The following is a 107,342-nucleotide window of genomic DNA, read 5'->3' on the forward strand; positions in this document are numbered from 1 at the left end:
CTATATGAATTGCAAACAGGAAAGAACTGAGGGGACAACCCTGCCTGTTCCCTCTTTTCAACTGGAATTCTTCAGATACAGTGACGAAAAGAAGTATTTGAACACCCTGCTATATTGCAAGTTATTTCACAAAGGAGGGGGGGGTTACCTTTTCACAAGTGTGTCTGGAAGGTTTTTTTTTTTTGTTGTGCCTTAATGAATTGAATTATTTGAAAACTGCATCTTGTATTCGCATGGGTTGTCGCTGAGTGACATTAACATTAATTTGTTGATTTGAAACCTGTGTGAGAGATGTGCAAAAGAACAGAAATCAGAAGGTCAAATACTTTTTCAGGGCACTGTACACTGTAATTGTAGATCCACTTTCACCTCCATGATGCATGTGTAAATAAAAATAAAACAGTTGAAACTGCACTCATTTTAATTTACAGATTTCACATTGCTCATATGATTTGCAACAAAATTTGGAATAAGATAATGTGAATATTTTCTAATTGTACTTGTAATTATTTGCACAAAAACAATGGAAAAAAAATTGGAATAGTTATTTGCAGCTTATTAGGCCTCAAATATACAGGTCAAACCAACTTGAGTTAAAAATAGGGTGGATGTGCCCCCGGAACTAAAATGAGTTGGACAACCCTGCAGTAGGCCTCCATACGGTGTGTGGACGCAGATGCAATTAGAGCAAAATGCATTTTTTAAATTTTTCACGAAAATAAACCAGACAAAACAGAATATACTTTTAAATTACACAAGCTCTTATAAAACAAAATAAAGTATCTTTCTATATTTACATCAGTAGGAGTAAAGACCAGTGCAATAGCAGGATGTTGCCATTAAAACAGAATAGTGAATTTTCCTCTGATGATTCCTTTGATTTTCATCGTCGCATCCTCAGATCTGAGATTGACCCTTTTTGACTGGTTAATCTGAGAATTATCCAAAGAGGAATTAAACCCAGTGTTTTGATGTTAGGTCAGTATTTAGAGTGACTGGAATACCTTGATTTGCACTGCATTTCAAATGAAGCAGCCACTTTTGTTTTCTATATGTTTTCCATCACATTCACCTAAACGTCTTACAGACAACTACAAATGTACTTTTTTTTTCCAGTTGAAAAACTCTTACAGCAAATAATACAGTACAGGATACATATAAGTGAATGAATATACAAAATTCAGATTTGGTTTCAAGCATAAATCAGTGACAGCATAACCCCTTATTTCACTCTGGAAGGTGAGGACTGAGTATGGCATGAATGATCCCCACACATTGACTACACACTGATTCAGACATTGACATTCATTCAGACACATAACCCAAAAACATTCCATAACCATCCATCCACTTTCTATACAGATTGTACTCATTTGGGTTACCAGTGAGCTGGAGCCGATCCCAGTTGGCTTTGGGGCAGGAGGCTGGCTACACCTTAGATGTTGCCAGTTGATGGCAGAGGGTCAGACATGCCAACCAATGGCTCATTTCATAACCATCACTATGTTTTGATTGATATCTATGGAAGAATGCAATAAAAGGTGTTAAAAAAGGCCAATATGTAATTTTATCAAAAAGGAACTACACACAAGTAAGACTATTTCTGACTGAGTTATTGTATCAATCACTGAACATAAATTCCAATTGTAAACTCTTTCCAGCACAACTTCAAAAATTGCAGAACGTGGCACTAGAATACTATGAGTGCCATGTAGGAGGTAATACACACACACACACACACACATATATATATATATATATATATATATATATCTTTTGTATATACATACAGTGAAGAAAATAAGTATTTGAACACCCTGCTATATTGCAAGTTCTCCCACTCAGAAATCATGTAGGTGTCTGAAATTTTCATCGTAGGTGCATGTTCACTGTGGGAGAGGTAATCTAAAAAGAAAAAATCTCAATGTATGATTTTTTTAATGATTTATTTGTGGAATACAGCTGCAAATAAGTATTTGAACACCTGTCTATCAGCTAGAATTATGACCCTCAAAGACCTGTTAGTAGTTTCTTTCAGCTTGTCCCTTTCAGGGTCGCCACAGTGTCATCTCAGATGAACGCACATATATGTTTGGCACAATTTTTTACGCCGGATGCCCTTCCTGATGCAACCCTTCTCAGGGAGTGGAGGCCCCCGTGGGATACGAGCCAACAACCCCTGGTTTACCAAACCAGTGCTCTAACCACTGAGCAACCGGGGCCTCAAACACCTGTTAGTCCGCCTTTAAAAGCCCACCTCCACTCCATGTTTTATCCTGAGCCACATGCACCTGTGTGAGGTCGTTAGCTGGATAAAGACACTTGTCCACCCCATGCAATCAGTAAGACTCAAACTTGTAACATGGCCAAGACCAAAGAGCTGTCCAAAGACACTAGAGACAAAATTGCACAACTCCACACGGCTGGAAAGGGCTATAGAGAAATATCCAAGGAGCTTGGTGAAAAAAGGTCCACTGTTGGAGCAATCCTAAGAAAATGGAAGAAGCTCAACATGACGGTCGATCTCAATCGGAGTGGAGCCCCATGCAAGATATCACCTTGTGGGGTCTCAATGATCCTTAGAAAGGTGAGGAATCAGCCCAAGATGACACGAAAGGACTTGGTCGATGACATGAAAAGAGCTGGGACCACAGTTTCCAAGGTGACTGTTGGTAATACACTAAGACGTCATGGTTTGAAATCATACATGCCATGGAAGGTTCCCCTGCACGTCTTAAGTTTGGCAATGACCATTTGGATGATACAGAGGAGTCATGGGAGAAGGTTTTGTGGTCAGATGAGACCAAAATGGAACTTTTTGCTCATAATTCCACTAACCGTGTTTGGAGGAAGACGAATGATAAGTTCCATCTCAAGAACACCATCCTTACTGTGAAGCATGGGGGTGGTAGGATCATGCTTTGGGGGTGTTTTTCTTCACATGGGACAGGACGATTGCACTGTATTAAGGACAGGATGACCGCCGCCATGTATTGTGAGATTTTGGGGAACAACCTCTTCACTCAGTCAGAGCATTGAAGATGGGTCGTAGCTGTGTCTTTCAACTTGACAATGGCCCGAAACACCCAGCCAGGAAAACCAAGGAGTGGCTCCGTAAGAAGCATATCAAGGTTTTGGCGTGGCTTACCCAGTCTCCAGACCTAAACCCAATAAAAAATCTTGGGAGGGAGCTGAAACTCCATGTTTCTCAGCGATAGCCCAGAAACCTGTCCGATCTAGAGAGGATCTGTGTGGAGGACTTGGCCAAAATCCCTCCTGCAGTGTGTGCAAACCTGGTGAACAACTACAGGAAACGTTTGATCTCTGTAATTGCAAACAAACGCTACTGTACCAAATATTAAGATTGGTTTTCTTAGGTTTGAAATACTTATTTTCAGCTATATCACACAAATAAATCATTAAGAAAATTAAATATTGTGATTTCTGGATTTTTCATTTTAGATTATCTCTCTCACAGTAGACATGCACCTACGATGAAAATTTCAGACCCCTCCATGATTTCTAAGTGGGAGAACTTGCAATAAAACAGGGTGTTCAAATACTTATTTTTTTTCTTTCTATATATATATACTGTATGTGTGTATATAAATATATATGCAGATTTTGTGCAGTAAAGCTGTATCTGAACAAAGAAAACAGGGACCTGGATACACAGCAAAGGTGCAAACAATATATAAGCCAGACGTTTGGCCCACCATGCATTCAACATTCTCAATAAGGTCATTTTAAAGGCTCATAAGCAAAAATAAAAATTTGCCTACATTGTGACAGTCTGACTTTATCAGCAGGAGGCAATGCAGGCGTACAAATAAGTCAACCATGACCCAAATCGAAGAGAAATTGGTCATCTCTTCCATGTCGAATCCATCGCCTTCTTGACCACCAACATTGGGGCAAGAAAAAAATGTAACCTGATAACCTGTATGGTAACTTGACATTGGCTGCCTCTTAATGGACGTCCTTATTGTGACATGAAATGAGTGAGATAAGAGCTTGCATTTATTTGCATTGGGGGTGAGTGGGGATCATTTACAAGCAAATGGGGCTTCCTCAAATTCAGTGATAACCGAATCCCTTCTTTTATGCCCAGCTCATTCTGAATTATAACAATCATAATAATTCTGAATTCTTTTCAATCTGTGAGGAGCACAAGTTCCCCCTCACTTCTCTCCCCTCTGTCACTTTCCTCTCCTTCGCTGTACGGTGCCTGCTCCAGCTCTTGGTCCGTCTGCCTCAAACGGGGCAGAGGGGCAACCGTGGCTGGGGTCTCGACTCGGTGTGACGTCTGCTGTGGCTGCGGCAGGTAGTGCTCCAGGAGAGAGGAGTGAAAGGACATGGACGGCATGGAGGCGGAGCTGCCGCCCCCGCCACCGGCCAGGTACAAGGCGTCGTTGGGAGAGTAGTGGATAGACTGTGGTTCTGTTGGACTAAATAGACGTGAAAAAGCAACAACAACTGTCAAGAGACTGTTGAGGATAAATCAATACAATTTCAAGGAAGAAATATTGGAATGTAAGTTTGTAAATGTTGCTTCTGATCGTGTTTGGGCCAGAAAAGAATTGATCAGTTGTGGCCCTGGGCATTCAACATGGGGTGGGAGTTAGGTTATCCAAACAGATTTTGGTGGACATTTAACTTGTTGTTCATCTGTGCATGTTGGAAAAAATGTATTCAAAACAGGAATAATTTTGGTCTGCAAACAAAAAAGTGGGGGCACGGTGGTTCAGCTGGAAAGCGTTGGGCTTACAGTTCTGACACCCCAGGTTCAATTCTGGCCCCGCCTGTGTGGAGTTTGCATGTTCTCCCTGTGCCTGCGTGGGTTTCCTCCGGGCACTCCGGTTTCCTCCCACATCCCAAAAACATGCAACATTAATTGGACACTAAATTGCCCCTAGGTGTGATTGTGAGTGCGGCTGTTTGTCTCTATGTGCCCTGAAATTGGCTGGCAACCAGTTCAGGGTGTACCACGCCTCCTGCCCATTGACAGCTGGGATAGGCTCCAGCACTCCCCACGACCCTTGTGAGGATAGGTGGCTAAAAAAATGGATGGAAACAAAAAAAAGTTACATTGAAAAGAAAGTATGCATTCTTACGTGGTCCAATGTTCGTTTTAGGGAGGACATTTTATTCTTGACAAAGCAAACAAACTTTGGGATTGTGCCAAGAATTTCTCTTGTAGCGTGACAAATTGCAGATTGAGAAACTGCACTGTAACTAATTCACTAATTGATGAGAGGCAGTGATTGTTTCTCTTAAGGTCATTGTAAATTTATTTCCTACTTGCCATCATGTACACACACCCAAATCCACACCAACATATTACAGTCCAACTGCCAAAGTCAAATGCTTGTGGGAGGAGGCTTGTAATTGTTGGTGGAGATATTATGTGTGGCTTGCTGTGTTCATTTAACCAGTTTACAGCACACTATAAAAATGCAGTTAGCACCTTCAATATTTTTTTTCCATCGTGTGCAGTTCCTCACATGAGAAAAAAAAAACTGTTAAAAATCTGGGTGCATTCTGCTTGAGGATGAACTCCAATCCACAAATGTGTTCAGGTTTGCATAAAATCTCTGCAATCCTTGCACGAATTACAATGCCAATGATTCTATTTTATGATGCATCACAATGTGTTACATCAATATTATACTATCTTCCTTTTTTATATATAAAAAAACTAAAAATGGTAATGTAAAAAAAAAAAACAGTGTCACGATACAGTAAATAAAAGCTAGACAATGAAACGAATACTTGGCAATTCCTTAAAAGGCAAAGCATTTTTGTTAATTAGAAGTTAAAGAAAACAAAACAAAAAAATTAACCATACACTTTGGTTTAAGAGTTTGGATCTTTCTACAATGACATCTCTCACTGTGATATTATTACATTACTACATAAAATTATCCATTCATTTTCCGTACAGCTTCCTCACCAGGGTCATAAATATGCTGGAGCCTATCACAGCTAATTTTGCAAGAGGTGGGCTACACCATAGATGGGTCGCGAGCCAATCGTGTGGCACATAAAAACAACCATTCGCACTCATTCACACCTATGGGCAATTAAGAGTCTTCACTAAACTGACCATGCGTGATTTTGGGGATGTGGGAGAAAACCAGAGTATACGCAGAAAAGCCATGCAGGCATGGGCGAACATGCCAACTTCACCCAGGTGACGCCAGATTTGAACCCGGGTTTGCAGAACTATGAGGCAGATATGATAACCGGCAGTTCCCCATGCCACTCAAACATGAGATAATTATTATTGTTATAGTGATAAGAAAGTACGCTTCCAGTATGGAAATCTGACATTATCTACTCGGCAATATGCCTATTAAATCCTTCACTACAGAGGCTGTTTTTCTTACCTCTGTGTGAATTAAGCAGGATTGTTGACAAGCTTGTGTAATTTCTTAGTTGCGCTGGCCGCTTGTGCATTTTCCCTTGGTAGTTGTAGTTAGCAAATTGGCGTAGAAACAGCTACAGTGACTTGGTGTCCCTGACATTTTTTTTTTTTTTTCTATGACAGGCTTGAGAGCACATGTGAGTTGCTTACTGTAATTTGTGATTCCCTTGTGTTTGTAAACTCAACATGTGCCCAGATATCTGCTTTTAAAAAGTAGGGAGCCTCCTTAACGTTTAACTACAGGCCTGAAATGCGACGAACGGATGACGTCATTATCCCTATTATCTCCCGGAGCCAAAACCTCAAAGAACTGAAAATGAGTGCACTTCCACGTGACTTCAAGAACAGTGCTTAAGAGCCTACTCTGCAACTGAAACTGGACAGTATAAGGAATGGTGTGACTACAGTCATAAACACCAAACCGCCATAGTGACAAATGAATAATGCTATTTGATAATGAATACCACAACTGAATCCATTAAGCGTGTGACGTATTTATACCTCCTAGTGTAGGGTGTCCTCTGTTCCTGTCTGCGGCTCTTCATCATGGCTTTGTATTCGCCCACCCTCAGCCTCCGCCCCTCCACGATACATGTGCGTTTGGGCCGGGGTTTGTACTTGTAGTCGGGGTAGCGTTCTAGGTGCTGCCTGCTCAGTCTGGCCTGTTCTTCATAGTAAGGCTGTTTCTCCTGGTTGGACATGGACTTCCACCTGGAGCCTAAAAGCAAACATGCATCCATAATGGGAAACGAGAGTGAGTGATGGTGATGATCAGATTTAATCAACAGTTCCATCTACAATTGACACATCCAATAAAATTCCCTTTTACCAGGGTACCTCTACTTAAGAAATTAATTCGTTCTGGAAGTCGTTTCGTAACGTGAATTTCTCATAGATAGAAACACTTTTTACACGTAAATATCCTAGCCTAATCCGTTCCAAGCCCCCCACCAAAAAAAAAGAATTCAAAGTACATAATGAAGAATAATAAAAATTAGGGTCATTTATGTTTGGCGTTGATCGAGTATGTGAAGAGAAGGGTGAGTGACAAGCAAAAGTTTGGGATGGCGGAGGAGGAAAACATTTGACAGCCGAGAGAAAACGTACAAATGTACGCACACACACACCTTAATTGCCCATGGTGAAGAAAGATGAATAAAGAAAATGTACTTTACTAATATGCGCTTGCGTGTGATAGCGTGTGAAAGCGCTGGCGTGTGATTCAGTCACACTCAAGTGTCCAAGGGAAACGAAAAGCATTATGGGTAAAGATTGAATGTCTCTCCCAGCCAATGGGATGCTAGAAAGATGCTCTGTTGATAGCCAATGGGAGAGTGGCTCTATTGCGCCACTTTCAAACCAAGATACAGGATGTTTATGTTCGGTGGAATTTGGGGGCTGGAAATCAAGCGCCCATATTTTCCTTTGGTATCCTGAATTTTCCTTGGTTACTAGAGAGAATATTTTTCCGAGGAGGCGTTTCATAACCTGAATTTTTCGTGACTCGAGACTTTCGTAAGTAGAGCTACAACTGCACTTTTAAATTCTGAAAACAGCTACATGTACTTACTTTTTTGTCAATTTACACTGTCTGTGAAAATACTGTACCTACAAATCATTGTACAAAATCTATCACAAAGGACAATCTTGATTTTGTCACTGAACTCAATAGTGAAATGGAGGAAAACATTATAAATGTTCGGAAGGTGGATTTTTGTGTGATACAAGCGCATGCAATATGAACAACTATATAAATCTGTAAAAATGTTTTGACTTGGAGTACAATAGCTGGACTAGACATGAACTTTTAAAGGATGACTTTGTCAAAACAAATAGGAATGGGAGCACACATTAAAAGTTAGTAGATGAGGGTTCAGTGTTTCTTTTAATGCCAGAGTTATCCACAGATTTCACAGAGAAACATCTCTAAATTGGAAAAGTATTACCGAAATTCCTCTCTCGCTCAGACATTCCAATGAACCCGGCAGTAATACTGACAGCCAATCAGCGTTTGGCACACATGCAGTGCTTCCTGTTGTGACCCCCTATTGCTCATGGATACGTTTCAACGAACAGAGAACGTCCACTATGTGGCTGATTTTTGTGAAAAAATAATTACAAACGAAACAAAAACAGCATGACGTACAATGTTCAAGCCTGGCCACTTGAGCCAGAATACACACAGCCGCCAGTTGACTTGTTGGAGAGGCACTAACGACGAACAAACTTTCTCGCGCGGATCACTGGAAATATTAAAAGTGTGATATATACGTGTAACAGGAAGTGTTATACGTATATATCCATCCATCCATTTTCTTAGCTGCACAATGGTCAAAGGTGTGCTGGAGCCTATCCCAGCTGTCAACGGACAGTAGGCAGGTTACATACATGCAGACAAGCGGAGAACATGCAAACTCCACACATGGCAGTCAGGGATTGAACAGCTGTGCCACCCTCATAACGTATGATGCTGCTTTACCGTACTAGCATGAGAGGGTATAACTTAGCGGCTAATAACCAGTAATGATTAAATGCGTGCAAATTTCCCCGCTGATGACTGACCCTCAACTGTGAGAGCCAAAGCTTTATCCTGTCAGGGTGACCCCACGGGAGGTTAAAGAAGGACAAATTTGGGTGAGTTTTCTCAGTTTTGGTGCAGAACAGTCACCTTAGCTAGAACAAATGGTGGCTAAGCACCGGCTACGTCAGGGGCGGGGTCAAGGATGCTTCTTTCGGTTTGTCTCTGAAAGCTTGCACATATTCAGATTTTGTTTGGATTTCAAATATGTTCTTTATTTTCAACTTTTTTTTCAATTACTGAACAAAATATATAATAATAATATTATATATATATATATATATATATATATATATAAATATATATATATATATTACTTCACATTGGAAGGGTTTATTGTACATATGAATTCTGAGGAGAGTCTTCCTTTAAAGGAAACGAGACTTCAGTTTAATGTAAAATTCATGTAAAAATCATCCACTGGATTAGTATCAGTATATCAAGACACACAGAGATGTACAACTGCTTCACTTCATGCCTCCTGACGACAACTGCCAATACAGACTATACAGATTAAATACAGGGTCTTAAAATTGAGCCCTGTCGCACCCCACATGAATTCCTAATCTTTCGCATGTATCCAAACACATCAATCATGCTTTCTCCGTAAGGTAGGATTTTTTTTTTTTTTAAAAAAGGTAGCTTTTGTGACCACCTTTTGTTGATTCTGTGGTTTATAGTAAGTTAGTCCGAGTTAAATTTTTCAATCAATGTAAAGATTTGATAACATCGGGACAGAGGAAATAAATGCTATCAGTTCACATAAAAAATAAAATCCTGTGGTAAGTTTGAGTTTGGTTTTGTGTGCATGGTATTGTGTGTGTGTGCATGCATGCAGTGTAAGGAGGAGGTGGCTGTTGATGCTCACATATGTACTGTATGAGCAAGGCAGTGTCTCAGAATAGAGGCACACAGTATAACCCACTCCTTCCCACTGCTGGGCTCACCCAGGATTTTGCTGATGGAGGAGTTGTGCATATCAGGAAAGGCCTGCAGGATTCTCCTGCGTTCATCCTTGGCCCAAACCATGAAGGCATTCATGGGTCTCTTGATGTGGCCTGAAGACGGAGGTGGGCGCGGTTCAGAGTAGCTGCCTCGGACCTGCAGAGTACCTATATGGTGGAGAGAACAAGTTGGATGACAAAATACACACACGCACACACTGCCACCACAAATTTACACCCCTTCACTTTTTCCATGTTTTCATTTTCCAGACTTACTCTAAATATCTACGCTTACCGCTTATCAGAGTTCTTTCGGTCATGACCCACAGCTCATGACCAAAGGTGAGGGTGGGACTACAGATCAACCAGTAAATTGAGAGCTTCGCCTTTCGACTTAGCTCGCTCTTTACCACAACACACCAATACAAAGTTCGCATCACTGCAGATGCTGCACCAATTCACCTGTTGATCTCCCACTCAATTTTTCCCTAATTCATGAACAAGACCCAAAGATTCTTGAACTCCTCCACTTGGGACTGTCATGAGCGAGGCTTGGCCACTGCCAAGAGGGGCGTGGCATGGCCAGTGCTCTGGAGGGTGACACCTGTCACCAGTCACATTCGGACTGTAATCAGACAGGCATTTAACTGGAGTTTTCATCACTGGCATTTGCCAGTTCGTTGTCTTGCGTTAGTGAGTTGCATTCACTGCCTTTGGAGTTAGAGTAACCCTAGTCAATGTGATTCTGTGCCCTTTAGTTTGATCATGTCCTATTGAGTTTGTTAGTTTGGACCAGAGTCATTGGACCTTGCTGTGTGTCTTTTGGATCCCGCCTAGTCTAGCGTTTCTGTGCCTCTGCTTTGTCGGACTGCTACACCGTGTATGACGCAATTTACGGAATAAACAACATTGAACATTATGCCTGTGCTTCGAAGTCCTGCATTTGGGTCCGCCCCCGCATCGTTGGTTCATGACAGAGACAGGATCTCATCCCCAACTTGGAGAGGGCATGCCACCCTTTTCTGACTGAGGACCGAGGACCACGGTCTCAAATTCTCATCACAGCCGCATCATACTTTGCTGTGAACCACTCCAATGAAAGTTCGAGATCACACGTTGATGAAGTATCCATCCATTTTCTGCACCGCTGAACCTCACTTAGATTATCTTACCTTATTATCTTAGATCCTCACCTAATCATGACTAGGGTGATGGGCATGCTGGAGCCTATCGCAGGTAGCCACATCTTTGCCGTGCTATTTGGTGAATGGGTGTCTTGCGTACATATTGTTAGAGAAGTTAAATACACTATTAGCAAATGAAAATCAATCAATATGAAATCAATATGCATTTTGAAGAAGAGTGAGACAAGGGAGAAGCTGCCAAGAGGACACAATCACAAGATTAGAAATATTTCTTATCCAGGTTATTAGTACCCTATGTTGTCACCCTTCTTGTTCTTCCACACTAAAGGATGGCCTTCTACAAGCGTTTGAGTCATCCTGGTTTGGTTCCACTTACTCTCAGAGTCACTGCTGAGGTGGTCGTCAGTGGACAGCAATGTGTGCCGGTCGTCACCTTGCTCAGCGTGCACAATTCTTTCACCACAAGGAGGATATTTGCGCTCCTAAAGAAAAAAAAAAAAAAAAAAAAAAAATCAAACAAAAACAAGTCATGCGCTTTCTACTCTTAAGAAGTGGTTAGAATTTTAACTGCAAGCAATAGGTTAGATGTTCTACAAGAGTGTGCTCGAGGCATTACATGACGAGCTATTTTGGAGTACAGAATGTGCAGACGTGGCGCACGTGTGACATCAGCTGCTGTTTAAAAGTTTAAAATGAGAGCTGCAAATGTGAAGAAAGAAATTGACTTTACAAGAGAGGACAAAGAAATTGTGTTTATTGTCCGAGGGAGAGGAGGTGAAGGAGAGAAAGTAGTCAGGAATGCAATAGTCTGAATTGGAAAAGCTGCTTGTGACATGCTATCTTTCTTTGGTGAACTGTTAATATTTTATCCCGTACCAGGGGTGGAACACCACAAAGAGGAAAGTGCTTGAAACAGTACGGAGGCGCGGTTGAGCAGGATTATTTCGAGGAAGAGGGGGAGGAGACGAAAACACTACAATGTTACAGTACAAAAAGAGGTAGACAGGTGGCTACGTCAATGCCACCTCAACAGCTGTGGCTTTAGTGCCAGAGCAAGACCAATGCCACCTCAAAAAATGAATATTAAAGAATAGAATTTTACACAAAACACACGTGGCAGGTAATCATTTGGTAGATGTAAAAGGGAATGATTTGAGACTAGATGACTTTTACACAGTTTTACTGATGAGTATTTTAATTATTCGTAGCTTGTTTTTTTTTTTATCCATCAAAAGGTCAATTCTTTCTTTATGAAAAAAAAAAAAAAACGTATTCTTCAAACTTTTAATTGCAAATGTCTCTACCAATAGGTAATAGGCAACATACTCTGAAGATGCTAACTAGATTTCTGGATAGATAGCATTTTGACAGAAATTCTTTTTGCTTAAAATGCCTTTTTCAAGAAAACCAACACAAATTTGAAATAGTCTTTTGAGTGTTTCCTTTTTTTCTTCTTCTTTATAAACACTCCTTCATCACACAAGCTGTCTTTACTGTTAACCGCTGGCCACAAAATAAATGGTATTACTTTTGAGATATGGATGATTATCTATGAATGTGTGAATGTATTAAAACCTTTGCATGACTTTACAGTTATTACAATTGTATAAATAACAACACAGGATCGTTTATGCACTTGTATTCGTTTGATTTAATTTATGTGAATCAGGATTTTTCCCACCGTGTGTATTATATTTTTACCATTATGAACTTTTGTCATTATCGTTATAAAGTGTTTTTCCAATGGGCGATCACAATTTGTTCTGTTAACAAGGATTACCTTTACTATGAATAGCTACAATTTTAAATGATTCGCTTTTTAAGAATACAACTTTAAACAGCTGTTTTCGCTAAAGAGACATGTAAAACCAAAACATCAATAAAAGGTGCATTTTTTTTCTTCAAATTTTATTTTGAACAGTAATAACTACGGAAATTACTTGATTACACTGGCTCATGGTTACTAAACAATGACAACTAGAGTGCTATTTTATCTCATGCCAACATGGGAGGATAGAGGACAGAGGAGAGAGACTGCAAATAAAGAAATACGATTTAGTCAGCCTAACGTAGCTGACTTTGGGCAAGAGGCGCACCCTGGTTAGGTCGCCACTCAATCGCAGGGCACATACAGTATTGACAAACAACCATGGACACTCACATTCACGGTGATAGACAGTTTGAAGCCTAAATCGCAGAGAAAACTGGAAAAGTCCAGGAGCCGTCAAATTACATGCACACGAGAGAGCGAGAGAGAGAGAGAGAGCGAGAGAGAGAGTAAGAGAGAGAGAGAATAAGAGAGAGGGAGAAAGAGAGAATTACATTTGGAGAGTTGCTGACCAATTTTCTGCTGGTTTCTCTGTTGGTTTCTCTCTGTGTGTCTCTCTCTTGGACTCCAGCATTGTGACTCCTCAGTAGCTGCTGGGCATCATGGATGGCCTGGGTGACTACATCACTGTCTCTGAATAAAGCTTTGGCACAAAACAGAGAAAGAGAAAGGATGTTATGTTTGGAAAAAAAAAATTAAATATACTTAGCTGTTCTCATGTTTTTTTTTAATATTCTGTGAATATAAGTGACTAAAATTTAGCATTTCATTTTAACATCTTTTCTCTCATGTAATTAGTGCATGGCTAAATTATTGCCTCTTGGCATTTTTGCTTTGCCACAAATTGCCGTTAAAATATTTTGACAGTTTGAGAGAAAACCATCCGCCAATAGAGTGTTTGTCTTTGGATTCATAAGACAAAACAAGGCAAGTTGCTTTTTCCTCACCTTTTTACGATTCAACGGTTTTCAGGTCATCGTGCCTGGTAAAGGTACTAAGTAATAGGTAGTACCCTGTAAAGGAGCTGTACATATTTGGTTATGAATATTGCAGCTACAAAAATGACAGCGTTGCCATCATATTAGTAAAACCGACATGATCACTACACACATTTAATTTACTTTGTATACTAATCACTTTCACTGATGTGGCTTTGTGTCAGAGCAGAGTGCATGATGTAAGTCATAACTCACTGAGGGCAGATCGCGGTGGGCTGTCTGACCCATCCTTTGGCATATCTCTGTGTATGTAGGTGCCCTGCACCGCCAGTGATCCCACTTCCATGCATTTTGGACTATGGGCTTTCCCCAGCTCCAGTCCTTTAGGCTTGGATGTCAGATTCAAGGGCTGACCTGCTTCCTAAGGCCAGAATGAGAGCGGGCGTGTGTCAATCAGGCATGTCACAGCGTATCTGTCGCACCCTGTGTAGCATCTTTTCTTTCCCTCTTGGTTTACTTCTCTACTCTTTAGTTTAATTGCGCTTCGGTAATCGGTCTCTAGCTTGAGAAACTCCCATCCCCACACACACAAAAGACAGAAGCCTTTGAAAACAGGGTGTGTTCTGTTTGATAATTTCTTCACTTGTTGTATCCGGAATAGGAGGATCACTTAGTCTGGATGTACAGTATAATAACACTGATAATTAACTGTACACAAACACTAACATTCATTGCTCCCGCAATGATCTTTGCAGTTGGAATATTTGTTACATTCATGAATGTAAAAAGGTTAGTTTTTTTCTTTACCAAACAATATTAATGGGTGTGTTTAAATAATGACAATAATTAAAAGGAACAGAAAGGGCAGCAATTTGGAGACAATACCTGTCGGATGGAACGACCACTCCTCTTGAGGGGCGGGGACAGTAGTGGCATGGGATAATCCACAGCTGGAAAAGATGCAAGATTTTTTTTTAAACGGTGAGAGGGGACAGGGAAGGAAAAAAAAACAGACTCAAATTCAGGGAACACAATAGAACTTTTTTCCCCTCAATGCCTCCGAATCATGTAATTTAGTTAAAATATTTAACAAGTGTCTGGGAAAACTACCGACATTATTTGTCAACAGAGTGATCTTTAGACTTTGTTATCCATTCATCAATTCATTTTCTAAACCATTGATTGCCTTTGCACAGTTTTGGTTCCTGGATCTTTTTCCAATAAATGCTGACCAAGATAATTAAAGTGGAGATGTTACCTTAAGGGATGTGATGTAAATGACATCAAATGATAACTGTTTGTAGAAAAATGTATGTAAGCTTAAGTAAGTAAGTAAATCTCCTCGCCAGACGTGTTTATGTCGCTAAACCTTTTGCCACATTTAGCCAATCCTGGTCACCAGGACGCAAATAAGCTTCAATGTTGTGGGGTCCAATTAAAACAACACGTTAATCAATCATGAGTAGGGCTGCACAATTTGGGAAAACATACTTTCTTTTTTTTTCTTTTGAACAAATGTTGCAAGGAGCCTTGTTTGACCGGAAACATGGCGCTTTAAAAACGGTGACGTCACATGCACGATCTCTATACCAGGGACTGCAGCCTATGGGTCGCGAGCCTTATCTGGCTCTTTTTGTGGTTGCATATGGCTCGCAGAGCATTCATAAGGACATTCTGTACATGTTATTTCTGTCGCATAGGCAACACAAATGAGGCAGAGACAGTTTGTCCTAGTGGGGTTGCCGTGGTTTGCTGTTCAGACGGAAGTCGATCTGGGCAGGGGCAGAAGGGTCGAATGCAGATTGGGTAAAAATTTATTGTGGAAACACTTTTGACAAAGATGACTAACATAAAAAAAGAGATTAGGAGCTTTTTAAGCAACAATGGACAGAAGAATTCGCCTTTGTGGAGAAAGAAGGTTCCTTTGTGTATAATACGTAATTACAAAATTACAACGATGAAATGCTCAAATATAAAGTGACACACACTACCATACTATTTTTTGGCACCAAAATATAAATAATAAGAGCTACTGTCCAGGGACGAAGCTAATCAGTATTGACTCTGTGTTGGGACACAACAAGGTGACTGGAATTCAGATAGCTTTGCTGGTATTTTGGCAATTGTGAGAAATGGAAAGCCATTCACAGACGCAGTTTGCCAAAATGGTCATGCTTGATGTTGGCAATTAACGATTTGGCAACTTTTCACATAAAGATAAGACAATAAAATGGATAAAAGACGTGCCTCAGTCAGAAAGCATTAATCGCGAGCCACCATAAGTGGGGAGAAATTTAAAAAATTAATACTGCAGACAGCTGATTGTGAAAACTTGGAATGCACTTCCCGTCACATACCGAACACTGTGGCGTGTGAGTAGTGACAATGATTGATTCTACCTATGCATATGAGAAAGCTTTCTCACATTTCAAAACTGTTAAGACCAATCTACATTCACAAATAACAGTTGGAAGTGTCAACGACTGCATGAAGTTTAATGTAAATGACATATGAAACAGAGTGCAAAGCCGTCAGCAAAACCATGCAGCATCAGAAGTTGTATTAATGACAAGAAGTCGTTTTGTCATCATTGGTTAACAACAGCATAACATAACCCTATTTAAAAGAATTAACTAACTTATTGTACTCTTAAAGTTTTCGTCTTACATTAAATGGGCAAAGACAGTCTTACTGAATGTATGGGGTGGACAGGTGTCTTTATGCAGCAAACGACCTCACATGGGTGCATCTGATTCAGGATAATACATGGAGTGAAGGTCGACTTTTAAAGGCGGACTAACAGGTCTTTGAGGGCCCCGTAGCTCAGTGGTTAGAGCACTGGTTTGGTAAACCAGGGGTTGTGGGCTCGTATCCCACTGGGGCCTCCACTCCCTGAGAAGGGTTGTGTCAAGAAGGGCATCCGGCATAAAAATTGTGCCAAACATATATGTGTGTTCATCTGAGATGACACACTGTGGCGACCCCGAAAGAAACTACTAACAGGTCTTTGAGGGTCAGAATTCTAGCTGATAGACAGGTGTTCAAATACTTATTTGCAGCTGTATAACTCAAATCATTAAAAAAAAAAATCATACATTGTGATTTCTGGATTCTTCTTTTTAGATTATCTCTCACAGTGGGCATGCACCTACGATGAAAATTTCAGACCCCTTCATGATTTCTAAGTGGGAGAACTTGCAATATAGCAGGGTGTTCAAATACTTATTTTCTTCACTGTAGTTCAAGACATACAATCATTACTGCAGCCGCAACCATCACTGCAGTCCTCAAACAGTTGGGGCTTCATGGCAGAGTGGCCCGAAGGAATCCTCTCCTCAGTGCAAGCCTGCATGGAGTGTTTGAATGGCTCAGCAGGAGCCCTGACTCAAACCGAATTGAGCATCTCTGGAGAGACCTGAATATACCTGTCCACTGAAGTTTACCTGAATGAACTGGAGAGGATCTGCAAACAAAATTACCATAGGATCCCCAAATCCAGCTGTGAAAAACTCATGGTTGTATTAGCTCAAAAGGGTCCCTCAAGTAAATACTAAGCAATGGGTCTGAATAGTTATGGCTGTGTGATATGTCAGTTTTTCTTTTTTATTAAATCTGAAAACATTTCAACAATTCAGTTTTTTTCTGTCAATATGGGATGCTGTGTGGACATTAATGAGGGAACAAAAAAAAATACTTAATTTTAGCAAATGGCTGAATATAGTGAAACATTTAAGGGGGTCTGTATACGATGAAAAAATGCATAATTGTTGTGGGGGGTAGACTGTTCAGCAGAATATAAAACATTTTGATCAACATGACATAAGCACTTGATCAAGAAGGAAACAGCATAACATTGTCATTTACATGGATGTTATAGTGTTTAAAACTTATCAAAAAATATATTTTTATGACTTTGACAAATGACACCACATTGATGTGAGGGTTGAACATTTAGTTTTGAGAATTTCAGTCTGATCTCAGAAATGTACCAAAGCGATTTAGAAAAACAGACATTTAAAAGGCTAATTCTCTGAACTCTTCAACACAAAACATGGGTACACACACTTTATAATCTTTTCAATGCGTTGTAGCCATTCACACATTTTTTAAATAAATAAAGTCAGTGCACGGCTATTCTCCAATTTGTTTTTCAGTCTGACCTTTCGTTCTTTAGGTCTGAAAAGACTGAGATGAAAAGGTCTATCTCAAGTGCAGCTAAACAAATGTTACCTCCTCCTAACTGTACAAGCTCCAATGTGAGAAAGAGACAATCAAATATATCTCTATACAGTTCAAAAGATGCCTTTGTTTTTTTTCCCCATGAAACAGACCTTGAGGTGAAGTCTGGAAATATGTCTTTCAAGCATTAAACCTTCGTTTCAATCTTATCTGCTGTGAAAATACTTGATGTTCCATGGACACTGACAATTGACAGAGCTGGACTGGCAGCAATAAGTTCAACGGGGTTTTTGACCCCATGTCACATACATTGAGAGTGGTAAGAAAAGGCTAAGAAAGAGTTGAGGTTAGAAAAAAAAAGTGTGACACAAGGAACTGTTGATGGCATTGCATTTTTTTTTACTTCCAGACTCAACCACAGTTGTGAAGTGCAATGAAAACAAATGAACCCCAGTAAAAGTACTTTTGATAAAAATAATTTTGTGAAGAGCCAATGTGACAAATGTACTTTGATTGCTAAATTTTGAACAAGAGAATATGACAGGGTTTTTTTGTTGGTTATTTTATTATATCTTGTAAAATTGAGCAAAGCTCATGTTCAACTCTGAAACGTAACACAATCGTTCATTCCAGCTCGTGATAACAAAAAAGGAGAAGTGAACAGACTACTCATTTAAACTGGGTCACTGCAGTCATCAAAGACACTAAATTCACAGAAAGCAAATGCCAGTTAATAAAATACCAAAACGTTTTAAAGCTTCTTTTAATTAACTCTGGGGTATGGTGAATAAATGGGTAGCACATCTGCCTCACAGTTCTGAGGTTGGGGGTTTGAATCTGGGCTTCGGCCTCCCCGTGTGGAGTTTGCATGTTCTTTCCATGCTTGCCTGGTTTTTTTCCAGGTACTCCAGTTTCTTCCCACTTTCCCAAAACACACATGGTAGCTTTATTGATGACTCGAAATTGTTCTTAGGCGTGAGTGAGATGGGTTCTTTGTCTATATGTGCCCTGCCATTTACTAATGACCGCTTCAGTGCCATGTCTCTCACCCAAAGTCAGCTGGGACCGGGTCCAGCAGATGCCATTTGTGAGGATAAGTGGTATAGAAGCTAGATGGATGTATGGACATTTTACCTTTTCTTTACAATAGGTCATTCATACATTTCATTCAAATCATTTCAACACCGCATATTTTCTCCAGGGACTTTTATCCAGAGTAAAACCAATGTCATTGAAGTGTTTCAGAATTTTAAAATAATTTATGTTAATTTTGATTTTCATCCACTGTAAGACTAAGTATTTTCTGAGTTGAAAGACTTTTATAAGAAAGTCTGTATTAGCAATATTGATCTTTCCTCCAAAACGTTTGCAATTTGGTCAGGTCATTGGTCATTGATTTGTAGTGAATCAAAAGTAATAAACTGCTCACTACAGCAAATTTTCTGTGACGTGTATTATCTTGATTAATTAATTGAACAATTGGATGGACAAATTAGTTCATATCATCACTTAGTCCACCATATTTCAGCATGAAAATTGTTTTGTAACATGAACACGGCATTAAAACCACACAGATTGCTGACTCACCTGGCTTGTAAGGGATTGGCTGCAATGGCAAGTTTATCTGTGGGTCAGAGGGGACTGAAAGAGACTGGGCGTTGGGGTGGAAAGCAGGGATCATCACGTAGGGCATGTTTACCTGTTGGGATGAGGTAGGACTTACATGACAGGTCTTGATTTTTTTATGAACAACTGTATTTTTGCTGACCTGAATCTGCTGCTGAAGAAGGTTGATCTTGTGCTGCTGTTGGATCAGCTGCTGTTGTTGTTTAGCAATCTTAAAACACAATACATGTGATTATTACATACACATATATTGCATTGTATGTTTCACACAGTGATAAGTGTGCACAGTGTGAGCAGGATCAGAATCTTAATCAGGTGCCCAAACTGTGGCACTTATGCTGACATCCATATATTCACATCCAAAAGTATTGGGACAACGAAGCTAAAGCAAACTTTGTTCTTTTTATTTTGGCTGAAGATGAAAAATATTTGGGTGTGACATCAAAAAATAATAAGGGATTAATTCTTAATCTTTAATTTCCAGGTATTCAAACAAGAATCTGATGCTCGATTAAAAGGTCAGATGACAAAGATGTCAGTTAAAATTCACATTTGCAATATCTTATGTTATTCATGCACGTAACTTCCAGAAAATTTTCAACGGCAGTTTACCAAAAAATTAGGTTTTTATTACTTGTATTGAGCGCTCTCTGAACATACCCTACGCTCAGGACACTGGCTGTGGTAACTCCATCCACCACAAGGCTACCAGAAGTGATGTTGCAATTGACAAACAGCACGCTACACACTACAAACAAGCAACATGTTAGAAAATGAGAATGATTTCAACGTACAGTAGCACCCAACTGAACGCGGCATCATGAAACCGTACATGTTTGAGCCAATCAGATGATCGGAACGCGACACTGACGACAACGAGCAGCCAAGTACCAGCTGTACAATAGAAAAAGTGTGGCCATTGGGCCGATGTGAAGCCATGTCAAAAGTATGTAATTTTATACAGTCATGGCTTGAAATATTGGCACCCCGATATTTTCAAGCATGACTACAGTGAAGTATTTGAACCAACTGCTATATTGCAAGTTCTCCCACTTAGAAATCACGGAGGGGTCTGTCCACCCCATACAATCAGTAAGACTTGTGACTCAAGACCAAAGAGCTGTACAAAGACCCCAGAGACAAAATTGTACAACTCCACACGGCTGGAAAAGGCTACAGAGAAATTGCCAAGCAGCTTGGTGAAAAAAGGTCCACTGTTGGAGCAATCATTAGAAAATGGAAGAAGCTAAACATCAATCAATCCGTCAATCTCAAATCGGAGTGGAGCCCCATGCAAGATATCACCTCGTGGGGTCTCAATGATCCTTAGAAAGGTGAGGAATCAGCCCAGGACTACACCATAGGACTTGGTCAAGTCCCTGAAAAGAGCTGGGACCACCGTTTCCAAGGTGACTGTTGGTAAATACACTAAGACGTCAAGGTTTGAAATCATGCATGGTACAGAAGGTTCCCCTGCTTAAACCAGCACATGTCAAGGCCCGTCTTAAGTTTGCCAATGATTATTTGGATGATACAGAGGAGTCATGGGAGAAGGTTTTGTGGTCAGATGAGACCAAAATGGAACTTTTTGGTCATAATTCCTTTAACCATGTTTGGAGGAAGATGAATGATGAGATCCATCATAAGAACACCATCCCTACTGTGAAGCATGGGGGTGGTAGCGTCATGCTTTGGGGGTGTTTTTGTGCACATGGGACAGGACGACTGCACTGTATTAAGGAGAGGATTACCGTGGCCATGTATTGTGAAATTTTGGGGAACAACCTCTTTCCCTCAGTCAGAGCATTAAAGATGGGTCGTGGCTGGGTCTTTCAACATGACAATGACCAGAAGCACCCAGCCAGGAAAACCAAGGAGTGGCTCCGTAAGAAGCATATCAAGGTTCTGGGGTGGCCTAGCCAGTCTCAAGACGTAAACCCAATAGAAAATCTTTGGAGGGAGCTGAAACTCTATGTTTCTCAGTGACAGTCCAGAAACTCATCTGATCTAGAGAAGATCTGTGTGGAGGAATGGGCCAAAATCCCTCCTGCAGTGTGTGCAAACCGTGAACAACTATAGGAAACGTTTGACCTCTGTAATTGCAAACAAAGGCTACTGTACTAAATATTAACATTGGGTTTCTCAGGTGTTCAAATACTTATTTGCAGCTGTATCACATGAATAAATCGTAAAAAAAAATGATACATTGTGATTTCTGGATTTTTGTTCTTAGATTACCTCTCTTGTAGTGGACGTGCACCTACGATGAAAATTTCAGACACCTCCATGATTTGTAGGTGGGAGAACTTGCAATATAGCAGGGTGTTCAAATACTTATTTTCTTCACTGTATATGTTTCGGTGACACGGCACAAGCTTTCCACAGTAAGCAGTGTTTCTATATACTGTATTGTGTGCCCCTTACTCGAGTAGAATTATAACATGTTGCAAAGAAAGTATTTGCCATGCTTGTCATAAGGGCAAAAGTTGCACAGATGACAGTACTGCAGGGTCTTTTATTCCTACTCCCGAGTGGATAGTAACCATAGAGTCATAGGTATATACAAGGCAAACCTCACCTCATATCTGCACTGCTTGCTGCAGCACCATTGTGACTGCAAGATTTAGTTCTCTTGCTGGTGGTTGAGGTCTCGATGGCTGGAGAAAAATAGTTGGCACCGCAGCCAGTTTCAACCTCTATCTCTGTATACATAGCTTTTAGCTAAGTCTTTTTCAAAACATACCAGTTTGAAGTTATCAGCACAGAGTTTGGAATGCTTGCTAGGCACCCATGTTTTTTCCCTTGGGGATTGACATTCCCTGTCAACTGCTCACATATTTCTTTTTCACTTGGAAAGTCAAACGCAACTCTGCCTGAACAGTCTTTAAAAAACAAACCACCACACAAACAATTGTGACATTGTTAAATTATCCAACAATAAACACAGTATACAGTACAAGGATGGGAGCAACAGCATGGAACAACAGCACACGACAAATGAACAGGCACTTTTGCTTGTGTGACATAGGAGATCGAGCTGAAGACCAGAAAGCGCATTCGCCATCATATTTCTCAATTTAACTGATGTATATCTGCTATATAATCACTTTGAAATGGCAGATGTGATTTGTAAAGGGGTTTTAGAGTTGTCAAGAACATTCTTAAGATGTTGTCCTGTGACCTTTAACATGAGCTTTTGCTTAAACCCGCCCTTTTTACATGAGAGAAAAAGTATAACGTGACTGAGAAGTGTTGTTTTCACTCTCACATCTGTGCTCAGCAAAAGAAGAGACATCAGTGAGGTACCATAGATCTGAGTGGTATGCTACCTGTTCTTGTTGCTGCCGGGCTAGCTCCATTTGCTGCTGCTGTTTTTCCAGAAGCAAGGCAGCCATGTTCCTCTGCTCAGAGTGGGCTCCCAGGAGCTGCTCCCTGAGTCCACTCAGTTGGTTGATCATCATTAACAACTGGAGCTCCTTCTCTGCTAGAGATTCTGGGTTTCCTGGTAGTTAAAGAGAAAAAATAAAATACGCTTTACACTGCGCGCAAATCCATCCACACCATATTTTCATTTTTTTTCCACTGCTTGGTTTTGTTTAGGGTTAGAGGGAAACTACTGTTGATTCCAGCTGAATCTCAGAGCTAAGGTACATCTAGAAGTAATCATGAGTCAAGCACATCAAATAGACCTTCCAATTACCCTAATATGCAGTACATATTTTGGACTGTTGGAGGAAGTAGGATAAAAGGACCCACATAAGCAGGGGGAGAACATGCCCAACCCCACAGATAAAAACCCGAGCTGAGATTCAAACTAAGCTCCAAAATGTTCTCTGTAAAATGAAGAACAGCGGTGCCCAGACTATTTTTACCCAAAGATCTACTTTTCAAGCAGAAAGCCTTTGGTGATCTAGCGAGTGGGGGTTGGGGGGGTCACACATGTATCTTCGCGTCTGCCGTGGAGAAAGCAAGAGAGAGACGGTAAAAAGCTTGTTTGAACGTACCTCTATGTGCACATGATTGACGTAATGGCCACACCTCAATCAAGCAACGAGATGGATGATAGGCTGACATCTTTTTTTTTTTTTGGCACGATGTCAAGCAATCAATCAAGCAATGAACTGCCCATTGGAAGTAAATAGAATTGTGTGTATGAAATACTCCATCTGTTCTAACTGGAGTAAAGCAGAAATATGATAAATACAACTCAGTGTGAAATAATCCGTTGAAAGATGTTAAAATTATTTGATATCCACACATACAGTACGTGTAACTTATGTTAGCATTACTGTTGTAATGTTACCATTGAGTTGTGTGCAGGCCAAAGATTTTGCCATTGACGGAGATTTGATGTTTCAAAAAAAATTTGGTATGTGTGAGTGGATTGCAGAAGTGCTGAAGAATTGCCAGTATATGGCATTAACTCATGCTAGCCAAAGACATCATTCAGAATTGAGCTATTCTAAATCAATCAATGGTGCTTTTTTCCCCCCATTTGGGGTGGGGTGGAGGAGTATCTTGTGCAGTTTGACCCTCTGGGTAACTGCAATGAGGATTGGCACCCTGCAGAGGGCAACAACAGCTTGTCATTCCCTCAGATTAAAGAAGAGGAAGAAGAACAAGGAGGAGGTGAGGAAGAGGAGAAAATGAGAATAGGCAAGCATAATGGCGGAAAAGAGAGTAGACAAAATGGGGGCGGGGGGGGGGTAGAATCTTTCAGTACATGAAATTTATTGCACCGAGGCAAGAAAAATATTCCTGTGTGTCAGGAATGATGCCTTAGATCACACAAGGGAATAAAGGATGATGCTCCAAGCCAATTGCTTTATTGTAAAGCCATTGCCCAAAATTCTGGGCCATATGGAGAGATGTTCTTTACCTCTTGCCGGCTGATCATATGTCGGCCAGGATTTGAGTAAATGGGATGTGGAATTGTGATGTGTGAACTCCCTCTGGATCGCCTGGAAGCAGCCAACCTTCATCCTGAACTTTCTCTGGATGATCATGGAGACTAAGATATTTGCAGCTGGCATTAGCTACATTTAGTGAGCAAACATTTAAAATTTAAATTTAAAATTTTAATTTCATTATAAAATGAGTCTTCGAAATTATGATAGTCTCAAAGTCATTATTCTGCTTGATCGGTCTTCAAAAAAAGGCTGTTTTCTCAGAACCTCAATTCAGAAACAGATTTGGCCTAAAGTAGCCTATATTTGACTGACTAAAGAACAGTATAAGCTACAGATAAAGTTTTGTTTGGATTTGTTTTTACTGATGAAAGGAGGAAAAAAATAAGTCTGATCTTTCTTTTAGTGGTTTAGCCCAAAAATGCCTGGCAGTCTGGGGGTTCCCGGCTCAGGAAATGGCTGGCAGTAAATTAGCTAATGTTTTTTATATATATATATATATATATATATATTATATATATATATAATATATATATATATATATATATACATACATACACACACATCTTTTTTTAGACACTTCAGTGGTTGAATGCTGAAGTTCGTGAAACAAAAAGACAATAACAAAAAAAAACTACAATCCAATTGTGTATTATATTATATGCGTTCATCTGAGATGACACGCTGTGGCGACCCCGAAAGGGACAAGCCGAAAGAAACACACAATTGTGGTACATCATAGATTATGAAATCTGAAGCAAAATTTAAATGAAAAAAAGCAACAGATATAATTGATGATTATGTCATCAGATTGTTTGGAAGAAGGAAAAAGATGATAATGACGTACAAACGTCTCACCCCTCATGGCGTTGTCAACATTTGTGTTCAACAAATATAGAACACAATGGGTTCCACTGTTTGGTATGAGGAAATGTAGCCAGTCAAGTGGAATCCATCTAACAGCAAAGTACAGTTGCAGGCCCTTGGTCTTCAAAATATAATTAAAGCGGTGAAGGAAACATGTTTCGTGTGGCAGGTCAGAGATTGTTTGTCTGTGAGAAGTAGGGATGCACCATTATTGTATTTCCGCCTGGCGAGCCTGCCGCCAAACATCAAGTTTCAAGGCCCATTGTCTGCTTCAGTCAACGCTGCTCGGCTCTGCAAGTGGGAGGGGATCAGGTCGGATCAAGTCGCGCCAATTTATAGGTCAAACTTACCATTCATGCAGCGTGTCAGCCATTCTTTACTATTTTCTTCTCAGACTTCAGTTTACATCATAATACATTTCCAGTATTAAATATGACGGACTCATCTACCGCTAATGTTAGTTCTGTAAAGAAGATATATGTGGAAGGTTACGCTAAACAGTCTTTAGTGAGAGTAAGTATAAACTTAGTTTAACGGAATCGATGCGTACGAAGAAAAGGAGCGCTTCAACAGACTATGAAATCCTGCTGAATATTACGTATCTCAATAACATGAATTATGTAGTGCAGTGATTTTCAACCTTTATAGAGCCAAGGCACATACAGAATTTTGCAATTGAAAAATCCCACCACACACCAACAAAGGTAAATGTCACCAAAAATGGATCAATTCATTACTGTATGTACTTCCTGCCATCTACTAGAAGAGGATTTTTTTTGTTCTGTCTGTCATTGTGCCTCACTGGCATAAATAGATGAATAAAGATAAATTATTTCTTGGAATAAATGTTTTTTTTAGCAATTACATAAAATCGGTTAACTTCCCACGGCACACCTGAAGAGCGCTCACGGCAGACTAATGTACCCCAGCACACTGTTTGGGAATCACTGATGTAGTGAATACTGCAAGTGCCTATACATTAAAAGACATGAAGCCTCACAAATCTTTTGAGTCCTTCAACTATTTTGTGTGGTTGGGTGAAAGATGTGCAACATCACTCTCTCAACAATCGCATTGTCATCGCTAAGGGTAGTAACTTAATTCTTTAGGCTGACAACAATATAATGATAATGTTCAAACGGTTAGATTTCGAAATCTTAATGTGAATAAATCGACTCTACTCGGCTTATATAAGGCTGGATGCAATGTGCTTTTAATTGAATGAATATATTTTACCAATCATGAAATCTCCTTTTTCAAAAATGTTTGATGGTTGATATAACCCCCCTTGACAAGTTGATAAATTTGTGAAACATGATCATGATGGTGATTGTAACACTCCCTACACATTGAATCTATGTAAATGTATTGGCTATAGTATTATGAACAGTTAAGATAAATTATTTTGTGTGGTAATTTTTTTAAATCATACAATCATAAACAATGAAGAATAACATTTTTCTACTATCACGACTATTTTCTACTGTATAGAACCCCATGATAGCCTAGCTTTATTTTGGTTGCTCACTGTGCTGTTTGTTTTCTCCACAATATGGCCGCCGTGTCGATTGGCTAAGTTCTGTGAAGTCATGTGAATAGTATGTATTGCCATTAGATTAAAAATTTCATATGCTGCGCTCTATATTTTAAAACACAAATTGCAAACTACATTAACACAGAGACAGAAGCAAAAGAAACAAAGTTGGAAGCGAGATTTCAAATTTATAGTTCACAGTGGGCTTGATTTGGGTAGCAATGTATTTTTTTTTTTACATTTTCATTGTAAATTTGCAAAAACACAAAATTTTCTCATTGGACTTACAAATCAAAGTGGACAGTAATATGTTCCAAGCATTTCATCGAGGACTGCTTTGAAACTCGGTGCAGTGTTCACTTGGCTTCGGTAGCAAGTATGTTACATGCGTGTTCAATTGTTGAGTATTGACAAGTATCTACCTCGTTTTAAATGTAAATACAATACCGATACAGATATATATATGTCAGCGAATCCGTATTCATGTTATGTTTAGGAGGTGGCGGAATTTGTACACTGTATAAAGTTAGTGTACTGTTGACGGTGAGGTCTTCCTCAAATTCGACTATGTCAGTGTGCTCTCAAATGTTTGGTACATTATTTAAAATATGGGCTAAATGCATGTAAATAACACAAAGAATGTGCTATAAACAATGGACATTACTCTGATCTGACAAAATATTCTAAATTTAAAATATGAATGAAATGTTTTTTTGTTTTCTCTTGCAGAAGGGCAAAAGTTACTACCTGGTGCCTGTTCAACTATCCACTCGTGCCTTTCACCAGACAAAGAGAATTGTAACCCCAAACGTAAAAAAAGATCTTATGAAAAATGAGAAAGATTAAGAGTAAGTTTAATAATCCATCATGTTACAGTTTTCTTGTACATGTAGTCCTCAGATCTGTGGATGGGGGGGTCTGATAAATTTTACAAATCTGAATTTGAATTAATTTCAATGTCTCATATGATTGTTGGTGTGGTATGGCTTCCAAATCCATGTTAAAAAAATACTATACCTATAGGATGAAGAAGTAAACCAGGACAGCAGCATCTGCATATGTATGAAGTCATGTCATTTCCATGTTTCAGGGTAGGTGGAACGCCTGTTAGAAGAGCTCCGGACCTTCTATGGGGATGCGGACCTAACGACTTCCTCTGCTGACGCCCAAGCACCACCACCTCTCAGCAGCCAGTACACAAAACTAAGCAAAGACTTGGCTATTCGGGATTTTTATTTATCTACATCTATTTCAAAATTTTCAAATCAAAGTTGTAGAAATGATATGTTATGCAAAAAAAATTACGAATTTGAAGAAGCCGATTTAAAAACGATGTCTGGTTTGTTAAACTAAATTCTATCCTGATGCAACTTCAGCAGCAGAAGTTTTATATTACAAACTTCTGACGTGCTGATTAACCAGTTATGTTGCAGGATGTAAAAAACTAATGCATTAGTCTGATCCGTTCAATAGTCATTTTCTCAACTTGTGCGAACCTCTGTGAATATGACCATCATGGTGAAAGCAAGGTGAGGTGGCATAATCTGGATTTGAACTCTACAGCTCCTAATGACATTTTATGGAATGAAACAATGTCATATTTAGCATGTGCGTATAAACATGTTTATTGAATGATGGTTTCCCCTTCAGTGTTTTTTTAAAAAAATAAATTGGAAACTTTTTCAGTGCTGTGATACTTACAGATGATATCACAAATTCTTCAACCATTTCACTTACTCTAATTAAAGTCAACTTGAAAGGGAAATTTTGCACCAGAACAACAAAAGATATTTTAGTTGAAACTGTCACATAATGCCAGCAATGTCCATCAATGATTAGTCAAGGATCAACACCCACACTTGCGTTTTCACGCTAAGAAAAGGGTAATGTTCATCAGCTGGGCATAAATCCTGTGAACACGGCATCATCTTCAAGTCCTGGGGGTGGAAATTCTGCTCGGATTCTCTGCACAGCACATGATGGTATAATATTGTTCTTGCCGAGAGGGCCCCAACACCACCTCACCAACTGTCTGTACGCCATGTGGCAATTTCTTTGATGTCCTTCTGTGAAGGCGTTTCTGCCATAATGGTATTGAAAGACATGCCAGGCTGTCTCCAATACAAATGTATTTAGCCTTCGTGGTTAACAATGCAAGCCAAGGCTGTTCCATCCCACTCCTGGGGGGTTTCTGTAATTTCCTTACAGCAAAGGCATTCTCTCTGGGAAGGCATTGGCTGTGAATTTCCATATTTACACCTGGATAAAAAATATAATCAGTTAAAATAATTTTATTTGGTTTGCTTTAAGCACAAAGTTGTATTTCATTACTATCTTTTGCTCGCCAAGATAAGGCTGAAATAATGCCGTTGTGACATAAAGCCCTATCATTTATTCATTCATTATCTTCTGACTGAAGATAGATAAGATAAGAATGAAAATATGACACACTTGAATGTATGCAAAGCTACCTTAACAACAAATAAGAAATAAACAATGTTAATTTTTAACTTGCCCCTTATGGCCTTTTAATACAGATACAAATGTAAATTACATATTTCCACGTATATGGCTATTAGCTACAACAACTGATCATTTAGTTTAAATAACGATAATCACTGGCTAAATGTAAGTGTATTGTACTGTCCAACTCAGAGCGAACTACAGATGTGATCTTTAAACGCAGAACGACACCGAAGGTTTTGATTTTTGTTTTACACCTACTCAGTCGCTAGTACAACAAGAATGATTCACTGTTGTGTTCAAGGAGCATCAGACTTTTAAACGCGTTTGAATGAGATGATTTTGTCAAAATGGTGTACGTAGATTTCTTGAGGCACATACCTGTCTATGTTGTGGGTGTGAAGTTCCATGTCAACTTGGTTCGGTCTTGCCGAATCCTGTACTTGTGTTGTCTCCGTCAACTCCGGTTCGAACATATGTATATGGTTGAATTACATCTGTTTTTCGAACATTGGAAGTATTGGGAAATTCCTCCTCTTAACTTCCTATCCCTTCCACAGAGCATTCCATAAAAACTTCTTCATCGCTGCTGTATATCTCCTCAAGATCCCACTCGCAGGGTGTAAGATTGTCTACTGGGGGATGTCTACATGTGATGTCACATGGAAGCAGCTTCAGCAGAGCCTCGGTTTGAAACAGACATCAAAGGTATTTGGGTTCCAAAGAAAAGGTGCACTTCAGCGCTAATTTATTTCATTTCTGTTGTGTTGAGAATTTTTAAAATATTTTTTAAATGAAATTTTAGTTACATTTGTATGATAGACAAATAAAATACATTTCCTCTGGATTAGTACTTTAAGAACTGAGCTTTATTCTTAATGACTACAGTATGTTGATATTTTATGGGGAGAGTTGGACTTGAATTTTTTTTTTTTTTTTTACATTGTTCATGCAACATTTATTAGACCTAAACCTACTCTTTAGTTGCCTGGGCTGAGTGTTTTCAAATGGGCATGGATGTGCTGGCTTAAAGTGGAGGATGTGTTTCTTGGAACCATGATGACATAGTGTGTTTCTAATGGTAACCTTTGTGACTGTGGTTCTAGTCTTTTTAGGTCATTGACCTACAGTTTTAGGCTGTTCCCTCACCATTCTCAAGATAATTGATACCCCACGAGGGAAGATTTTTCATTCAGACCCATTATCTATCAGAGTGTACAGATGTGAGTGAGAGCCCAGTTGTGCATTTTTATTCGGATGGTTCTTTCTGATATAATCGCAAAAGAGAAACTGTTAACAGTCCTACCCATGAAAGAACGCATGGGAGGAGCGGACATATTTCAGCATTTAAAAACTCATTTGATTTTTTAAGAAGATAGGCTCATTACAAGATTTTTGTAAATGTATGACTTCGAACAATTGAATTCTACTCATCTCTGCGCTTGACAAATTCTTATTTCCCCCAGCATTGAAAAATAGATCTTGGGGTAAAAAAGTTTTGCCCTGCCCTGCAAAAATGTAAATGTTAGGTAAGACAGACTGTTTGTAAGGCAATATTAAGTATGACTCTTAGTTTCATCAATACTCCCCCTCACCTAAAATATATAAAAGTTGTGCATGAAAGACACAAACCTGGAAATAAATGTGGATCTCATGTCTGTTTTCAATCTAGAACAAAAAACAGGACGTGTATTTGCAATAAACACATCAAAAATACATTTTGTAAAACATCAATTATGCCTGGATTGAAGTATTCTAGAGACTCCATGAAAAAATATGTTGCAGTCATTTGTGATCTCTACAAGCTGATTCTCATGTTGCACAGACATGCTCGATTCGTTTGGTTTATTCACAAACGGGTCACAACTCACAGTTCGTGGGTCTTTTGTCAGTGGGAAGTAGCACTCAAACTCTTAAAAGCAAAAAAAAAAAAAAAGCATAGCATAAAAAAAGCATAGATGGGTGATTGGGAACCAGCTGGGAGAATGTGTGTCCAGGTGATGTGTCTTTCAACATCCCTGCTAGTGTCTAAAATGTGTTAAATATCCCTCCTTTCATTCGCTGCTCCCATAATTTCAGTTTGGCTTTAATTGCAACTATTTTATCTGCAAATTTAAACACAGTTGTCATTTTCCCCTGAAGTGGCAAATTGAGTTCATAGAGCAGATTAAATGTGTCACACAGGTAAGCAAGTTTGATGACCCATTCCTTGTCTGTGAAATGAGTAGTGAGTTCTTTTTGGAGACACAAACACTAACGGCTAGCCAGTCAGCTCCCTCTGGACATCCATCTTACTTCTATGTGCTAAAGAAGGCCTTTGTGCCCACCATCCATCTCCTCAAAACTGCTCGGACAGATGGGAGTTGAGCACATGTGCTTTGATGAGGTTAGCAACTTTAACATCATTCAATATGTTGTGAAGTTCAGCTGACATTTTTCAACTAGCCAGCATTTCACGATGAATGACACAATGCTTTGACTCACATTCTGGTGCAACCAATGTTCCCTCTAATTTTTTTACGTGTCTGAGCAAACACATTAAGGCCGTGAGTGCTCCCTTTGACCACTGTGAGCAACATCAGACGTACGCACTGTGGTCAATCGCTGTCATCCATTTACGTTACATGGTTCATTAAAAGGTTAAGATTACATTACCATCAGAACATTTTTAAGAACAATTTTGTTTTTGCAAACTTACAATGAAAATGTCAACAAACAAAAAATACATTGCTAACCAAACCAACAAACCATGAACTATAAATTTGAAATGTTGCTTCCAACTTTGTTTCATTTGTTTTTTTTAACCCACAATTATATGCCCATCTGTTTTTCTTGGTGTAAAACTGAATTATTGCTTGCAGAATATCTTCAGTAATGCATGTTGAAAGCTGAATGATCCTCCCAAACAGTTTTAGGGTTAATGTTATATTGCCTCCTATATTTAAAATACAGAATTAGCTTTTTGGGCAGTGTATCATCTGTGATTTTATCCTCGATCAGGCTGTGCCAAGGTGGAATTTTAGTGTGTGGCCCGGTGTGGCCGGGCAGCAGACACCGATCTACACAAAAAAAAAAAAAAAAAAAAAGGCTGGATGGCTCATTGGCCACTAAAACTGAAGTCGCCATTCACCATCTTGATACTCCCAAAACAACCTTGCCGACCTGTGCAGGGACAGCGATTAACTGAGTTAATTGCCAGTTTCGTGGCTGTGAGAAAACATCCCACTTGTAAGTTAGAAAGCTTTACTTTGACACTGTTAAAGTTTGTTTTAAAGGGTTTTTTTATTTTCTTATGATCTTAATACACTTGAACAAAGTTTTGTTTACGCTTGTTGTTGTACATTGTTCACTCTCTGCTTTACCTTTATAGGCTGACTATTTTTCGTGAAAAAGCAATGTAAATATTTTCCTAAACTTCATCAGTGGATAAGTAAGAAAACACATTTTCTGTCAAATTTTTGATGAATTTCATTTCATTTCATCTGCAAATTGAATTTGATTTTCAAATGCGAGGAAACAAGTTAAAAATTTGTCTGAAATGGGACGTCGCAGAGACAACAAATGAGCAATGTGTTTACCATGTAATTTTCCATTGCGAGTCCTTATTTCTAAAACTATATCTGATTGACTTGAAATTTACTGTTTTTATGACAAAAAATGGTTAGTTTTTTGCTATGTTATGATGATAGTGCTTCACAGCGTATTTTGGGAAAAGTCAACATGTCACGGAAATCGGGCCCTAGGTAATATGCAAGGTTTCTTGGTAGTTACGGTGTTGTGTCTTTCCTTTGCACTTAGCCTTTTTTGGCTTACCAAGTGGAATTAAAAATCCTTCATGTCACCAGAACGGAAAAAAATGTCAAGCTCACAAGACTAGTTTTAATTCTACATACCAAACTTTGAGAAAACCCTCACCATAATCCAAAGTGTAAACCATGTTCTCCACACGTTTTAGGAGTACTAAGATGGCGGCCACCTGGCTTCAACCAATTGACATACTGCTTGATGTGTATGCGCTATGCAGTCTTTTTTTTTTTTTTTTTTTTTTTTTTTAAGATCAGTGGCAGCAGCAGGTTGTGAGAGGCAGTGTGCTACCGTGATTTAAAAAAAAAAAAAAGTCAGATTGGAGTTCACTGCGCTGGATCTGTTTTCATCTGCGCTGAGAGTGTGCGACAAGTGCACAAACGTGCAGTTGCGCAGCTTAGAGGGAACATTGAGTGCTACCTCCTGAATTTGAGTGTTGAAACCAGACAGCAGTCCTGTCATAGAAGCACCTCCATCCATGCACACACCGACACAAAATGAGGTTTTGTCGATATATAATCATTCAGAGACTTGAATATTTCTGCAGCTAGCTGTCGTGTTTGTTGGCAACAACAGTCCACATACCATGTCCTCATGCATGTCCTTGTGATAAATACTCATATACCGCACATGACCAAGTACTGTTGCCTTATCATCAATATCAGAACTCTCATTCACCTGAATTGCATACCATGATGACTTTTTAATTCTCTCCAGCCGTTGCTCCATGATGTCCTCCACGAAATCATCAATGGGCCTTGTGACAGTGCTCGAAGAAAAAGGCCCCTGTGCAACCTTTTTGACAGCAGCCTCTTGTAAACCTTCATGGCAAATATCCTAGGTCGCAGGCAATGTTCCCTCAAATTTTTTACGTGTCTGAGCAAACACACAAAGGCCGTGAGCACTCCTTTTGACCACTGTTAGCAACATCAGACGTATGCACTGTGGTCAGTTAGTGTCATCCATTGAAGTTACATGGCTCATTAAAAGGTTCAGATTACATTCCCATCAGAACATTTTTAAGAACTTTGTGTTTTTGCAAATTTACACTGAAAATGTCAACAAACAAAAAATAATTATCTATATATATAGAAGAGTAAGTTTATTTCAGCTTGTCCCTTTTGGGGTCGCCACAGCATGTCATCTCAGATGAACGCGCATATATGTTTGGCACAATTTTTACGCCGGATGTCCTTCCTGACGCAACCCTTCTCAGGGAGTGGAGGCCCCAGAGGGATATGAACCCACAACCCCTGGTTTACCAAACCAGTGCTCTAACCACCGAGCTAGGGGGCCTCATGTGTGTGTGTGTGTGTGTGTGTGTGTGTGTATATAATATATATATACACATACACACACACACACACACACACACACATTTTTATATTAATTACAATACAAATACATACAAAGACATCTACTATTAACTATAAATTTGAAATGTCGCGTCCAACTTTGTTTCATTTTTTTTTTTAACCCACAATGATGTCCTCGTCTGTTTTTCTTGGTGTAAAACTAGCAGAATATCTTTCGCAATGCATGTTGAAAGCTGAATGATACTCCAAAACAGTTAATGTTATGTTGCCTCCTATATTTAAAATACAGAATTAGCTTTTTGGGCAATGTATTGTCTGTACTTTCATCCTCAATCAGGCTGTGCCAAGTTGGAATTTTAACATTACACACAATCTCATCCTGCACTTTCTACTTTGGCTTCAGGCCAGACTTTTATCACTCAAAAAAAGAGAAAATCTCATCCAGTTTCACCACTTTTTCTTCTATTATTCACATATTCTGGTGTTTGTAATTATGAGTGTACCCCTTTAAAATGGAGGGGGTGGTGTCAGGTAAACAAGGAAGTAGAGTGTGTGGCCTGGCTGAGCAGCAGCTCTTTCCGAGAGGCAGTGTGCTGCCGTGTTTAAAAAAACAAAAAAAAAAAAAGGCTGTAGTTCGCTGCACTGGATCTGTTTTCCTCTGCGCTGAGAGTGTGCGACAAGTGCGCAAATGCGCAGTTGTACATCTTAGAGGGAACATTGGTCGCAGACATAATGAGTTCTTCGCCAATTGTGAAACGTTTCTTGGCTTTAGGAATGTGGTTCGTATGATACTCAGTGCATTCACATTTGTTGATGTGGTGGCCCTCAGTAATTTGTGCGCTTTTTCTTTCAAAAAATTACAAAGGTTTATCTTTTGTTCCAGGGGGCTTAGTCTCTATGTGCCAAAGCAGCTTTGAAGGCTTCGTTGCCTCGTTTACTCACTTTTGGGCACATATGCCTAGGGTACCTGACGCCTGAGAGTCACGTGTTGAAACAAACAAATTTTAGGTTAGATTTAAAAGAGGTTTTCGTTTTCTTCGAGGTTGTAGGCTCCTCTTCTGGCTCGTCAGGTGGCCTTTCACCCGTAAAAAAGCTGTCCAAAGACGTCTGCTTTTCAGTCATCTTCACTAGCATGTGATCATATTATATGTGGTAACAAATCTGATGCACCTGTTATGTGTCATTATCGAGTACAAGCGCACATAGATATTAAAAAAAAAAAAAAAAAAACAGATGTACTGCTAGCTCCAATGAATTTCCATGACGACATCATATCCGAGTTTATTATTACATCTATTGGCATATTGTTGTGTCAAGAGGCACAGGCCAAAGTTAATTCGGCCAGAATACGGTCATTAATTATGTATAATTTCTGTGTGGCCTGGTAGCAAATGTGCCACGGACTGGTATCAGGTCCCGGCTCAGTGTTTGGGGACCCCTGTACTGTAGCTCGTCCATATCATACTGTGCTCCAACACTGCCATTCATCCAAACCTGAGCCCATGTAATCAGAACAGCAGGTTGCCAAGGTGCAAACATAGGAGCAAGGAGTAAGAGTGAATGCAGCTTGCTTAAAATTATGGACACTTGAGTTGAAGTTCACTGAAAAACTAAAACTGATATAAAACTGATAATTCCACCGATTGAATGTTCAAATGCATTATGGTGTTAGTTTCTTTCTTGTTCTTTTGTTTACAAAAATCACTGGCTCAAAGCGAACACAATAAATGAAAAACACCACTGACGAGCTAATGAAAATTAGCATCAAAGTGGCGGCACATTCTCAAAATAATGAATATTCGTACACAAACTATAAACACATACAAAGAGACAATATAACAATACTCTGCCATATATTCATCAAACTGTGAAAAACGTGTACAAATATTTGATCATGACTTCTGCTTTCTTTGTTACTCCAAGTCCATCTCATTGCATGCACCATACTTCTCTTCAAACGGCAAGACTTGCAGAGCAGTTTATGGAACCCATTAAGTTAATAAATGCGTCAATTTTTCTTCATAGCAACTGTTGCTGATTATTGTTTTCTGCTTAAATAGTATCACTTGATCAACCCTTTTCTTACATTCCATACTGAAAAATAAGTACATTAAGTATAATTAATGCTAAAATCGGATCGGATGGATACCAGTATCAGCCAAAACTGAAGACTGCAAAATTAGTATTTGATAAGAAGTGAAAAAGTTAGATTGGGACATCCCTATGAAGAACTGAGAAACACTGGATCTGTTTGTATAAAGTGAATTAAAAACCCTTTGAAGAGTTCAGACCAACCTTCCTTGGACTGCCCTTTTGGTGGATCCTGGAGCTTTGTCTCCTTGAGTGTCACTTGGGTTTGTAAGTGTGGCATGTCTTTACTTGGAGAACCCTCCTGAAAAGAAATATGCACATCTTCAACAAAACATTTTTAATACACAGCCATTGCAAATTAGTTAAATACTTGTGTATAAATAAATTTCAGGTCTCCAAATCCAGATGGTGCTGTTTTTTAAATAATTTCCCTAGTGTGTTAATTCAGATTTCCTGTTCCTGATGGCGCTTTATCCAACAGTAAGGTATACTTAGCTCCAAGTTTATCATTTCAACAGGCGAGCCTTAGTGGGTGTGACTGCCGAGTACCATTTGTATGGCATGTCGTACAAATGATTGTGCACCACAAATTACAGTATGTCTAGCAACAAGTGGCTGTTTTACAGTCCATGTAATATTATTAGGTTCTAATTCTGCCCATGTGTCTAATCGACAGTGAACATTTTGTTTTAGTTGTGTTTCATGTACTATCAAATGTAAATGAATGAATGTAAATGATTAATTTGTTAAATTCAGAACACCACGATGTAACAAGACACTAGAATTAAAGAAAGGACACACACAACCCCCAAAATTAACAATTATGAAAAACACTTAATTTAACACTCTGACACACCGAGATATACCCATATGCTGTGCCAACAAATGTTGTTTATGTTTAAATATTTCACATAGAACACAAAATACAGTGCTCTGCAACACCAAATTGTCGTACTTACCAAAGGTGAACAGGAAAGTGGTGGGGTCAGTTGACGAGCCATCAGTGGCTGACTCCCAACCCAGTCACGAGAGGGGGACATCTTTAGAGTAGGTTCGGTGTTGATGAGTCCAGTTCCTCTACTGATATCGTCACGTTCTACTTTCACACCAACACATGTCAGGCTGCCTTCCATATTGGAGAGGAGGTGCATCGCTGGAGAGCTAGGCTCAACCATTCCTTTGAGACAACACATAATTATCTGTCACTGGGCGGGAACATGTTTATGATTCATTTATTATGCTTAGATGCTTGAGGTCTTCAAAGTAACTTGATAACATCATGACAAATACAGTCTACACATGGGAAGGTTTTTACTAGCTGACAGGAAAGTAATTGAGTTAATTTCTATATCAGTCTCAGACCTAATGACAAGCAAGCTTCTTGAAGCGTGCATGTGTGTGTTTGTACAGCACAATTTGACCTCACTGATAAAGTCAAGGTTGAGTGTTAACTGATGAATTTGTTACTAAAACCTGGAAGCTTATTGTTTAAATGTGGGAGTAATAACAAACAAAACTGAAAAGAGCACACCTCTGTGTGGGGGTTGCTGCCCGTGATTGAGTCAGAGAATTTGAACCACAGTCACTGAGAAAGGGTGTGCTTGTGTCTATATGTTTATATTTCCCCATTCTGCAATGAGGGGAAAGAAAAACAGACCAGACAGCAGAACAAAACAAACAGAACACACAATGTCAAAAAGTGCACATATATATAAAGAGGAAAAACAAAGCCATTGTTGAAGCTGGGGAACAAAGGAAGCAAGGACAATGGGGGAGAGACTGACAAAAGCCGCTGGCCGTAGGAAACCGGCTGGATAACAATGCCAGGGGAATGTGTCGACCAACTCGGGAACAGAGCTAAAAAAAAGAAAAAAAAGAAAGAAAAAAAACCCCATCACCATTCTGTCTAAAGTATAATGATGATTAGAGCTCCTCCTTCACTGAACCAGCACTGTGATTTTGAACAAAGCCACCTGTCTGCTACAGTACAAGGTTACACACAGTGTGTGTGTCTGGGGCTGAATGAATGTTTGTTTGTCTGTGTGTCTGTGTGTGTGTGTGTGTGTGTGTGTGTGTGTGTGTGTGTGTGTGTGTGTGTGTGTGTGTGTGTGTGTGTGTGTGTGTGTGTGTGTGTGTGTGTAGATGCTTCCATGCATGTATGGAGGTAAGCAGGTATTTCAATCTGGTATAAATATCCTTTAACTATTCCCTGCGAAACACACAATATGAACCGAACCAGGATTTATAGTATACATGCTGTAAATTACTCAGAGTTGTATCATTTGACCTTGTATTGAGTGAAACTTTAAATTATAGTTTATGTTTCTTCTTGAAAGCACAGTTGTGAAGTAATGAAGTACTTGTACGGTGGAACTTCAATATAACATACACCAATATGAGACATTGGATGTAATGGACCATCGGGACCGAACAATGTGTCCAAAAATATTTTCCAGTTGTCACATTATCATTATCACAGTGCAGTTGATAGTCTGTCAGTTCCAGAATTGGCTGCCTTGTTGTTCTTTTCTGGCCCCATGGTGGAATAGAGGCAGACAATGGGAAATACATATTTTCAGGTCAAAAATTACTATATGTCACTAGGTCCAGCCAACAGAATAGCCAGTGCCTATGTGGTGGTCATGTTGAATGGGCCGAGATTCAATAATACGTAATAATAATTAACGTGGCAGGCAGGATGGCAGCAGTAGTATAGAGCTATGAGTAGAAAGAGCATGCATGGTGGCGGTGTTTAAGTAGAATAGAACACATTTCCAAAGTCTGGAACATGATATTTTGGGTACATTAATAGTATTTTTGTCAAGCCTTATGTCTATGTCCTCTAATCTTGACCGATTTTGGAAATACTAAGCACACTTATAACTTATTTATCACAAATGAGACCAGCCTCAACTTCCCACTTAGTCACTATGACAAAAAGGACACCAGCGTGGTACATTTGAATAAATTTTTAACTTTTTAAACATTATCAGGCTTTATATTTATTTACAAAAACTTTGTAGTGTACTGGGTGTTTTAGGCCATGAAAAAGGACTAACAGAAAACTTTGTACTGTACGCTGGTATGGTTCATTGGCATTGATTGAACTGGAATCACTGCAATCATAACCCATTACTATGTTTTATTGTTTCAATTTCATTGTTCGGGATCATTAAGTCATTTTAAGCAACAGAGGAGTTCCAAATTTATCATCATATGTCAAACAACAAATCCTCAGAGCTTCTTCGACACAGCTATAAATGTGACATTTTGACCTCACCCCGGGCCTGTAACCTCTTGGCTTCAGAAGCCGAAGGCGGCTAACTAAGGTTCTCTAATGCAGTGATTCCCAACCGGTGTGTCGGGGCACAATAGTGTGCACTGAGCACTCTATAGGTGTACTGTGGGAAATTATAGAATTTTACAGAATTGCTCAAAAAAGCATTTGTTTACAATAAATAATCTACCTTTGTTCATTTATTTATGCCAGTGAGGCACAGTGACAGACAGAACAAATGATAGGTCTCTCTTAGCAGGAAGTACATAAAGTAATTAAAGTATCCACTTTTTGTGACATTTTTGTTTGTTGATGTGTTGTGAAACTTCCCATTTACAAATATGTGTGCCTGGACTCCACAAAGGTTGGAAATCACTGCTCTAATGGACCAAAATAAGATTATGTCTTCCTGCATTTGTTCAAAAAGTAGCTTCACAAAATTGTTCAAGACCTTTAAATCTTATTGTGTGTTCTGAAAGTGAACCATCACATATTTAAGCAACAAAGCTCCAGCTCCAGATTGAACAAACTACAGCCCTTTAACATAATTGATACATTTGCCTGTCCACTGTCGCTATAATCCTGACACCACACAGTAATTCAGTTCGTCTGATCATTTTTCTTCATCTCCATAAAAACAACAACAACAAAAAATCTATTGCTATTTTGCAGTCTGGTGTATTTGCTAGTTTGGATCGCTAGGATGTATTGACAATTGATAATAAAGTGGTGAGAAACAAAAAATAGTGTTCAGTCAAGACAAACACATCGGCCTTTGGCGCTTGAAGTGAGATATTTATTGTGTAACGTGTGAGGCAGTACTTGTGGTAACACACAGTGTGTTTTGTCCCATGGTGGAAGTTATTCTTGGGTCTCCCATCCAAGTTTCACAATGGCCAAATAGTACAGCGATCACACGTGGTGTTCACACGCTCCCTGAGTGTCACCCAATACAATGGTATGCAGAGAATTTCAGTGACCTACTGAGTTGCTGACAGCGAGGACTGAGTCAAGGTGAATGAGTTTTAAACAATGCCTTCAACCGTAACAATGTACCCCAAGGTTACATCCACATCGGTCACGTTTGTTTAAACACATACTGTATTTTGCCCATCTGCAGGTGACTATACCCGTGCGGAACCTGATCTTACTTAGCATGTACTTTATGTCCACAGTGTGTGTGGCACTATATGAATAGCCTTGTCATCTTATTTCTTCAAGCTGATTTGTGGACCACCTACAGTGTTTTTCAGGTGTCAGAGAGCATCACCACAGGCAGAAAGGTAAAGAAAGAGCTGTGGAGCAATCCTTTTACAATGAACTGCCTGAACAGGTTTGATTTCATTGCAGATGACAGCATGAGGAATGCCTGCCATGTTTTCATTTTTTTTGGTTTGTTTTGTGGTTTTAACCAAAGGACTGTTAGAAACTTGTAAAATTAACACTGTCATATATTTTGGTATCATGGATTTCCTACTTCCCTTTGTTCCCTTTCCTACTATGCAACCCAACCAATCCGGCACATGCGGAACGTAGTTGCACATTAAGCAAAACAAGTTGAAGCGCTTCTTCATGAATGGGGTGAATGGTGAAGGGTGCTGTGACAAAACACGTAACATAAGGACGTTGAAGGTATATAATGTCTGTTTAAAAAAGTTACCACAAAGCCACTAAAGAGGACAATATTTAGGCTTTGTTAGATTTTACATATATGACATTTCCATAAATAAATGATATACATGCATTTAACTTGTGTGTGACAACACCAGACAAAGAAAACGAAATTTCAGCTTCAAACAATCATGTAATCAAACCGTAGTCATGCTTGTTCGTATAGGATTCACAGAGAGTGATCTACAGTATTACATTTCCAGGTTTGGTCACATGATGTCCCACGTAACAGATCACAGAGGAATGTCAATATAAGGGAGCCAAGCACTGAATCGATGTTAACGCTTGTGTCTGAGGAGAACTTCTGTCTTGTCAATAAAGAGCTTATTTTGGTCATGGCAACAGTCTGAAAATACCACAGTACATGATAGAGCATATCCATATACAGGTACACCACCTTTTGCCATTGTGACTGGTTAGTTAACACTTATTTGTTTCTACATTGTTTTCATAGTATGCCCAGATTCACTGATCATAAATACATGAATGAAACAACCGGTCATTAACAGGATATTAATAAACAGCTCTCTGTGTAAACATATACAGCACTATATAGAATATTAGACATCTAACACTGACATTGAATATAGGCCTACCTGCATTGGAGAAGGTTAGAAAATCAAAGGGTAAAGAGTGATACGAAAGTATTTTACAAATGCTTATGCTAAGTTTCAAGGAGTACTTGGCGAAAATTTGATATCACAATTTTTCCCCCCTTAATGTCAATATTCGATAAACACTTGACTTACAAGAAGGTTTATTAAAGGTTAATTAAATTTGGAATTACAAACCTCACAAAGTAATAAAAAAATATCCCAATTTTTAGAGAAACTACACAGCTGCCCACCTATAGACATTCACTTCTAGAACAATTTGTCTGGATTTCCATATTTTTTTTAATTATGTCAAACATTATCGTGGGACATTTACTGCATTATATTATATGACAGGATAAAAAAATATTTTGGTGACTTTTTAACTACCTAAGACAGACTTTGGTATCGTAATTGTTAAGATATTATGGCTTCAATTTTGTATTTGGTATTTTATTGAATTTCTTTGAGTTTTGCTCTGTTGTCGGTGTTCATCACATAACCATTAAATGGCAGCAATCTATTAAACATACCCAGTCTGCCAAAAATCAAGAAGAAAACTAAGACATAAAGAAGTAATATCATGTTTTGTGGAACAAACATAGTGTGTTGATCTGTGAATAAAGTGAATAATAAAAGAAATAACATCTATCGATAATGTCATAACATCTTTTAAAAATGTTTTGCAGAATTTTCTAAATGACAGACATGCTTAGGGACTATTTATGCCTGATGAGTTGCGAGCAACTTCTCCATGTTGGTAGAAGTCGCACAGAGTAGCGAAAAGTATAGAAAGTAAAAATTATTTTTTCCATAGAGAGTATGAATAAACTCAACGGAATTGAGCTTCTCGATAGATCATCATTGTTTAATATAACAGAGAACCAGGAAATTGAATGAACATATCATTGATAGAAATTAGTCAATTTCTTTGAACATTGAAACCATCCTTTCTTGTGTTCTTCTTCTTCTTTTCCTTTCGGCTTGTCCGGTTAGGGGTCGCCAAAGCGTGTCATCTTTTGCCATTTTAGCCTATCTTCTGCATCTTCTTCTCGAACCCCAACTACCCTCATGTCTTCCCTCACCACATACATAAACCTTTTCTTTAGTCTTCCTCTCGCTCTTTTGCCTGGCAGCTCCATCCTCAGCACCCTTCCACCAATATACTCACTCTCTCGCCTCTGAACATGTCCAAACCATCATTGTCTGCTCTTTCGAACCTTGTCTCAAAAACATCCAACTTTGGCTGGCCCTCTCATGAGCTCATTTCTAATCCTATCCAACCTGCTCACTCAGAGCGAGAACCTCAACATCTTCATTTCTGCTACCTCCAGTTCTGCTTCCTGTTGTTTCTTCAGTGCCAACGTCTCTAATCCGTACATCATGGCCGGCCTCACCACTGTTTTGTAAACTTTGCCCTTCATCCTAGCAAAGACTCTTCTGTCACATAACACCAGACACCTTTCGCCAGCTGTTCCTACATGCTTGGACCAGTTTCTTCACTTCCTTACCACACTCTCCATTGCTCTGTATCGTTGACCACAAGCATCCACCCTTGCTATCTCTTCTCCCTGTAGCCTCACTCTTCCCCCACCACCTTTCTCATTCACGCACATATATTCTGTTTTATTTCAGCTAATCTTCATTCCTCTCCTTTCCAGTGCATGTCTCCATCTTTCTAATTGCTCCTCTGCATGCTCTCTGCTTTCACTGCATAACACAATATCATCTGCGAACATCATTGTCCAAGGGGATTCCAGTCTAACCTCATCTGTCAGCCTATCCATTACCACTGCAAACACGAAGGGGCTCAGAGCTGATCCCTGATGCAGTCCCACCTCCACCTTAAATTCTTCTGTCACATCTCACCATTGTTCTGCTGCCATCATACATGTCCTGTACTATTTTAACGTACTTCTCTGCCACACCAGATTTACGCATGCAGTACCACAGTTCCTCTCTTGGTACTCTGTCATAGGCTTTCTCTAGATCCACAAAGACACAATGTAGCTCCTTCTGACCTTCTCTATACTTTTCCACTAGCATCCTCAAGGCAAATAATGCATCTGTGGTACTCTTTCTAGGCATGAAACCATACTGTTGCTCGCAGATACTTACTTCTGTACTGAGTCTAGCCTCCACTACTCTTTCCCATAATTTCATTTGTGTGGCTCATCAACTTTATTCCTCTATAATTCCCACAGCTCTGAACATCCCCTTTGTTCTTAAAAATGGGAACTAGAACACTTTTCCTCCATTCTTCAGGCATCTTTTCGCCCGCTAGGATTCTGTTGAATAAATTGGCCAAAAACTCCACAGCCATCTCTCCAAATTGCTTCCATACCTCGACCGTTATGTCATCAGGACCAACTGCCTTTCCATTTTTCATAATTTGTAGTGCCTTTCTGACTTCCCCCTTACTAATCATTGCCACTTCCTGGTCCTTCACACTTGCCTCTTCAACTCTTACTTCTCTATCATTTTCTTCATTCATCAACTTCTCAAAGTATTCTTTCCATCATTTAGCACACTACAGGCAGCAGTCAACACATTTCCATCTCTATCCTTAATCACCCTTACCTGCTGCACATCCTTCCCATCTCTATCCCTCTGTCTGCCCAACCTGTAAAAATCCTTTTCTCCTTCTTTCGTGTCCAACCTGGTGTACATGTCTTCATATGCCTCTTGTTTAGCCTTTGCCACCTCTACCTTTGCCCTACGTTGCATCTCGATGTACTCCTTTCGTCTCTCCTCAGTCCCTTCTTCGCTAATCTTTCCTTGTATGACTCCCTGTATTTTGGGGTTCCACCACCAAGTCTCCTTCTCCCCTTTCCTACCAAAAGACACACCAAGTACTCTCCTGCCTGTCTCTCTGATTACCTTGGCTGTCGTAGTCCAGTCTTCTGGGAGCTTCTGCCGTCCATCGAGAGCCTGTCTCACCTCTTTCTGAAAGGCCGCACAACATTCTTCCTTTCTCAGCTTCCACCACATGGTTCTCTGCTCTACCTTTGTCTTCTTAATCTTCCTACCCACCACCAGAGTCATCCTACACACCACCATCCTATGCTGTCCAGCTACACTCTCCCCTACCACTACATTACAGTCAGTAATCTCCTTCAGATTACATCGTCTGCACAAAATATAATCCACCTGCGTGCTTCTACCTCCGCTCTTGTAGGTCACTAGATGTTCATGCCTCTTCTGGAAATAAGTGTTCACTACAGCCATCTCCATCCTTTTTGCAAAGTCTGACATCTGTCCCTCAAAGTTCCTTTCCTGGATGCCATACTTACCCATCACTTCTTCATCACCCCTGTTTCCTTTACCAATATGTCCATTACAATCTGCACCAATCACAACTCTCTCGCTGTCTGAGATGCTCAGAACTACTTCATCTAGTTCCTTCCAGAATTTCTCTTTCAACTCTAGGTCACATCCTACCTGTGGGGCATAGCCGCTAACCACATTATACATAACACCCTCAATTTCAAATTTTAGTCTCATCACTCGATCTGATACCCTGTTACAACAAACATTTACAAGTTACCAGATGTACCATGTGAAACCTAACATTTTTTCCTCTGGGAATCATGGAACGCTCTTGAGTTATCATTCTTTTGTTTAACTAACATATATATTTCAGGTTTTTTTTTTCTCTCCCCGCCAAGCAATGCAACTTGTTGAAATTATATTGTCCCCTCCGTGAGCAGTCACCTTATTGTGGTGGAGGGGTTTGTGTGTCCTGATGATCGGCGGAGTTAAGTAGGCTAAGGCTTCACGCCCCTGGTAGGGATCACCCATGGAAAACAGGTTCTAGGTGAGAGACCAGACAAAGCATGACCAAAGGATCCCCAAGATAATATACAGAAATGGAATAAGGATTCCCTTGCCCCAACGTGGCCACCCTCTGGAGCCAGGGCTGGAGGTGGATGCTTTAAGGCAAGCGCCTGGTGGCTGGGCCTGTCCCCACTGGTGAGAGGCGCCAAGCAAGTATGGGTAGACTTATTCCTGTACATTGGGGTTCACCCCGGTGGATGAGAGGGTAGCCTCCCTGTGCCTTTGACAGGTCTTGACTGTTGTTTGTGTCTATCCACCAAACAAAAGTTCAAAGTACCCACCCTTTTTGGAGTCCTGAGAGGGAGCGCTGTAGAGCGCTCCCTCGTTCTGCTGGGGGACTTCAATGCTCATGTGGGCAATGACAGTGAGACCTGGAAGGGTGTAATTGTGAAGAACTGGCCTCCCTCCCCCGGTCAGAACCCGAGTGGTGTTCTGTTACAGACTTCTTTGCTCATCACGGATTGTCCATAACGAACATCAAGTTCAGGCATAAGGGTTTCCACGTGTGCAGTTGGCACCAGGACACCCTTGGTCGCAGTTCAATGATCGACTTTGTGGTCATGCCATCAAACTTGCGTCCGCATGTTTTGGACACATGGTTAAACACGAGTTGTGGGTCATGACCCGAAGAACAAGATACAGGTGGCCGAAAGGAGTTTCTCCACAGGGTGTCCGGCCTCTCTCCCTTAGAGATAGGGTGAGAAGTTTGGTCATCCAGGAGGAGCTCAGTATCAAGCCGCTACTGCTCCTGATGGAAAGGAGTCAGATGAGGTGGCTGGGGCATCGGATTCGGATGCCTCCCTGGTAAGGTGTTCCGGAATTGTCCCACTGGAAAGAACACGCTGGAGAGACTACGTATTTTGGCTGGCCTGGGAACGCCTCAGGATCCCCACGGAAGAGCTAGATGAAGTGGCTGGGGAAAGGGAAGTCTGGGCATCCCTGCTAAATCTACCGTTCCTGCAACACGACCTGGAAAAGTAGTCGATGATGGATGGATGGAATTATATTGTCTCCTTTCAAGTTCTTGTGGAAGAAGAGCATAACGGAAAGCAAGTGTAATCAAAGTGCTTGAGTCAACGTTTGATGCTGTATTATAACTCAGCTGTTTACTTAGTAGTAAACACAAAATAGATTAAAAAAAAGATTACAGAAATGACAAAAATTACCCACAGTCACACGCAAAAATGCCATAGAATGAAGAAAGTCTTCCATAAATCTGGAAAGTATGCTAGTATATGGGCCACTGACTATAAAGTATATTTTCTTTAATTTTCGTTGGTGACATGGTGAGTTTGGATACCTTTCACACATTATTGCAACCAGGAGTTTTGTGGCAGAGACCCAGCACTGTCATGTTAGACAAATTCAAGCCCATGTCTTAACAAATGTTTGAAAAGATAAAAACAGGTTGTTGTTTTTTTACTGTCTGAGCATAACAGTCAATCTTATGCCAATTCCAGTCCAGAGCTTTAAAAAAAAAAAAAACCTTCAGTGAAAGGAACCACATATCACCTTGACATTTCTTTTCAAATTCCCTAGTGGCTAATCTTTAGTCACACATCTAATCTTTTATTGACGACTATTGAGGGATGTTTGGCTTCAGATCAGATATATTAATATAATTTATTTTAGAAAAATTATTTACTCTTATAGATAGACTTCAAACAATTTTGACGTGGTAATATGAGTGGATCAAAGGAACATCTTGTTATTTTTTGTCTTATTTTGCATTTTCAAGATAACGATGTTGCAAGGGGCCCCGTGGATCAGTGGTTAGAGCACTGGTTTGGTAAACCAGAGGTTGTGGGTTCGTATCCCACTGGGGCCTCCACTCCCTGAGAAGGGTTGCGTCAGGAAGGGCATCTGGCATAAAAATTGTGCCAAACATATATGTGCGTTCATCTGAGATGACACGCTGTGGCGACACCGAAAGGGACAAGTCGAAAGAAACTTCAGATGATGATGTTGCAGGTAGATTTAACTAAAAACACTGTTCCACTTCATTAGAGATGTTTTTTTGTCATTCATTATGACTATTTTAATTAATAAAATAAAATCGGTGTTTTAAAGTGTGGCTCTTCTGAAGAAATTGGATAATGGTCCAAAACACACAAACACATGCACGCACACCCATGCACACACGCACACGCACTTACATTTCAACAAAGTCTTCTTGCCCTTACTGCCCTGGGCTCTTTAGAGATGATCTATCCAGGCAGGAGACACAAAAGCCTCACTCTCTTCTCCCTTCCATTCCCTCACTTCCTCTGTTCTCCTAACCTTTTGATGTCAAGGGTACTGAACCAGTGTGAATACGCCAAAGAATCAAGTCATCAAGGATAGACACTCACTATCCAAATGTTCTTTCACCAATTGTGCTCGTGTGTGTGCATGGACAAAACACTAAAACTCAAGAAGATGTGTTCTCTGTTCAGTGGATCACAAACAGCAATACTAGGAACTTTCCTCATTGGGTTCAGGGCCTGCAGCCATTTGAAATAATGATCAAGGTGTGACACCGGTGTGGACCTTTTGTATCGCAAAAATATGACATTGACCATTTACTCACGGACATTTCATATACAGTACCTCCAGATTTGAAAAGTGGGAAGGACATAAACACAGGAGCATTTTAACTGCAAAATGTGTTCAAGCATTAGGGTGTCCACACATACACTTGGCACCAGGACACCCTAGGTTGCAGTTCAATGATCTAGATTGTAGTCGTGTCATCGGACGTGTGGCCGCCGCATGTCTTGGACACTCGAATGAAGAGAGGTGTGGAGCTGTCAACTGATCACCACCTTTGGTGAGCTGGCTTCGATGGCAGGGGAGATGCTGGTCCGAGGTGTCAGGCCCAAGCATATTGTGAGGGTCTGCTGGGAATGAATGGGAGAATACCCTGTCAGAAGGAGTTTCAACTCCCACCTCAAACAGAACTTTGCTCATGTTTCAGAGGGAGGCAGGGGACATGGAGTCCGAGCGGATAATGTCCTGATGCGGCGGGGAACAGTGCCTGTCCTGGCGGCCATCCCCGAACCTCTTGATCGAGTCAAACGGTGAGGGATGCAGTCAAGCTGATGGAGGAGTGCTATAGGGCCATTTTGGCCTGTGGGACACCTAAAGGATAGGAACCGGTTGGCCAAGCGGAATACAGCTTTGATGGTCATGGAAGCAAAAACTTCGGCATGGGAGGAGATTAGTGAGGCCATAGAGAAAGACTTCTGGACAGCTTTGAGGAAATTCTGGTCCACCATACGGCAAACCAGGGGTAAGCAGTGTACCATAAACGCTGTGCATAGTGAGAATAGGTGCTGCTGACCTTCACTTGGGACATTAAGAGTTGGTGGGGAGAAAACTTTAAAGAATTCTGATTGTTGTGGTAACACACCGGGTGTCAAGACGCAGCAAGCCACTGGGAGAATTGGAGTTTCCACTGTAGATGCACACAACAGAAACACTTCAGTGAAAGTTACCTGCTTTTTACACTTGCTAGCCGACAAGCTGCTGACTAAAAAGCTCACTCAACCACAGTGTCATCGTTAAAAAGTTACCGCTCGGAGTTGTGTGTGTGTGTTACGTGGGGAACAACACAGAAAAAGGAACGTTAACAGTTTATATACCATAACCACAGCAGCCCATCTTATAAATATTCAGGCAGAAGATGACTTCAGAAAACTCATTTTCAGCATCGTTGGATTGACTGGTAAAGGTTTCATGTCACAATGCAGCTACTCGGCGATGGGCTATGCTTTGCATTTTAGCATTCCTTAATTTAACCAGGTCAAAAAATGTTGAGAGCTAAAATCTCTCTTAAAAGCCAACGGTCAACAGAAATTATCCAGGCAGCAGAAATTAGACCCTGAAATGGTCACCAACCAATTGCAGAGCACAAACAGTATAATCAAATAATCATACTCACATTCACACCTACAGAGAATTTAGAATCTTCAATTAACCTAAGAAACATGTTTTTGGGATGTGGGAGGAAACCGGAAAACCTGGGGAAAAACGCACAGGGAGAACATGCAAACTCCACACAGGTAAGGTTGCACAAATAAAATCCTGCAATATGGCGGGACCGGAAAGCAACAATAGTTATATAGTGGAGAATTACCAGTATTGTATCTAAACTCCATGATGATTTGGAACTCATTATTCCAGGGCTGGGTCTGATTCCAGACATGTGCATCCTAAGACTGCCAAAGTCTCAGCTCTATGTACCTAGTATTAAAATGATCTACTAACAGTTGTATATTTGGAGGAAATAAATTAATCCATCCATCCATTTTCTTAGTCGCTTATACTCACAAAGGTCACGGTAGTGGTGGAGCCTATCCCAGCTGTCAACGGGTAGGAGGCAGGGTATACCCTTAACTGGTTGTCAGCCAATGGCAGGACACATGGAGACAGATGACAGTCACACTCACAATCACAGCTAGGGACAATTTTAAAGTGTATTAATGATGCATGTTTTGGGGATGTGGGAGGAAACTGGAGTGCCTGGAGAAAACCCATGCAGGCATGGGGAGTACAAGCAAACTCTACACAGGCGGGCTGGTATTTGAACCCTGGTCCTCAGAACTGCAAGGCAGCCTCTCTAACCATGTCACCCATTATTGACATACTTCACAAAATAAAGATGATTCTGATTGACACTTACGGTCAATTTAATTGAGGCTCGTGAACACACATGCAAATACATACACAACGATCTGGCAATAAGTGTCAAGAAAAACAAGGTTTAAATACACAACGTAATTAGAGCTCACAAGGAAGTGGCACAGGGCACGCAACCACCCGCCGCAGCTGCTGTCAAACACCAGACTTCTGTAGCAGTGCGTGGAGTGCATGTGTACCCGTGGAGAACCAGGGCGCTTTATTATGTGGTGCAAAAACGTTATGGCCGGTCAGAACTTTGAGGGTCGGCCGAGAAATTGGAACCACAAGCTTTTTTTTTTTTTTTTTTTTGGTGGCACGGTGACACAGCTGCAGAGCGTTGGCCTCACAGTTCTGAGGACTGGGGTTCAAATCCCAGCCTGCCTGTGTTGAGTTTTCATGTTCTCCCCGTGCTTGCATGGGTTTTCTCGTTTTCTCCGGGCACACCGGTTTCCTCCCACATCCCAAAAACATGCATCAATTGGACACTCTAAATTTCCCCAAGGTGTGATTGTAAGTGCGACTGTTTGTTTGTATGTGCCCTGCGATTTGCTGGCAACCAGTTCAGAATGTCTGCTGCCTCATGCCTGAAGATATCTGGGATTGGCTCCAGCACTCCCACAAACCTTAATGAGGATAAGTAGTTCAGATAATGAGTGGATTTATAGATGTCAAAAAAAACAAGAAAATTGTCTCCAGTAGTTGGAGTCGCTCTATGTTGTAACGAATACATGGCAGGAGAATGACACCCTGCACCCCAGTGAACTCCACTCACGTTCCCACAGGAAGGCAAGACTAGACTTTAGACGTTTTGCTCTAGGCCAACGCCAATTGAATCAACGTCCATAGATATTAGTTTCAGCACTCCAACTTGAAGTGGATTACTAGCCAGAATATCACAGAAAGACTAGACCGCTGATTGTGGTATGGGAACGCTAAATTAATTAGGAGCCAGTTACCTCCACAGACTCTCACCAACGAAGGTGGTTATTGCCAAGTAAGAGGAATGCCTTTTTCTCATGCAAGGCAAGACAACTGGTTGAGGGAACATTTTCAGGCAAAGAAATGCCACTACAGACACGCGTTAGTCAATATAACATCTGACAGAGTGACTGGAATATACTGTAATATTAACAACACTAAAATGAAAATCACTAGTGACTGGATTTGCTTCAAACTTGACTGTCTGATGTTGAATCTATCAACTGCACCAGCTGAAAAAAAAACAAACAACTCAACACAAATGCAAACAGTCAATTACAATACTGTGTCTTCTGGAATCATAACACAAGAAACATTCGCCACTGGAGTTGTTGGTCTCTATCTGAAATCCAAGACATAATTTATTTTTTATATATCAACCGGTTTAAACCAAAAATGAATACTCCAATGAAAAGTAACGGTGACGGAGGCAGGGCCTGGAGTAAGATTTGGTGTGACTAGGTGGTGAAAAAAGGAGTACAATAAGGGTGTTTAAAAGAAATAAATAACTTTCGTTCCTTTTTCTGCCATAAAAAGGCCGTGCTTTATCTTTTCTTTTTTTTTTTTTTTGTCTGGTCCAGTCTGGTTTGTCTTCATTCTGCTCATCCAGGTTCCATCTAGCCGCTGTCTTCTCTGGCGAAATAGTAGAGTAGAAAGGTCCCACACCACCCTGAGGTGACACGGACCTTTTGAAAAGCAACGTCGACGGCGTAGCATCCTTGCACGAGCTCAAAGCTATCCTTTGGGAGGGGTTCAAGTACCACACATGAGAACTCATATATAACCCATAAAGTGTGGCAACCTTCAGGGATTTTGAGACTTGAGAAAAATTAATAAAAAAGTTTCTTGTCAGGTTCCCTAAATGTTAAATACGAAAATTGATGTGATACCCTCTCTACATCAAAATTTTTATTTAAAACGTGCTTTCAAAATTAAGTGAAACCAGAAGTGATGCTGGAATTGCTTCCATTTTAACTTCTCATTCTAAATTAATTGCATTTTTCTTTAACCTGCAGAATTGCTCCAAGGTTTCTATGTACCCTGTGATTGGCTCTCAATCTGCTCAGGGTGTATCCCGCCTCTCCCCCCAGAGTCAGCTGTCATAAGCTGCAGCACTGCTGTGACCCTAGTGAGGATAACCAGTACAGAAAATGGATGGATGAATGGAATAGTTACACACGTTGATAACTGTATTTTAAATGATTGGAGTTTCAACATAAGAAAGCCAGATTGATGTCAATACATTTCAATAAGGTCATGTATACAGAGAAAAAAAGAGGCAAGAGCATCTGTCCTTCTAAAAATGATATCTGTATAAATAAGATGATATCTTGAGGACCCTCACCAGGAAATGGTCATGCTCCCTTAGTCTTCGTTTCAGAAGCACAGGTTAAAAATGCAGTCATCTTTCTCTCCATGCCTGCGATTAATTCCTCCGTCACTCTCCCACTCACCCTGAACATCTGAAACAGATTGTCTATTGTGGTAGCTCGCGAGAAGCTACAGTGGCATTTTTAGGAGATTGGTTGGAAGAGGAAGTGGAGAGAAGACAAAACACACCCAATAAAGAGACGGAACAAGAGAAAGGGAAGAAAGGATGCGTATGAAGGCCACTTTTTTTTTTTTAAACTTACTACACAAAGCGCTCTCACCCCCCACCATTTCCACACTCGGCTCCTTGAGGGTAGCACAGACAAAGGGAGGCTGACTCTAACAATGTGCTCCCTCCTTTAGCCCGGCACACTTTATATCCTCAGTACATTCACTGGTTCTTCTGAAGAGCACCCACGTATGCACAAAGTGTGTGTGTGCATGCACATGTGCATGCATGCATGGATGTTTGTATCCGTGTGTTTAATGGCGCTCAAAATAAGAGTAGTGGGGGTTTGTGTTTGTTGAGGGTCTTACAGGGCAAGGGGCCAGTGCTCTGAGGTGTTACTATGGAAACACCATTGAGCACAACAGATGATTCTACTGGGGGCCTGTAAATCTCCACGGTGAGGCGCTCCAGGAGGCCATTAGTCTTTGTGTCTGGGTTTATATAACTACGTATCCCACAAACAACTTTGTGCCACAGGTCTTAACAAGCTCCAATAAGACAGAGATCATGTCTGAAGTTGCTTACTGACCACCTTAATCACACACATCCTGCCCACAAACATGATAGTACTCTTACACAGTCGTGCACACGCACACACGCACACACGCACACACACACACACACACACACACCTGAAGTAAGTTTTATTAATGCATATATTATGATTAAGAAGTTGACTTTATTCGCCTGAAGGAGTGACTGTTCATGACAGTTCATTGGAAAGGTCTTTGCTTTTAGAAGGGAGAGCTTGACAAGTGCTTCAATTACCATATTTTCACAACTATAAGGCGCATGTCAAATCTTAAATTTTCTCCAAAACGGACAGGGCGCCTTATCAAAATGTGTGTAGCGATGTCCAACATCTGTAACTGACTTAGAGCATTTCCTGCTTACACGGTTATTATATAAAGGATAAGCGGACGTGTGAGAGGACAGCATGCAGACGGTACAGGGGGAATTGTGGGCGTGGGAGAGAACGCTAAAGTGACACCCCCTCCCCAGAAGATATATATTGCTGGTATCTGTTTTGTACTAAACAACATCGTTTTGGCTAAGGACTCCCAAAAATGGCATCAATGAACAGACACTCTTATGAAACAGTTTCACCTTGGAAATCACAAATGCCATGAATGCTGTTGCTCCTGTTAAAACTAAAACCATCCTGAGGTTACCTAGAACACCGTGGAGGAGCACAATGATGGTCAAGAGATCGAAATCGGAGCAACACTTTTCTGAAATCATCAGTAAGAACCTCAACAATACAAGTGCTCTATTTGCTGTGGTTGACAAGCTTACAATCCCCCCCGAATCAGATAAATCCAGAACTCGTAACACATGACAAATGCAATGAGTTTACCTGTTATTTTAGTGAAAAAATACAATCAATCAGGTCAAATGTCCAAAAAGATACAATGATCTCACGTTTGAAGCCACCCAGAGAAAACTCTATGAACATGTCAGAATTTGATACAGTTGACCAAAAAACTGTAGAGAAAAGTGTTCAGCAGTTGAAACCATCAACGAACTGTCTCAACGCAATACCATCTGACTTTTTCAAAACTATTGTGAAATCCATGGTACCTGATTTGCAGCAAATAATCAATTGCTCACTTCAGTCTGGTGAGTTTCCCAAAGCTCTCAAAGTAGCTGCTGTTAAGCCTCTAATAAAAATCAGACCACTGGATGATTCCATGTTAGCAAGCGATAGACTCATCTTATATCTCCCGTTTATAGCGAACATTCTTGAGAAAGTTGTTTTTAATCAAATCAGCAATTTCTTTAATTTAAATGGACTTCTTGAAAATTTCAATCAGGCTTCCGAACTCATCATGGTGTGGTGGTCTACATAATTCACCCACGGGACCTGGAGTTAGGTTACGAGGTTCCGCACGGACTTTCTTGTTCTTTACACTTCCAGTGTTAGTGTGTTAGAGAGTTTCCGCTGTAATGGGTTAACTCTGTTGATGTCTACAATAAAACGAGGTTTGCCCCTGTGTTCAACACTCCGCCTCTGACTCCGTTTCTTTGGCACTACAACAGTACAGAATCTGCTCTTATCAAAGTGCTAAATGATATAAGGTTGAATATTGACTCAGAAAGGTGTCAATTTTGGTCTTGTTGGACCTCAGTGAGGCTTTTGATACGGTAGATCGCAATATACGGCGAAACAGGTTGGAGACATGGGTAGGACTAAATGGAACGGTCCTTAAATGGTTTAGTTGGAATGGAGCTACTTTGTGACCATTGGAGGTGCTCAGTGTCAGCAAATGGCAAAGACCTATGGGGTCCCTTAAGGGTGAGTTCTTGGACCTCTCCTGTTTAGCCTGTATATGCTACCCTTGGATCAAATTCTTGAAACCTTTAATTTTGACTGCCATAGGTATACAGATGACACACAGTTATATTTTGCAGCGTCTCCAGATGACTACAGTTCACTTGAGGTATTGTGCCACTGCCTAAATCAGATAAATAACTGGATGAGCCAAAATTTTCTTCACCTACATCACAACAAAAGAGAGAAATGTTTTTGGCAACAAAGAAAAGAGAATTGCTGTTAGTAAACACCTGGACTCTGTATCTTAAAAACTAAAGACCAAGTCTGAAACCTTGGTGTTCTGTTTGATTCCGGCCTGACTTTCAACAATCATATCAAATCAATCACAAAAGCTGCCTTCTATCATCTGAAGAACATATCTAGAGTGAAGTCTTGTATGTGTCAAGTATACCAGGAAAACCTAATCCATGCTTTTATCTCAAGTAAAGTTGACTACTGGAATGGTCTTCTGACTGGACTCCCAAAAAATGAGTATTAAACAGCTGCAGCTCATTCAGAATGCTGCAGCTTGCATTCTGACCAAAATAAAGCAGTCAGAGCATATAACACCAATCCTAAAGTCCTTGCACTGGCTTCCAGTCAGTTTTAGAATAGATTTTAAAGTTCTGCTACTGGTCTATAAATCATGAAATGATTTAGGTCCTGAATACATGAAAGAAATGCTTACGGAATACAAACCCAGTACAGTTCTGAGATCGACTGACTCAGTTCAAATAGTGGAGTGCAGAGTCCAAAACAAACATGGTGAAGCAGCAAGAAGCCATTATGCTGCACACAAATGGAATAAATTGCCAACAGAGGTGAGGTCAGCCCCAAGTGTGAATTTTTTTTTTTTTTAAATCCAGGTTGAAAACTCCTCTTTTTTTCTCAAGCCTTTTAGAATATATCCACTGTTTAATCATATCACTTGCACTGAATGTGGTTTTAATTGTTTTTTTTTAAATATTTTGTTGGTTATTTTTATTGTTTTATTCTGTTTTAAATGTTTTATCTCTTTGTTTTCAAATGCCTTTAATCATGTAAAGCACATTGAGTTACCTTGTGTATAAAATACGCTATACAAATAAATTTGCTTTGCTTTGTTTTAACTATAAGCCATCAGTTACGCGGAGAAACATGGGAATCAAGCAGCCGTGAGAGGATTCAAGATCAATGAATCCATGGTGCTAAAGTTGAGGATGCAGGAAAACGAGCTTGGCCAAATCAAGAAGACGAAGCTGATTTTCCTGGGAAACTGTTGTTCGAATAGCCATCATCATATCTGAGGAGCTTCACGGCAACAAGACTGACAATGACAATGAGAGGGAACCTGACGTGTTTGATAGAGAACTTGCCCAGCTGTTCATTTCGGATACAGAAGATTAGGACTTTGATGCATTTGTGGACGAGGATTAATCAAAAAATAATGTGAGTCCGTACATTGTTAAATACTTCAATAAAGTAAAACCAAACTTACTGTTTACATGAACAACCCAACTCAGTTTTGCTCTCAGTGCCTTTTTAAATAGCATGAATGCATGCTACTGTATGTTTTAAAGTAGTGTCACTACTATCAAGCTATATGCTTTGTGACGCGAAACATGTATGTAAATAGTGTTTGAAATGCATCCATGTTTTGTGTCAATTAATTTTTCGTTCATCGTTTTGGTTATTTTGTTTGCTGGTTGTGCTGTTCTGTTTTGATTTTAGTTTGGTGTGACACCGTGGGTGAGGATGGCGTGTTGACGGGTGACTTGCTTGCACTGGTCATAGTGGGTTTAAAAAAAAAAAAAAAAGTATAAGCTTGCTCTTCTACTTAATAAAATAAAAGGCACAATTGTGCCTCACTTTCTCGTGAGCGCAACCATGCCTCTGCCCAATAATACCATGGGCTTTATATATGTATTAAATATTGATATTGCACCCACAACTGAGACTGTGCCTTTTAATACGATGCAACTTGTCACGAAAAAAACGGTAAATTAGATTGACAATGAAAATACATACTTGACAGATGTGGAGAGAAATCCATATCAGCTTCAAGAGGAATGACTGTGAGCTGTAGAATGGGCAGAACAGAGCAACAACAAGAGGGAACAATCTTCAGCGTCATAGACCATTGGGCAATACCACAAATTAGATCACTTACCAAACCCACATTCTCTGCAGTTATTTTAAAATACTTCAAGCATGGGATTATCATTTAATTGAGTGGAATTTAAATGAATATAATTAACAGTTAATGAGATACACAATATGAAAAACTACAAATAAAGTTTTTCTGAACAATAATGCTCCATACAAGATGCATCAAAACTAAGTAGTTATCTTGTAAATGCTGCAAGTGTACCTAATGCAGTGGTGACTGTCTAAAAAAACATGCTGTACATCTGCACAAACATGCCTACGAAATAAATGAACGTGATGAGCATTATGGGAACAGTGTAAAAAGAGAAAGCAGTTAAGCTTCATGCACAAAAAAAAGCAACCACCAAATACTTCCCAACAAAGGTTTTCTTTTCAACTCAGTTTAATGAAACACACCTTAGTCCTGTGGAAGCTTGTATTTTGAGGATGAACATCGTCACACTCACATGAACATTCAATCCAATCAAACAAAGACCAACATTAGTTGTTGCTTTTACAATGGAATAAACACACATTCAAAGTTGATATGAGAAGAGCACAGCTCTTTATTCTGTGAAACAGCTTGACAGATTTTAATAAATAGTGTTTTTTGCTGAATTTTGAGCTTGATTGAACCAATGATCTGTCTCGGATTATTATTATCTAGGACCATATGTAAATGATTCTGTATTGATGAGTACAATTTAATAGTTGAATATTTAAGAGTTGAAAATTAAACAATGGTGGCAGTGTAGTAAAAATTAAATAAATAAATAAATAAATAAATAAACAAATAATAATAATAATAATAATAATGGCCCGGCATGGTAGATTAGCTCATAAAGCGTTGGCCTCACGGTTCTGGGTTCAATCCTGGACACGCCTGTGTGGAGTTTGCATGTTCTCTCCGGGCCTGCGTGGATTTTCTCCGGGCACACCGGATTCCTCCCAAAAACATGCAACATTAATTGGATGGTCTAAATTGCCCCAAGGTGTGATTGTGAGTGTGGCTGTGTGTCTCGATGTGTCCTGCGATTGGCTGGCAACCAGCTCAGGGTGTACCCCACCTCCTGCCCATTGACAGCTGGGATAAACTCCAACACTCCCCGCGACCCTTGTGTGGATAAGCGGCTAGGAAAATGGATGGATGGATAATCATTTTCTTCTTTTCCTTTTGGCTTGTACTGTTACGGGTCGCCACAGCGCGTCATCTTTTTTCATGAAAGCCTCACAACATCCATCAACCTTCTCTTTGGTCCTTACTCTCGCTCTTTTGCCTGGCTCCTCCATCCTCAGCACTCTTCTAACAGGATACAGACTCTCTCGCAAGACATGTCCAAACCATCATTGTCTACTCTTTCGAACCTCGTCTCCAAAACATCTAACTTTGGCTGCCACTTTAATGAGCTAATTTCTAATTCTATCCAACCTGCTCACTCTGAGAGAGAACATCAACATCTTCATTTCTGCCACCTGCTGCTCAGTTTCCTAGAGTCTCTTCAGTGCCACGGTCTCTAATCCGTAGCTCATGGCTAGCCTCACCAGTTTTATAAACTTTGCCCTTCATCCAAGCAGAGACTCTTCTATCACATAACGCACCAGACACCTTCTACCAGCTGTTCCAACCTGCTTTGACCAGTTTCTTCACTTCCTTACCACACTCACCACTGCTCTGAATTGTTCATCCCAAGTATTTGAAGTCGTCCACCCTCGCTAACTCTTCTCCCTGGAGCCTCACTCTTCCCCGGCCACCCCTCTCATTCACACACATATATTCTGTTTTACTTTGGCTAATCCTCATTCCTCTCTTTTCTGGTGCATGCCTCCATCTTTCTAATTGTTCCTCCACCTGCTCCCTGTTTTCACTGCAGTTCACAATACATTTGCAAACATCATGGTCCAAGGGGAATCCAGTCCAACCTCATTCTCATCCTCATCCCAGCCTATCCATTACCACAGCACACAGGAAGGGACTCCGAGCTGATCCCTGATGCGGTCCAACCGCCACCTTTTCTTTTGTCACACCTACGGCCAACCTCACCACTGTTCTGCTGCCCTCATACATGTCCTGTACTATTTGAACACATTTCTCCACCACACTAGACTTACGCATGCAGTACCACAGTTCCTCCCTTGGTACTCTATCATAGGATTTCTCTAGATCCATAAAGACACAATGTATCTCCTTCTGACCTTCTTTGTGCTTTTCCACTAGTATCCTCAAGGCAAATAATGTACCTGTGGTACTCTTTCTAGGCATGAAACCATACTGTTGCTCGCAGATACATAATTATGTCCTTAGTCTAGCCTCGTCTACTCTTTCCCATAACTTCAGTGTGTGGCTCATCAACTTTATTCTTCTATACTTCCCACAGCTCTGCAAATTGCCTTTGTTCTTAAAAAATGGGAACTACCACACTTTTCCTTCATTCTTCAGGCATCTTCTCACCCACTAGTACTCTGTTGAATAATTTGGTCAAAAACTCCACAGCCACCTTTCCAAATTGCTTCCATACCTCCACAGGTATGTCATCAGGACCAATTGGGAACAGTTTAAAGTGATGAATCGTGCGATAGTCTACAAAATATATTACTAATACCTATTGGACCAGCAGGATGTGAGTGAGTGTTCTAACGATGGCACAAAGCAGAAAAATAGGTTCACTGATCAAGAATTTAATGACTTAATTGCCAGAGGGAAAAACTGTTCGAATACCTGCTTGGCTTAACTTTCATTGATCTGTTGCGCTTTCCTGATAGAAAGAGCTGGAAGAGCTGGTGGCCAGGATGTGGAGGATGCGAAAGGATTCTGCCTGCTCTGGACCTAGTTCGCGTTGCGTACAAGTCCTCAATAGTGGGTAGAGAGGCGCCGCCAATCCGTTAGCAGATTTGATTGTCCGTTGCAGTCAGGGTTTGTCCTTTTTTGTGGCGGCCCCAAACCAGACTGTGATGGAGGTACACGGTACTGATTGGTTGATCGCTGCGTCGAATTATCCCAGCAGCTCTTGTGACAGCCCATGCTTCCTCAGAAGCCGCAAGAAGTACATCCTTTACTGGGCTTTTTTGAGGATGGAGTTGATGTCCGTCTCCCACTTCAGGCCCTCTGAGACTGTAATTCCCAAGAACTTGAAGGTCTCGACGGTTGACACATGACAGTTGGACAGCATCAGGGGCAACTTTGGTGAAGGAAGCCTCCTGAAGTCCACAATCATCGCTACAGTCTTTACGTGTTCAACGCCTGGTTGTGTTGACCACACCAGAGCTTCAGTCTTACCACTTCCTGTCGATACGCAGACTTGTCGCCGTCTTTCATGAGGCCGATGACCGCAGTGTCAGGAGTTTGAAAGTCGGATGCCACGAGGTGCAGTTGTTCGTTTAGAGCGAGAAGAGCAGAGGGGAGAGGACACAACCTTGGGGTCCCCCAGTGCTGATACTGCGCATGGATGAGGTGGTGTCCCCCAGCCTCACCTGCTGTGTCCTGCCCGTCAGGAAGTTGTAGATCCACCGGGAGATGGCAGCCGATACGCTGAGCGGGAGAAGTTTGGAGGAGAGGAGTTCAAGGATGATGGTGTTAAACACAGAGCTGAAATCCACGAACAGGAACCTCGCATCGGTACCCTCGCTGTCAAGATGTTCAAAGATGAAGGGCAGACCCATGTTGACATCATCCGCAAACCTGTTAGCTCAATAGGCAAACACACGCTATGTGACACTATGTCCCTGCCTCTTCTGGGAGGGAAAAAAAAAAAAAAAAAAAAGTGTTCACATTTCCATCCTTTTTGAAAAGTCCACCACCATCTCTCCCTCAAAGTTTCCTGGATGCCGGACTTACCCATCTTCTTCATCGCACCTGGTTCCTACACCAACATGTCTATTACAATCTGCACCAATCACAACATTCTCTTTGTCTGGGATGCTTAGCACTACTTCATCTAGTTCCTTTCAGAATTTCTTTTTCAACTCTAGGTCACATCCTACCGGTGGGGCATAGCGACGAACCACATTATACGTAACACCCTCAATTTCAAATTTTAGCCTTATCACTCGATCTGATACTCTTTTCACCTCCAAGAAATTCTTAGCCAGCTCTTCCTTTAAAATAACCCCTCCTCCATTTGTCTTCCCATCTACTCAATGGTAAAATAATTTCAACCTGCCTCTAAACTTTTAACCTTACTACCTTTCCACCTACTCTCTTGGATGCACAATATCTCATCCTTTCTCCTAATCATCATGTCAACCAACTCCTGAGATTTTCCTGCCATAATCCCAATATTCAAAGTCCATACACTCAGTTGTAAGCTCTGTGCATTGCTCTTCTTCTTCTGCCGACGAATCCACTTTCCTCCCCATTTTTGTCTTCGACCCACATTAGCTGAATTTCCACTGACGCCCTGCAGGTTAACGGTGCCGGGGGCAGGCGTTGTTAACCCGGGCCACGACCGATCCGGTATGGCATTCTTTAGAACACTCATACTTGTTTGGCACAGTTTTACGCCGGATGCCCTTCCTGACACAACCCTCTGCATTTATCCGGGTTTGGGACCGGCCTACAGATTGCACTGGTTTGTGCCCCCATAGGGCTGCATTATCTCTTTCACACACTCTCACACTCTCACACACTCTCACACACACACACAAACACACACACACACACGTAAAATGCTGCTATTTTCACCATACAAAAACAATGTCACAGCATGACAAAAGATAAGTCAATACACATATACATTCAAGCCAAAATGTCCAAGGACAAAGCAGCAGTATGTCAACTTCGGTTCACAATGATTTTGTGCTGAAAGGCAGCAATTACACATAGGCAGAGGTGTGCATGCAGCTCCTTCTCATGGCACCTCTTGCTTATCTCATGAATGCGTATTTAATTTGGTCAACTGCATTGTGACAGAAAACCTCTGTCAGCTCAACGAGAATACATGACAGCATTTATCCTAAATTTGGGCTGTCTTTGGCAGAGGTTCGGAAGAAGCTGACCAGTGAGCACCTCACGTCAGTGACAAGAAATGTTAAAGTAGCACTAGAGTGGGCCACTAAAAAATGGGTTAGAATTTGACACACCACAGGGAAGAGTACCGTTAACAAAACTGCCAAATATTAATGAATAAAATAAATCATTAAGTATATTAAATCAGGTTTCAAAACTTGAATAAAAAGGGCAACCTCTCAGCTCTCAGATGCTATGGGCATGTTGAATTGATGAGCCGAAAGGAATGGAACATACTGACGGGATGATATTTTATATAATGTAAACTCAAGTTAGGAGGCTGAATTTAAAAACTGAATGGTTATTGTGGAGTACAATCATAAAAATAAGCCCAGAAGTCAACTAAACCTCGTTGTTGGTGACAAAAAAAAAAAAAAAAAAAAAAAAAAATCACACCCGAACAAGACAGCTGATGACACCGGCTTGGTAGGAGGAAGCCCAGGTAGTTAGATAGTCAGCACAGTCCCATTTGCTGGTGTCAAGTTTTCCATGAAGCCATGTGGTCTTTGATGAAAGTTTACAAAATTCATTCATTTTCTGGAACGCTTCTCGTCATTAGGGTCGTCGGATCTTAATTATCTGCAAGTAAGAGGCAGGGTACACCCTGAACTGGTCCCCTGCCAAACGCAGGGCATATATAAACCGTTCACACTCACATTCACACCTATGGCCAATTTTTAATCTTCAATAACCAACCGTGTATGTTTTCAGGATGTGAGAGGAAACCGGAGTACCCGGAGAAAACACACATAGGCACAGGGAGAACATGAAAAATTAATATGGGTGAGGCCAGATTTGAACCTGGGACCTCAGAACTGTGAGGTTGAGGTCCTAACCAGTCAGTCACCTTGCCAACCCAGTTTACAAAACTACCAGTCGTGAAATGCATGCTACAGTTTTGGTGTTGATGTGCAGCACCGCATCTGCATGTTTTTAAATTAGAAGAATGTACAGTGAAGAAAATAAGTATTTCAACACCCTGCTATATTGCAAGTTCTCCCACTTAGAAATCATGGAGGGGTCTGAAATGTTCATCGTAGGTGTATGTCCACTGTGAGAGAGAATATCTAAGAAGAAAAATCCAGAATTCACAATGTATGATTTTTTTAACGATTTATTTTTGTGAAATAGCTGCAAGTCAGTACTTGAGAAAAACAAGATTAATATTTGGTACAGTAGCCGTTGTTTGCAGTTACAGAGGTCAAACGTTTCCTGTAGTTGTTCACCAGGTTTGCACACACTGCAGGAGGGATTTTGGCCCACTCCTCCACACAGATCCTCTCTAGCTGAGACAGGTTTGTAGGCTGTTGCTGAGACACACAGAATTTCAGCTCCTTCCAAAGATTTTCTATTGGGTTTAGGTCTGGAGACTGGCTACGCCACACCAGAAGAACCTTGATATGCTTCTTATGGAGCCACTCCTTGGTTTTCCTGGCTGTGTGCTTTGGATCATTGTCAAGTTGAAAGACCCAGCCACGACCCATCTTCAATGCTCTGACTGAGGGAAAGAGGTTGTTCCGCAAAATCTCACAATACATGGATGCGGCCATCCTCTCCTTTATACAGTGCAGTCATCCTGTCCCATGTGCAGAAAAACACCCCCAAAGCATGATGCTACCATCCCCAAGCTTCACAGGAGGGATGGTGTTCTTGGGATGGAATTCGTGATTCGTCTTTCTCCAAACACAGTTAGTGGATTTATGACCAAAAAGTTCCCTTTTGGTCTCATCTGACCACTAAACCTTCTCCCATGACTCCTCTGTATCATCCAAATGGTCATTGGCAAAGTTAAGATGGGCCTTGACATGTGCTGGTTTAAGCAGGGGAACCTTTTGTGCCATCCATGATTTCAAACCAAGACGTCTTAGTGTATTACCAACAGTCACCTTGGAAACGGTGGTCACAGCTCTTTTCAGGTCATTGACATCTTTGATATCTTGCATGGGGCTTCAGTCCGATTGAGATTGACTGTCATGTTTAGCTTCTTCCATTTTCTAAATGATTGCTCCAACAGTGGACCTTTTTTCACCTAGCTGCTTGACAATTTTTCTGTAGCCCTTTCCAGCCATGTGGAGTTGTACAATTTTGTCTCTGGTGTCTTTGGACATCTCTTTGGTCTTGGCCATGCTACAAGTTTGAGTCTTACTTATTGTATGGGTTGGACAGGTGTCTTTATGCAGCTAACAACCTCACATAGGTGCATCTGATTCAGGATAATACATGGAGTGGAGGTGGACTTTTAAAGGCGGAACATCACGTCTTTGAGGGTCATAATTCTAGATGATAGACAGGTGTTTAAATACTTATTTGCAGCTGTATCATACAAATTGTTAAAAAAAAAAACATACATTGTGATACACCTCCATTGAAAATTTGAGATCACTCCGTGATTTCTAAGTGGGATGACTTGCAATATAGCAGGGTGTTGAAATACTTACTTTCTTCACTGTACATATTTACATAAAAATGTAAACATATGTATAGTATACTGTATGTAAATCCATCACTTTTTTCATTTTCTCATGTTTTGGGATCTTAAAAAAACATCACTGAGCTTTTCTGAAAATTGAGGCATCCAGCGAAAATGTTCAGAGGAGTGGTAAATGGTGAAGTGGCAAATGAGGGTTGGTATAGGCGCTAACCACAGGTAACTCACAAATGAGCAGCCAAATGAAATGACATCACTTTGTATTTCATGTAATGAAGGAGGGAACTCGCGCTCAGAAGTATATGCCGCAGCCACTTGATGTTATGGGGCTGTATTTTAGTCACGGCCAAAAAATTAGGAAAATTCAAATGCTGAAAAACATACTTAAACTACAGTATAACTCAACAATTTGGCACTATTATGTCTTTGCATGTTTTCAGCACTTCAAAATGTGATCCAAGTGGGTAACAAGTGTTTTTCCTTGTATTTGTGCAATAGCACTCCAAGCTCTGCTTTCGTGCGACTGCACCCGTGGTAAGTTGTCTCATGCTATTGAGGCTATCGATTTGCTGGTAACAATGACTCGTGTGCATCGAATGGTGAGTTTGGCTAGCAGAATCCACTGCAGATGACTGCTCGCATAGCCTCGTGAGCTGTGGACTCTGAAGTGATGGTATGTAACATGTCTTTGCAGGAGGAAGGGGCTAGCTCCCACACACGCAACTTGTCGAAAGACAGTTCATCACTGGCTGACTGGCAGCTTCTTGGTTACTGGACTTTAAGAGACCATATGAATTGAGCACTGTTACACATTTTTTTTAAACTACTATGACTAAAACCAACGGGTGCCATGCCATTTTTGATATCCCAAAACCTCGGTACTGCTACTATCACCACATCAATAAATGATTTTATTTTTATAAGTTTGACAACTGTGTACAAAGTGTAAATCTTTGTTTGCACAGCTCTTGTGACATTGCTACTGTCTTGTTTCTCTATTTACACCCCAGTAACCATCATCAAAAACTACTCGTGATGAATAAAATCCTAAAACGAAGCAACAGGAATCAAAAGACATACAACAGGAGTGTTTCTTCAAAAAGATTCAAACAGCTTTTTCCTTCACAATCAATGATGTGGCTTCTTAGAAAGAGAATGAGTGCATCTTGACCCCAGGAACCATAACTCCCAGCACAACTTAGCAAGGTATCTTTTCTTGTACTTGAGCCAATCAGAAGCTAAATAAAACTGAAACACAAAAGTTAAAACATCAAAAGATACAACATGAAATGCTGCATCAAACGCATGCCATTTTCTTATTGAAAATATGACATTTCATTCATCTCATTGAGATTTTTTTATATACATTTGTTCATCAGTTTAATTAGTATTTCCTAGTTAATATTTATTCTTTGGCATGTTTTATTACCTTTTAAAGAGACATATTGCTGCATTGAGGAAAAAGGAAAAAAGTCTCGATTCACATACACTGTATATTCATGCACAAACATTTTAACCATATTTTACCCGTCCATCGTCTTTTACTTCTTCACAGGTGAAAAGAAACTTCTCGCTTGGTGGATATTTATTTAAAAAAAAATAAAAATAGTTGACTCAAAAAAATATCTTGAAATATGCTTTAAATGTGTAGTACCAAATGAATGATTCACGGCGCAATTCCATGGTACCATGACATTAGTTAAAAAGGTGACGTGGATGAAGTTGTCAAATGTCACTGCACTGATCAGTCAGTCAACCACATAAGTTTGTAACCTTGAGATTTCTTGTGATGCTTTCAAAGAGACAATGCAGTCAGAGAGTTTTATTTAAAGAGATCACAAGGCTTCCGCGAACAAGGCATTGTTCCGTTTGATTGGCTTGGCCTCACATTGTGTTAAAGAACTAAAGGAGGCACACACACGCACACGCACACGCATGCACGCACACGCACAATTATACTCCATTGTGGTGTTCTCTGTGGACTCCTGGTTCAATAGGATTTAGAGAACAATGTCTAAAGGATATAGGAGGTCAGGATGAGAGATGGGGGGGGGGGGCTTTGTCTGCTCTATTGCCCACATGGAGGTGTTCAGTCAATCACATATGTTAGATACACTACACAAGTACACGCGAACTCACAAAATGTCAAACTAGCATGTTTATATCTGCAGAGAGGCACAAAGTTTTGGAAAGGAATGCAAATAACTTTAATGAGTGTGTCACATTTGTGTGAATATGAAACTTCCTCCACTTCAGACTATGTTTTTCATATTCATGCTGTAATTTGAGGATTTTTAAAGTGGTAAATGATTAAACGAAGGGCATGGTTAGCCAAATAGCATAATTGCGTAGTTCATTACGTTACAAGATCAATTAAATAAATATTTATTTGCTTACTTAAATGTGTGTTTTTTCTTTATGTCCATTCTCATTCATCCAGTTCACGGTAATCCACAAAGCTTTTATTGAAACAACTGGACTTGTTGAATTTCTTTGTTCTTGCTTTCCAAACATATTTAAAATGGCTCAAGCAATTAATATTTTATGCCGATAATACTTGATAAAACAAACAGAAGATTTCAACTAAGTTAGCCGTATTTTCACCCATGCAAACAATGTGCTTGTAAGGGTTCCACAGAGGTGGGGGGCAATTAGTCAGTTACCTTTCAACCAGCATGAACCCGTTCACCTGGAAAGACAAAACCTCCATCAAAAAAATGGCAAAGGAGGGAGGTGGGGACCGCAAGGGTCAAAGGTGAAATACCTACCACTCCTTCGGTTATCATGTGAGTTTGGGGGCACATATGTGTTTTTGTATTTACATCATGTGTGTGTGTGGCACTGATAGACAGCATGTCTGACATTTTACTAAACATTTGCATTCAGTGTAAGAAAGACAAAGAAAAACAGACAAAGAAAGAATGAAAGAGAAAGAACTAAATAAAAAGAGCTCACAACTTGTGCTGAATAATTTTCAAAAATAAACTACCAGTAATTGTGATTTTATGACTCACAATTCATGTGATTATTGTTGAAAAACAAATAACTTAATCACAATAAAAATATCAGAATTACATACATACATACATTCTTTCTCAAAAGGTTAGGCTTGTGTTAAGATAAAAGAGAAATAAAGTGCCCTGCGATTGGCTGACGACCAGTTCAGGGTGTACCCTGCCTCTCGCCAGAGTCAGCTGGGATAGGCTCCAGCAAGCCAGAGACCCTAGTGAGGACAATCAGCATGGAACATAAATGGGAAGACAAATGAAGCATGAATTCAGATGTAGAGCACTTTAGTTAGCTATTTCAATTACAGTTGTAAACTTAAAGAACAAAAAAATGTCCCAATGAAATTGACGAGATGAAAGGCCAGAACTTCCAGGCTTTATATAACGTCAGCTACAACACACACACACACACACACACACCACACACACACACCACACACACACACACAACACACACACACACACACACACACACACGCACACACGCACACGCACACACGCACACGCACACACGCACACGCGCACACACGCACACGCGCACACACACACACAAATAAAATGCTTTGCTCTTGGACAGTGTCTGTTAAACGTGGGAATACAGTCCAAAAACTACACGGTTGTGAGAGTGAATAAAAAAAGTGATGAATTCATACAATACTACATCCATCCATTTTCTGAGCCGCTTATCCTCACAGGGGTTGTGGGAGTGCTGGAGCCTACACCAGCTGTCAATGGGCAGGAGGTGGGGTACACCTTGAACTGGTCGCTAGCCAATCACAGGGCACATGGAGACAGACAACATTCGCACTCACAATCATACTTGGGGGCAATTTAGAGTCTCCAATGATTGTATGTTTTTGATGTGGGAGGAAACTGCAGTACCTGGTGAAAACTCATGCAGGAACAGGGAGAACATCCAAACTCCACACAGGCGGGGCCGGATTGAACCCCGGTCCTCAGAAGCATGAGGCCAACGATCTAACAAGGTACACCACCATCCCACCTGAGTAATATATTATTTAATAAGGTTACGTTCGACAGCGCAAACTTGCCCACACACCAGGCGCATAGTTGGGTGGCAGGGCTGAAATTACTAGCCTGCAAAGGAGGTATGTAGGATGAGTAAAACGGCTACTTGCTGAGGACTCATTTTACAGTAGATCCCCATATTCTTTGTTAAAAGATGCACGGGCTCTTAATGGTCTGTATATCACTATCAAGAATGATTTGGAAATTATATTAAAAGATACCAAATGATTTTGAATGATGTGGAATGAAGCTGAAGAGGTTGAAGTTGGAACACTTTGAATTTGTCAAGAAATGTGAAAACGAGAGGGAATTTGGGGATTTATTTTGAAAAGATGGCACAACTTTGGAATGGGAATCTGCTTAACAATTCACTTCTGGTTTAAATTGTGTTCAATTTGGGGCACTTCTGAGTCACCTCCTGCTCCTTTCGGTGTACCTCCATGTTACCTCCTATTCAATTTGGGGTAATTATGGGTCCCCTCCTGTCCATTTGGGTAATTTCCGTTCATTTTGATGTACTTCTGGGTAACTTCCCGTTCATTTCAAAGCACTTTCTGTTCATTGTAGGGATGGGAATAGTTGTTCAATGGATGATTTGAATACACTGAGAAAAGTTGAAGTTTGAACAGTTTGAAATCAAGAAATAAGGAACCTGGAGGTATTTATGTATACATGTTGAATGTCAGGCTTTTGGAAAATATTTTGCCGTTGGAATGATTTGAATTGGGTGATAAATGCTGCAGAAAGAGGTAATGAGGTAGAATATAGTGCAATGTAGGAAATTATGGGTATTATAACATGGGAAAACGTGAAATGTGGGTGGAGATTGTGGAATTGGGAGAATGTGAAAAATCTTTTGGAAGTTGGAATGGTTTGAAGAAATGTTCAAGGAGGAGGGAATAATGTAGAATAGGTCGTTGTGGGAAATGGTAATCCCTTTCACTAAAATAGCACTTTTCTGGTCAGTGAAGGTGCTTTACAATTTCACACATTCCGGAAGCTTGGCTAGCATTCTACACCTCCAGCTCCGGTAGGGAATTAATGAACTTTTTTTTTTTTCCCAGAAAGTAACTTGTAACTTTTAAGTTTGTTTAAAACTAGTGTCACTTTTTAAAAAATTCTTTTTATATGGGAATAAAATGGGACAGGTTTTTTTTTCCAGCAAATGAAAATAGTGATGTAACATATACCTTTTTCATTTAAATTTTTTGTAAAACAAAATGAAAATTTTCTCAAACATAAACCCAATGATGGACCATAAACAAAGTCATATGTGGAAGTATTTAAGATGTGTTTTGTGATGTTTGTGAAAAAAATGGTAAAGAGGATTGTGACAACACAATGAACCTGATGAAACCGCAAAGGTTAAACCACAACACACAATACAAAGAATTTAGGCAGGTCATGGACAAAAGAGCAGAGCACAGTGTAGTTCTCACAGTGATGCAAGCTTATGCGATCCAATTACAGATGGAGAAAATGTGGACCTTTAAGTGGTGAGAAGTATTGTTATGAAATAAGTAACCAAATAAATAAATGCTTCAAGAAATAGATGTAGACGTACATCTTGGAGTAATGTGTGTATTACAGAGATAATCTCACACGGGCAAATTCAGATACAGTTTCCTAAAGAATTGGGGGGGGGGGGAATTCCTCCATCCACTCTCTGTACCGCTTTTCCTCACTCGGGTTGAAGATGTGCTGGAAACTAAGCCAACCGACTTTCGGCGAGAGGCAGCGTATACCCTGATTGCTAGCCAGCCAATCAGAGGGGACATATAGACAACCACTACCATTCATGCTCAAGTACATTTTAGATGCGCATTTAAGAATATTATATATATATATATATATATATATATATATATATATATATATATATATATTTTTTTTTTTTTTTTTTTTTAAGATGCTGAAGATATACTGGTCTGTTTTTTTTTTTTTTTTGGGGGGGGGGTGCTTGTGCGCGAAGGGCCACAATTCGGTGCTACGCCCCTGAGCAAGGGAGTCCTGACATACATGGACTACATTCAGCAAAAGAAACTTTCAAGAGCTATTAACAACACATTGCGCTGCTACTAAGAACCCGAAATTCGACAAACAACTGAAGGAAACAAAATAGAAGTTTGAAAAAAACTTGATTTTAGTGGACTGAATTCAGTCACTTGCGACTATCAACTAAAACATCATCATCATTGAAATCACTACTTCGGGGGCAAGTTGCAAGCCTCGTTTTTCTGGCAGATTTATTACTCAAAATAAAGCCGTGACAAAAAAATGTACGTTTAAACATGACCTCAGTGGCAAAATTCGTTCACAATATTGGCTGGACTGCGTTAAAATGTCACAAAACCCATCGAAGATCAAACACTGAAACAGTAAACAATGAGTTCCAAACGCCAACTGGTGTTCAGATGAATTCAAGCGTGTAGTGAAAAAAGTGACACTCACCAGGCAGTGCTGGTGCGTTTCTAAACTCCTCAAGAAAACAACAACAACAACAACAAAAAACTTCCGTCGACCTCCTCGTCTTCTTTCTCCAAGCTAGCCAAACCACATCGGTGCTGAGACGCGAGTGGTTTAGTCCCCGCTCGCTTTTCTCCAGTTCTCCGGAGGAGGATATACAGTACAGTTTCGCCTTGAGCTCCTAGTGTCACACCGGAACATACGGCACCGTCCTCCTCTCATCTGCGGCCAGCTCACCTCCCACTTAAAGGGCGAGGCTGTGGGGACAACCAGAGCGGGGGCGGGGGAGCAAAGAAAGGACCAGGTTAACTTGGGTCCATATCAACTGTCAATGGGTTCTGGTCACATTTACACACAGGACTAAGCATTAACTACTGTTGATTTTTGGACATTTGATAGTTTCCTTTTAATCCAATATTCCAGCAGTCCACCATTTCCATTTATCCATAAATCCATCCACCCATTTTCTGAGCCGCTTATCCTCACAAGTGGCGCAGGCACTTCCATTTACTGTTGGCAGAGAGAGAGGCCTCACTATATTTCATAAGCAGAGGGGTTCAAGCCCCCAGTAGAAGCAAGGTTGTGATTAGACATAGCAAAAGAGCACATTTCAGAAATAGCGATAATGGATGAAGAAATTGGACAGATTTAACAAAGATACAAACTTATGTGTGTATGACACATACAAATGTGTATATGTACGTTTATGTGCGTGCATGCTTGTGTGTAACAGAGGCCAGCGAGCTGACAGTCCGTACATAGAAAGTGGCGCAGAAAGAACAGATGTTTTTGAAAAACTTGAAATATAATAAATGGAAGCTTTTCAAAATCATTGGTTCTTTCCTAGTGGAGAGAATGTTACTTGGAAAAAAATCATAAAGCTAAGCTACTTCAAAGCTACTTCAGTTGGGTTGAACCTTAATAAATGGACACTATTGGAGAATGAATGAAAACTTAAAAGTCCCATGTCATCAATGGTTTAAACATAGTTTGAATAATTTTTCATGTCATTTAATTGGGTTTGTAAGAAATGTAGGTTTTAAATGCCCAGGATTCTCTTTTCAAGCTATTTTACTTGGTCTCTTACACCTGGTAACTGAGGATATTTTACACCTGGCAATTGGATTTCTCATTAATATTGCTAGAGAGGAGGATGGACAAGATAGGCTTTGATGAAAAAGATGACACGCTGCGGCGTCCCCTAACAGGACAACCCGAAAGAAAAAAAAGAAGATTATGAATTGAAAAAAAAATTTGCTCAGACTAGATCGCTGCTATTTTTTTATTTAGATGTGACTGTTATTGGGACCGGCGGTAAGGTGGAACAGCTGGAAAGTGTTGGCCTCACGGTTCTGAAGTCCCGGGTTCAATCCCGGACCCGCCTGTGTGGAGTTTGCTTGTTCTCCACGTGACTGCATGGGTTTTCTCCGGGCACTCGGTTTTCTCCCACATCCCAAAAACATGTGGCATTAATTGGACACTCTAAATTGCCCCATGGTGTGATTGTGAGTGCGGCTGTTTGTCTCGATGTGCCCTGCGATTGGCTGGAAACCAGTTCAGGGTGTACTCCGCCTTCTGCCAGTTTACAGCTGGGATAGGCTCCAGCACTCCCCATGACACTTGACAGGGATGGATGGATGGATGTTATCAGGACCCCCAAGATACTCAAACTTGACTCGTGACCGAAAGAACAAGATCCTGAATGCAAGCGGCCAAAATGAGTGACCTTTGCAGCACTGTTCCCTCTAATTATTTACGTGTCTGAGTAAACACACTAAGGCTACGAGCGCTCCCTTTGACCACTGTGAGCAACATCAGACGTATGCACTGTGGTCAATCAGTGTCATCCATTGAAGTTACAGTGAAGAAAATAAGTATTTGAACACCCTGCTATACTGCAAGTTCTCCCACTTACAAATCATGGAGCAGTGTGAAATTTTCATCGTAGGTGCATTTCCACTGTGAGAGAGATAATCTAAAAAGAAAAATCTAGAAATCACAATGTATGATTTTTTTAACAATTTATTTGTGTGATACAGCTTCAAATAAGTATTTGAACACCTGAGAAAATGAATGCTAATATTTAGTACAGAAGCCTTTGTTTGCAATTACAGAGGTCAAACGTTTCCTGTAGTTGTTCACCAGGTTTACACATACTGCAGGAGGGATTTTGGCCTTCTCCTCCACACAGATCCTCCCCAGATCAGACAGGTTTCTGAGATGTCACTGCGAAACACGGAGTTTCAGCTCCCTCCAAAGATTTTATTTTGGGTTTAGGTCTGGAGACTGACTAGGCCATGCCAGAACCTTGATATGCTTCTTCGGGGGCCACGACCCCCATGTTCCCCAAAATCTCACAATACATGGCCCTGGTCATCCTGTCCTTAAAGCCCAAGTGTCATCCCTATAAACATTCTAAAATAGATATTGTAATGAAAAACACATATAACATTATTCACTTCAATGTCTATACGAAAAAATAAATGTGAGCGGAGAGCACGTCATCCATGCGCAAAGTTGCAGATGTGTCATTCTACGATATCCAAGTGGTCACCATATTGACTGCATCCTCCGTGCGTGACGTCACCCGAGCATTCACCAATGAAAACACGTGGTGCACCCTATGGGAGACAAACGCGCCCCTTCTGACATGGAAGCTCTTTTAAAAAAGGAGAACACCACACAACCGAGTGAAGTTACCGGGGCAATATTACACTATTGTTTCGAGCCCTAACGGGAATATTACACAATTGTTTTGAGCCATATTCATATGATATGCATTAACGGCCAAACTGCATCCTAGTCCGATCCACTTCCGTGTGTCCTCCCTCTCAGCCACAACCGTGATAAGGGGACGTGGTGTGGAAAATGGATAGGATCTTACTTGAAGACTCCAAATTGGGCATCTATGTTAATATGAGTACGAAGGTGCCTTGATTCACGAAATTTGTTGCATTGACTTCATTGGTTGGGTTAGGAGTGTGACTGGTTTGAAACCTTGCAGCAGTTTCTAGTAAGAATTCTCAATTTTTATTTGAACGTTTGAATTTTTGACAAGAAACACCAAAAGTTGATAGTCAACACATTTTATATACTTGGTTACTCCAAGTAATGTTTTGCTTGTGTTAGTGTAGTTAAAATTACTATAATTTCCCTCCTTTAAAACGAGACTTTTTTCACACACTTTCAACCCTGTGGGTAATGCGTTGATGCGGCTAATTTGTGCATTTTTTCTAACGGCCGCAAGAGGGCCCTCGAACGGAAAAGGTACGCGTGAGACCAGTGGAATATAGGTGCTGAGGAAGTGACTTTTACCAATATGTTTTTTTTTTCAAACGGCCCTGTTAGCGCTGCGCTAGCATTAGCGCTGTGCTAGCGTGTTGCTGTTATGTTACTGCTTTGTCTCAGTGATTTTTACCAGTATGTTTTTTTTTAATCGGCCCTGTTAGCGCTGTGCTAGCGCGTTGCTGCTGTGTTACAGCTGCATCTCAGTGATTTTTACTGCTATGTTTTTTTTTAACCGGCCCTGGTAGCGCCGCCCTAGCGTGTTTCTGCTGTGTTACTGCCCCGTCTCAGTGATCTGTTTTTTTTTTCTTTTTAAAAACGGCTCTGTTAGTGCTATGCTACGGTGTTGCAACTGTGTAGCTGTTTTTTTTTTTATCTGTATGTATTTTTTTTGTTTTTTTTTTTAACCAGCCCTATTCGCGCTACCGTATTGTTGTTATGTTAAGATAAACTAAAGTATAAAAACTTGGAAACTCTTTCTGTGGACCATCTTTCTTTGTAAATATGTCGTGTTTCAATATGGGCACTTGTGGCTTTTACACAGGTGCGGCTTATGTATGTACCCAATGGTATTTCCACTACAAATGTACTGGGTGAGGTTTATAATCTGGTGCACTCTGTAGGCTGGAAAATATGGTAGTGAAATTGCACAATGAAAAATGCAGGTGACCATATTCACTCATTAAAGTGAGACGAGAAATGTCAATTTGTAATAGGCTTTAAGACCTAATGACACTGAACAGGATAAGGGGTACAGAGATTGTGCATGTGACGTCACCGTTTTCACGGCCCCATATTGCCGGTCAAAAAAAGCTGCTCGGCAGTACGGGAGTTGTTGAACCGGAGCAGAATTTTTAAATTGCCCGAGACCTATTCTGCTGTTGGCTGTCACAATAGACGAGACAGTTCTACACAGTTATCATTCTATAGAATATCAGATGAAAAGATGAGAAAAGGTTGATGGATTGCTGGTCAAACAAAGCTGCTCAGCAGTACTCGAGTCGTTGAATCAAATCAGATTTTTCACAATGCCAGAGACCAACTGTGCTGTTGGTTCTCACAATAGATGAGACAGATCTTCAAATAGATCATTCCATAGAAAAGCATCTGAAAAGACGAGAAAAGATTGATGGATTTTGGCAATTAAACGTAATGGATGGTGCCTAACGAAAAATCCATCCATCCATCCATCCATCCATCCATCCATTTTCTTAGCCACTTATCCTCACAATGGTCACGGGGGGTGCTGAAGCCTATACCGGTTATCATCTAGCAGGAGGCAGGGTACACCCTGAACTGGTTGACAGCCAATTGCAGGGCACATGGAGACAGACTAAAGTCACACTCACAATCACACCTAAAATAAATTTAGGGTCTCTAATTCCTGCATGTTTTTGAGATGTGGGAGGAAACCAGAGTGCTCGGAGAAAACCCACACAGGCACCGGGAAAACATGCAAACTCCACACAGGCAGGCTGGGATTGAACCCAGGTCCTCAGAACTGTCAGCCCAACGCTTTACAGCCGCCCGCGTTCCACTGTGCTGCCGGATAGTATAATATGATGGCAAAACTGGGACGTCCGAAAATAAATACAGTTACTAATATTTTGTTCCTTCGGAGCTTTGTGATCTGCTGGCACATATAAAAGTAACTTTGACTAAAACAAAATAATGTTCAGAAGCTTTGGTAGGATAATAGCACGAGCAACATGTAGAATTGTTACAAAGTAACAATGATAATGAGACGAAAATTGGTTAGGGGAACTGCCAGGCAACCTCCAGGTTGCAAGTTTTTTTTTTTTTTTTAGTAAATACTATTTATGATACATTACTATTATTTTTAAGTGAATACTCAGCATATACTAGGCTTACGGCCATGCTACCCTGAGAACGCCTGATCTCGTCAGATCTCGGAAGCTTAGCGGGTTTGGCACTGGTTAGTACTTGGAGAGGTCCTCAGAGATCAGGACTCCCAGGAACTTGAATGTGCGGACTCTCTCATCACACTTGTCATTGATGAAGCATGGAACCGATTAAGTTCTGTTCCTCCTGAAGTCCACAATGATCTCCCATGTTTTTACAATGTTCCGTGACAGATTGTTGTCTGTGATTCTCAAGGGTGTGGTAATGCTTTGCACGTGGCTGCTCCTGGCCCCATATCTCTGCTTTTTTCCGGGGTGTTCAGTTCGATCCAAGCAATACAGGCTGCCTGCTAGCTGCAGGCTAGCATCAGGAATGTTTGGGTGAAGCAACATCTCCGTTGTAATGAGGACACAAGAATCACAAAGCTGATGTGGCTGTTTTAAGGGGTGTCAACAGCGAAAAAAATTCAGACTTTGTGATCCAACCGTGTATGTTTTCGGGATGTGAGAGAAAACCGGAGGACCCGGAGAAAACGCACATAGGCACAGGGAGAACATGAAAAATCAAGACGGGTGAGGCCAGATTTGAACCTGGGACCTCAGAACTGTGAGGTTGAGGTCCTAACCAGTCAGTCACCTTGCCAACCCAGTTTACAAAACTACCAGTCGTAAAATGCACGCTACAGTTTTGGTGTTGATGTGCTGCACCGCATCTGCATGTTTTTAAATTAGAAAAATATACAGTGAAGAAAATAAGTATTTGAACACCCTGCTATATTCCCACTTAGAAATTTTCATTGTAGGTGCATGTCCACTGTGAGAGAGATAATCTAAAAAGAAAAATCCAGAAATCACAATGTATGATTTTTAAATGATTTATTTGTGTGATATAGCTGCAAATCAGTATTTGAACATCTGAGCAAACCAATGTTAATATTTGGTACAGTAGCCTTTGTTTGTAATTTACAGAGGTTTCCTGTAGTTCTTCACCAGGTTTGCACACACTGCAGGAGGGATTTTGGCCCACTCCTCCACACAGATCTTCTCTGGATCAAACAGGTTTCTGGGCTGTCGCTGAGAAACGCAGAGTTTCAGCTCCCTCCAAAGATTTTCTATTGGGTTTAGGTCTAGAGAGTGGCTAGGCCACGCCAGAACTTTGATATGTTTCTTACGGACCCACTCCTTGGGTTTCCTGGCTGTGTATTTTGGGTCATTGTCATATTGAAAGACCCAGCCACGATCCATCTTCAATGCTCTGACTGAGGAAAAGAGGTTGTTCCGCAAAATCTCACAATACATGGCCGTTGTCATCCTCTCCTTAATTCAGTGCTGTCCAGTCCCATGTGCAGAAAAACACCCCCAAAGCATGATGCTACCACCCCCATGCTTCACAGTAGGGATGGTGTACTTATGATGGAACTCATCATTTGTCTTCCTCCAAACACAGTTAGTTGAATTATGACCAAAAAGTTCCCTTATGGTCTCATCTGACCACTAAACCTTCTGCCATGACTCCTCCGTATCATCCCAATGGTCATTGGCAAATTTAAGATTGGCCTTGACATGTGCTGGTTTAAGCAGGGGAACCTTTCATGCCATGCATGATTTCAAACCAAGACGTCTTAGTGTATTACCAACAGTCACCTTGGAAACGGTGGTCACAACTCTTTTCAGGTCATTGACATCTGTGATATCTTGCATGGGGCTCCACTCCGATTGAGATGGATCGTCATGTTTAGCTTCTTCCATTTTCTAATGATTGCTCCAACTATGGACCTTTTTTCACCAGACTACTTGGGAATTTCTCTGTAGCCTTTTCCAGCCACGTCGAGTTGTACAATTTTGTCTCTGATGTCTTTAGACAAGCTTTTTGGTCTTGGCCATGTTACAAGTTTGAGTCTTACTGGACAGTTGTATGGGGTGGACAGGTGTCTTTATACAGCTAACGACCTCACACAGGTGGATGTGATTCAGGATAATACATGGAGTGGAGGTGGACTTTTAAAGGTGGACTAACAGGTCTTTGAGGGTCGGAATTGTAGCTGATAGACGGATGTTCAAATACTTATTTGCAGCTGTATGTGGATTTTCCAAAGCAAAATTTTTTTTCTTTGTGTCATAAACAGCTACAGTACACATCAAGAGAATGAACACGCAATACTGGTTATTCTCAAATTTTTCCTCTTCTCTTTACTGTGTCACATTGTCATTCCTTTGTCCCAATCGTAACAGAACCAACTCTTGCTGTTTGGTCTACACAACCTAAGAGGGAAATGTGACAATTTTCCTTTTTAACATGTAAAATGCCATTCCCTGAAGCACAGGACCACACTCTTTCTGTCAAGAGACTGAGCAAAAGTGGCATTTGCGGACATAGGAGCATGCCACTTGTGGCTCTGGCAGTGTCACTTGCTATGACAAGCAGTACACTCCTTGTGACTCCTGTGTCACAGAAGGATTTTCGTCCAGAGATAGGTCCCCTGACAAAGAACAGCTGGCGTGTAACACCTGCAACCACTGCTGCTGTTGAGCAGGTTTTGGCATTTCAACACTCAACACTCAATGTCCCCCGTCTCTCCCGAGATGTGGGAGAAGTGCTGCTGGACTGAATCATACCTAAGGGCAATTTAGAGTCCCCAATTAATGCATTTTTGGGGATGTGAGAGAAAACTGGAGTGCACAGAAAAAACCCACACAGGCACATGCAAACTCCTTGGGCTCAGCCCCTGATGGGCTGATGGGAGATGGGCAAAAGTTCTAGAATGTTAATTGTTAGATCCATTCTTTTATCAGGTATTTGTCTTTATTATTCTTTCTTTTCTATTGTTTTGTTTTGGTATTGTTCTATTCTTCTCCTCTGGCATTGTTCTCCTTCCGAGCGGCTGTGTGACCTGGACTATAACCCAGCGACGCCTTGAGGAGTCATACACCCAATTTGCTGAGCAGATACTCCTCAACAACATTGTTATAAATGTTTCCTTAGTATTCACGTCTGTATTGGCATTTACCATTGTAATGTTTATCTTAGTATTTGTCTTTGTATTGGTAATGTCATCTGTTCCTTCATTTGCTTTATAATCTTGTGACCTTTTTGTTTTGAGAACCTAATCAAAAGTGGGACACTGGTGAGACTGACTCAGAACGGGTGTTGGCGTTGCAGCTGGTCAGTCAAACCCGTTTCTCCTCTAGAGTCAAATTGAAGACCTCTCTTGTCTCTTCATTTGCGAAATTCATCCAGTGGTTGGGTTTAAACCTAACAGTAGTCATCACTGCAGCCATCTACCAGTCGTGGCTTTATGGCAGAATGGCCTGACAGAAACCTCTCCTCAGCCAAAGACACCCGAAAATCTGTAGGGTGTTTGCAAAATAACATCTGAAGGACTCCAAGATGGTACGAAATAAGATTCTCTGCTCTGATGAGACCAATATAGAACTTTTTGGCCTTAATTCTATGAGGTCTGTGGGGAAAATAAGGCACTGCTCATCATCTGTCGAATATAGTCCCAATAGTGAAGTATGGGGGTGGCAGCATTATGCTGTGGGGTTGTTTTTCAGCTGCAACTCCATGGCTGTTCTCTTAGGTCCAGGCAGAGCCCTAACTTACAGCCAATTGAGCAACTCTGCAGGGGTCTGAAAATGGCTGTCCATCAATGTTCACCAACCAACCTGCTCAAAAAGGTGCTTCTCTGAATACTGAGCAAAGGTTCTGAATATTTATGGCTGTGTGACATTTTCGACTTTCTGTTTTAATCTATTGCAAGAATTTCAACAATTCCCATATTTTCTGTAAATATTGGGTTCTGTGTGTCCATTAATGAGGAAAAAGGAACTTAAATGACTTTATCAAATGGCTACAATATTACAAAGAGTGAAAAATGTATGGGGTCTGAATACCTTTTGGGACCCACTTTATATTTTGGGCTAATTCATCAATACATTCACCTTCTGTTATTTATTGATTCTATTCAGGGTGCCTATTCGTGTCCAATTCAGACCTGGGATCTATCATTTTGGGGGGCAATGGGTGTCACGACCATATCTCTGGTTTAAGAGCACAGAGAACTACCAGTGAGTTGAAATTCTGGGCTGCTGACACGGCTCAGCACCAACGAATGTTGTCTGGACTGTAGCTGTTGACTGCTGACATGTGGCAAAAGGCTGACTCACATAAATAAGTGGAGCCAAATAAGGCAGTCAAGAAGGTAACACATTTTGATGGACATTGATGGACAGCCATTTTCAGACCCCTGCAGAGTTGCTCAATTGGCTGTAAATTAGGGCTCTGCCTGGACCTAAGAGAACAGCCATGGAGTTGCAGCTGAAAAACAACCCCACAGCATAATGCTGCCACCCCCATACTTCACTATTGGGACTATATTCAACAGATTATGAGCAGTGCTTTATTTTCCCCACAGACCTCATAGAATTAAGGCCGAAAAGTTCTATATTGGTCTCATCAGAGCAGAGAATCTTATTTCGCACCATCTAGGAGTCCTTCAGATGTTATTTTTCAAACACCCTGCAGACGTTTGTGTGCCTTGGACTGAGGAGAGGTTTCTGTTGGGCCACTCTGCCATAAAGCCACGACTGGTAGATGGCTGGAGTGATGGTTAACATTCTAGAACTTTCACCCATCTCCCGACACCATCTTTGGGGTTGAGCCCCGGGAGTTTTTGGCTGTTCTCCCTGTGCCTGTGTGTGTTTTCTCTGTGCACTCCAGTTTCCTCTCACACAAACATGCATTAAATTGAGGACTCTAAATTGCCCTTGTGAGTGTGCATGGTTGTTTGTCTCTATGTGCCCTGCGATTGGCAGGCAACCAGTTCAGGGTGTACCCTGCCAGCTGCCCGATGATAGCTGGGAGAGGCTAAAGCACTCCTGCAACCCTTGTGTAGATAAGTGGGTCAGAGAATGGAGGGACGGATGGATGTTTTTATTCACCGGTGAACAAGACATGCTGAAAATGGCAAAGATGCTTCTTCAACGTGATTACAGGAAAGCCACCTAGTGTCTTACATGTCTACACCTGCAACGGGCACTGATATCGCCAGAAGGGAGGTGACTAGAGATGGAGTAGTGAAGTGAAACAACTTTCCAATGTTATATTCTAATATATCTATGGCCCTGACATGGTAACCAAGGGTAAATATCATTAAAGATGATCATGAACAGACACATTTTTCCCTCATTTTGACACAGGTCACCAGATCCTCCTCTGAAACCAGCCTGGTGTTGGGGCTAGATGGTGAGCACATGGTGGCCATGGTCTGCATGCGTAGGGCCCTGTCTTCTACAGCCTGAACAGATAATGTGGGTCCCTTCCAATGGGCTTACTACTTGTGGTAGGGTGAATGGGGGTCAGGAGCAGAGTATGCTGGGTTGTAAACCTAAGGTGTGTAGCTTGACACTCCAATGGGTAGGTACAGAAACTGGTTCAAAGGACATGGAATGTCCCCTCTGTTGGAACGAAGGAACCTGAGCTGGTGTTCAAGACTGAGGTGTTATGATTAATTCGATCTAGTTGGGCTTGTCTTAGCACACAGCTTCGGGCTTGTACCTGTCCTCTTTGATGGGGTTGACTCTCTTCAGTCTGGAGTTGCCAACTATAAGAAGTGATGGGAAGCTGTGGGCATATTTCTTGTCCCCCAGTGTTCCCTGTCCGTTGTTGTTTCCTCTGGTGGACAAGAGGGTGGCCTCCCTCCCCATTCAAACGGGGAGTAGTCCAGTCTGTTGCTTCTGCCTTTACTATTGTAATGGTCTTCTGTCTGGACTCCCTGTCGGCATTAAACAGCTGCAGCTCATTCAGAATGCTGCAGCTCAGGTTCTGACCACAAAAAAAGGAGTTCAAAGCACATAACTCCAATTCTAAAATATTTACACTGGCTTTCAGTTAGCTTGAGAATAGATTTCAAAGTTCTGCTACTGGTCTATAAATCACTAAATGGTTTAGGCCCTTCTTCTTCTTTTCCTTTTGGCCTGTCCTGTTAGGGGTCGACACAGCGTGTCATCTTTTTCCATCTAAGCCTATCTTGTGCGTCTTCCTCTCTAACACCCACTGTCCTCATGTCTTCCCTCACAACATCCATTAACCTTTTCTTTGGCCTTCCTCTTGCTCTTTTCCCCTGCATCTCCATCCTCAGCACCCTTCTCCCAATATACTCACTCTCTCACCTCTGCACATGTCCAAACCATCAAAGTCTGCTCTCTCGAACCTTGTCTCCTAAAACATCCAACTTTGGCTGTCTTTCTAATTAGTATTAGGCTATTAGCTCCCATTAATCCTGTCTAACCTGCTCACTCCGAGCGAGGACCTGAACGTATTAATTTCTGCCACCTCCAGTTCTGCTTCCTTTTGTCTCTTCAGTGCCATCGTCTCTAATCCACACATCATGACCGGCCTCACCACTGTTTTATAAACTTTGCCCTCCATCCTAGCAGAGACTCTTCTGTCACATAACACACCAGACACCTTCCGCCAGCTGTTCCAACCTGCTTGGACCCGTTTCTTCACTTCCTTAGCACACTCACTTTGGGTCCTGAATGTATGAAATAAAGGCTACTGTAATACAAACCCAGTAGAACTTTGAGATCGACTGACTCAGGTCAAATAGTGGCAGAGTCCAAAGGAAACATGCTGAACCACCATTTAGCTATCATGCTGCAAAAAATTTAATATATTGCCAACAGAGGTGACGTCAGCCCCAAGTATGAATGTTTTCAAATCCAGGTTCAAAAACTTTTTTCTCATGAGTTTTAGAGTACTTGCGCTTTTCAATTATATTTCGTACAGTGTAAGCTGTTTAAATAATACTTTTCTATTTTCAAATGTTTTATTTTTTGGAATTTGAATGCAGGCAACACGGTGGATCAGCTATAAAGCGCTGGCCTCACAGTTCTGAGGTCCCGGCTTCAATCCAGGACCCGCCTGTGTGGAGTTTGCATGTTCTCCCCATGGCTGCATGGGTTTTCTCCGGGGACTCCGGTTTCCTCCCACATCCCAAAAACATGCAACATTAATTGGACACTCAAAATTGTTCCTAGGTATGATTGTGAGTGTGACTGTTGTCTGTCTCTGTGTGCCCTGCGATTGGCTGGCAACCAGTTCAGGGTGCCTCCTGCCTCCTGCCCAATGACAGCTGGGATAGGCTACAGCACTCCCAGCGACTCTTGTGAGGATAAGCGGCTAAGAATATGGATGGATGGATGGATGGATGGATGGATGGATGGATGGATGGATGAATGGATGGATGGATGGATGGATGGATGGATGATGGATGGATGGATGGATGGATGGATGGATGGATGGATGGATTTGAATGTGGGAGGCATGGTGGAACAGCTGTGACGTGTTGGCCTCACAGTTCTGAGGACTGGGGTTCAATCAGGCCCCGCCTGTATGGAGTTTGCATGTTCTACCGGTGCCTGCATGGGTTTTCTCTGGCAACTCCTGTTTCCTCCCACATCCCAAAAACATGCATTAATTGGACACTCTAAATTGCCCCTAGGTGTGATTGTGAGCACGACTGTTGTCTGTTTGCGTGTGCCCTGTGATTGGCTGGCAACCAGTTCAGCTTGTACCCTGCCTTCTGCCCAATGGCAGCTGGGATTGACTCCAGTACATATGCAACCCACGTGAGGATAAGCGGCTCAGATAATGGATGGATAGATGGATAAAAGATTATACAGTCTTGATTAATTTCATTTCTTGTTAGGAAGGCAGGCTCCCTCGAGACCAAACAATTTGTGTCCCCTTTGTCCCCTTTAAAAGCAAAACTATCAGTGGTGAAAAATGTATTTCAAAAACATGCCTCTCTTTGTATGGACTGTTTGAACAGCCACTCATTTAAGGGAATAGTCAGCTGTGAAGGCAGGAATACAAGAAAAACACACTTTCAGAGCAGACTGAAAAGTAGTGAAGACCTCATCGCATTGAAGAAAGACAAAGAATGAGTCAGGTCATGGGAGTGCCTATGGTGATGATAGAATAAAAAGGGATGCAGTTCAATGGGGACACAGAGATGGAAAAAAGGAGAGATTCCAATGAGAACAAGGTAGAGAGAGGTTGACTGTGCTTGGGGATAGTTGATGTGCCATTTCTAATCCCTCCTGTTTCTTGCTTTGTGCTGGGCCCCAGCAGGAAGTGGGAGCTGGGCAGACAACAATTAACAAAAGCACTATGAAGAATACATTTGGCCATCAATGGCCAACCATGAGCCTTTGTGCCAGTCACCATAGAGACGGCACAACACCACCATACGGCGATTACAAAACCCAGTTCATCACCTTGTTTTTTTTCTTTCCCCTCCCCTGTACCCTTTCTTTTATCTTCTGTTTCCAAACCAATGCCTGTCTTTTTCTTCCTCACACCTGTGGACATATCGTGCCACTAGAAAGTATCCCCCCCCCTTTCATATTTTCCACATTTTGCTATGTTATAGACTTATTGTAAAGCTGGTTTAAAGCTAGTTTTATTGAGAGAAAAAAATCTCCCGCTATGATGAATGAATGAATGAATGAATGAATGAATGAATGAATGAATGAATGAATGAATGAATGAATGAATGAATGAATGAATGAACGAACGAACGAACGAACGAACGAATTAATCGTTTGATTCTTTTCCCTTCGGCACGTGCCATTTGGGGTCACCACAGCGTGTCATCTTTTTCCATGGAAGCCTATCTCCTGCATCTTCCTCTCTGACAAAAGCTCCCTTCATGTATTCCATCACAACATCCATCAATGTTCTCTTTGGTCTTCCTTTAGCTCTTTCCTGGCAGCTCCATCCTCATCAGCTTTCTATCAATATATGCACTCTTTCTCTATGGATGTATCTAAACCATCAAATTCTGCTCTCTCTAACTTTGTCCCCAGAACATCTAGCATTGGCTATCCATCTAATGTGCTAATTTCTAATCCTACCAAAACTACTCACTCCTAGAGAGAACTTGTCATCTTCATTTTTATAGCCTCCAGCTCTGCTCCCTGTCTCTTCAGTGCAACTGTCTGTATTTCAAGTAGTCCACCCTTGCTATTTCATCTCCCTGGATCCTTACTCCTCACTACCACTGCAAACAGAAAGGGGCTCAAAGATGATCCCTGAGGCAGTCCCGCCTCCGCAGTAAATTCTTCTGTCACACCTACAGCAGATCTCACCACTGTTCTGCTGCCCTCATCCATACTGTATTATTCTAACAGATTTCTCAGCCACATCAGACATACGCATGCAGTACCACAGTTTGTCTCTTGGTATTCTGTCATAGTCTTTCTCTCGATCCACAAAGACACAATGAAGCTCCTTCTGACATTTTCTGTACTTTCCCATTAACATCCTCAAGGCAAATAATGCATCTGAGGTACTTTTTCAAGGCATGAAACCATATTGTTGCTCTCAGATACTGTACCTACTTGTGTGGCTCTTTCCATCTAGTTCGCACACGACGATGACCAGGCAACACATTTCTATCTCTATCCTTAATCACCCAGCTGCATATCCTTCCCATCTCTATCCCTCTGTCTTGGAAACCCGTAGAGATCCTTTTCTTCTTCTTTTGTGTCTAACCTGGTGTACATGTCGTCATATGCCTCTTGTTTAGCCTTCACCACCTCGACCATTGCCCTATGTTGCATCTCAATGTATTCCTTTCGCCTCTCCTCAGTCCTCTCGGTGTCCCACTTCTTCGCTAATCTCTTTCTTTCTATGAGTTCCTGTATTTTGGGGTTCCACCACCAAGTCTTCTTTCCCCCTTTCCGACCAGAAGACACCAGGTACTCTCCTGCCTGTCTCTCTGATCACCTTGCCTTTAGTAGTCCGGTTTTGTGGGAGCTCCTCCTGTCAATTGAGAGCCTGTCTTTCCACAAGTCGCATTCTTCATTCTTCCTTTCTCAGCTTCCACTACATGGTTCTCTGCTCTGCGCTCTTTTAGGTCACCCTACATTCATGCCGCTTCTGGAAAAAAGTATTCACTACTGCCATTTCCATCCTTTCTGCAAAGTCCACCACCATCTGTTCCTCAAAATTTCCTTCCTGGATGCCATACTTAACCATGACTTTTTCATCGCCCGGTTCCTTCACCAACATCTCCATTACAATTTGCACCAATCACAACTCTTTTTCTGTCTGGGATGCTCAGAACCACTTCATCTAATTCCTTTCAGAATTTCTCCTTCAACTCTAGGTCACATCCTACTTGTGGGGAATAGTCGCTAATGACATTATACATTCTTCTTTTCCTTTCGGCCTGTCCTGTTAGGGGTCACCACAGCGTGTCATCTTTTTCCATCTAAGCCTATCTCATGCATGTTCTTTTTAACACCCACTGTCCTCATGTCCTCCCTCACAACATCCATAAACCTTCTTTTAGGTCTTCCTCTCCCTCTTTTGCCTGGCAGCTCCATCCTCAGCACCCTTCTACCAATATACCCACTCTCTCGCCTCTGGACATGTCCAAACCATCGTAGTCTGGGCTCTCGAACCTTGTCTCAAAACCATCCAACTTTGGCTGTCCCTCTAATGAGCTTGTTTCTAATCCTCTCCAACCTGTTCACTCCAGGCGAGAGCCTCAGCATCTTCATTTCTGCAACCTCCAGTTCTGCTACCTTTCTCCAGTGCCACCATCTCTAATCCACACATCATGGCCGGCCTCACCACTGTTTTATAAACTTTGCCCTTCATCCTAGCAGAGACTCTTCTGTCACATAACACACCAGACACCTTCCGCCAACTGTTCCAACCTGCTTGGACCCGTTTCTTCACTTTCTTACTACACTCACGATTGCTCTGGATTGTTGACCTCAAGTATTTGAAGTCGTCCACTCTCGATATCTCTTCTCCCTGGAGCCTCACTCATACCCCTCCACCCATCTCATTCACACACATATATCCCGTTGTACTTGGGCTAATCTTCATTCCTCTCCTTTCCAGTGCATGCCCCCATCTTTCTAATTGTTCCTTCGCCTGCTCCCCGCTTTCACTGCACCGTTTGGACCCGTTTCTTCACTTCTTTACCACACACTCCATTGCTCTCGATTGTTGACCCCAAGTATATGAAGTCATCCACACTTGCTATCTCTTCTCCCTGGAGCTTCACTCCTCCTCCTCCGCCCCTCACATTCATGCACATATATTCTGTTTTACTTTGGCTAATCTTCATTCCTCTCCTTTCCAGTGCATGCATTCATCCTTCTAATTGTTCCTGTTACCGGCTTTCACTGCAGATCACAATATAATCTCCGAACATCGTAGTTCAAGGGTATTTGAGTCTAACCTCATCTGTCAGCCTATCCATTACTGCTGCAAACAGGAAGGGGCCCAGCGCGGATCCCTGATGCAGTTCCACCTCCACCTTAAATTCTTCTGACACACCTCACCACTGTTCTGCTGCCGTCATACATGTCTTGTACTTTTCTAACATATTTCTCCGCCCAACCCTCGTATGTCTGGTGGCCGTTCAGGCCACCAAAAGCAAGGCGTCCGTCTGGACAGGTCAGGAGGCCGACCCGGATGCCAGGCACCAGGGTCCTCAGGGGGTGATTCGAGTGGACGTCCATGACCGCCATGATCACAATCATAGCAATCCCGATGCTCTTCCAGTTCCGGGGTGGCCCATCTGAACTCCTCAACTCCTGTTGCCATTGAGACAGGGGCGTGGAATTGCCGCGGGCCGGTCGTCGCCAGTACTGGAACGAAGGGGACTGTGATGCCGTTGCCACCTCCTGGACAGGAACGTGAGGCGGCTGCGGAGCCATCGCCACCTCCTGGACAGGAACATGAGGCGGCTGCAGAGCTCTCACCACTTCCTGGACAGTAACGTGAGGCGGTAGCGGAGCCATCGCCACCTGCTGGGCAGGAATGTGGGATTTGAAGAGTGGCTCTTGAAAATCCCCTTGCCACAAAACGCTGCATTGTTGCTCTTTCGGTGTTTGACTTGGCAGATCTGAACTGGGGGCTTGCCCATGAATGAAAGTCGATTGCTTCAGGCAGAATCCGACTGGCTCATAATCAGGGATCCCGGAGGCGAACTGGCAGACACTCGGGGGCAATAACAGATCATTCTTGGGAACAGCATGGAGCGACGGGAATGATAAAGTCCTCCGCCTCTTCACTGGAGGAAAATAGTTCGCCTCATCTTTATCTGAATTCACTTCATCCTCGGAACTTAAGCCCTCTGCAACTCGTTTCTGAGTCTTGTTCTTTGGGAAAACACACGTTGAAGGCACTCTGGCAGGCCTGTCTTCGATCGCCAATTCCATCGTTTTCCTACGACGGTCGCCCGGAAGCCTGTCGCCACCGCAACGTAGGTGTGATGCGGCAGTGAATCTGTTGCCACAAGCAATGTGGTCTCGGTTCAGAAAGGAGTCGATGGATATCGTGGCGTGAGAATCGGCCAGCAGCGCGTCTATCGAAACTGCGACGTGAGCATGGCGAGACGGTGGATGTGTTTCCACTGCAACGTGAACTTGGCTCGTTAGCGGATCAGTGGCTACTGCAGTGTGAGCTTGCAGTGAATCTCTTGCAACCGCAACATGGGAATGGCGCAGCGGTGGATCCGTTGCCACAGCGACGTGAACTTTGCTCGGTAGCGGCTCCGTTGTTACTGCTACAAGTCCGTTTCCACCGCAACGTGGGTGTGGTTCGGGAGCGGGTCAGTTGTCACCGTACCATGGGCGTGAGTCACCAGCGAGTCTGTTGCAACCGCGAAGTGGGTGTAGCTCGGCTGGTTATCTAATCCCCAGCGAACTTGGCCGTGAGGGCCGCCAGTTCGGCGCTCTGCCTCTCTATTTCCACCCCCATTTCGTGGTAGAAAACCTCGTGATCCTCAAGTCGCTGAATCTCAGGATTTGGTGACCCCTCCTCTCTCTGGGCTGGAAGTTTCGCCACTAGCTCCGGGTCTGCTGGTTTGGTCGTTGCCGGTGAGGAGTGGAGGACGGTGTATTTTTCGGCGCGCAGCGGGAGGTACAAGGAGGCACCCTGCTTGGGCGTTTCCTCTGGCCGCCACGTGGCTGACCGGGTAAATGGCTAAGCAGGTTCCCACAAAAGGATTGGAAGATGAGGACTTGGACCTACCGGGCGAAGACACTTGGGAGAAAGAGACACGGGGAGGTGAAACAAACTGACGGGGACTAAAAATAGGGAGAGGAAATTCACGCTCAAAATCTGAATCGTAGTTAGGCAGCCGGTCATATAAATCAAGGTCTTCCTCAAAGTCTGAAAAATCAGAGTCCAAAAAAATATAAGGTGGTGAGTGGGTCGTGGTCGGGACGTAATCATGACACACAAGCGGTGCGTGTGACACAGAAGAAGGGGACGACATCATGGAGCCTAACCGGATAGGACAGGCTTGGTTCTTCAGGAGGTGGTTTACCTCACGTCTGTCCCGGCAATGGTCCAGCCCTGGCTGTGTAGGTCTCCACACACCTGCGCTAATTGGGAGGTGCACACCTGCGCCTCATCTGCAATAATTAACCCTGGTATATATAGGACCCAGCAGACGGTCTGTCTTTGCCAGATCTTCACCATCCATGCTTCCGCATTCCTGACTCCGAACTCCGGTGTACCGACCTCCGCCTGTTCCCTGACCAACCCCGTAAACCTGTCGTTTCTGATTCTACTGCTCGCTCTGACTGACTCCCTGGCTTTCGAAATCAGAACGAATAAAGGACTTCCTGTCCACCGAGTCGTGCATTTGGGTCCGCTCTAGTGTTCTGGTTATGACACTTGGATGTACAATACATCAAACTTTCTCCTAACCATCATGTCAACTAACTCCTGAGCTTTTCCTGTCATAGTCCCAACATTCAAAGTCCCTACACACAGTTGGAGGGACTGTGCATGCCTCTTCTTCTTCTGCCGATTAAGTCGCTTTCCTCCTCTTTTTTGTCTTCGACCTACATTACCTGAATTTCTACCTACGCCTTGCAAATTAACTAGTGTCGGGTGCGAGCGTAGTGAGCCCGGGCCACGATTGGGCCCTTGGATTGTTTAGATGAATGCTTATATTTGTTTGGCACAGTTTTACACCGGATGCCCTTCCTGACAGAACACTCAGGATTTATCTTGGTTTGGGATGGGGCTACATATTGCACTGGTTTGTGCCCCCATAGGGCTCCATTTTATATGTCCTGTACTGCTCTTACATATTTCTCCCCTCACCAGACTGACGCATGCAGTCCCACAGTTCCTCTCTTGGTACCTCTCTAGATCCACAGGCACAATGTAACGCCTTCTGACCTTCTCTGTACTTTTTCATTAGCCTCCTCGCACCAAATAATGCTTCTGTGGTTCTCTTTCAAGGGATGAAACCATACTGTTGCTTTCAAAACTTACTTCTGTCCTGAGTCTAGCCCCCTATACATTTTCCTCCTTGGTTTTCCTGGCTGTGTTACAGAGATCAAACATTTTCTGTAGTTGTTCACCAGGTTTTCACACACTGCAGGAGGGATTTTGGCCCACTCCTCCACACAGATATTCTCTAGATCAGACAGAGTTCTGGACTGTCACTGAGAAACAGGGGGTTACAGCTCCCTCCAAAGATTTCCTATTGGGATAAGGCCTGGAGACTGGCTAGGCCACGCCAGACCCTTGATATGCTTATTACGGAGCCACGTCTTGGTTTTCCTGGCTGTGTGTTTCGGGTCATTGTCATGTTGAAAGACGGAGCCATGACCTATCTTCAGTGGTCTGACAGGTAAAGAGGTTGTTCCCCAAAATCTCACAACACATGGCCGTGGTCATCCTCTCCTTAATACACTGCAGTCATCCTGTCCCATGTGCAGAAAAACGCCCCAAAAGCATGATACTACCACCCCCATGATTCACAGTAGGGATGGTGTTCTTGGGATGGAACTCATCATTCGTCTTCACAGTAAGTGGAATTATGACAAAAAAGTTCCATTTTGGTCTCATCTGACCACAAAACTTTCTCCCTTGACTCCTCTGTATCATTCAAATGGTCATTGGCAAACTTAAGAGGGTGCTGGTTTAAGCAGGGGAACCTTCCATGCCATGTATGATTTCAAACCATGACGTCTTCGTGTATTACCAACAGTCACCTTGGAAACGGTGGTCCCAGCTCTATTCAGGTCGTTGACCAAGTCCTGTTGTGTAGTCCTGGGCTGATTCCTCACCTTTCTAAGGATCATTGAGATCCCATGAGGTGATAGCATGCATGGGGCTCCATTCTGATCGAAATTCACCATCATGTTTAGCTTCTTCCATTTTCTAATGATTGCTCCAACAGTGGACCTTTTTTCACCAAGCTGCTGGGCAATTTCTCCGTAGCCCTTTCCAGCCATGTGGAGTTGTACAATTTTGTCTCTGGTGTCTTTGGACAGCTCTTTGTTCTTGGTCACGTTACAAGTTTGAGTCTTACTGTTTGTATGGGGTGAACAGGTGTCTTTATGCAGCTAATGACCGCACACAGGTGCATCTGATTCAGGATAATACATGGAGTGGAGGTGGACTTTTAAAGACGGACTAACAGGTCTTTGAAGGTCAGAATTCTAGCTGACAGGCAGGTGTTCAAATACTTATTTGCAGCTATATCACACAAATAAATCATTTTAAAAAATCATACATTGTGATGTCTGGATTTTTCTTTTTAGATTATCTTTCTCACAGTGGACATGCACCTATGATGAAAATATCAGACACCGCCATGATTTCTAAGTGGGAGAACTTGCAATATAGCAGGGTGTTCAAATACTCATTTTTTCACTGCAGAAACCTCTTGAGGAATATTTGCCCTCATCTCCTGCCTTGGGTCTCATACATTCTTCATCATTTTCCGTGGGGGCTTGGTTTCTTCTTCAGAGAGAAGAAAGATAAGACTCTGTCTATGTTTAGATTACTGTGGTCTTCATGAAATCACCATTCAGAATAGGTGAGAATTAAGGAGGGAGACAAGTGGAGGACTTCAAGTTCCTCGTTATGTCATTTTGGTTGACTGATGCATCCGCGGTTTTTCAGTGCCTGATCAATGACTTCCTTCGTGACATGATCATCCGGATTTGTTTCGCCTACCTACATGTCGTTTTAATTTTCTCCGTAACCGGCACGATCATATTCAGCATGTTCACCTGGTTTTCCAAAGCCTGCTAGAAATTCGGTTATATGAAAAGCAGAGAAATGTGAATTCCATTCCGGCTTGTTTCAGTTCTTGGGATTCATTCTAGAGAATGGGAAACTTAGAGCAGATCCAGTTAAAATCCAGGCCATGGTAGATTGGCCGGTTCACTCTTCTGGAAAAGAACTGCAACAGTTTCTTGGGTTTGCTAATATTTTAATGCAGCATTTTTGCAGCATTAGTCGTAAGGCGGAACCCTTGATAAGGCTTATGTGCTTGAAGATAGCTTTTGAGTTGAATCGAGACTCTGACATGGCTTTTGAATTACTGAAGCATTATTACATTGGTAACAAGGAGTTGCTGGCCATTGTTCTTGCACTGCAGGAGTGGAGGCACTGGCTGGAGGGGGCTGTAGTTCTATTGCAAGTGTTCATGGAACACAAGAACCATGCCTATCTTCATTTAACTCACAGGCTGAACTCCCGTCAAGCCCTGTTGACCGTTTTCCTGACGTGGTTCGACTTCTCCACCACCTAGCGCCCAGCCCAAGTAATAAAGCTCCACGAATCTTCCTCGGAGGACCAAACCCTTGAGACAATTGTACCCATGGACCGTATTGTGGGAGGACTCTGGTGGGTGGTGGAAAGATGGGTGACCAAGCCATTGAGGTACATACAAGCCACAGATGGATGCCCTGACGGAAAGCTTTATGTTCCTGACACCTACACTGAGACGTATTGCGATTGTGGCACGACTCCAAGTTGGCCTGTTATCCGAAGGCTGGTCAGACCTGTTTTTTGGTTTCCCAGAGGTTCTGGTGTCTGGGGCTTCACCAAGATGTGGAAGGATATGTCGCTGCCTGCCCAACCATTGCCTGCTCAAAGACCTCCCATCAGTGCCCAATCGTGAGTCTTCCATTATCTTGGCGTCACTCTGTGATCCTCAATGTGGTGGACATGTTTTCAAACATGGCCCACTTCTTCCCCCTCCTATGCTGCGCTCCTCTGTAGAGACGGCCAACCATGTCTTCATGGTTCATGACATTCCTTCTGATCTCCTCTGCTTGTCATCATTGGCCAGCCTGCCTATACTGTGAAGTCTCTTTTGGACTCAAGGAAGAGGTACAGGGGTGTCCAGTGTCTGGTCGACCGGGAGTCCTATGGTCCGGATAATGGACCCAACAGAAATCCCTGACTTTCACTTGCTCCAGGCCGGTGGTCCACCGGGGGCGTTCCTTGGGGTGCAGTGTTCGAGGGGGTGTTGCGGTCTGGGGAGGGTGGTTTCTCATGATTCAGTTTTCTGATCTTGCTTTTGTGGTATCAATACTTGTTCAAGTTTGGTATATTACACCGACCGCTTTGCTACCTCAATTTTTTCATACTATTTCATCTGCCGCTCGCAAGTGACTCACACTTTTGAGTTTTTACAGTTTGAGGTTGCTTTTACGTGCACCGTTTTATGTCTATTTTGGTTTGTACTACCACAGCTGCTGTTAATGAGTTATGTGCACCTTTAGTTCCCATTTGTCATTGTATGCTATGCACAGCCCTCGTGCGAACAAATTTAGTGTATGCTACGCTATATTGTGTCTGCCTTTTTGGGTCATCTATGCCTTGTACGCGTTGTTAGAAAACGCTAGTTGTTGATATTGACCTCCAACCTTTTCCATACTTAGCAACACATACCTATCAAAAAGTTCATGTGTGTGTGGGTGTGTGTGTGTCTGTGTGTGTGGGTGTGTGCATGGTCAGGTGATATGGTCAAACAACCTCAAACTGCAAATGTTGCCTTCATAAATTTAACTATTAATCTTTTTTTCCCATTTTCATTGGCATAACACACACACATACTGAGTCATGTGCATAGATTTTAAAGACTTTATGAAATAGCACAGTGAACAAGAGGTGAGCACGGGGATCAGCAACCCAAAGTGTTGAAAGGGCAATATTTGACAAAAAAAAAACCCAAAACACAAATCTGTGTGGAGCTGCAAGGGGAAAAAAGGCCAGATATAAGCCTTATGATGAAGGCAACACATGCTGTGTCTATATTAGCCCACTATCCAAATGACAAATGAGCATTCATGATTAAATATTTATTTTTCCTGCTGCAGATCCTGGAGAGAATGACGCACCTTGTCTACTCTGCTGTATGATGATGTTTTAAGTTTAATTTCCATGATTTAAGTCATGTTTCATTGCATCGATAAAATTATAGTAATATAAGAAAGATAACTTTTTATGTGGTACAGTATTTATTTTAACGATTCAAAAAGCAAACTGGAACATGTCTCATGTATTTTCAGAACATCCATCCATTTTGTGAGCCGCTTATCCTCACAAGGATCCAAGGCAGGCTGGAGTCTATCCTAAATATCTTCTGGCAGGAGGTGAGGTACATCCTGAACTGGGTGCCAGCCAATAACAGGGCACATGGAGACCGACAACAGTCGCACTCACAATAACACCGAGGGGCAATTTAGAATCTCTAATTAACACATGTTTTGGGATCTGGGAGGAAACCGGAAGCCCAGAGAAAACTCCCACAGGCACAGGGAGAGCATGAAAACTCCACACAGGCGGGGCCGGGATTTGAGTGTCACCGGGCTGCCATCAAGTAAAGTATATAAAATGGATATAATACAGTTTAAGATCAATTTCTGTGCATTCTTCTCTTTGGCTTTCGACAAAAGTAACTCATTGCAAGGTAAAAAGCAGAATTATCTTCTCTTTTGTCAGGCACACTACACCACAGTCACTCTCAGACCTGAGCAACCAAACAGAATATCTCTCTTCTTCTTTTCCTTTGGGTTTGTCCTGTTAGGGGTCGGCACAGCGTGACATCTTTTTCCATCTAAGCCTATCTCCTGCATCTTCCTCTCTAACACCAACTGCCCCCATGTCTTCCCTCACAACATCCATAAACCTTCTTTTAGGTCTTCCTCTCCCTCTTTTGCCTGGCAGCTCCATCCTCAGCACCCTTCTACCAATATACCCACTCTCTCGGCTCTGGACATGTCCAAACCATCAAGGTCTGCGCTCTCGAACCTTGTCTCCAAAACATCCAACTTTGGCTGTCCTTCTAATGAAGCTCATTTCTAATCTTATCCATCCTGCTCACTCCTCGAGAGAACTTCAACATAATTTCTGCCACCTCCAGTTCTGCTTCCTGTTGTATCTTCAGGGCCACTGTCTCGATGCCGTACAACATGGCAGACCACACCACTGTTTAATAAACTTTTTCCTTCATCCTAGCGGAGACTTTTCTGTCACATAACACACCAGACACCTTCCGCCAGCTGTTCCAACCTCCTTGGACCCATTTCTTCACTTCCTTACCACACTCACCGTTGCTTTGGATTGTTGACCCCAAGTATTTGATGTCGTCCACCCTCACTATCTCTTCTCCTTGGAGCTTCACCCTTCCCCCTCCACCCCTGTCATTTATGCACATACCACATATTTTACTTCAGCTAATCTTTATTCCTCTCCTTTCCAGTACATGCCTCCATCATAGAAATAGTTCCTCCACCTGCTCCCTGCTTTCTTTGCAGATCACAATGTCATCTGAGAATATCATGGTCCAAGGGGATTCCAGTCTAACCTCATCTGTCAGCCTATCCATGACCACTGCAAACAGGAAGGGACTCAGAGCTGATGCCTGATGCAGCCCTGCCTCCAATGTAAATTCTTCTGTCACACCTCCGGCATACCTCACCACTAGTTCTGCTCCCCTCATACATGTCCTGTATTATTCTAACACATTTCTCAGCCACACCAGACTTACGCATGCAGCACCACAGTTCTTCTCTTGGTTCTCTGTCATAGGCTTTCTCTAGATCCACAAAGACACTTTGTAGCTCCTTCTGACCTTCTCTGTACTTTTGCAGAAGTATCGGCAAGGCAAATAATGCGTCTGTGGTCATTTTTCTAGGCATGAAATCATACTGTTGCTCGCAGATACCCTGTACTTACTTCTGTCCTGAGTCTAGCCTCCACTACTTCCCATAACCTCATTGTGTGGCTGATCAACTTTATTCCTCTATAGTTCCCACTGCTCTGAACACCACCTTTGTTCTTAAAAATGGAAACTAGCACACTTTTCCTCCAATCTTCAGGCCTCTTCTCGCCCGCTAGTATTCTGTTGAATAAGTTGGTCAAAAACTCCACAGCCACCTCTCCAAATTGCTTCCATACTCCACATGTATGTCATCAAGACCACCTGCCTTTCCTTTTTTCATCCCCTGCAGTGGCTTTCTAACATCCCCCTTACTAATCATTGCCACTTCCTGGGCCTTCACACCTCCATTTTCTACTCTTCTGTCTCATTTTCTTTATTCATCAAGTTCGCGACGTATTCTTTCCACCTATTTAGCACAGTACTGGCCCCTGTCAACATTTCCTCGCTATCCTGAATCACCCTTCCCTGCTGCACATTCTTCCCATCTCGATCCCTGTCTGGCCAACCTGTAGAGATCCTTTTCTCCTTCTTTCGTATCCAACCTGGAATACATGTCGTAATATGCCTTTTGTTTAGCCTTCACCACCTCTACCTTTGCCCTACGACACATCTCAATGTGTTCCTTTCGCCTCTCCTCAGTCCACTCAGTGTCCCACGTCTTCGCTAATATCTTCCTGTATTCTGGGGTTCCACCACCAAGTCTCTTTCTCCCCTTTCCTACCAGAAGACACACCAAGTACTCTCCTGCCTGTCTCTCTGATCACCTTGGCTGTAGTAGTCCAGTATTCCAGGAGCTCTTCCTGTCCATCGAGAGCCTGTTACACCTCTTTACAAAAGGCCGTACAACATTCTTTCTTTCTCAGCTTCCACTACATGTGTCTCTGCTCTACCTTTGTCTTCTTACTCTTCCTACTCACCACCAGAGTCATCCTACACACCACCATCCTATGCTGTTAAGATACACTCTCCCTTACCACTACTTTACAGTCAGTAACCTCCTTCAGATTACATCGTCTGCACAAAATATAATCCACCTGCGTGCTTCTGCCTCCGCTCTTGGAAGTCACTATATGTTCCTCCCTCTTCTGGAAATAACTGTTCACTACAGCCATTTCCATCCTTTTTGCAAAGTCCACATCTGTACCTCAAAGATCCTTTCCTGGATGTTGTACTTACCCATCACTTTTTTATCCCCCTTCTTTCCTTCACCACCATTTCCACTACAATCTGCAACAATCACAACACTCTGTCTGGGATGCTCAAAACTACGTCATCGAGTTCCTTCCAGAATTTTTCCTTCATCTCTAGGACACATCTGCCATTTCGATCCTTTTTGAAAAGTCCACCACCATCTGTCCCTCAAAGTTTCCTGGATCCCTTACTTACCCATCACTTCTTCATCGCACCTGGTTCCTACACTAACACACCAACATGTCTATTACAATCAGCACCAATCACAACTTTCTCTTTGTCTGGGATGCTCAGCACTATTTCATCGAGTTCCTTCCAGAATTTTTCTTTCATCGATAGGTCACATCTTACCTGTGGGGCATAGCTCAAATCACATTATACCAGCAGTCGGCAACCCGCGGCTCCGGAGCCTCATACGGCTCTTTCATCCTTATAATGCGGCTCTGATTGGCTTGGGAAAATAAATTACTAATTTTTTTTGTATTTAATTGAAGTGTGTTTTATTTGTGTTAGTTTTTATATTATTTTAGTTCTAAATTTGAAGATTATTGTGATCTTGAAATATTAAAATATTAATTAAATTATTTGATATTATTTTTTCGTCGCTCAAAATAGACGTCACACTGCGGAAGCGGGTATACCCGCTGAAACGCCGTCTATTTTGAGCGACTTTCAAGCCCGGCAAAGCCAATGGAGAAATGAAAGAAAAGAAAAATATCTCAAGAAAATAGAACATTCAATGATGCCTGGGCAGATTCATTTGCATTTACCTCGGGCGAGAGTGGCCTACCAGTATGCCTAATTTGTGGAGAAAAACTGGCTAACAATAAACGGTCAAATGTCGCAAGACATTTTAACAATACACACAGAGCCTTTGCTGAAAAATATCCAGAGGGAGAAGAGAGGAAAAAAGCTGTTTCGGAACTGATGCAGAAGGCTGACCGGACGAAAAATCAATTCAAGAAGTGGGTGAAGTCTGCAAATTCAACTACATATGCAAGCTTTGTGGCCGCTCAGGAAATAGGCAGGCATGGGAAACCGTTCATAGATGGAGAATATATGAAAGAATCATTCCTTAAGATTTCAGAACACTTATTTGCGGACTTTAAAAACAAAGACGAAATTGTGCAGAAAATCAGAGAGATGCCTCTCTCTGCGAAGACTGTCAAAGACCACACTATAGTTGTTTATACAAAGTGTAAAGGTAAGAAAAAGCAATATATACAGTGTTATCTTCATTTTAGATAAGATAAATGGATATAGGGATGATGCCTCATGGCATTTTTCTGCTTTCGTTTGCTACATGGACAATTTAAATTCAGCTGTTTAATTTATTTGAAAGAGACATTCATCGTTATTATTTTTCAAGAATTCAAAATGTTCAAAATGTGTTCATTAAATGAATAAAATGTAATTTTCTCTGTAGCACGTGGATTTCATAAGAAACATGCTGCGGTAAAGTAGTAGAAGTTTTTTTTTTTTTTTCATTTTAGATGTGCGGCTCCCAGTGTTTTCTTTTCCGTGGAAACCGGGTTCAAATGGCTCTTTCGGTGTCAAAGGTTGCCGACCGCTGCATTATACATAACACCCTCAATTTCAAATTTCAGCCTCATCACTCAATCTGATACTCTTTTCACCTCCAAGACATTTTTAGCCAGCTCTCCCTGTAAGATAACCCCTACTCCATTTCTCTTCCCATCTACTCAATGGTAAAATAATTTCAACCTGCCCCTAAACTTTTAACCTTACTACCTTTCCACCTACTCTCTTGGATGCACAATATCTCATCCTTTCTCCTGATCATCATGTCAACCAACTCCTGAGCTTTTCCTGTCATAGTCCCAATAATCAAAATCCCTACACTCAGTTGTAGGGTCTGTGCATTCCTCTTCTTCTTCTGCCGACAAATCCGGTTTCCTCCTCATCTTTGTCTTTGACCCACACTAGCTGAATTTCCACCAATGCCCTGCAGGTTAGCGGTGGCAGGGGCGGGCATTGTTAACCCGGGCCACGACTGATCCGGTATGGGATTCTTTAGATGAACGCTCATATTTGTTTGGCACAGTATTACGCCGGATGCCCTTACTGGTTCCACGCTCTGCATTTATCCAGGCTTTGGACCAGCCTACAGATTGCACTGGCTTGTGCCCCCATAGGGTTGCATTATAAATATATAATATCTCTTTGTATCATTCCAAATATATATACAGTATATTATACATGTTTTTGTATATACTGACAACAACAAAAAAAGAAAACTTTATGAACACAGACACTTTGTTTCTAAATACGTATGTGACATTGTATTCTTACCACTGAGAATGACGTCTGTTTTTTGAGAATACTGGACAGCTTTTCAACATCGGGAATGTAAAATGTAACTTTAATCTTGACACATGACTGCAACCTTTCATCTGTGAGGCGGTTGCTGTATGTTGCTTTAATGTAATTAATATTGACAAATATGTTCCCGTACAGGTATGTTGATCCAAAGAAGGCTTATAGTCCAAATGCACATTTCTTCATGTTCCCATCTCTGTCAGGAAGAGCATTCCATGTTTCAAACAAGTTTCTCAGTTGTTGCAAGGCTCGCTCCATATGTGGCTTTGGACAGGATGGGCTTTCTGGGAATTAACATTTTCACTCCCAAGTGGGTACTCGGCTGCAAATCTACCATGCATTCTCTGGAAATATCTTTCTACGTTACTCTATTTGTCATTGGACAACTTCTCATTATAAAGCAGACATTAGGCAAACCTTCTGCGTTGGCAATGAAAGAAAATGATTCAGTCCAATGACTTTCGCATCCTCTGTTCTCCTCAGCTACTTTTCTTTTTTCGTTTGCCATCATTGGCTCATCACACACCACCCGTTTGTTTGTCATAGCCAAATGTCGCAAGCTATGACGCAAATTATTGACAGAAATGGTGACATGTAATATTTATTCCATGCATTTTTACAGCATTGGAAAACAATGTTTCTCCTCTTGCAAAAATCATATTAAAACAAAAAAAAAATTGCCCCTCCCCCATTTTTTCCCATTTTCATACATTTTTGAGACGTTCCAGGGAGCAACTAAGGGATGCTAAAGAGCTAACCCCAGGTTGCCGTTAGCACGTCTGTCTCACGGTTGTGAAGTTTTGAATTTGAATCCCAGGTGCTCAGTGTCCCTGCCTACAGAGGCGTATTACTGCCACACCAAAAAAAAAAAGTGAAACGTTTCACATAATTACGTGAACGATTCACATTATTATGTGAAACGATTCACATTATTATGTGAAATGCGACTTTTTTTTTTTTTTTTTTTGGTGTGGCAGTAATACGCTCCCGTAAGAATCAGCAGCACCTGTTGCCTGTTAAAGAAATGATGACCACACATGTACTCAGCAATTTTCCACACACATGCACACACACACACACACACAACACACACACACACACACACACACTCAAACAAACAACTACACTTTGTTTCTATGTTTTGCTTGCCCGTCTCCTTTTTGTAACATCCATCTAAATAAGGGGCGTTTTGAAACAAAATGAATAGCGGTGCTGAGGAGAGGATAATCACAGAGTGCAGTGGTACAAGACAGTTCCTGTCCTCTCTCCTTGCGAGACTTGAACTCGTGTCTTTGTTTCCTTTTTTGTCCCATTTAATGAATATCTAATTGGTAAACCTGATACTCCCACTCACACATTCCAAACCATTTAGAAAAAAATACAAAATATTAATCATAATACATATTTTATTGTGTTGAATATCTTTTCTCATATTTTACTGCTGGAGTGCACGAAAAGTAATTGAATACAATTAATAACTTTGATAACTTCAATATCATGGTACTGGGCGGTATGGTGAATGACTCATTGCCATATTTGCCTCACAGTTCTGAAAACCCAGGTTTAAATCCGTTTGGAGTTTGCACCTTCCCCCCGTACCTGGATGTCTTTTCTTCGGGTTTTCTCCCACATTCTAAACACATTCTAAAACCATCCAGAGTAGGTTAATTGAAGACTCTAAATTGCCTAAAGGTTTGAATATAAGTATGAATGGTTGTTTGTTTATGCTCTGTGATCAGCTGTTAACCATTTCAGGGTGAACCCCACCTCTTGACCACAGTTAGGTGCGATGGGCTCCAGCATACCCGCAACCTTAGTCAGCGTGTAGAAAATGGATGGATGAATGGATTATAGTACTTGGATTACATTACTGACCTTATTTTGTTGTTTGTTTTTTTACAGATAACTAGTAAGTCTTTGGCGGCACGTAGATCATTGGCCTCACAGTTCTGAGGACTGGGGTTAAAATTCTGGCCTTGCCTGTGTGGAGTTTGCTTGTTCTCCCTGTCCCTGCACGGGTTTTCTCCAGGGCACTCCGGTTTCCATCCACATCCCAAAAACATGCATTAATTGGAGACTCTAAATTGCCTCCCGATGTGATTGTGAGTATAAATGTCTTTTTCCATGTGCCCTGCGATTGGCTGGCAACCGGTTCAGGGTGTACCCTGCCTCCTGCCCGATGACAAATCAGATAGGCTCCAGCATTCCAAGCGACCATTGTAAGGATAAGGAGCTAAGAAGATGGATGGATGGATGGATAGATGGATGTATGGATGGATGATGGATGAATTAGAATGTGGGCGGCACAGTGGAAGAGCTGCAAAGCGTTGGCCTCACAGTTCTGAGGACTGAAGTTCCACCCCGGCCCCACCTGTGTGGAGTTTGCATGTTCTCCCAGTGCCAGGTCAGAGTGTACCCCGCCTGCTGCCCAATGACTGCAGATTGGCCCCAGAACTCCCACGACCCTCATGGGAATAAACGGCTCAGATAATGGTTGGTTGGATAGTAAGTCTTTCAGAGTATCCATCCATTTTCTTTACCGCTTATCCTCACAAGCGTCGTGAGGAGTGCTGGAGCCTATCCTAGCTGCCAACGGGTAGGAGGCGGGATACACCCTGAACTGGTTGACAGCCAATTGCAGGGCACATTGAGACAAACAGCCGCACTCACAATCACATCTAGGGGCAATTTAGAGTGTCCAATTAATGTTGCATGTTTTTGGAATGTGCCCGGAGGAAACCCACGCAGGCACGGGTAGGACATGCAAACTCCACACAGGCGGGTCCGGTATTGAACCCGGGACCTCAGAACAGTGAGCCCAATGCTTTACCAACTGGGCCACCGTGCCATCGTCTTTCAGAGTATACTTTTAAAATAACTGTAATACTCTATCACCTTCTGTTCCTTTTTCAGAACTTGGGTAGTGCTTTATCCCTCACCTCCCACTTTCTCTCTCTTTCACCACCACCCACTCAACTACACACCTGTTTCCCATCAGCCATCATCACTGCCTGGATTTAAGCTTGCTCTGGCCAACGGCCCTTAATCTTTGAATATATTGCGTCCGAGAAATCCTTCTACCTATCGACCTTTCTTTGTACTTCCTCTGCCTCTGGCTGTTTTTGGTTCCAGTTCAATATCTTACAATTATAGACCATGACAGTAACCCTCCCAATTCTTGATAACATACTATGCTATGGAGCACAAGATGAGACTGGCTGACTTGTTAAAGAAAAACTTGCAATTCCCACTAATTGCAACATCTTCACCTCTTCTCGATTTTCCCACCTCCCTGGACTTTTCAGCTGCGCATCCTCTGGTTACCTCCGTCGGCGCTTCCACATCAGCGACAGCCAGGACACAGCCATCATCCATCCATGTGTCTCCAGCCACGGCCGAGCCTCAGCCGACCTCTGCCGGCGCTTTGTCGACAAACAAGCCACAGCAGCATCCCATTTACGGTCCAGCGACAGTGAGTCTCAGGCGACTTCCCCCGATGCTTCGCCGGCGACTGAGCCAGCGGTTTCCAAGTTGTCGGTCTTTGAAATTGCCGATCCTATGGACAGGATTCAGCGGCAACTGGACATTGTTGTCCCAGGATGGCCTGAGCTGTTTTGATCCCGTGCGGCGGTGACGAGCGACCGGCTGCTGAGCCATGCCCACGTCACGGTAGCAATCGACCCGCTACCGAGCCAAGCCCACGTCGTGTTGGCGACAGACTTCCTGGCGAACCACGCTCACGCTGCGGTAGCAACTGACCCACTACCAAACCAAGCCCACATCGCAGTGGCAACAGACCCGCTGCCACGCTACACTCACGTCGTGGTGGCGACAGACTTCCAAGTGAACCATGTTCTTTTGAACCACGTTCTTGTCCAGGCGGTGACGAAGGGTCGTCGCCGCCCCACGTTCCTGTCCAAACGGCGGTGAAGGCTCCTTGCATGTCCACATTCCTGCCCAGGCGGAGGCTCGTAGGCTCATAGAATAGACACAGCCGGTACTGGACGTGTTGGAGAGGGGGTGTGGCACTAAGGACGAACAATAATCCCATTATATGGACCACAGAGATTTGTTTGATGCTTTCCTGAGGAGTTGGTTTATATGTAGAGAATATACAGTAAGCGTGGCCAGACTTTTTTTTTTTTTTACCCCAAAATCTACTTTTCAAGCAGCCAGCCTCTCACAATCGACCGGCAGCGGGGGGTGGGGTGGTTGGGTGGGTGGTGGTTTTGGTTGTGTTGGTGGTGGTGATGGTGGGGGGGGGTTGGGTGGCTTTTGTTGGTGTTGGTGGTGGAGGGTGGGGATGTCTCATCGTCCTAAATAGCAGCCAGGAAGTGTTGTGTGCTAAGAGCAAATACAGCGAGTATAACAGCGAGTCGATGCTCCATGTTATTACTCCCATCATTGAACAAACAAAACAACAATGCACAATGTTCAAACGTTTGAACCAGAATACACATAGCCGCCACTTGACATGTTGGAGAGGGGGCATGCATTAACGACGAACAATAATCCCATTATATGGACCATGGAGATTTGTTTGATGCTTTTCTGAGGAGTTGGTTTATACATAGTGAATATACAGCAAGTGTGGCCAGACGTTTCTACCCGAAGTTGTACTTTTCAAGCATCCAACCTCTTGCGATCGACTGGCGGTGTGATGGCGGGAGGGAGAGCAGGGGGGTTTGCAAGCGCATTGCCGTAAATAGTAAAAGTAATGTTATGTGCTTCTACGGATATATTCATCCATCGATCCGTTTTCTTAGTTTCACAATGGTCGCAGGAGTGCTGGAGCCTATTCCACCTGTCAATGGGCAGGAGGCAGGTTACACACATGCCGACACGGGGAGAACATGCAAACTCCACACACGGAGGTCTAGGATTGAACAGCTGCGCCACCGTGCCGCCTCATAAAGTTTGTTGTTGCTTATACAGTACCAGCACGAGAGGTTATAACTAAGTGGCTAATAACCAGTAATGGTTAGATGCATGCAAATTTCCCCAGCTGATGAACGAGGCTCAACTGTGACAGCCACAGCTTTATCCGGTCACGTTGACCCCACGGGAGGTTAAAGAAGGACCAATTTGGGTGCGTTTTCTCAGTTTTGTTGCAATTGTTGCACTTAACCACGCCTCCTGAAGTGACGTCACGCCACGTGCGCTGACGCAAGACAAACAATTGGTAAAAATGGCAAATACAATACAATACAATACATTCTTAACTGAGACAGACGCCATGCTTCTGATTTCATTGAAATCAACGATATATTATAGATTCTAAATACAATACATTCTTAACTGAGAGAGACGCCATGCTTTCATTCAATCATTCACACGTAGCAATGTTATGCTAGCAAAGAACGTCTCATTCATTTATACGAGACTTGTATTAAAAATCAAATATAGGGCATATCTTCGTGCAAACAGTCTGGTTAAGCTTCGGCCGCGAGCCGGCAAGAAAGTGACACGTTTGTGCAGTCCGATCATCGCTTAATATCGCCCAACAAAGAATAAGTGTGTCAATCGTTCACACGTAGCAATGTTATGCTAGCGAAGAACGTCTCATTCATTAATTCGAGACGTGTATTAAAAATCAACTATAGGGCATATCTTCGTGCAAACACAGTTTGGCTAAGCTTCAGCCGCAAGCCGGCAAGATAGCGACACGTTTGTGCAGTCCGATCATCACTAAATATCTCTCAACAAAGAATAAGTGTGTCAATCGTTCACACGTAGCAATGTTATGCTAGCGAAGAACTTCGAATTCATTTATACGAGACATGTATTGAAAATCAAATATAAGGCATACCTTCGTGCAAACATGTCTGTCCCGGTTGATTTTAGATGGATTCAGTTGATGATGCGGTCTTCCACAAAGTTTGATCCATCGAAGGAATTTTTCATACTGGGTCTTCGGTTTTGGAAAGGGTACGAATCGAAGTCCACCAACTAGCCTTTCAGGATACTTGTCGTCACTTTTACAAAGTCCGTGACTACACCTCTTAACCATATTTTTTGTTAAATAACCCAAATACGCGATAAAACGCTAACAAAACCTATACTGGACCATGCAATGTTGTCTGAGAAAATGGCGGGAGCAAAACGGGGCGTGGTTTATGCAGATCTCTGGCCTCTGATTGGTCAGTGACGTGGATTGGGCAATATCCACGGAGGGGTCAATTTGGTGCAGAACACGTTGCTAAGCATTGGTGACGTCAGGGGCAGGATCAAGGATGTTTCTTCCGGGTCAGGCTGTCAAAGCTGGCACATATCCAGATTTTGCTTGGATTTCAAAAATGTTCACTTTCAATTTTTTTGTTCAATTAATGTCCAAAATACATGTAATAATATTACCTTACATCAGATGGTTTATTGTCCATACGAATTTTGGGGAGAGTTTTCCTTTAATTTCAATCCATTTTAATCGTCGCTACACACATGGACAAAATTGTTAGAGTATTGGTCGCGAAAGGCCCAACAGAAGGCGTGCCCTTCTTCTCAATGTACAGTATTTGTATTAACTCTCAGATGGATGGATGATGGATTTTTACAAAAGCATAATGTAGACATCCTAATCACCAAATATTTCCAATCAATGTGATAGTGGCCACTTAAAAGAAGTAATTTTGCTGTGAGGACTCACAATAAAATGCTACCACATCATACAGTGCCATACCATACAGTAACATTGCTTTAACAGTTGCTGTATGCGCCCCAACTTGATCCGCATATAACATGGCACAAATCACCCACTTCCTGTGAACCAGTTTCCTCTTTATCTAACTCAGTAAAACCCAAGAAACTGGAATGGAATCAGGTCAGTCCTATTGCCACTCAACTACTAGCCATCACTACAGTGTGTCCTTGCCCATTCCCGGTTCACCATTCTCATATTTATATTCACGGATTTTTGTCTCAAAGTTCTTTTTTCATAATGTACCATATTTTCGTGACCATAAGGTGCACTGTGTCCTAAATTCGCTTGTAATTAGAAGGGGCAC

At 41.8% G+C, this 107,342-nt stretch overlaps 2 protein-coding genes across 12 annotated transcripts; one reads left to right on the forward strand and one right to left on the reverse strand.

Moving 5' to 3' along the window:
• Positions 1–403: 403 nt before the first annotated feature.
• Positions 404–71,880, reverse strand: LOC133507221 (transcription factor SOX-13-like). 9 transcript variants are annotated; one of them, XM_061832047.1, is made up of 15 exons: positions 71,625–71,879; positions 57,587–57,638; positions 38,179–38,504; positions 37,607–37,824; positions 36,852–36,948; positions 22,995–23,167; positions 19,808–19,876; positions 19,627–19,738; positions 14,746–14,810; positions 14,116–14,281; positions 13,417–13,565; positions 11,471–11,576; positions 9,953–10,117; positions 6,929–7,145; positions 404–4,448 (listed from the first exon to the last, which is right to left on the reverse strand). In XM_061832047.1, the coding sequence occupies exons 4-15, from the start codon at positions 37,820–37,822 to the stop codon at positions 4,154–4,156; spliced, it is 1,830 nt and encodes a 609-aa protein (XP_061688031.1). In that variant the 5' UTR covers positions 37,823–37,824; positions 38,179–38,504; positions 57,587–57,638; positions 71,625–71,879; the 3' UTR covers positions 404–4,153. The 9 variants fall into 9 exon arrangements, with proteins under 9 accessions (XP_061688031.1, XP_061688033.1, XP_061688032.1 ...); XM_061832049.1 differs by lacking the exon at positions 38,179–38,504 and having other exon boundaries at positions 19,627–19,663; positions 71,625–71,880; XM_061832048.1 differs by lacking the exon at positions 57,587–57,638.
• A 26,823-nt stretch (positions 71,881–98,703) lies between these two features.
• LOC133507884 (uncharacterized) lies at positions 98,704–104,482 on the forward strand. 3 transcript variants are annotated; one of them, XM_061833427.1, is made up of 3 exons: positions 99,435–99,456; positions 103,647–103,813; positions 103,908–104,482. In XM_061833427.1, the coding sequence occupies exons 1-3, from the start codon at positions 99,449–99,451 to the stop codon at positions 103,973–103,975; spliced, it is 243 nt and encodes an 80-aa protein (XP_061689411.1). In that variant the 5' UTR covers positions 99,435–99,448; the 3' UTR covers positions 103,976–104,482. The 3 variants fall into 3 exon arrangements, with proteins under 3 accessions (XP_061689412.1, XP_061689411.1, XP_061689410.1); XM_061833428.1 differs by lacking the exon at positions 99,435–99,456 and adding an exon at positions 98,704–99,205 and having other exon boundaries at positions 103,647–104,482; XM_061833426.1 differs by having other exon boundaries at positions 103,647–104,482.
• The last annotated feature ends 2,860 nt before the right edge of the window (positions 104,483–107,342 follow it).

Source organism: Syngnathoides biaculeatus, chromosome 10 (assembly GCF_019802595.1).
Source record: "Syngnathoides biaculeatus isolate LvHL_M chromosome 10, ASM1980259v1, whole genome shotgun sequence".
In the NCBI taxonomy this organism is placed as follows: domain Eukaryota; kingdom Metazoa; phylum Chordata; class Actinopteri; order Syngnathiformes; family Syngnathidae; genus Syngnathoides; species Syngnathoides biaculeatus.

Coding starts and splice junctions, on each gene's coding strand:
- LOC133507221 (XM_061832044.1), bottom strand. CDS start 57,611: ATGGATTTCTCTCCACATCTGTCAA. Junction 37,825..57,586: donor TTTCTCTCCACATCTGTCAA/GTATGTATTTTC, acceptor GTTGTCTCAAAG/GAATGGTTGAGCCTAGCTCT. Junction 19,739..19,807: donor TTCTTCAGCAGCAGATTCAG/GTCAGCAAAAAT, acceptor TCATCCCAACAG/GTAAACATGCCCTACGTGAT.
- LOC133507884 (XM_061833428.1), top strand. CDS start 98,929: ATGCAGAAGGCTGACCGGACGAAAAATCAATTCAAGAAGTGGGTGAAG. Junction 99,206..103,646: donor TGTTTATACAAAGTGTAAAG/GTAAGAAAAAGC, acceptor TGGACTTTTCAG/CTGCGCATCCTCTGGTTACC.